Raw genomic sequence first — 144,179 nt, 5'->3', positions numbered from 1 at the left:
TGTGTGACAAGCTCGCCCATATTTTATGTAAGTGGCCAGCCGATAACACTTTCCTGTGACATTGTTGTTGCTATGTTTCCCCTTTCCTTAGGTTTTACTTTCTTATGTAGCATTTTCCTTCTTTTCCTGCTTTCTTTGAGTGTGTGCTTTAGTTTTCTTAGGTCTGTCCACGTTCGTTCCTTTTAATGTGTGTCCGGGCGCTGATGACCTCGATGTTGAGCGCCCATAAGCCCCAACACACCACCACACTCGCGCCGCCGGTCCTCTGTCGCTGCTGTAACTTCTGGCCGTGTCTCAGTGACCACTGTGCTTCGCGGCTGTGGAACGCTGTGTGTCACAGCGAACGGGGATCTTCGCTCGAACGCCCGGATCACGAAGATGGTAAAAATCTGTCGACAGCTAGGTGTGCTGCGCGCTGATGAGACACGTGGCTGTTATCGTGGAACAGTCGATAGCAGGCAACCTCTGGAGACCTGCCACACCTCAGTTGTACATAGGCACGCGGGGCTCTGTGTAGGTGGACTTTTATTTCTTTAGGTGCTCGTGGGACCGAGATGAAACCCTCGAAATTCCGTCTTCTTTCTCCCAGCGGAATGGGTAGGTACCAACACCCAGTTTAACAACAGGCTTCGTGTAGCCAGTCCTCCAGACACGAGGATTACACAAAATTCTTCATCGAATAGTCACAGAACTTACTCTGCTGACCGGAATGTGTTTTTGATTGTGGAACTGAAAGAGGGAAACTTTGAGGAGATTTCACCTATTTATATCGGAAAAGGTTTACAAAGCGCCGCAGGTACATTGAAGTCAGTCAATAGATTGCGTAATGGAACACTTTTGCTGAAACTGCTAGTCCCCAATAACCAGAAAACCTCTGCAAAGCTAGGTGCCTTAGAGAATATACCATAGAAATGGAGGTCCACAGCACCTTGAACTACGGAAAAGGTGTTGTCATGTAGAGATCTGGTCGACATTCTCTATGAGTAATTGAAAGATGATTTGACTCAAAAAGGGACCATTAATGTGAAAAAGTACTGAAAAGGGTGGATAGGGACTAGTAAAATTTGATTGCTTCAGCCTTACTTTCGATGATTGAGAATAACGAGGCAGGTTTCCTTTGCCTAAGTGTACGACCCTACAGCTCCAACCCAATGCGCTGCTTTTAAATAACAGCGCTTTGGGGCACTCCACCTTAGCATGGAAGTGCGAAGCTACTTGTGGAAAGGCTGATCGTGACAGAGTTGGCTGCTCCCGTCGTCTGAAATATGTAAACTGCTCTGGGGATCGCTGTGTGTGCAGTAGGAACTGCAGTGTTTTCCTTGAAGATGGGAAGACACGGAAGATGAAAATATCGAAATACATGCCATGCGGTGAAGCCAAGAAGATCTGTAAGACCATGCAGCCTCCTACATTTACTACATCATTGGCTCCGGCCTCTGAAAAATCTATTTGGACTGTCAATGTTTCTACACAAACGGAAGTTACTAATGTAGGCACTAGTATCTGTGCTTGTCAGAGCACTTGTCAAGTTGCAGACGTTTCAAAGCCCATAGTCTTACCAAGAACACGAGATAAATCCACAGAAGCCACCACTGCGGAGCTCCCAGTATCTCCAAAGGCAGAGTCTGGTAAAAAATACAGCGTTACCCCCACTGCTGCTGCAGTAGTTCCTCCGAGTACAAAGACCTCCTACAAAGACCTTCCACCTGAAAACGTCCACGCGAAAACGGGTGGTAGAGCTTCAGGCCATGTCGCTGTCATTCGATATGACGGTTATTCTGCTTCTGCTTCAGAGCCAATATGATGTGGTGTCTGCCTGCGCCAACTATCTTGCCCTAAGGCTGAACCTCCCCCTGTCTCAGGCTCCTCAACCTGGTTGGAAGACCGGGTGAAAGTGAAACCCAGTGATAAATGGCTGTCATACTACAACGAAACACAAATGAGTTCAGGAATCATGTGGAGCAATGGAAACTCGCGCACAGGCACAACCCCTGTGCTTGTTAACAAGAAACGCATTTTACAGCCACTGATGCCATTATGATATGGAGCTGTACCCTCCACCGAAATGACGGGTGGTGGAAGAGCTGTGTCTGTCAACAATGCACACCATTCCATCATTCCTGTGCTCTCTCTTTGGTGACTCACCTACAAACAGTAGCTTTGCAGTTCATGTGGATCGGGATATCACTGCCTGCCACTGTACTTACCACTGCAGGGTGCAATAAATTCTAAAGCTCTCACAGGCCTTAACATCTCACCTATCCATTTCTCCTACTTGATAATTTCAGTGTCCATAATACATTATGAGGCTCTAACTATACTTGGCTCTGAGGCCGAGTCCTGGAGGACTCCACGATGTCTGAGGAACTGTGCATTCTCAATATGGGCAGCTCCACTCACTTCTCGACTGCTCTCGTCCTCAGCTGTCGACATCTCTTTCTGCTCTCCAGCCCTGCAGCGTCAACAAAGTGGGAAGCAACTGATGACCTTCATTCTAGTGACCACTTCACACTGTGGATACATCTACTGCGAGGAGCATTAGTTGAAGGAAGAACACTGGAATGGATGGTCAGCAAGGCTAACTGGACGCTGTACATCTTTGTTCGGACTCTGCAACAGCGTCAAGGACTGGTCATCGTGCCACTGATTTGACCATCCCAAAGTCTTCCGGTTATATCAGGAGGCAACCTGTACCTTGACGGACTCCTGAGTACTGCTGAGCAATCCGGCGCAGGCATGCAGCTCTTCGATGTTTTAAATACCGACCTACAACAGACAGCCTCACAACCTTTCAAGCCGCTAGAGCGAAGTAATTAAGGAAGGCAAGGAGAGGACATGGCAAGACCTTCTGACCTTCATCAACCGTTTCACTTGTTTTGAAAACGTATAGGAACCCCTCTGGAGGATTGCTAGCAAACAGGGTCGTTTACCAATAGCAGCAGGGCTGAAACAGGGCTGGCTCTAAACAGCGCCTGGAGGCATTGTTCAGACGATGTCAGTCGTAATTCGGCATTTTGGCACAAACATGTCGCTCTAGAGGGGCAAGTTGGACTTTAGATCCCAAAATTTTGAGTCTTAAAGATGCCCTTTCTCCATGCGGGAGCAGGAACCGGCACTATCTGACGTTGGATGTCGACGATGTCTCCTTTCTGCATTCCATTAAGTTACTGGAACAGAATCCGGTACTGCATGCTTCGATAGTTGCCAGAAGCATCAAAGAAAATTCTCCTCGAATGTTTAAATTTGTTATGGTAGACAAGTCACTTTTTCAACTCACAGAGAGAACCAATACTGATATCACTCCTCAAACCAAGGCAGGTCCACTTATGTCCCAATAGTTACTGGAGTGTCGCCTTAAGGAGCTGTGTAGGAAAGACCCTGGTGCGAACGGGTAATCATTGTTTGGTCGAGTTGACCAGGCAACTCCTTAGCCATTCTCAATGTGTAACCCAGCGATTTCGCTCCACTGCAGACAACCTAGCCCCACTAGAGGCGACTTTCCTAGGTAAACATCAGTGTCTTGTTATATTCTTTGGCATCACTTGGAGACAACGTATTCTCGTCCAACTCGATCGATGAGGTTTCATCGCAAACTTCCCATCTCCACACGGTATTTCCTGTGTAAACGACGTTTTAGGTCTCGATGACACGCTGTCAGATTGTTATGTGCACGAGTGGGGTCCCTTCGGGCAGTGTTTTAAATGTTACTCTCTTTGCCATACGAATGAACTGCATCACACTCGTGATGCTTTATCACAGATCATTACTATCTGACTCACGTTCTACAGTTGGGAATGGAATTGCAAGTTTCCATGTGACTCCCATTGTGATCGTGTGGGATCTGGCGGACCCAATAGGGTACGCCCGCTGGACCATACCTGTGGACTATGATAGCCATGCGTCTCCATCATATACGATGACCAGCAGCTACCTCTCAGTCAACTTGTGCCTTCACTCTCACACCATCATTCGTGCTTACTTCAGGGAGGTTCATCCTAGTAGACATTGGGATTGCTGGACTCCAACTTTTGCTACCTTATCTGTAATGAGGCTTGGAGAGATGAAAACTGAGTAAATGTTATGTTTGTTGTTCAAAATGGTTCAAATGGCTCTGAGCACTATGCGACTCAAATTCTGAGGTCATAAGTCGCCTAGAACTTAGAACTAATTAAACCTAACTGACCTAAGGACATCACACTCATCCATGCCCGAGGCAGGATTCGAACCTGCGACCGGAGCGGTCTATGTTTGTTGTATTGACACGTTCGCTAATCATTTATGCTCTAGTCCAGGTTCCCTTCGACAAGAGTTGCTGCACAACTCTATAGTTGACCTCAATGTTGTGTATGGAATCATACAGAACAACGTCTACGATGTGGAGTCCTGTACAATGCTCCTTATTTGTGGACGATTTTGGTATTTTCTGTTCTTCCTTCAGTGTTGGAAGAGAAAGTCCTCAGTTGCAACTTGCAGCACATAGGGTAGAGGAGTAGGCTGCAAAGAGGGGTTTTAAGTTTTCTGCAAATAATTTTGTTTGTGATCACTTTAATCCTTCTTTTCGTATATTTGATTTACCTGTCTTGCATACGAGGAATACTATACTACATCTTAAAGATTCAGTGAGATTTCTGGGCCTCATTTTTTACTCCAAAATGTCGTGGTTACCTAACCTGCGAGACCTGAAAATCAGAACCCACAAGGCACCGTATATCATATAGTGGTTTAGCTACAGATCTTGGGGAGTAGACAGGACTCGCCTGATCCCCTAGACTATGGGTGCACAGTGCACAGGTGAGCGAGGCCTGTCAGTCTCGGTCAGGGGCACATACAGGACCAGTCCTATACCCAGTCTCTGGGGAACCAATAATGCTGCTCCTAATGGTGTGTCAGGCATGTACGATCCCCACAGCTTCCACTTCACCTGATGCCATACTGTTGCTAGTCCACCTCTGGAACATCTTTTCTCCAGTCGTCCACAAGCAGCAGCGCCATATGGGATCCGTGTACAGCACGTGCGGAGTTACAGGGTTTGAACTGCCTGCCACCCTAGTTACTCCAGAGACCCAGAGTAATTTTAGATGTAATACAGTACAGGAGAAATTTCACGCCTGCATATATTTTAATACAGTACATGACATTTTAACTAAGTGCCTCAAACGTACTGCTGCCTTTAAAGATGGGTTGCAACAGAGGACTCCTCAAGGTCGGCTATCTCGAGACTTCACTGTCTTCGATGGGAAATATATGCGACTTTGCGGACACTGGAGGAGATGAGAGGTGCTTCGAGTGCTAAATTCCTTGTCTCTTCCTATCCTATGAGTGTCATTTACTCTCAACAACGCTTTTTCCATGCAGATAAAGGAGTCCAGAATATCCAGGACACCCTCCTCCATCTACAACGGGTCGTGAAGGAGTTGTCTTTTTGCTGAGTACAAGGGCACATGGATACTGCAGGCAAGGAAAGGGCGGATGTAACAGCCAAGGAGGTGTGTTGTGATCCTAAAGTTGTTTCAGTTTGCCATGCTTTTATGAATCGTGGTACTACTCAATTCTTTAGAAAATCAAAAATTACAATCTCACCACAGTTATTTAAAGGAAACAGGAAGCACGGGATCACTGGTGATGGACAAGCTTGTGACTGTTTTACAATTTTAATTTGACTCAAAATAGACTTTATTATAAACTTCAATTCGCACATTTTCCGTCTTACTGATGTAATATACAAATCGTCACTTTAATTGAATTACGTAAACACGAATAAGAATTATATTTTGCGTCCGCAACGAAAATCGTAGATAGTAGGCACAGTGAACAATCAGTCATAAACAATCGTTCTTGTTCAACCATATCTCAGAAGACTAGTAACGCTGTACGCTTGCAACCCAAAGTAACACAGCCACATAATACCACAACTGCACAAAAAAGAAAAGAAGAACAAGAAGAAACAAAGATCTTAAAGGTTAATAAAGCTGAACTGCCCACGTAAAGGTCCACAGTGATACATGCTTACACGAAAAATGCAAAGTGGGCCAACCAAGGTCGCAAAACTGGCACACAGGAAAAATAACAAGTTGCACACTCATTAAAGATACAAAAATGGTTAACATAAGTGTTGAATAAGAATGGCTAGTAATAACCCGTGAAATATCGTACAGAAACGCTGATATTAACAAAGTGGCCTCACTCAACTTTAGAGAATAGTGTTAAGGCCCGCAGCAGTATATGGAAGCAATGACGCTACGGCCGGCAGGCATTAGGAGTCTCCACGCCCTTCACGCCCCACGGCTTGTGAACAGAGTCACATAGCAGGCGGCATGGATTTGTGTACAGCCCGACCGGCCCCACAATGAGCGGTCCTGACCAGAATCCACAGCCACACCGACGCCAGGAAACGAGCAGACTTAACAAATGGCCCGCACCACAAATAGATTACAACGAAAACAAGGTCGAATCACGGTCACACTGGAATATATAATAAGCATGCCCCCAAATTCTAATGAAGCAATACTATAACATTACCCGTCTCCAAGTAAATTAACAGGAAACTTAGAGATCACTTCCAGTTGCCTTAAGGCACTTTCAGCATTAAATAAACACACCAAATACTGCCGTGACAAATGATTAAATCATTAACTTTACTGCTGCCGGGCTCGTACATAACGGCAACCAGTCCCCAAGCGGTCAATGTGTCCTAGAACAAGTTAAAACTTGCATGAAAACCACTTAAAACACACACTACACAGATGATGAGAAACGAAACGAGGAACATCAGCCTCCTCAAAATAGCCACTGTTGAACCAAGTTTAGAACCATCTCAGGCAGTTACCCATGTCACAATAAGTTTCAACAATCTTCTTAGTTAAATACAGAACAAAACTCATACGTAACTTGGAGCTTGCAACTTACGATCTGGGAAGCTGTTCAGCCTGACACTACGAACCCACCACAATTTTGCACGGCAAGGCGCCCAATGATCGGCCCGCCGGGCAAGACGACGCCCATGCACCACGGTTAGGGACGCCGGCTTGTTTTCCACAGAAGTTGGCTCGTTAAACGCCGACCGGAGGCTCTACCATCACACGTTAACCCGGGAACCGCAGGGTGGTGTTGATGGTAGGGGGGGGGGGGGGTGAGCAATCAATGATAGCAAGACAGACGAATGTCGATATGAGCTATCCAAGTAGAACACCCTAGCCTCAGCCGCCGCCACGGCTCAGTGTTAACAGGGTAACTGGATCACCCATGCTTTTTTTACTGCGTCTACATCTAGACAGACACTCAGAACTCCACCGTACGGCGCGTGAGGAAGTTACCACACAGAACTAGTCGCCATTTCTTTTTCTGTTCTTTATGCAAACTGAAAGTGGGAAAAACGACTTTCTATATGCCTCCGAATGTGGACCAATTTTCCGTATCTTCTCTTTGTGGGCCTTAACCGCATTGTATGTTGGGGCAGTAGAATCGTTCTGCATTCACTTCCAAATGCCGGTTATCTAAATTTTCCCAACAGGGTTCCTCTGAAAGGAATTTCCATTTGAGTTCCTGAAGCATATCCGTAACATTGGGTATTGTTTGGGCCTACGAATAATAAATCTAGCAACGCTCCTCGGAATTGCTTCGATGTCTTCCTTTAATCCTACCTGGTACGGATGCCCAACACTCTAGCAGTATTCAAGAATAGGTCGCATTAGTGTTCAACATACAGTCTCCTTTAGAAACACACTTTGCTAGAGTTCTACCCATAAACCAAAGTCTACCAATCGCCTTGCCTACCACAAATTTCACAACCTCTTTCCATTTCAATCGCTTCGCAACCTAATGCCCAAACATTTAGACAGCGTGGCTGTGTCAGGTAGGGCACTAGTAATACTGTATCCAAACATTACCCATTTGTTTTTCTCCTCATCCTCATTAATTTAGATTTTCCTACATTTAGAGCTGCACAAACTTTTTTGTGTAACTCATCTTGTATCGTCTTACATACACTGAAATTCGACACCTTACCGTACACCAAAGCATCATCGCAAAACGACCGGAGACTGCTGCCAATCCAGACCGTCAAGTAATTTGTGCATATGGACAATAATAGCTCTCGTGTCTCTCTTCCCTGGGACACTCCTAACAGTACCGTGCCTCTGATGAACACTCACCGTCGAGGACAACATACTGTGTCCTATAAACTAAGAAGTTCTGTGAACATATCCCGTACCTTCTTTAACGACCTACAATGGGGCATCGTGTCAAACGCTTTCCATAAATCTAGCAACATGGAATCAGCCTGTTGCCATTCATCCATAGTTCGTAGTATATCGTTTGAGAAAAGGGCAAGCTGGATGCTTTCGAAAATCATGCTTTGTCATGGACATACGCTTCTCAGTCTCAAGAAAGTTTATTATATTCGAACTTAGAACTGTGTTTAAGCATTCTGCAGCAAACCGATGTTAGGGATAATTATCTGTAATTTTGTTGGTCTGTTCTTTTGCCTTCTTATATACAGGAGACACCCGCGCTTTTTTTCAGCCGCTTGGGACCTCGTGCTTGGCGAGAGATTTGCGATAATGCTAACTGGGTAAGGGGCCAACACTGAAGAGTACTCTTTCAAAACTCGAACTGCGTTCTGTCCGCATCTGAGGACGTATTTGTTTTCAAATCTTTCAATGGTTTCTCTATGCCAGGGATGCTATTATTGCAGTGGAAATATTTTAGACCTTGTAGTTAGAAACGAACCTGATCGACAACATCAGTACAGAAACGGGAGTTTGTCCTATGGTTCAACGACGGTAGGTTTGTAAGATTCTTCGGGAGAACGATTTCTTGAACATGGAATTTAAAACATCGGCTTCTATTTTGCCCACTTGGAGATTATACATGGGGCCAGAATTTTCTCAGGTTCTCTAGCAGATGTTTTGCTAAGCTATGACGGTGGTGGTTGAATGCTTCGCGCAAAGACCTTTTCACAAACACCCGAATCTATACTAACCTTTGCTTGTAGTAAATTAAGCGTTCCGTTCTGAACCGAGAATGCAACAGCCTCTGCTTCCTCTGCATTTTCTGAAAGTGAGTCTTTGACGTCTTTGATCCGATTACTAATCACATAACTCTGCAGAGCTCCATTTACAACCTGCTTAATCTTAGCCTGTAAATCCTCTAAGTCCATCTTAATGGAACTAAGTGACGCCAAGTACTGTCTATGTAAGGTAGTAACAACTGCTCTTTCTAGCAGGAACGGCCTTCTTAATTGATTTATTAACTAATATAACCATAGTTTCTATAATGACATCATGATCGCTAATTCCCGTTTCTGTAGTGATGTTGTCGATCAGGTCCTTTTTTAACTATACGTGTAAAATATTTCCACTGCGTGTGGGCTTTCGAACTAGCTGCTCAAGACAGTTTTCAGAAAACGTCTAAAAGTACTTCAGACGACTGTCTGTATCCCCTGCAATGAATCAATAGACGTTCCAGTCTATACTCAGTAGATCTTACAATTACTTTTTCCCCTGAGACATTCAAGTCTCTTCTTTAACTACAATAACGATTGAAGCACAAGAAATGAATTAAAATTTGTGCTGCGGCCGCAACTCAAATCCAGGTCTTCTTGCTTGCTGGGCACAAATTCTGACGATTACACCACCGCAGCACTACAGTTAACGTTGCTACACGAACCACCAGAGTGCCCTCCCCAACACAAACTTCAAATCATATCTTCTGCTTGTTTTCTCTTACATTGTCTCTTTATCGTAGATAAAGAAGAGACTTGAATGTCTCAGGATAAAACGTAACTATAAGATCTGTAATATCACCTCTGGTACAGAACTTTCCCATCATGTCCAGCGCTGGGGTGCTACCCTAATGCCTGAGAGCCTTGGCAATAGTGACAATGTAAGGGAAAATAAGCAGGAGATATGAAGTTTGTGTTGGGGGGGGGGGGGGGGCACTCAACTTGGGTAGTTCATGCAGCAGTGTTAACCACAGGATTGCGGTGGTGTAATGGTTAGCATTTCTGCCTAGCAAAAAGACCTCGGCTCGAGTCCCGGCCGCAGCAAAAATTTTAACTTATTTCTTCTGCTTCAGTCGTTATCGTATATACTCAGTTGGTTGAGGTCGTCTCCAACTAGTATTGCCTGATCTAGACATTTACCCCGTAGACTTTCTTTGAATAACTCTAGAGCTGTGACAACAGAATCGGGTGGCCGATAGAAACATCCAATAATTAACTTGGTTTCACCTACACTTGTTATACACGACCAGATAAGCTCACTGTCACACTCAATTCCGACCTCAATGGAAACAATATTCTTGCCAACTACAGTGAACACTATCCCTCCATTGTCCCCCAATCCGGCTTTCCGATATACAGTGCATTCCACGACTTGCTAAATACCTTACAGATTTCCACATCGGGTTTCAGCTAGTTCTCTGTCCCGAGAATAATTTGAGCGCAAGACTTTTCCTGGAGGACGGTAAATTCGGGAACTTTGTTACGAGTATTTCGACAGTTTACTGCTAAGAGAAAACCCTGAACGCAGTCTGACTCGCCTCTCTGTGTACGGGCTGGCGAGTACCTGAGCTACTGCCTAGTCTAAAGAAGCTCACGTGCACGCCACAAATATTCTGTTACAAGAGCAGCTGCTTCCTTCGCGTAATGCACAAGTGATTTGTCAAGGGGAGTTCTACAAATCCCCTACCGTCAACGCAGGTCTAGAAATTTGTAGCCAAGAGTGTCACGGAGTTGACGAATCCTTTGAGTGAGCCGTTCCAGTCGGTTCTAAATCAAAGGACCCCGATCAGTTCGAAAACACTGCGGTAAATTGTGAGCTCTGTTGGCATCTCACTGGCGAGGCCAGCAGCGTCGAGCATCTCCGCCAGACGCCCTGTTTGAACTGAGAATGGCCTCAGAAACCATGGGACAGGGGTCGTTGTGCCGACATGAGCCGTATCCAGCAGGCGACTCCACCCTGAAACCTCGACAGCCGCAGGCAAGGCCGCTTCCACATCTCGGCAGACATACTGAGTGCACACTGGCTAGCGCACCTAACATGGGAGCTCCGGATAACTAGTGAACCCCTTGTCCCATGTCCCTGTTCGGACCCTGCTGGAGGAGCGGCCACCTGTCCACTGACAGGATGAGTAAACGGGGCCAGACGGCCAGTCTCCACATTCGCCCTCCGCCTTGAGCGACGCAAATAACTACTGGCCATTAAAATTGCTACACCAAGAAGAAATGCAGATGATTAACGGGTATTCATTGGACAAATCTATTATTCTAGAACTGAAATGTGATTACATTTTCACGCAATTTGGGTGCATAGATCCTGAGAAATCAGTACCCAGACCAACCACCTCTGGCCGTAATAATGGTCTTGATACGCCTGGGCATTGACTCAAACGCAACTTCGATGGCGTGTTCTGGTACAGCTGCCCCTGCAGCTTCAACACGATACCACAGTTCATCGAGAGTAGTGACTGGCGTATTGTGACGCGCCAGTTGCTCGGCCACCGTTGACCAGACGTTTTCAATTGGTGAGAGATCTGGAGAATGCGCTGGCCAGGACAGCAGTCGAACGTTTTCTGTATCCAGAAAGGCCCGTACAGGACCTGCAACATGCGGTCGTGCATTATCCTGCTGAAATGTAGGGTTTCGCAGGGATCGAATGAAGGGTAGAGCCACGGGTCGTAACACATCTGAAATTTAACGTCCACTGTTCAAAGTGCCGTCAATGCGAACAAGAAGTGACCGAGACGTGTAACCAATGCCATCCCCTAGCATCACGCTGGGTGATACGACAGTATGGCGGTGATGAATACACGCTTCCAATGTGCTTTCACCGCGATGTCGCCAAACACGGATGCGACCATCATGATGCTGTAAACAGAACCTGCACTCATCCAAAGAAATGACGTTTTGCCATTCGTGCACCCATGTTCGTCGTTGAGTACACCATCGCAGGCGCTCCTGTCTCTGATACAGTGTCAATGGTAACCGCAGCCACGGTCTCCGAGCTAATAGTCCATGCTGCTGCAAACGTCGTCGAACTGTTCGTACAGATGGTTGTAGTCTTGCAAACGTACCCATCTGTTGAGTCAAGGAGACGTGGCTGCAATATCCGTTACAGCCATGCGGATAAGATAATCATTTGCATATCACAGTACCTTCTTCCTGTCGGTTAAATTTCGCGTCTGTAGCACATCATCTTGGTGGTGTTGCAGTTTTAATGGCCAGTAGTGTACGTTGCCGCCTGCCACTCACAACGCTGTGAGGGCGGATCCACCGTAGCACCGTAGAGTAGGAGGTGCCCCGACAGCAGAGCCCGTGTGCAGAAGAAGCGACACCTGACGTGTCCCATGCATCGCCCCAGATTCTCCGCCACTGCTGCACACCGAGGCAGCGGTCTGAAGGCGGCTGGGGGGCGCTGCTGTCGCGTTGTCGTCCTGGAAGGGAGGTCGGTTAGCGACCCATTGGCAGCTTTCTCCTCACAGCTTTCTCTTCCCTGTCGTTCCCGACCGGCGTGTCGGTGCTCACGTTACGCCGTAACACGTCCTGTGTCCGCACACGGCACGTACACATCCTACGCATCCTAACGAGACTAACTGAAGTAGTAAACTTATAAAACAGAGAGAATCCCAAATTTGCCACCATCCTGATTTGTCACCAGTGGACTCTGACGTCTGAGCTATGTAGCTGGCTATTCAGAAGAAATTGGTACTGCCTGAATTTACACGTACAAAATGGGAGCTTACACTTCTTTTTAAAAATAAAGAAAAAACACGTAATTTAAGTAATTTACTACAAGGAAAACGCTGTGAAAGATAAACACTTAACTAGCCGATCTGTAGATGTATATCACCCGACAGGAGGAGTGATGAGCTAGTACCATTTTACTGCGGCGTTGTTTGAGCTTCTCTGTCGTATAACTTATGTTTTCAAAATGGTTCAAATGGCTCTGAGCACTATGGGACTTAATTTCTGGGGTCATCAGTCCCCTATAACTTAGAACTACTTAAACCTAACTAAGCTAAGGACATCACACACATCCTTGCCCGAGGCAGGATTCGAACCTGCAACCGAAGAGGTTGCGCGGTTCCAGACTGTAGCGCCTAGAACCGCTCGGCCACTCTGGCCGACCACTTATGTTTTCATCCCACATGCATCATCTTCAACTATCTCTCCTTTAATTTGCAGTGTGTGATATGGAATGACTGTGTGAATCAAGGCGAGTGAGATAGGATTAAGTGAGTTAGTGTGATAACTTTATTTTTTATCCACATTCATTTCTTTTAATATTTGTAACGGCGCTGATAAATTCTCCGTCGAGCGTCCGTAAAATCAAAAACACACAACAGACTCAACTAAATACAATAAAGAGTTTAACTTGAGTACCAAGAAAGATGAAACATAGACAGTACAAGAGCGGATCTTTTTCCACGATCAGTATTTGCAAAGTTTGCATATGGAGGGTGCTTGAAATTCATGTTACACAGTTCTAGAGATTGAGGACGGGACTTCATAGATAAAATTTCACATAGGAACCCATGTCCCAAACGCCATCCAGCTATGCTGCAGAGCGTCATAGTTATAGGCACCGCGCCTGTAAAATGTTATGCAGTGTGAGTCTGTGATGTTAAAAACTTTCAAGGATGATGGAGAAGGATAAATATAAAATCGGAGGTGAGAATCCCTGTACCGCAGACGAACGTGTCTAAAGCTATTGGAGAAAAACATTCTGATACCCCTGATATTGAAATTCGTGTACTGGTTAAGTTATGATGATTTATGGCAGACGGGGCTAAACAGTACGGCTATCAGAGGGTTATGTAGAGTGGGGAACCTTCAGAGGTGGTAGGATGGACTAAACCAAGAAAAAATGTGTAGTAAACAAGGGCTTTGAGGTGTATACCTTAAGAGATGTGTTTCACGCTAGCGAAGATGCTCCTAAGGTACGCATTTTAGGGCAATGTCCATCAGCATGTCTGAAGGAGATTTGCATCGAATTATACAGACATGGCAGTAGTATTTCATGTCAAAGCAAAGGCAAACTGGCGAGAAAAACATTTTCTCTCCGTGTGCGGGAATCACACGAGCGGTATATGAGTACTGTGAGATGGATTAATTTGATTTGTTCTAATTTGTTGCTCATTTACAGACCTGTTGCCTTACATTTTATAACAGGTCGTTCATTCTACAGCTTTTCATGTAGATTACAAAACACATTCCATATTACAAACAGCAATTATTGTTTACAGCAATCACAATGGAAGTAATAATAAATTAAAAATACATTAGAAATTGAAAAAAAATGTTCGGATTTTAAGAAGATATGATGACAGATGATAGAAAAGACTTCGATTGTAAGAGAGATAGAGATGGAGAGAGAGAGAGAGAGAGAGAGAGAGAGAGAGAGAGAGAGAGAGAGAGAAATGTTACTCTTGCTGAGCCAGCCGGTCTCAAAGCCTCGGAAGTACTAAGAGCTTTGCAGTCCCGGTTCGCTACAGCTTAATTTACGGATTAATATTTCTAAACTCTATTTACTAAAACATTATAGCTATTATGAATATTGTGGAAAGCGCAGTGGTGTGTGAGTGTAAAGTATGTTATTTCTTGGGGTTATTAATTAACCTTCAGCTCCTATGCCATGTGTCTTGAATTTTACCTGTTATGTTGATTATATACGAGGGTTGAATGAAAAGTAATGCCTCCACCTTCGTTAATTGGATTTGTGGGACGATTTTAATAAATCGAAAGCAGAAATAATCCTTAGAATGTGATCTTTAATTACCAATATTCACTTTTCCACATAATCACCAGCCAATTGGGAACATTTCTGTCAATGATGAAAAAGTTTTGTGAAGCCGTCACGGAAGAACTCGACAATCGGTTACCGCAACCACAGTCTTACAGTTCTCTCAGCGTCTTCATCAGAAGTATAATGATGACCCTGCAGATCGTCTTTCATTATCGGGAACAGATGGCAGTCAGACGGTGTTAAATCTGGACTGTATGGAAAGTTCTGCTGTAGTGACACGTGAAGTGTGTGGTTTGGCATTGTCATGCTGCAGGAAAACATTTCGCTTTTCCTTTCGGACCTTGTTAGGCGTCGTTTCTGAGTAGCAGTGCTGTGAAGTAATCTTCCGATCAAGGAAATGAACATGGATAACACCATCTGCCTCCCAGAACACTGTGGCCATAATTTTACCAGCTGAGGGCTGCGTCTTGAATTTCTTTTTCTGGGGCGAGTCTTTGCGTCGATATTCCATAGACTGACGTTTCGTCTCCAGGTCGTAATTGTGTACCCACATTTCGTCTCCTGTCACAATTGAATGGAGAAAGGAGTCACCTTCATTCTCATAACGCGAGAAGAGTTCCTGACAAATTTCAAGTCTGCGCACTTTCATTTCAGGAGTCAGCATCCGGGATACCCGTCGTGCACAGATATTACGATAGCCAAGCAAATCACTAACGAGACCCACACGTTCTTGTGAAACGCCAGTTGTGCTTGCAGTTTCTCTCTGAGGACACGACGAGCGTCCTGAGTCAATCTGTCAACATTTTGCTTGTGAAACTCGGTGGTTGCTGTCACAGGACGTCTTTGTTTGTCACGCAGGTCAGATGTTCCCACCTCAACATCTTTCAACTTACTCGCCCAACGACGCACAGTACTCACATCAACACAATCACCATAAACTGCTTACATTCTCTGACGAATCTTCTTTGTGGTGACACTTTCTGCTGTCAGGAGCCCATTGACTGCACGTTGCTTAAATCGCATTGACCAACCGTCTGCGCATTGCTACATACTTTACACTGTAACAACACAACCTTGCAATGGTAAGGCTTTCCGCCAACTGGAGCTGTAGAGAAGATTCTATGGAACAAGCGAGTATCTGCCGCATACCAATGCTGCCAACTGTTGAAGAGTTACGAAGGTGGAGGCATTACTTCTCAGTCAACCCTCGTACTAAGTGTTCAGTTACAAATGCTATATCCCAACAGCGGTGTAATGACCGCAGGATGGATAAGCCTGCTGTTTATACTTAAGCTAGAACAGATTTACTGTGTAGATTGCATTACACTGTTTATACTGTCACAGTTTAATTATTTTAGATGTTGTGGAAGGTTGTCTACAATACTCGTTGTTTAAAGCATTTGCTGTTTGGTTTGAGTTAGCGTGTGTTTCGGTACTGATGCCTGTGTTGGAACACGAACTGGAACTCTTGTGTTACGTTCCTTGTGCTTGTTGCAGTGTTCCGTTGTACGGCCGTGTCTGTCTGTATGTCCTTGAGACATCATCAGCTATTTTATTTAGTAGTTCCCACTCGCCTTGGTCTCTTATTGTCCGTATCATTTCATTGTTGTACTGCGTTGGTGTCTGTTGTGCCGCTCTGTATCGGTGACAGTGAAAAAGCGTGTGTTCTGGGGATCGGTGTTGCCCACATGTACAGGCAGCACTCTGGCTGCGGCCTACGCTGCGTAAGGGCGCAGGGTAAGGGCCGTGACCTGTCAGAACGTTAATCGTACCCCGGCTGGGATTCATATGGCTCACTCTCAAACGTTCCCTGATGTCCGTTAAGAACTGATGTACCCTACGGCCCTTATCGCTTAATTCCCAACCCCTTTGCCAGATATCCGCCCGTCATTTAACGTGTTGGCACTTCTCGGTAAGGTCATGTCCGGTAATCTCGATTATCTTCTCCTGTCTCCCCCTTTTCAGTCCGTTCACTCCAGCCCGAAACCGAGTGGTTGTGTCGATAGGAAAGGTTCGAAGCACCATGCAGAGTGATTCCACTGATGTGGCGGTGAAAGCTCCTGACAGTCTTACCAGGGCACTTCTCTTCCCTCGCCGCCTTGTCACCAGACGCACTCGGTGGGCCCATGCAATGGCTGCAAAACAGAACAAGCATACTCAAAGAGCGCACAATGGTAAGTCCTCAGTGTGTGTAATGCTACGCTGAAGTGTTTTGTGTTGAGTCTGTCCAACTTGTTCATCATCTTGGAAGCCCTGTTAGTTCTGATGTGTTATTGTGTTCTGATATATTCGTCAAATGACAGTCGTTCGTCGAGTTGCACACAAAGGTATCGTGTTTTTCGCTGTCTGCGTATGCTTATGTCGTGTAGTTTTACGGTAGGATTACTCTGCAGTGTTCCTTTGACCAGCATATAAACAGTTTTGTGTAGAGCTATCTAAAGTTTATTATGTTTTCACCACTACTTTACGCTTGTGAGTAACTATGTTGACTGGTTTTCAAAATGCGCTCTCGAGTCCGCAGAGGCCACAACTGGAAGGTCGTTTGGGGTATGCTGTCGCTCTGTTCGCACGATTATCCCCATTCCGTTGCAGGATTTCCAAGGCGATATCCCAAAAGGCGCGGCTAAAGATTGATCCTTGTGGGAAACCTTTGGTGACTCTCTTAATCACTTTCTGATTTCACGTGCGCCATTCAACCACCCTGTTTGTGTACAGTAGCCCAAGAGGCTATCGTAGAGGGCCTTAGGTGCCTCCATCTCTCTGAGTCTTGCAAAGATTGCGGGGCACCACAGATTATCAAAGGCGCCCGAAATGTCTATAAGAATAGCAACTGCGTATTTGTTTTCTATGTTATATGCAGTGGTTAGTACCTTAATTAGTGCGTCATTTATAGATTTTCCCGCCCTGAAACAGCCAAGCCAAGGAACTCCCTGTGCCTTTGCAAGCGACCCTGGCCAAGGTTTTAATTAAGCATATAAATCTACACGTTTTTGAATCTGAAGGATCCTTGTCCTCCGTGTTTTAATGATGACGACATTTGCTGTTTTCCACCCTGCAGGTACCCATCCCAGCGGTAACACTTCGTTGAGTAGACCCGTCCAGTAAGGAACAATCTGTCGAGCGACAATTTTCAAATGTCTCGGAATGGATACCATCTGGCCCAGAGGCTTTTTTGTTCTTTAGTTTGTCAATGGCAAGCGCGACCTCCTCACATGCAAAGCGAATAATGATGGTACCATTTTCATAGCAAGAGTTCATTAAGGTTGTCCAGTAGAATCTGTTCATCCGACTGTTGCTCGTCATCCGGAAGGAGTTTGTTTAGCAGGAATTTTCCAGAACGTCTCCATCCCTCTATTATGGTGCCGTCATCTCGTCTCAGCGTTTCTAAGACTAGTGGCGTCTTGACACGCTCAGTTTGTGTTTTGAAAGGTTCGTCCCAAATGTTGGTTTGGAGCTGTTTCTGCACGTGTGTGTTCCAATATTCTTTTCGAGTTTTTTGTAACTCTTGCCTGAGGCGTTGTTTTGCTTTTCTGTACTGCACGTTTCTGACATCTCTGTCACTTGCTGTTGTCGCCCTTTGATACTATTTCCGTTTGTTTCTTGCTTCTCTGCACGCCCTTGTTGGTCTTCTAGTTCAAGGTATGTTTAGCTTTCGCCCTGTGTCACTTGTCGGAATTGCAGCTCTTTGTGCTTTTTGTTGTAAGTCAGTTAAAATACGTACTTTATAATCCACTGACCAAAGATGGCTCTGAGCACTATGAGACTTAACTGCTGTGGTCATCAGTCCCCTAGGACTTAGAACTACTTAAACCTAAGGACATCACCCACATCCTTGCCTGAGGCAGGATTCGAATCGCGCGGCTTGACTGTAGTGCCTAGAACAGCTTGGCCACTCCATCCAGCAATCCACTGACACCTCAACCAGTGTAGTGGGAAGACCTTAATCATCTGCCTTAGTTTTGCCCATTCCGCCTTATGGCACAACAGTCGCTAACATATGTGTAGGTGTGTATATTTGTGTGTCTATGTTCCTGATGACAGCGTTGTGGCCGCTGTGAGTAGCGCCAGTGTTGGCACAATGCAGGTTCTACCCCAAACTACTGTGATCCTAGCTGGCGGGGATAACGTAATCCAAGAAGGCGGCTGTGACGTCAATCAAGATGGCTGATATTGGCGGGAAATTTGAATTTTGGTCTAAAAGTGCCACACCACCCTCCCCAAAAAAATGGCACTAAGTGTGGTATAGTCAATACCCACACGGTAGCGCCTGCAGCTGCACGGCCGCGGTCTTTACGTCATACAGCCAACGGCCGGCACGCCTCGCTTATGCGCAGCTCTCCACAGGTGTACGGCGCAGGCGCGGGCCTCACACACTGAGTGCCTCTGCACTGTCATGTCATACTCCTCCATCACTCGCCCTATATAGCAGCATACGCCGCCTCGCATGGCAGTCTCGCGCTGAGCTACCTACTTGCTACCTCGGCGTCGCACCCAGGAACGATGCTACAATGTGCTGTGACTGTTTACCCTACCGGACTTGGACCCTGCAGGCCAGTCACAGCTCTTGATCAAGCAACAAGTTGTGCTAGTATTGTGGAACTGTCAGCTGTAAACAGAATTTGGAACTCCCGCCAATCGTTATTTGTTGTTACTCCAATTCTAAACATTCATGGTGGTGTCTGTTTGTCTTATATCGTGTCTACTTACCACTTTCGCGGAACGACTCTCTGAGCGTGTTTTTCTTTTTAGGGAATTGACTAGTTTGAACCTGGGACCTGTTGCTGGCAAGGAGATGCCAGACCACACATAACATGTAGAATTCAGAAGAGTTCAGTGAGACTAGCGATGATATAACCAAATACTAAATGATCTCAGCGTCAGCTCCACTGCACTCCCTGTAAAAGAATCTTAATACCAACTAAATATAGTGGAAAGGGTTCAAGGCTTTCCTATTTTTAGTTAGCTGGTAAATAACGTCGAAAAAGCAGTTAAGTTTACCATTGGAAATTTTATTCTACTCACAAAACATTGTTTATAAATTGCACTATTGATAAAAGGAAATGTTTTAATACAGGATGGTAAAAACCAACTGTGTTCAACAAAAATGTGAACGAATATTCCCTGAATGGGTTTCCAAGTTCTACAATCGATCGAAGGATGACCTATGCCATATCACATCTATAATCTCGGTTTAATTTAAGTTTCACAAAAGAGAAAACTATCAAAATGGTCTACAGTGACCCTCAATTATCTTTAATTACTTATTTAACTTGTCGTAAATTACAGTGGCTGATGAGGCTTCTCAACAACTACACTCCTGGAAATGGAAAAAAGAACACATTGACACCGGTGTGTCAGACCCACCATACTTGCTCCGGACACTGCGAGAGGGCTGTACAAGCAATGATCACACGCACGGCACAGCGGACACACCAGGAACCGCGGTGTTGGCCGTCGAATGGCGCTGGCTGTGCAGCATTTGTGCACCGCCGCCGTCAGTGTCAGCCAGTTTGCCGTGGCATACGGAGCTCCATCGCAGTCTTTAACACTGGTAGCATGCCGCGACAGCGTGGACGTGAACCGTATGTGCAGTTGACGGACTTTGAGCGAGGGCGTATAGTGGGCATGCGGGAGGCCGGGTGGACGTACCGCCGAATTGCTCAACACGTGGGGCGTGAGGTCTCCACAGTACATCGATGTTGTCGCCAGTGGTCGGCGGAAGGTGCACGTGCCCGTCGACCTGGGACCGGACCGCAGCGACGCACGGATGCACGCCAAGACCGTAGGATCCTACGCAGTGCCGTAGGGGACCGCACCGCCACTTCCCCGCAAATTAGGGACATTGTTGCTCCTGGGGTATCGGCGAGGACCATTCGCAACCGTCTCCATGAAACTGGGCTACGGTCCCGCACACCGTTAGGCCGTCTTCCGCTCACGCCCCAACATCGTGCAGCCCGCCTCCAGTGGTGTCGCGACAGGCGTGAATGGAGGGACGAATGGAGACGTGTCGTCTTCAGCGATAAGAGTCGCTTCTGCCTTGGTGCCAATGATGGTCGTATGCGTGTTTGGCGCCGTGCAGGTGAGCGTCACAATCAGGACTGCATATGACCGAGACACACAGGGCCAACACCCGGCATCATGGTGTGGGGAGCGATCTCCTACACTGGCCGTACACCTCAGGTGATCGTCGAGGGGACACTGAATAGTGACGGTACATTCAAACCGTCATCGAACCAATCGTTCTACCATTCCTAGATCGGCAGGGGAACTTGCTGTTCCAACAGGACAATGCACGTCCGCATGTATCCCGTGCCACCCAACGTGCTCTAGAAGGTGTAAGTCAACTACCCTGGCCAGCAAGATCTCCGGATCTGTCCCCCATTGAGCATGTTTGGGACTGGATGAAGCGTCGTCTCAAGCGGTCTGCACGTCCAGCACGAACGCTGGTCCAACTGAGGCGCCAGGTGGAAATGGCATCACAAGCCGTTCCACAGGGCTACATCCAGCATCTCTACAATCGTCTCCATGGGAGAATAGCAGCCTGCATTGCTGCGAAAGGTGGATATACACTGTACTAGTGCCGACATTGCGCATGCTCTGTTGCCTGTGTCTATGTGCCTGTGGTTCTGTCAGTGTGATCATGTGATGTATCTGACCCCAGGAATGTGTCAATAAAGTTTCCCCTTCCTGGGACAATGAATTCACGGTGTTCTTATTTCAATTTCCAGGAGCGTATATAAAAGAAAAATCATCGCGTTTCAGATCTGTTCTTCAAGTGGCAAATGTGAACACCTTGAGTTTTAATTAACGATCGACACTAGTATTACGCAAAAAGGGGGTGTAACAGATGAGACTTCTGCAGTTCTGAGTGAAGCCTTATGCGCTAAAAAATGCGGCATCGCTTGCGTTCATTACCTTGTTGGTGTTTAAGCAGCGTCAGGGCGGCAGCGGCCGGCGCAGCAGCCATCCAGCTCTCCATCTCGGAACCAACTTCTCCTTACTACAATTTACCGAAGTAGATTTAAAAAAGCTATCTGGCTGTGTTTTCATCTGACCAATCAGGGTCTCAGTGTAACCTTAAGCTCCACCTACAAAGATTCTGTCAATCCAATGAGAAACGTTATACTTTTCGTGGTGGGGCAATGTTTTTAAAGTTTGCAACGCAACAGAGACGCTAAAAAGTCTCACGTTAAAACCTGCAGCTGGTGTGGTCCTTTTAGCGTTATCGTACGATCTATACTGTTCTTCTGGAGGGCTCTATCTTTTAACATGGGCTGGGGGTGGTCCTTGACGTACCTGAGACACGAAAAAGTCTAACGCTAAAACGTGCGGGTGGTGAGCCCTAGTGGTTAGCTGGCGACGTGGGTGTCCAGTCCGTCCCTCATCGTAGGGGCTTCTAGCTTAACACGGTTCTGCTCTCGGCTTCTGTTCTCGTTTCTCCCCTCGGAACAGCGTCGGTCTCTCGGTGGGAAAGTACGACATGGATTTAGGTATTCTTGTGTTAGTCTGTGGTATTCCATTTGCTCACTCGTTACTCGTATTACTTTCGTTAATTTAATGTCACGATTTATTTGGAGCTACATGACATACTACTGGATTTGCTTATCATGTCAGGGTTTTCATGTAAGGTGTTGGATTTGCCTGACACCTTACACAATTACGGATACAACATTAAATTCAAATTCGAACATGATAATGCATCACACCACGCTAAGGAAAGAAAATGGCGGGAAAGAAGGACTTGTCTTTATTATTTAACGAATTCCAAGCACATGTGTTCTCCACTGGGTCTGGACTCCAACTGGCTTAGTTCATATCGTCGCCACCAGAGGACGCCCCCGTGACGTCAGATCATGACACAAGATGGCTGCATCTGGTGTACCCACCATATGGTGGTGGTCTAGTTCCTATAGCCCTCACCAGATGCTCTGTCACGATGTCAAAAAATGTTCAAATGTGTGTGAAATCTTATGGCACTGAACTGCTAGGGTCATCAGTCCCTAAGCTTATACACTGCTTAACATAAATTATCCTAAGGACAAACACACACCCCTGTCCGATGGAGGACTCGAACCTCCGCCGGGACCAGCCGCATATTCCATGACTGCAGCGCCTTAAACCGCTCGCGAATCCTGCGCGGCTGTCATGATGCCAGCTGATGATGTTCTGGGTTGGGGGAAATGGCAGGAACCAATAGGAGCCCTTAATCGAGTCAGTTGTTCGACTTCTGCCAAAAGGACTGAAGTATCCGCTGACGTCATTTTAGGAAATATAGGTTAAGCTCAGCAGCTCTGGGGCCTCAGTCTCGGTCAGTGAGCAGGAGAAGAAGCGGTCGAACTCCAGTGCAGGCATGCAGACCAGGATCGAACGGAAAAGTCAGTATCATACTTCACATTATTCTATCTCGCCCTTTAGTCTTCAAAGTTTTCACGTATTGGTTCCTATCTAATGCTTCTTCGCCTTTGTTCGACAGAGTCCAGCGCCACCGTGCCAGCTCCGCAGACGCATCCGGACCTGCATCAGCCCCATCAGCCATGTCGTCGAGGCCTACAGCAACGGCAGCCCTCCCGTCTGGACCGGTAGCGGCCATGTGGGATGCTGTAGCCACCTAGCCCACACGTTGGAGCAGGACAAGGAGTTGCTGCTCTCCGTTCCGCTCAGCAGCTTGTGACGACACACGATCTGCACACGGCGCACGGCGGTGTCAAACAGCAGCTACGAGATGGAAGTCAGTAATGGACAACGGCATATGCCCTTTCTCAGTCGAACATTCCTGTGATAGTGCACCCGCAGACTTTAGATACTGTAGATCAAAAGAATACGTCAATTGCAGCCACACTTTTCGCCACCACATACAATTTAACCCCCAGTGGCTCCAAACATATAAACATTGCTGTAGAAGTGCACCATGTCTAGGGGATCTAAGCTGTAATGGATATTGAAAATATTTCCAAACGTGTTAAAGTGCGAATTTCTGAGTTCGACTGGGATGAGATGTGCGGTGCAGAGCGCTGCATCAACCAGCAAATGACCACCGAATGTAATCCATCTCATTCTCCCCCACACATTCGTCTTACTGGTGCTACACTTTCTGTTACTACCGGATATGATAACTGCGCCTTATGCGTGAAATTAGGTGTCAACTGCGTCTACCTAAGACATCCGTCAGTTATGAAGTTACTCAATCTAGACTCTGCCATACGGTTTGCGCTGGAGAGACTGAACCGTTGGTTGCCTAGCATAGAGGCGGCATACAGCGATGTTGTAAACTCCTTACGTGTGAACAGTATACATATTGACCATTTTGAGCACCACCTTCGTTCGCATAGGAACGTTAAAGCTAAGAACATGCACTTGAAATACGTGTCAAAAACAAGAGTACTGTGAGTCACCAATTGGATTGCGTGAGGTACGTGCCGAATTTATTGCCAACCTAAAAGAATTATTTGGTAGATATTGTACAGGTGGTATGAAGACACATACCAATTGTAATGATGGCCCTGAAATACTACATCCAATGTACGATTTATAAATAAATAATTTATTTCTAAGCTCAACTCGTGTTTGTGTATTATTTCATACCACTTTACCATTATAATCAAATTATTACAATAATTTTTTCAGTGCTATACCAGTTACTGAGATTATGATCATGTTACTTTTCAAGCGTAAAATATATACTTCTTTTCTTCGTGTAGTCATTATAGCTCAATCGGTTAAGTGATGGAATTATACTGGCTACACAAAAATTCTATTATTATTATCCTTCCAGGTGTATTTTCTATATATATAGTTCACTACATGACTCATTTAGTATCATGACGGGCTAAGTGAAGCACCCTCGCCACAAGGGCTTTGTTGTCGGTGACTGGTCATGTGAAGATTCAAGTGTAGAGCTGAAGAAGAAGAACGGAATTCTACTTCCTGATAATATATGAGCAATTATTATAGGTCCATCCAATTGTGGAAAGACTAATGTCCTCCTGACTCTGCTAACTAATGTAGACGGCGTCTGTGTATTCTTAAAAACAATCTTTCAACTCAAGTATCAACTATTGCAAGAGATATTGCGCGGCGTAGATGGTGTTACATACACAACATTCAGTGAAAGCGGTGATATCCCCCCATCTGGAAAAGCAAAACCAAACACAGTCTTCATATCTGACGATGTTGCCGTCGAAAACCAAGACCAAATTCGAAAATATTTCTGTTTCGGTCCTTATATGGGTGCTGACGTATTTTATCTAAGTCAAACATATGCCAGAATCCCCAAACAGCTTGTAATGGATAACGCAAACCTCATTCTGGACTTCAAACAAGACAATCTGAATTTAAAGCACATTTACCAAGCACATGTCGGAACGGACACGTCCTTCAATGATTTTGTAAAGATATATGCCTATTGCTGGAACCGTGCACAGTACGGTTTTCTTGTTATTGATAAAACAAAAATACTGAATGATGGTAGGTACAGGTGTGGTGTGCGTACTGTATGACCTTCGGTACACACACCACCAGATTATTTGACTTGTCGCTCTAACGAAGTAGGCGAGTGTCAGCAATATGTCTCATGGTCTTATCGTGGCGTGTTTATCTTCTGCCGTTAGGTCAGACGATAGAAATGCCACTTGCTCGCTTAAAGTATCAGATTGACGGTGACCAACTTTAAACAGAACTTGATTAATTTTCACACACATTAATTAAAATAATAAAAAGCATAGCAATTACTTAACTTGATTCTGGATGCTGCTTACAATTGACAATCTGAAGTTCCTTTGGTCTTGGTACGTTAATCTTATTCCCACATATCTCTGATACTTGACTAAAGTGTCTGTTCATTCATCTTCATGGCTATGTACAGGCTGTCTCGTGGGCCCCAACCACCACGTCACAGCGCGGCCCCAGGTTGCGGATAGGGGATGCGGCCTTCGGATATGAAGGGTAGCTGCGAATACAAAAAAATAAGCAGCTGCGGACAGCCGGTGGGGAGCAGGCGATGGCGTGATGAACCATCCCTGTTTGTTCTCCTCTTACTATCAAATCTATCCATCAAGAATCAGCAACAGTAATGGTCCCTTTGAAGTAAAATATTTTGGAGGTAAACTAGGTTCCCATTCGGATCTCCGGGCGGAACCTACTTCGAAGAGATTCAGGCCGAAAGGAACTCTCAGGTTGGGAACATGGAACTTTTAAAGTTTGAACAGGCCAGGACCATTCCAGACATTATTAGACGAATTAGACAGATACGACGTAGACATTACAGCTATTCAAGAAAACCGGTGGCAGGGGGAGGGGAGCACAAAGAGGGAGATCTATGCATTTTTCTATGGAGGCGCGGATGCTCACAGTTTCGGAACAGGTTTCGCAGTACAGAGAAAAGTGCTTCACGCAATCAGAGATGTAAGGTTCATTAATGACCGTCTATCAGTTATAGTCTTGTCCGGCAGGTGGAATAGACTAGTAGTAATTAATGTACACGCAACAACTAAGGACACTGAAGAGAGTGTTAAAGACTGCTTTTATGAAGAACTAGATCAACTGTGGGATGAGTTCTTCTCGTATGATACAAAATTAATCATTGGTGATTTTAATGCGAAGATAGGGAAGGAGGAAGCATTCCGGCCTACAATTGGGAAAGAAAGTTTGCATAACATTTCGAATGATAATGGCACAAGGGCGGTTAATTTTGCTGTTTCAAAAGACATGATTGTTGAGAGCACGCATTTCAAAAGGAAGGACATTCATAAAGCAAAGCAGACTCCAATTCTGATCATTTTCTTGTAGTTGCCAAAGTTCACCAACGGCTATCTACAGCAACTTCAAGGTGTCACACTGCAGAGCTTGTTAGGTTCGACACTGACAAGCTGAATGATGAAAACTTTAGAAGAAGGTACATGATATAAATTTCAAATAGGTTTGATGCTCTCAGGACACACGAAGATCAAGACGAGGATGTAAATAAACAGTGGATCACTGTGAGGAATAATATCAAAGAGGCAGCTGTGGTGTCACCGCCAGACACCACACTTGCTAGGTGGTAGCCTTTAAATCGGCCGCGGTCCGGTAGTATACGTCTGACCCGCGTGTCGCCACTATCAGTGATTGTAGACTGAGCGCCGCTACACGCCAGGTCTAGAAAGACTTTCTAGCACTCGCCCCAGTTGTACAGCCGACTTTGCTAGCGATGGTTCAATGACTTCTACGCTCTCATTTGCCGAGACGATAGTTAGCATAGCCTTCAGCTACGTTATTTGCTACGACCTAGAAAGGAGCCATATTCAGTTACTATTCATATTGAGACTCATGTACCGTCAAGAGAGACGTTCGTCATTAATGGATTAAAGTTAAGTATTCCACCAGCTACGTCCGTTTTTTCTAAGTTCTAATTCCTTTGCCCTGTTCCAGACCTCACGCCAGCCTGCGTGAGATAAAACTCGTGCCTTTCGGCCTCCTCTAGTAACACGGTGTTGGCTCTCCTGCCAACCACAACAGCAGCGAAGGTCACAATAGGTACAATTAAGAAGAACAGGAGGAAACCGTGGTTTGATGAGGAATGCAAGAAATTGGTAGAGGAAAGGAGAAAAAGGCGATTAGATTGGGATAGAATGGGAGTCAGGAAACGAGAGGAGTTCTTGAACTTGACAACGGAAGTTGGTTGTAGGCTACGGGCAAAGAAGAGGGATTATTTGAACAATCAAATTACAAAAATGGAAACAAACAGTAAAACAAAAAACATAAGGGAACTTTACCTAGACATAAATTGGTATAGGGAGGGCTTCAAGGCTAGGACAAATGCACTTCGAGGGGATGCTGGGGGAATACTGACAGGCCCCAGTGCTATATTAAGTAAATGGAGGGCGTATTTTGAGCATCTATTAAATGTACACCAGGAAGCAGGAAATGAGCAGGCGTACGAAATACATACAGCAGAACCCCAGATACCTGAGCCAACGTTAAAGGACCTAAGAGATGCAATCAACAAACTGAAAAACCATAAAGCACCAGGATCAGATTGCATAACTCTAGAATTAGTTAAAAATGGGGGACAGAGATTGGTTGAAGCAGTTCACAAAGTGATAACTAAAGTATGGAACTCAGAGATGATACCTGAAGAGTGGCAGGAGTCGATTCTGATCCCAATTTTTAAGAAAGGTGACAAAATGCATTGTAGTAATTATAGAGGGATATCGCTATTACCAGTATGTTCCAAAATTTTCTCGAATATTCTGCTAAGCAGGCTTACACCATACGCAGATGAAATTGTGGGGGATTACCAAGCCGGCTTTCGGGGGAACAGATCAACTATAGACCAAATATTCACTCTGTGTCAAATTTTAGAAAAGAAATGGGAATACAATGAACCAGCTCATAATCTTTTCATAGATTTTACAAAAGCATGTGATTCAGTATTGCAATCAAAATTGTAATGAATTCTTTTGGAACTTGGAATACCAAAGAAGTATGTTAGACTTACAGAAGTGAGTTTGAAAATTACAAAAGGTAGAGTACGCGTGGGGAAATTGGAGTCAGAAGAATTTGTAATAAAGAACGGACTTAAGCAGGGAGACGCCCTGTCTCCGCTACTTTTTAATTTATTCCTAGAATTTATTGTACGGATGGCAGCAGATAATTCAGAGGGTGTGGAGTTAAACGGAAATATTAAGATATTAGGGTATGGAGCTGATCTAAGCATCATTAGCGATAGGAAAGAATCTGTAACAGCAAATGTGAATCAAGGCTAGTGAAGATGTAGGTCTAACGATAAGAAGACAGAACTAAATACCTGGTTACTACTAGAATGCCAACAGCAGTAGATCAGAAAATGTTAAGAGTTGGAGACATGCAGTTTGGAAAAGTGAACACATTTAAGTAGGCATGGACATCACTTCGAGAAATGAGATTGAATCCGAACTGAAGAAGAGATTACGGGCGGGAAATGTGTGCTAATTCTCATTGAATAGATTACTTTCATCACAGATATTGTCTAGAAACTTAAAGATTAGAAAATAAAAAACTATTATTCTACCAGTTATGCTGTATGGGTGTGAGACTTGGTCTCTCACTGTGCAAAATGAAAATCCGTATAGAGTATTTGAAAACAAAATTTTGAGGAAAATATTCGGAGCAAAAGGGATGACATTAGCGGAGAGTGGCGAAAACTGCATAACGAAGAGGTTTATGAACTCTATTCAAGCCCTGACATAATCAGTATTATTAAATCACGTAGGCTGCGTTGGGCAGGTCACGTAGCTCGAATGGATGAGGGTGGGGCAGCGCACAGAGTACTGGTAGGGCACCTAGAGAGAAAACGTCCCGTGGGGAGACTGAGGCGTAGATGGGTGGACAATGTGAAGGCTGATTTGAGGAGTCTAGGTATTGAAGGTGAAAGGAAGGAAATAGCCCAAGACAGGGACAGATGGGGAAAATACATTGCTCCAGTAATGTACTCTCGAGTCCGGTATGACCAGTAAGTAAGTAAGTTATTAAGTAAGGCTATGAACAGGAATATGGTTATCTTATTAGGCGCAGACTGAAACTTGACTATAGACTGGTACAGGCTAATGTAAACTAATGCAGACTGACTAATCAGAGGTCTGTACATTCGTTAATACATCTCGCGCGTTCAGGTATCACTGCGTGAGTGTGATCCGCGAGGGGAAAAGGTTCTACGTTAGCAGCAATCTCATTGGCTGCGTTACATATTAATACGCGGATCGGCGGAAGCAGAATTTGGTCCGTCTCTAAGAGAGCCCCATCTTGTAGAGCGGAGACGGATGAGCGCTGCGCCTGCGCTGTTGTACTTAGCGGGGCGCGCTCTAGTGGGATAGGTTGTGTACGCGCTGACTACGCGGAACTATGTACACAACAACAGGCGAAACTTTCAAGAGTTTTTGCATATATAGCACTGTAAGAGAGTTTAGTACATCAGTCTACGCTACACCATGGACAAATTCGCGCGTATGTTTGCCCCTCAACCCGAGAGGATGGATGTACACAGACAGAACATTTGCTTGTATACGGATGAGAAAATTCACTCAGCAAAAACAAAAACACATGATAACGAGGGTACTGCAATTAATGAACTCATTATTAGTCACGCTCCAGGTCAGATAGATAGAACATTCGGCGTTAGCAGAGGAAGACCGTGAATGTTGGGTGCACACCCATAACTGTAACTGAAGGCAAAATACACATCGGTGATAGACAGTTTGACAGAACAGCCGGCTTAATGAATCTTATTTTCCTAAGATCTGCCAAAAAACCCATAAATTATTCAGTTAATGATAAGGACACCTACCGTGAAGTACTGCACATCACCCGTGTACACAAGATCACGAAAAGCCTGAGCAACAAGAAATACAAAACCACTATAAAACCAATACTTGAAGACCAAAACATGAACAACTGTGGCAGCAGTGGTGATGGTATTGACATTGGGCTTAATGCAGTGAACAATCGAATCCCATAGTATATATTTTATGACGACCCCAACGAACTAATAGATCGACTACAGTTGCTCATGGCAACAGCTGCTGCAGGTAATACAGCTCATTCGAATGAGGTTGTCTCAATAATCTTCGAGCTTCGAGAGAGAGGTATCATCGAATGAGTCTGGAGACGGTAGTTCGAGAACTCCGTAAGCCACCACGCAAAACATACCCTCGCAGGAATGTCATGATTAAAGGGCTGGATGGCTTGTGGCAAGCTGATCTTGTAGATATGCGGCAATATTGATAAGAGAATAATGGATTCAAATACAATTTAATGGTTATTTATACATACTCGAAATTTGCACGGGCATTACCCGTCAAAACAAAAACCAGTCCAAATGTCACTAATGTTTTTGAACGTTTGCTACAGACGGGAACGAATCGATACTCGGACAATCTCCAAACAGATCATGGTGGGGAGTTCTACAATAGGTATTTCAAGACAGTGATGCAGCGGTATGGAATACATCACTACTCGACATTCACTGCCGGTCGATGTGGCCGTGCGGTTCTAGGCGCTTCAGTCTTGAACCGCGTGACCGCTACGGTCGCAGGTTCGAATCCTGCCTCGGGCATGGATGTGTGTGATGTCCTTAGGTTAGTTAGGTTTAAGTAGTTCTAAATTCTAGGGGACTGATGACCACAGATGTTAAGTCCCATAGTGCTCAGAGCCATTTGAACCATTTGATTTTGAACATTCACTCACCTGAAGGCGAGTATCGCGCTTGAACAGAACAATAAAAGGTCGAATGTGGATGCGTTTTAACCTTCGAGGCTCATATAAATGGATAGATATCCTCCCAGAAATAATTGCTCATTATAATAGAACCAAACATAGCACAATAAAAATGCGGCCAATGGACGTTCGAGATAATGGGCACATGGATACCGTATACTTTCGCATTAAGACGCTGGATCCACGCAAACAGAAATTTAACGTAGGTGATTTGGTGTGTATCTCAAAACACAAGACCGGATTTTAGAAACCATACGTACCGAACTGATCAGCTGAGATATTTACAGTTTCAAAGGTGCAGCGAACGAATTCTAGAACTTATATACTAAGGACAGTAAAGGTGAAGAAATTGCAGGCTCCTTCTACACTGAGGAGATGCAGAAAAGCTCAGAAGCAAATGTTTTTCTCGTGGAGAGAGTCATAAGGCGACACGGAATTAAGACACAGTTCAAATGGCTTGGTTGTCCTGCTACATAAAACAGTTGGATTGATGCCAGCGATTTGCTATATAATGAGGGTGCATTGTCCACAACCACCACAGTAGCGTAACATGCACGCTCGAAGACACGTTAGAGGAGGCAGTGGTGTTCTGGACAAACTACTGGTGGAATTACACATCCCTGGGCATAACTACTGTGGACCTGGAACAAAGCTTCAGAAAGGCTTGGCGCGAGGCGATGAGGGAGTCAATCTGCTTGACGAAGCGTGCATGGAACACGACATTGCATACGCAGCAAATGAAGGTCTATCAAGTCGTCACATTACAGACCAGATTTTAGCTGAAAAGGCTAAGGCGATGCGGAAAAGAAAAGAAATTTTGGCATTCGCAGTTGATAAAACAATGCGTGGAAAAATCAAGTTGTGTTAACGAGTGATTGATTTGAAGCGAGTTATGAAAGCTGCACGTTGCGCACTAAACAATAAGAAAAAGAACAAGAAGGGTTGTTTGAAGAACTGCATCCTGACAGCGACGTATGCAGCTAAAAACGCTATGAAGCAGAAACATTCCAGAACAAGAAGAACAGGATCGGTTACCAGCACCTCGTGTTTTACCATTACCCAAGACATCCAGCGGTTTTATTTCTTTTCTCATCGCGGCCCTCTCGGTGGTAGGTTCCCTCGCCGGTGGTGCTGCAGCTATTGCTCGAACGGTCAAGAACGCGCAAAACTCCCAAGCGCGGTTAGAAGAGGCGAGTAAACATAACCGCATGATGCAAGCCGCAGCCATCGGGAAATGACTATACTTGAAACCGTAAAGGGAAGGGTTTGGTCTATTCATAAATATAAAAAAAGCACATTAGCGGTCCTGCCAGATCGACCACTCACAAACACAGACCTTATTAAGTTCGTTAGAGATAAATTCAACTTACCAAAATTCCGTGGTGTGTTTATGTGGGATACATTACCGAAGACTATGTGGAAAACTGGTGAATGCGGTATTGTGAATTTAGATGTTGTTGGATGCCCTGGCAGCCGCTGTGTGGCGTACGCCAAGAAAGACGCGGATACCGTCTACTATTTCGACTCATTTGCTGATCTGCAGCCACCCGAATAATTACAACAATATTCCACTCACAGGAGACATGTACTCAAAAATTATCGACGCTATTAGGACTTTAATACACACACCTGCGGACATGTATCCATCATATTTGGCTCAAATGACTCTGAGCACTATGGGTCTTAACTTCTGAGGTCATCAGTCCCCTAGAACTTAGAACTACTTAAACCTAACTAAGCTAAGGACATCACACACATCCATGCCCGAAGCAGGATTCGAACCTGCGACCGTAGCGGGCACGCGGTTCCAAATTGAAGCGCCTGGAACCCCTCGGCCACAACGGCCGGCTGCATCATGTTTCTCTTGACGTTCACAAAGAAGAAGAAGAAGCACGCTAAATAAGGAGGAGGTTTAAACATTCACGGATCAGTTGAGATTCAGATGCAATGTCGTAAACTTTGATCTTAAAAGGAGGACCATCTGTATTTCGTGCAAATTACTACCCGCCAATTGATTTGAGCACTGGTCAACGGATTGTTGCATTGATTGGACTGGAGACGTTCAACAGCATCCCGAATATCACCGAGACCAACAATAAACTGCATCTCGATATTAATGGTGAAAACGAAATACCAGAAATAGAACCTGGTGCATACGATATCGACAATTTAAATGAAGTCTTAAAACAGTCTGGAAAAGGTATTGAACTACGTGCAAACATCAATACACTAAAATCTGAAATAAGAACTGTAAATGCAACGATTGACTTTAACCAGAAAGGTTCAATAGGACGCCTGCAGGGATTCACAAAAGGGCAGATTTTGAAGAAGGATCCAAGTTAATTTTACAAGTCGAATCAGACTGTGGACATACTCCTAGTCAGCAGAATACGTATCGAGTGTAAGATTGCAACTAACTCCTATCTCAACGATAGTCTCATTCACTCTATTTATGGATTCTTCCCCCAAACGTGGTACAAAATTGTTGATACCCCTGCCAATGCAATATACCTTCCGATGACAGTCCAGACATTGGACTATTTGGTGCTGCGTATTGTGGACCAGAATAATCAACTTGTTGACTTTCGCGGAGAGGAAATCATTGTACGATTAATTCTAACAGAGGATGGGCGTACGGTATGAAACAAGTACACGCAATCCACAGCGCCGCTTCGCTACCGAACAGCAAAGTGATAACACCTGCGAACTAAGAGTTTCTTAAATCGGTTGGCCTGAAGTCGCGTAATGACATTATCACTCAATATAACCAGTCCAGCAGAGTATGATGAGACAATTATACGTCAGGAATATTTCTCTCATAAACCTTACAATTCAACCACGTTTAACAAGAATGGTGAAATCCGGATTGTCATCCAGCTCCAAGACGCAGCCATCTAGAGACACCCCCAGATTCATCATACTCGCGTTTCAGACTGATAGAAGGGGTAATACAGCAAATGATTCCACCGTGTTCGATAACTGCAAGTTAACTAATGCCAAAGTTTACCTCAATTCAGAATTCTACCCATACGACAATCTACATCTGCAGTGGAATCAAAATGTATACAGCCTAGCATATGACATCTATGCAAGCTTTCGTCCTTCTTACTATTAAATTGCTGAAAGGGAGAGAGCGGGGTGTCTACTCGGTCCACGTAAGTTCAAAGAGCTTCCTCTGATCATTGTAATAGACTAAGCAGAATGAAATAACTAAATCTGGACCTATAGATTTGAATTTAAATCATCGACAAATTTCCCAGAACACACTGCCGCATATGCTTCTACATGATCGTGTAATCAACTACTATCCGCTCATACGTGTTCTGCAGCGAGCTGTATAAATGAATACATACTGCCCCGTAAATAGATGATTTGATGATGGCTTGGCCGGCCGGATTGACCGAGCGGTTCTAGGTGCTACAGTCTGGAACCGCGTTCCCGCTACGGTCGCAGGTTCGAATCCTGCCTCGGGCACGGATGTGAGTGTTGTCTTTAGGTTAGTTAGGTTTAAGTAGTTCTAAGTTCTAGGGGACTGATGACCACAGCAGTTAACTCCCATAGCGCTCAGAGCCAAGTGAACATCACTGCGGACGCTCAAGGATTCTTTGACTGTGAGTGTCAACAGTTCGTACTTAAGGGTATACGGAACGCCCTATGCTTACAATGTTAAATTGATCTAAAAGTTAGGAACATTTTCTCATTTGTTATTTGGACGATACTCTTGATTTTTTCACAGAACGCAGAGATATGTTCTGCTTTTATGCTGAATTATTAATTTTGAAAAATTAATGTATAGTTTTTCAGATATTTTATTTTTTGTAAATGTTAAAAAAAGTTATATATTTTAACAAGTATTTTAAAATTTACATCCATTAATACAAAATACTGACTTCCGGTCAGGTGACTACAGGATTATAAACACAAAATCAAATAGGGGTAATGCCGTAGTAGGTTTAATAATGAATAGGAAAATAGGAATGCGGGTAAGCTACTACAAACAGCATAGTGAACGCATTATTGTGGCCAAGATAGATACGAAGCCCACACCTACTACTACAGTAGTACAAGTTTATATGCCAACTAGCTCTGCAGATGACGAAGAAATTGAAGAAATGTATGATCAAATAAAAGAAATTATTCAGATAGCGAAGGGAGATGAAAATTTAATAGTCATGGGTGACTGGAATTCGAGTGTAGGAAAAGGGAGAGAAGGAAACGTAGTAGGTGAATATGGACTGGGGCAAAGAAATGAAAGAGGAAGCCGCCTGGTAGAATTTTGCACAGAGCACAACATAGCTAATACTTGGTTCAAGGATCATAAAATAAGGTTGTATACATGGAAGAATCCTAGAGATACTAAAAGGTATCAGAGATTTAGGAATCAGGTTTTAAATTGTAAGACATTTCCAGGGGCAGATGTGGACTCTGACCACAGTCTATTGGTTATGAACTGTAGATTAAAACTGAAGAAACTACACAAAGGTGCTAATTTAAGGAGATGGGACCTGGAGAAACTGAAAGAACCAGAGGTTGTAGAGAGTTTCAGGGAGAGCATAAGGGAACAATGGACAGGAATAGAGGAAAAAAATACAGTAGAAGAAGAATGGGTAGCTCTGAGGGATGAAGTAGTGAAGGCAGCAGAAGATCAAGTATGTAAAAAGACGAGGGCTAATAGAAATCCTTGGCTAACAGAAGAAATATTGAATTTAATTGATGAAAGGAGAAAATATAAAAATGCAGTAAATAAAGCAGGTAAAAAGGAATACAAACGTCTCAATAATGAGATCGACAGCAAGCGCAAAATGGCTAGGCAGGGATGGCTAGAGGACAAATGTAAGGATGTAGAGGCTTATCTCACTAGGGGTAACATAGATACTGCCTACAGGAAAATTAAAGAGACCTTTGGAGAAAAGAGAACCACTTGTATGAATATCAAGAGCTCAGATGGAAACCCAGTTCTAAGCAAAGAAGGGAAAGCAGAAAGGTGGAACGAGTAAATAGAGGGTCTATACAAGGGCGATGTACTTCAGGACAATATTATGGAAATGGAAGAGGATGTAGATGAAGATGAAATGGGAGATACGATACTGCGTGTAGATTTTGACAGAGCACTGAAAGACCTGAGTCGAAACAAGGCCCACGGAGTAGACAACATTCCATTGGAACTACTGACGGCCTTGGGAGAGCCAGTCCTGACAAAACTCTACCATCTGGTGAGCAAGATGTATGAGACAGGCGAAATACCCTCAGACTTCAAGAAGAATATAATAATTCCTATCCGAAAGAAAGCAGATGTTGACAGATGTGAAAATTATCGAACTATCAGTTTAATAAGCCACAGCTGCAAAATACTAACGCGAATTATTTACAGACGAATGGAAAAACTGGTAGAAGCCGACATCGGGGAAGATCAGTTTGGATCCCGTAGAAATGTTGGAACACGTGAGGCAATACTGACCCTACGACTTATCTTAGAAGCTAGATTAAGGAAGGGCAAACCAACGTTTCTAGCATTTGTAGACTTAGAGAAAGCTTTTGACAATGTTGACTGGAATACTCTCTTTCAAATTCTGATGGTGGCGGGCGTAAAATACAGGGAGCTAAAGGCTATTTACAATTTGTACAGAAACCAGATGGCAGTTATAAGAGTCGAGGGACATAAAAGGGAAGCAGTGGTTGGGAAGGGAGTGAGACAGGGTTGTAGTCTGGAGTGTATCCATGTATGGAAGTGAAACATGGACGATAAATAGTTTGGACAAGAAGAGAATGGAAGCTTTCGAAATGTGGTGCTACAGAAGAATGCTGAAGATTAGATGAGTAGATCACATAACTAATGAGGAAGTATTGAATAGGATTGGGGAGAAGAGATGTTTGTGGCACAACTTGACCAGAAGAAGGGATCTGTTGGTAGGACATGTTCTGAGGCATCAAGGGATCACCAATTTAGTATTGGAGGGCAGTGTAGAGGGTAAAAATCGTAGAGGGAGACCAAGAGATGACTACACTAAGCAGATTCAGAAGGATGTGGGTTGCAGTGGGTACTGGGAGATGAAGAAGCTTGCACGGGATAGAGTAGCATGGAGAGCTGCATCAAACCAGTCTCAGGACTGAAGACCAGAACAACAACAATACAAAATAATTCCACATATCTTTTAATTCAGTTATATTAGAAGGTCTTAAGGAACGGCTACAGAAAATTTCATCTTTCTACTACAAAGAGATCCTGAGAAAATTTACCTTATACACAAAAAAAACTAAAGTCACGGGAAATTAGCTTCAATGTTTTTACTTCAGTACAAGCCTGCTCCATAGCTTGTATCATCAGAATCGTCCAACAGCTTCTTCTTGATGGCTCTGCTATGCTGTCTAGCCATCTTTGAATATACTTTTATGGCATTATCTGAAGACCTGAGCCGTTCCTTGTCCAAACAAAGTATAGTTGTGGCAGTTCGTAGTCCAACACAGAGCCCCAACTTCTGCAGAACTTTGCACTTTGTTATATTGCCCTGATTGAATGATGAAACAGCATCATAAACGCCAAGGTGATGTGTGTTTATACCCGCAAATACAGTTTTAGGTGGTCTATTCCTTATCACATGGTTCACACACTCATTTGGATTTTGAGTCCGGCCATTAAGACATTTCTTTAGTAGACTAATATCTGCGAAGTCTCGGAATATTGGTTTTGTTTCATCCATTAAGGCAGGTGGCAGGTGATGAGAGCGATTGTATTGTTTCTTAATTACCTTGCCTCTCTTGTACTTGCACCAACTATCGTCTCCTTTTGGACATAGCCCATGTTGGGGATTCTCATTGTTTGAAGCTGTATTAAAAAGCAGAGCCCAGACTGCTCTTCTCATTAATTCTGCATCTGCTGTATTCTGGCTTATTGCTAGGCCATAGAACTTCTGAATATGATCTATTGTAGCATCTGTCAGTCTATTTTTCCCATCTAAAGTTTTTCCATCGCTCAATTTCTTGCCTTTCATGCTAGCATTGAGCTGTCGAAGGCTTGATCCCATCCTTTTCTGAACATGGCCAACACACTCCAGTTTGGAAATTTTCACATCGTTACCATAGGGTCTCAGTTCCTCGATTTCTTTGAAAGCCTTTGAGTCACTATCTCCAAGATAATTTATGTATCTAACGTTGTACAATTTTACTGAGCGTTGATAAATACTTCTTACACAAGCAACTTCCGTACCACCACTTGACCCACAGTAACTTGCCATGCACTCCTCTTCATGTTTATTTTTCTTTTTCTTCTTGCATCTGCAATGCTTGAAAAGTATTGCCACATCAACTACCTTACCAGTGTCCACACTTGTAGCTGTTACTACACCATTCAGAGATGTGTGGTCTCTCTTCTGCCAGCTTCCCTCAAAAGCTATGGACAAGTCTCTGCTATTATTATTTTCAACAACTGCTTCCTCAACAGCATCTTACATGTTTTCCTGCGCCACATCTTCTACAGCAGAGCCTATTGCAATTATGCGTTTGCTAAACTTTGAAGGTGGAGGAGGGAGGTTCATCACACCACACAACATGGCACCTGCAGCCCTGCCTTTTCCTATACACCGTAATCCCTAAACCAGTCTAATGTTTATATCGTATAGTTTACCTGTATCTACAGTAACATGTGAGGAATTGAAGAAAGTAACACTGTGTTTGCAATAACTGCACATCAACTCTAATTCACAAGCAAGTCCTACATGTAAGTTTGTTTTCAATGAAACACCACTTTTTCCACATTGTTTGCAGCACACATTGTTCTCCAAAACGTCTGATAATAAAGAGACGTTAATTACCTCATATTTTGTAGTCCCAGCATTTAGTTTCTTGTATTCTTCTTGAATTCCAGCTAGTTTTCTTCTTGAAGCACTTTCCGGTGTAGTGGCAGCAGCATCACTCAATGTATCACTACCAGTGTTGAGGTTAGTCGCTACTGGGACATCAGACGAATTTTTAGTATACTTTACTTTCTTGCGCCAATGTACACGCTTTCTAAATACCTTCAGACTAGGTCTTGGCATGCTGAAGGAAAGAAAACTCAATGACTTCCCACATACGACTTTCGCAACAATGACATGGATGTACTCACAAAGGAAACAATACAAATGTTGCAGAACCTATTGTCAACTGTCTAGCAGTGTAGCCAACAGAAAAGCTTACTCTCTTGTGCTGAGTTATATCTCTGGCAAGGCTGTCAATATCAGGTATATTTCGCGTCTCATATGCAAGGTGCCGAACATCGTGTGTCGAAATTATTTTAAAAAATTATTTAAAATAGTTCTATTCACGTCATCCAAATATTTTATACGTGGTATTAAACTGGAGAGTCTAAATTTTTCGAAAATGTATTTACCCAAACATCGATTTTTCATCGAAGAACTCATTCCGTATACCCTTAAAGATGTTTCGTTTGTAGCACACACACAAGACGCTGGAATAATAGAGACATTTGCTACAAATATCTCATCACCAAGACCCTTCAAGCAAGTTATGTGTGCTAAAACGAGGAAGAGCACAAAGTGGTTAACTCATTTCTACCATTTAATTCATTGGGATGATCCTGGCATATCCCATAAAGATGTGGTGACTTCTCGTAAATTATTCGATCACATGGACGCCACTGTCTACGTGAAGGGAAAGGACGAAATCTCCTGGATGCGACGAATATTTAAATTTCCTGCTATTCAAGACCTGGAATTCTACAGCTGTCCATCTACCCATCGACTCAAGAACACTTATCAAAAAAGTGCTGTTGTATCTGCATATGAGATTGTAAAATTACTTTTAAGTTGGATGAGAAATAAATAATTTTATTGTTCCATAACAATGCTCGTTTTCTTTCTTTCTTTGACACCCGCGTGCGTAGCAAGTAAGTTTGTCGGTGATACTGTACCTGAAGCACATCCCACTGGGACTGTCTGAGCCGCATACCACAGCCTCTGAGCGCGGTTTCACCTGATGAGTAACGCTGCCTGCTTCATTAGTAGATGCGCTTTCGCCTCAGCTGCATGGAAGCCACTGAAAGTGACAGCTCAGGGGCGGTGCGTCACGTAGTAGCAGCGTGCGTGTGAACGCCGCTGCCTCACACGGCCCAGAGCATGCCGTTCAGAACTCCCGTTGAAACATTCTTTTAAAGCAACACACCTCATAGGCATGTGCTGTACAATGTAGCTGTGACTACCCCTTGTACACAAATAGATTTATGATGTTTTAATAAAAAGATTGATGATTGAGGGTTGAAATAACATTCGACACTTTTACAATAAAATAAGTGAATTTATCATTAAATTCAGATTTTTCAAGATTGCATGCAAAATATGAGTTTACAGGTACATGATTCAGTTTTCACATTATATCAGTTTACAGATACATTGTTCAGAGGTGCATTTTTTGATGAAAAATATCAACGTTCTGCTCAGATAAATGATTGGCATTTACATTAAATATATATTAGTTTACAACTAATGCACAGCTATTACAAGCTAACTACAGTATCTTACACGGTAAATACTACCACTAGTGAAATTCCACCTGAAAAAGAAAAGACTTTTAAGTAAAGGCGAGTGCATTTCTTTGAAGTGGGTGGCTCTAAACATTTTCCACTACCACAAGCAATTGAACATATATTTCTTTGAAGTAAGTGGCTCTATACATTTTCCACTACAACAAGCAAGTAAACATAAATATTTCTTTGAAGTAGATGTCTCTAAACATTTTCCTCTGCCACAAGCGAGTGAACATATATTTCTTTTAAGTAGATGACTCTATAAATTTTCCGCTACCACAAACAGGTGAACATAAATATATAAACAATTTAATTGGGTGGAACTCACTTACTTAAAGCTAGTTCTGACTGGATGTCTAGTGGAAGATGAAACTTACAAACTAAAATCTAATCTATAACGACTCACACACAGGCACATATGAAGGGTGAAAATTTGCTTTCTTTTTTTCTTGATACACAGGTACATACGAAGTGTGAAAACTTGGTTTATGTTAATATATTAACTAGTAATATCCACGAGAAACATTTGCATACATAGAGACTTTCTCTAAATACTTTTTCAGTTGAAAATTGTTTTATCATATTTTTTACAAAATAATTAATATATATTTACACAGACATACACGTAACACAGACTCCCACACTCATTCGCACACTCAGACATACACAGAAGCACGAAGAATGATAGACACCACATAACACACTCATCCAGTATTTACACTATGATAAAACAGCCATACTATTTCAATGCATAACCCCCATTCACTCCATGCACACGCTCATTCTCTCTCTATCAATTAACCAGAGTCCCACACCTCTATTTTTGCTTCAAGTAAACAGTGTGAGTATGGAAGGGTTTCCACCCCATCTTCACAAAAGACCCTTTTATCTTCATGAGGAGACAATCTGACTTTAGACTGCAGCACAGTGACCTCATGATCGAACGCTAGTTTGTTGCACCATGTATGGATGAGCGATTTGAACGCTGCGACCATACAAGCACTGCAAACAGTCTCCAACCATAAGAGCACGAGATGCGGTGCATCTAACACCCTTTGCCCATCTCTGGGTGCCCCCGTCTTTTGTACGACATGCATACATTTTGGATCACAATCCCACAAACTCTACAATCGGTAAACCATTCGACTCGTCTTTCATGATACCGATAAACTTCTTGTTCTGAGGAGCAATACCATAAGGATTACCGCCCCCATAAGAAGAAGTGTTGAATTCTTTACCATTGTGCCTAATTGCTTCGTATGGATCACAGTTCTTGATCCAGTAGACAAAGCTGTATGTACCCATATAAAGTAACTTTGGGACTACGAAACGAGGTTTCGCAAACTCGTAGTGGAATCGGTACATGTAGAATTTCAAGATATCAAGAATGCACATTCCCAAATAGATAGGCTTCATAAACTCTACTGCAGTCTTCGACATCTCCAAAGCAGCAAAGTTTTCATTGAAGATTGTGGCATGCTTAAAATTTCGCCTGGCTATACATTTTCTCACGCCATAACGCCCTTCCCATTCGGTTTTAATGAAAATTCGAGTTCATTTCGTACATTCTGCATAGTTTTCCTGAAAATGGAATTATTCATTAATTTACAAAAGTCTTTTTCAAAATCATTACTCGCGACCGCCCTCTTTTCGGTATTTAGTTCAATATACTCCTCCGACCAGGGGGATTGCTTGAAGGAAATTGCCCAGGTGATTCTAACAAACTTCATCCCTAAGCTGAGGCACTGCTGGAGGTTACAATAGTGAATAATGTACCTCTGCTTATCTCCAACAGTAGCCAACAGTTTAGGGTTATGGTGTTTCCTCACGGAATTTGTTGCTCTGGACATAATGGCAAGTCGCTTGTCTCTCCATGCAAATTATTAGGATATGTGATGCCTGCCTCAAGCCCATACCCTACATCAAAATCGGAACCAAGACCCATTATTTGTCCACCTAATCTCTTCAATTCGTTTTCGGGCCGCTATCGAAACCCAACAATCGGCAATGGTTCTATCATGTCATGCCCATATAAGTTGTTCACATCTAAGTACAAAATGTAACTACAATCACGGAAGGCGTTGAACGCGACACCCATCCGTGGGATATTTGCTTTGGCGTGCCTGTGAACACATTGACAAAGTCCCCCACGGATCCCTCGCTCAAAATACAGAAGAATTGCAGCGTCAGTCAAAAGTTCAATGCTGCGCCCTGTTCTTTTTTTTTTTTTGTTTTTTTGTTTTTTTTTTTTTTTACATAGCGTCCCAGGACAAACCAGGTGCCGTGTAATAAAAGGCGGGGTCCAGAGAGTACGTGGTTATACATACACACCGGAACTTTTCGAAAATATCTGCAAGCAAATGCACGTCCGTGTCCATGTATAACCTTGCATATTCTCTCAAATTGTGGATGTTGAATTCCCGCCAGACATTCACGGACTGCTCATAATCTGCTGCAGTTATGGCATCGCCTGTGAGAGTACTGGTGAATACAGATATGTCGAGAAGCCTGGTTTCATTGAGTTTGGGCATACTATCAACATACTCGTGTGGGAAAACTCCTTTCCCAGTTGCAAGTTGGAACTTTTCCTCATCGGGAAATGCAGACCTAGTGATATGCATATCATTGCGAGGTAAAGTCTCAACCAGTTTCTGGAGTGAAGTCTGCATAAAGTGTAAAGAGTCAACGAAGCGGAGTGTAATTTTTGGCGTCATTTTTTTTCTTTTTGAGAAAGAAATGTACTTCTCAACACTTTCAGGGAGGACACTGACCTGATCATTCTTCATACCGAAATTAGCCAAGTCCTCAACGAGAAAATGAGCGTCATACCAGTTCAAATTATGAAAAAGGACGGGTATGTGTCTAGGTAGCTTATACTTCAAATTGCATCCATTGTGAGCTGCACTGCGGAACTTACCTATAAGATGACAGTGGTGTCTAAGAGGTGTTTCCACTTTTCTATCTAAGGCTAGCCACAAACATGACAAATAACCACCTTTTCATACATTTCATCATCTTCCTTTGATTTGGTCATGGGAATATTGGTGCTGTAGAGCCTATCAACTTCCCATGAAAGTTTTTCAAGCTCAGTGAGAAGCCAAACCGCAGGATCGTTCCCTACATAAGACTGGTAGCGCTAAGTTTAGAATCATATCCATATACAACTTGGAACGCTGCCGCATTAGGCACGTGTTTTTGTGTGAAGTTTGTGTGTGAGGCTGAGGGATTCCCTTCACAATGAGTAATAGGAACCAGCAAGCATTCAAGGTCGCCGTACACTACAAAAGGACATCGCTGCTGGAGGTGAGCATTTTGAAATTTAATGAAGTTATTTTCGTCAGAGGGCATAATCACGCATACCGCGTTCTTGGAAGCACAACCTAATAGATTATCGCTAATAACTCTTCAAATGAAAAATAATTCAAACACCTTAAACAAATATGCCTTATGTGCTGGTTTTTACTTAACTGGGAGTTGAGGAGTCGGAACATGTCTTTGATCCAGACGTAGTGATAAGTATCACCTTCAGCGAAGAGCAGCATGTTATCATGCAACTCTCGCTCGCCTGCAGATTTTGACAAATGGAGGGGGCCGACTACAGTGTGCTTGTCTTGTTCATCTGACTTGTACCTCTTCTTCTTCTCCAGGCCGTAAATGTGAACCAATATTCCATTACTCTGAGGCTCAAATTTATGTATGTGCTGCATCTTTACAGGGGACACGATACCATCAAAGTTATACAGTCTCCTGATATCTTTGACTTTGTAATTCCTCGGACGCTGTGGATGATCTTTGTAATTGTAATTTCTTTCAGAAGCCAGGACTGACCGTGCAAAACAAGTCTGATCTTTTGTATTTTCAACATTAATACATGCATTCTTCTTATTAATATCCTCAGGGAGTTTAATATACCTGGACCCTCCATTTATAGGATCATAGACATATATATGAATGTCGAGGTGTGGGATACAGCTGACCGCTTTAGTGGACCCGTGTACTTCCATCTCGGAAAATTGGGCCATAATAGGGATCAAGGTGGATTCTCGATACCACTCAGCAATGGATGTGCTCCGAGAAGTAACGCCATTATCACGCCATATATAGTGCACAGTTCTTATCTCAGCGTCACGTCGATGTTTAGGGGTGTGACTCAATTCATAGCTTAATACTGAACTGCACTTAATGACGTTAAATGTTGGATCCCCTAGGACTTTGAGGAGCTCGGTCTCCAAGAGAGGAAGGCATGCCTCTAAAAACCCGAGAGGGTCGCGCTACCTCCCTCCCAGATTCTCAGTCCTAGTGAATGAGAAGCGCCGCTAAAAAGCCCTAGCAACTGCTGAGTATTATAGGGGGGTCATTGCGCCATTATTCTGATCCAATTCACTATCAAGAGGGCGGGGGAGAGCACTACTGCTAGCTACAGGATAATCAATATTACGATTGGTGCTACAACTAGGGGCCCAACTGGTCGAAGATGGGGCTGGCAAAGGAGCGTCATCCAGCGGGAGTGGTATGCGGGTAGGTACACGAACCTTGCGTTGGCGGTGGGGTTGAGCTGGTTGAGGCGCAGGAGGCGGAAGCGGTGAATGCCGGCTTGAGCACCTGGGCTGCGGCGATGGGCCCTACGGTGCGATACCCCCACTACAGGCCGTTCCACCTGCTGTCCATCTTCTTCATGGGTGCCAGAGGGCTCGGGGTGGCGCGAGGAGAGGCATTGCGGCTGCTGCCTCTTGTGCAGCTGTGCTGGGTGATACTCAAGGCGGAGCACGTCTCTGTGGCTGTGTGCCCCAGATTCCCGCCCCCGCAACCACCGCTCTAGGTATCCGGCACCCGCCGCGTGATATACCTGTAAAATAAATAAGAAAAAAAAGTAAATTTCATGATGTGGATTTAAAAGAGCAATAAATAATAAGAATAAATAATGGCAATTATTTGCTGTAATGATTCACCTTCTCTGCTCTTGCTCCATAGTTCGAGCAACTCATTGGCAAATTCAGTCAGGTCTCTCACCCACACAGGCAGATCGAGCTCCCCCTCTAAAAGATCGATAATTGGCGTCTTTCTGCAGCAGCCGCCATTTCACCGCCACCTTACATGCAGTCCTCGGTGCACGCCTCCTTATGGGTGGCATGATCATCATCTAGAAGGAAAAGGAAAGAATATCTCTCAGAAAGCTCAGTCTAGACACTTGGAAATCGAGTATATATATTATAGGAAATTATTTCATGTAGGAACTACGTTTTTACTACAAATGTACTTACATTCGAGCTGTGCTGTAGCCCTCACAAACTCCAGTTGCTGATTAAGCTCTTCTACCATTTGTGGGATGTAATCTAGAAAGATGGAAGAAAGTCTCTGTAGAACAAGCGCAAACACTTAAAGGGTGCAGCAGTCAGCGGTCCAAAACAGATGTAACATAGAGACACAGAACACATAGACACACAAACACATATAGTCCGTTAAAAGACCTACCAATCTGCATAGAGAGAGGTCCAAAACAGATATAACATGGAGACACAGAACACACACAAACACATACACAAAAAGGATGCAGATATGGGAGCACTGAAAATGTACTTACCGGGTAACGGAACCTCCTCTACACAGGATCGTTTGCTGCTGCTGCTGCCACTGTCACTGTCACTGGTGCTGCCTGTGCCCTTCATGTTGAATGAATGTACTCTGACGTCGTCATACAGACGTACTGAACGAAGTATAGGAGCAGAGTGATGGTGAGTTGGGTTGTGGTTTGCTATATACAGGTTCTATGATGTAGAGTCACGTGATTAATGCAGTAGCCAGTAGAAGAGCAGCATTTTAGGGGTGGGGGGTGCTACGTCATGAATAAACTCCGCATCCCTAGTGTGAAAATGTGAAATTTGTCATTTGTTAATTGAATACCGAAGTGGTACATTAAAATTGAAATGGAATTAACTAATTAGTTAATTGACGGGATAGATGAGCGATGTGGATGTTACTTTAGTTAGGATATTTACAATTGACTATCTCCAGCACGAGTGTGAAGGTGCATGCTCTAGGCTGTGACGACAGGGGTCACGTGCTCAAGGGCCGCTGACACGAAGCGTGTGCCGTTATGAATGTGCGAGAGACAGAAAGAGAGCGCTGACACGAAGCGTATGCCGTTATGAATGTGCGAGAGACAGAAAGAGAGCAGACAATCTTAGGGCCCTGCAGTGGCTGTTGGCACCCTCTGGTGGCGACGATATGAACTAAGCCAGTTGGGCTCTGGAGCTCGTGGTGGACACGCTGGGTGCAGCCATCTTCGATAACGGTACTTGCGTCATCACCTGATGTCACAGTTATGCTCTCTGGTAGCGGAAATATGAACTAAGATAGTTGGAGTCCAGACCCAGAGGCGATTGCACCTGCTTAAAATTGGTTAAATAATAAAGACATGTCTTTTTCCCCACAAATACTTAGGAGGACGTCGCATTAGTCGTTTCTTTCATGCCTGCAGCGAAATCCCAAGCAACCTACCTTTTCTGCCAAAATTTAAACTTTGCGCCAGTTCTTAGGAGGAAGTAGCGGTCGAGTGACTTATGTTAGCCCAAGTGACCTATCCCCGTAATTTTCCTTGCTTAGTGGAGATAACCAGTGTGGGATGCATTATCCTGATGGAATTTAAATTTCGTGCCATTTTTCTGGAGGAGGGGAGGGGAAGGGGGGAGATTAGGTTAGTGAAGGTGCCCCAATTGACCTTCTCCCCACCAAAATTCAAACTTCGTGCCAAACTCCGTCATCTTGAGTGACATCAGCAGATGAAGTCATCGCCGCCTTCTTGTTTGACGTCATCGCCGCCATCTTGGATAACGGTACTTTGGCATGCGACCGGCCTTGCCCCAATACTACTAGAGGAAGAAGTCTCGATACACATTGTATTGAAGAGTGACAGAGTTATAAATATTATGTATTTGTGTATATTTCTACATTCAAATCTGCTATTAGCAAATGACGCTGAAAATTACAGCAACAAAGTGGTTTTATTTTCACGATATGTCATTAGACACAGAATAAATTAATTTCTGCATTCACTGCTCATGGAAAGCGTCTTCTCCTCGCTCCTGCACCCACTGAAGAACCACACGGCGTGCAAAGGAAGACATTATCCGGTTTAAGATGCTGCACAGATCAGCTGAGTAACTATTAAAATCATTTAAGTTTTTGCGTTTGTCGATTGAATTTTCGTGGGTTTAAAGCTCTGCACAGGTTAGTCACGCAGCTGTTTGCATGACTAATGTTGCTGGAAATTTTGCTTGTTATTTATTAATGTGAATTTAATTCCTGTGCATCTCAAGGTATCAGTTTTTGAGTTCATTAGCTGATATTTACCACTTCTGTTAAGGTCGAAGCATTAGGACTTGAAGTCCATGAAGGTTATACTTCAGCGATTACTAAATCGTCCGTCATTAGCGGCTTGAAGTCCGTTTGTGTCGGATGGCGTGGATGATAACAGTTTTAGAGAGCTGTGAGACAAGGATATTTTCAGCCTTGCGTTTATGCAATTAATCTTGCCTTAGTGACCCAAGTGGGAAGCCGGTTCTCCCCATCCATTTGGTCGTTGAAATAAGTGATCGTTGAGATATGGGAATTGGGATAATTTCCCAGCCCAGCATTCAAGAACTGCTCGGGGGATGAAGCTAAAGTTCCACTGGGGTAGGATGATCTTGCCTTCCAGGAGACGCTTACATCTCGATGGATGTATGTCTCCAATCTGTATGTCTTTTACGATCGACAATCCGTTGCACTTTGTCAGTATACTATGCGGCAAGGCAGGATTTCGCCAACAAGAAAGGTTGCTGTATCAGTTCTATTGCAACACTATGAGAGATTCACGGTTCTTCTGCTAAGCTACAAATGATGACCTTAGAAAACAAAGTATATGGACTGTAATTGTGTCTCACCTAAGAGAAACAGCTGGAAAACTTTTTTCCACGTTCAGCGCTCTGACTTTCCGAACAAGATTAAAAAATCTAATTGCACTCCTTATTACAGTCAGGGTCTGTCAAATGCAGAAGCGAATGAAAGTGTGTGAACTATACCGTTTTTTCTGTCGCATCTGATGTACTTCCAACATATATATTCGCTTCACATTACATTTTCTGTAACTCATATCATTGCAATCACGGAGGAAAGACAACAAAATTTTGTAAAATATAGTTCCCTCTATACAACGACGTTGTCACCAAACAATATTTTAATGCTTCTAATTCAATTAGCTAAATCGTTTATGTATATTGAGATATGTGTCATTTTCAATCCTGTAAAACGTACTGTGTCTTATCAGATAAATACCCTTGGACTAAAGACGTAAATCGTTGAAGATTGGATGGGTCTAAAAAGCCACGAACTCTTAAAATACGTACCAAACTCAATATAAGATTTACCAGACGATATTCAGTTTTATTGGTCTTATTATTAATAGCGAGTAGCATTTCAAACGTAGAAGTAGATCAGACGGTCGTGGCAGTGTAAGGTTTTTGCACTGTAAGTAGCGTTTGTCAGCTGGAAATGACTTGCCACAACAGTTACATCGTATTCCTTCCCGCACAGAGGACCACTATCCAGTTCTGCGTGTGTGTTGTGATCCACGTCAGCCTAGGTGGTTTCGGTTTATAGAAGAATTCATAATGCATTGTGACTAAAGCAGCCTATTATTAAGCTGTTATTTGCAACTGTACAGCGCTGCTATGTATTTTTCACACCTAAAATTCTGCTTTCATTGGCACTAGATCCCGGGGCGGAACTTGGCCTCCTCAATATTCCTGCGAGTCCTCTCTGGACTTGGCCGCGGACCTCCACTTCTCCAGTTACGGCAACAGACAGACAGCGTCCTTTCCAGCCTAGCCGCTCAATCTCAACCAAGGTCGTCCTCTTGCCCGTCTCCTCCATGGTCACTGCAGCAGGCTTCCCTAGCGGAACTGTCTCATCGAGTCGCGTTACATGTCAAGCACATCTCAGTCTGCACAGCTTTAGGACCTTTATCACATCATCCTCGTTACAGAAGTCATTGTTGTTGTCGTGGTCTTCAGTCCTGAGACTGTTTTGATGCAGCTCTCCATGCTACTCTATCCTGTGCAAGCTCCTTCATCTCCCAGTACTTACTGCAAAGTACATCCTTCCGAATCTCCTTAGTGTATTTATCTTCTTGCCATTGCCAGTCTACATTTTATATCCTCTCTACTTCGACCATCATCAGTTATTTTAATCCCTAAATAGCAAAACTCCTTTACTACTTTAAGTGTCTCATTTCCTAATCTAATTCCCTCAGCATCACTCGATTTAATATGACTACATTCCATTATCCTCATTTTGCTTTTGTTGATGTTCATCTTATATCATCCTTTAAAGACACTCTCCATTCCGTTCAATTGCTCTTCCAAGTCCTTTGCTCTCTCTGACACAATTACAATGTCATCGGCGAACCTCAAAGTTTTTATTTCTTCTCCATGGATTTTAATACCTACTCCGAACTTTTCTTTTGTTTCCTTCCCTGCTTGCTCAATATACAGATTGAATAACATCGGGGAGAGGCTACAACCCTGTCTCACTCCCTTCCCAACCACTGCTTCTCTTTCATGTCCCTCGACTCTTATAACTGCCATCTGGTTTCTGTACAAACTGTAAATAGCTTTTCGCTCCCTGTATTTCACCCCTGCCACCTCCAGAATTTGAAAGAGAGTATTCCAGTCAACATTGTCAAAAGCATTTTCTAAGTCTACAAATGCTAGAAACGTAGGTTTGCCTTTCCTTAATCTTTCTTCTAAGATAAGTAGTAAGGTTAGTATTGCCTCACGTGTTACAACATTTCTACGGAATCCAAACTGATCTTCCCCAAGGTCCGCTTCTACCAGTTTTTCCATTCGTCTGTAAAAAATTCGCGTTAGTATTTTGCAACTGTGAACTGATAGTTCGGTAATTTTTACATCTGTCAACACCTGCTTTCTTTGGGATTGGAATTATTATATTATTCTTGAAGTCTGTGGGTATTTCGCCTGTCTCATACGTCTTGCTCACCAGATGGTAGAGTTTTGTCAGGACTGGCTCTCCCAAGGCCGTCAGTAGTTCCAATGGAATGTTGTCTACTCCGGGGCCTTGTTTCGACTCAGGTCTTTCAGTGCTCTGTCAAAATCTACACGCAATATCGTATCTCCCAATTCCATAATATTGTCCTCAAGTACATCGCCCTTCCTGCTTCCTCTTCTTTGCTTAGAACTGGGTTTCCATCTGAGCTCTTGATATTCAAACAAGTGGTTCTCTTTTCTCCAAACGTCTCTTTAATTTTCCTGTAGGCAGTATCTATCTTACCCCTAGTGAGATAAGCCTCTACATCCTTACATTTGTCCTCTAGCTATCCCTGCTTAGCCATTTTGCACTTCCTGTCGATCTCATTATTGAGACGTTTGTATTTCTTTTCACCTGCTTCATTTACTGCATTTTTATATTTTCTACTTTCATCAATTAAATTCAATATCTCTTCTGTTAGCCAAGGATTTCTATTAGCCCTCGTCTTTTTACATACTTGATCCTCTGCTGCCTTCACTACTTCATCCCTCAGAGCTTCCCCTTCTTCTTCTACTGTATTTCTTTCCTCCATTCCTCTCAATTGTTCCCTTATGCTCTCCCTGAAACTCTCTACAACCTCTGGTTCTTTCAGTTTATCCAGGTCCCATCTCCTTAAATTAGCACCTTTTTGTAGTTTCTTCAGTTTTAATCTACAGTTGATAACCAATAGATTGTGGTCCGAGTCCACATCTGCCCATGGAAATGTCTTACAATTTAAAACCTGATTCCTAAATCTCTGTCTTACCATTATATAATCTATCTGATACCTTTTAGTATCTCCAGGAGTCTTCCATGTATACAACCTTCTTTTATGATCTTTGAACCAAGTATTAGCTATGATTAAGTTATGCTCTGTGCAAAATTCTACCAGACGGCTTCCTCTTTCATTTCTTCCCCCCAATCCATATTCACCTACTATGTTTCCTTCTCTCCCTTTTACTACTGACGAATTCCAGTCACCCATGACTATTAAGTTTTCGTCTCTCTTCACTACCTGAATAATTTCTTTTATCTCATCATACATTTCCTCAATTTCTTCATCATCTTCAGAGCTAGTTGGCATATAAACTTGTACTACTGTAGTAGGTGTGAGCTTTGTGTCTATCTTGGCCACAATAATGCGTTCGCTATGCTGTTTGTAGTAGCTTACCCGCACTCCTATTTTTTGTATTCATTATTAAACCTACTCCTGCATTACCCCTATTTAATTTTGTATTTATAATCCTGTATTCACCTGACCAGAAGTCTTGTTCGTCCTGCCACCGAACTTCACTAATTACCACTATATCTAACTTTAACCTATCCATTTCCCTTTTTAAATTTTCTAACCTACCTGCCCGATTAAGGGATCTGACATTCCACGCTCCGATCCGTAGGACGCCAGTTTTCTTTCTCCTGATAACGACGTTCTCTTGAGTAGTCCCCGCTCCGGAATATTTTACCCAAGAGGACGCCATCTCCATTTAATCATACAGTAAAGCTGCATGGCTTCGGGAAAAATTACGGCTGTAATTTCCCCTTGATTTTAGCCGTTCGCAGTACCAGCACAGCAAGGCCGTTTTGGTTAATGTTGCAAGGCCAGATCAGTCAATCATCCAGACTGTTGCCCCTGCAACTACTGAAAAGGCTGCTGCCCCTCTTCAGGAAGCACACGTTTGTCTGGCCTCTCAACAGATACCCCTCCGTTGTGGTTGCACCTACGGTACGGCCATCTGTATCGCTGAGGCACGCAAGCCTCCCCACCAACAGCAAGGTCCATGGTTCATCGGGGGGGGGGGGGGGGGGGGGGGGGAATAGCAGTCATAAAGTTCGTCATTCCTTCGCCTTCTCCAGGTCCCATTTTCATATACAGGCCCAAAAATCCTCCTCAGTATACTTCTTTCATTTGATCTCAGTTTTCTTTCTCCCTGCTTTCTAATTTTCCATGTTTCTGAGCCATAAGTTAGGACTGGGCGTTTTGTAAAGTCGGCACTTAGTCCCTCGCGATTGAATCTTGGATTTAAAATGTCGCAACATTCCAAAGTTGCATCGGTATCTTTGAGACCAGATAGGTGAAACATTCCACTCTCTCAAATGTAATTCCATCAAGGATTAATGTGGTTGGTTAGTGCCATTATGCATATACTTCGTCTTTCCTCCATTAATTCTCAGACCCATCTTCTCTGCACTCAGTTTTAGAGCTGAAAATGCATTTTGTAGATCTCTAAGTGTTCGGCTCATTAAATCCAAATCATGTTGCATATCCCTGCAGTTGTACAGACATATAGTTGATAGTACCTCTTGTCTGAATACCCGATTCGCGTACCAGTTTTTCAAGTGTCAGTTTTAAAAGTAGGTAGGGAAGCCAATCTCCTTGCCTTAGCCCAGTTCGAGTGGGAAACTGAGGCGATAGCCTCTACTGCACTCACACGGTACCCCAGAGGTACTTTAGGGTGACCTCTATTAAATGCACCAATTTTCCCGGCAGTAGAAATTAGCGCATTGCCTCATAACGTGTGGCACGGTTTATTGTGTCATATGTAGAGTTACACAATAAACCGTGCATAATAAAAGGATGGTGCACACTAACATTGAATTTATTGGTCTTTTCTACCATTTGTAGATGTGGCCGAGCGGTTCTAGGCGCTTCAGTCTGGAACCGCGCTACTGCTGCGGAAGCAGGTTCGAATCCTGCCTCAGGCATGGATGTGTGTGATGTCCTTAGGTTAGTTAGGTTTAAGTTCTAGAGAACTGATGACCTCAGATGTTAAGTCCCATAGTGCTCAGAGCCATTTGAACCATAAGAGTGTTACGCCTCCGTAGTTGCTGAATTCAAATAGATTTCCTTTCTTATGCACCGGACAAACCGTCCCTACCCTCCATTCTTCTGGAAACTCTTCCTTTTCCATGATGAGGCACCCAGTCTTGTAGATCCTAAGATTTAGCTCAACTCCTCCAGCTTCCAATAATCCAGATGTTATATTGTCAGTCCCTGGTGCTTTATTCTTGCTTTGTTCATTTCTCCTTCGGAAGGGGGAGGTGCTATGACATCATCTTATGGGGGGACTCGGATATCTTCAATAGGGGACTCTGAAGCATCCAACAGTTCACTGAAATACTCTACCCACCGCTCCAACTCCTCTTGATCATCGCTTAGTAGTGTCCCATTTTACTTTTACATAGGTTGGTGCGCGTCTTAAATGCTCTTCTTTCACTAATAATTTTCTGATAAAATTTTCTAACATCATTTGTTTTTCCTATTGTCTCCAGTTCTTCAATCTGCTTTCTTTCTCATTCCCTATTCTTTCTTCAATGCAGTTTATTCTCTTCTCTTTGATCTTGATATTTTCTTAGCGCTAGGCGAGTATATGATTTCTCATGCATTTTCCTGTATGCCAGATTTTTCTCCTGACATTCTTACATTCTTCATCAAACAAGGAATTGCTCGGTTGTTTTTCTCCTTCCCCTAGCACTCCTTCTTCTTCCTTAATGACTGCATCCCCGCAAGCGTCCCATTTCTGATCCATATTGTCACACTAGGGGTGTATAATGCAAGATTCTCAGCAACCTTCTCAGAGAATGTTTTAGAGTTGTCTTCATCTTTTACCTTCGACATGTTATAATTACTTTGCGATGTTCCTTTGACTTTTCTTGCATTGGATATTTGAGCTCTTACTTTTGCAATTACAAGGTAGTGGTCTGAATCTACATTAACTCCACTGTAAGTACATACATCTAGTGAGGAATGCCTGCATACACTAATTACATGATCAATTTGGTTGAAAGTATGCTGATCAAGGCTACACCATTTTGCTTTATGAATCCTTTTGTGTGCAAACAAGCGCTACCTACAGCCGTATTATGTGACAATGCAAACTGAATGACTCTGTGGCCATTGTCATTTGTGTGTTCATGGAGGCTGTGCTTTTCTATTGCTGGGAGGTAACGGTCTCCTTTACCAATCTGTGCATTGAGGTCTCCAATAATTATTTTAGTGCTTGTAATACATGCTACAGTAGTAGGATAAAGTAGTTTCTGGCGTACTTTTGATATAAATTTGATATCAAATTAATTATGCAAATTAATTAATTGTTAAATTAATTACCGCCACCCACCGATGGCGACATGGGTTTTCGCCAGCCAGCACCTGGGTCGCTGTCCCGGTTCCTGTCCCTTGCCGTTCTCCTTCCCTCCCTTCCATACCCATTCCCCTGGAAACAGCGGAATATTGAAATGACGGGGAATTGTAGGTAAACGATAAAGGAGATTAGGACATGTACAGTGTGATAGCTATAGTCCATCATTTGACGTTGATGAATTGTAGGTGTTATGTTTCTGTATTTCTTTGTGCAGTCTCTGGCTACTCTACATGGTTGTGAATTTCCTCCTGTGTGTTAATACGCTATTTTTCTCATTGTTATACCTCTCTACCTGTGAGCGTTCTAACTGTGGAACAGTGCTGCCAGAACGTGATGGTTTTTCAAGAGAATTATCAGCTGTCTGTATGTTGACGGGGATATCTCTTACTCGTCTAAATGAGGTGGATTCAAATGCTATAAATCGAAGACTGGAAGATTCGTGAGAATACAGTAGGTATGCAGTAGCCAGAGGAAAGGGGAGTTGAGAGGTGAGCTCTATAACGTTTCTCCTAAGTATTGTAGGCAAACATATTACAACCTATATCACACATCTCGCGAAGTGACTACAATGAGAAAATTGGGGGCTAATATGAATATCTTTACTGAGAGACAATCAGCAGCAGAAGTTCCGCCTTTTGTTTTCTCAATAAATAAGAGATATTATTCTTCTGTGAGTTTTGTATGCCTATGAATGGATAGACTGATATCTTAATAGGTAGACTCAATTTACATTTACATCGTACGGTGTGTGACGGTGAACACCCCGTACCACTACGAGTCATTTCATTTCCGATTTCAAACAGAGCAAGGAAAAAAGACTGTCTAAATGCCTCCCTATGAGCGTTTATCTCAGTGATCTTATCTTCACGGCCCTTATGCGAAATGAACGTTGTCAGGTGTAGAATTCTTCTGTGGTCAGCTTCATACGTCGGTTCTCTGTAGTGCTCCTCGAAAAGGGTGTTATCTTCCCTCCAGGGATCCGCATTTGCGTTACTGAAGCATCCGCCGACTAATTTGGCGGGAGCCAATAGAAGCACTTCTCTAGGACTGTATTCTGAGGGAAACTAAGGGCTTCAGATGTATACACGTTTGGGCTGTGGCGATAAGTAGACATGTATTTTGTTATTACTCACTGTGTCAGCCTTCCCGGGATATTTCGAAAATACATCTCAAGACGATTCGGTTTGCAGGAGGAATGAGGGTAAGCATATTCTTCTACATCCTGGCACTTACCCCAGCGACGTTTAGGCACACAGTCTTTTTGAGAAGGACAGGACAACTTTTGAGTCTGGAATCATTAACAGCTGTCTGGCATGGAGAGTGGTGGGTTGTCGGCCGAGAGCACTACAGCCCTGAAATGCGAGTGGAGGTTCATGACCTGTTGGCAGCTGTTCACTTGCGACCTGGTGACAGAGGCGTCGTGGGAGTGGAGAAGAGAGTGCAACACCCTACAAGCCCCCTCGATTACCTGGCGAGTGCAATCCGACTGCAGAAAAAAATAAATTTACTCACCATGCAAAGGGATTCTCATAAGCAATTTAATTAATCAGCCTATAAATTTGATATCAATGATGTGCCACTAGGCAGGTGGAAGCGAGGACAAGAGTACCACGGATGTGACACAAGAGGTGGACCGGTGATCACCCGTTTCTTCGTTGTGGTGAGATATTTTAACGGAATTTCGATCTCAGACTTACACAGAGGAGATGACCCTCGTAACAAAATTAGTTACATTATCGAATTTATAATGTGGTACTTAGTATAATTCTGATATTTCCTCTTACCTTGAGAGACTTCGTATGTGACGAGACCTTTGTTTACTTCATGAAAGTTCAAAAGTGAGAACGCATCTTGTAACCGAGGTAGAGTATAATCTCAGCGATCCGTCATGAGCCAAAAATGAGTTTAATATTCTAATTCTGTGATACAGGACGTGGCTGACATTAAGCTGATAAGAACAGGTTTTTCATCTGATGAGGGAATCCTTAGAGGAATTATAACCTATGCCGCAGTGTTGTATGTGATTTTCACAACAAGTAGCGATACTTTATGGATGTGAAAATGAGTGTATAGTCCGATTTCTTCCATCTTCGAAAATAACTCACATATAAAGGAAGCATCTATATTTCACGTGAGAAATTCGAAGTCTGTTGATAAAAGACACCTTTTCGGATTTTATAAACTGAAGAGTCTATGGTGGTGGGGATCGCTGTTAGTCCAAAAGGCGCCGTAATGTGCCGTAGTCAGGGGCCACAAGTCGAGCCCTATGGCTGTCGCTCTTCAGGTACATAATACACCCGGTAGATGGTGTTGGACTAGACTGGAGACGACTGGTCAATTTTCTTTTTCGTCTTGACACACTGTGTTAAAGTAAGAGAAAAAGCACTACATTCTTAAAAGAATACTGTAGGACATATTTCCCATGATCTTTTGGCTTCGATGCGACTTGCAACTTGTAAATAGGTACAAGTGTGTTTCATTTCCAAATGATGTTGCTACAGGAGTCGTGTATATAGGGGCAGGATGTTACAGGCACAGTGGCAATAGACTCTGCCTCCTGAAACTTCTGTGCGGCTGGGCATGGGGTCTGGATCGTTCCACCATCCTTCACATCTACAAATCCTTGATTCGTCCCATCCTTCGTTATGCCAGCGTTGCCTGGATTTCCTACCCACTCACATTCTATAAAGCTCTCCAAATCCTCGAACGACATGCACTCTGTCTCCAAATCCGTCTCCCTTCCCCCTCAAGTATCCTGTATGACCTTATCCCCTTCCCAAACCGTCTCCATTTCCGCAAACACATCCACACCCTGTACATCGTCTGCAGACTCGATCCCCCCACCCCTGGTGTCTCCTATCCTCTCTACCTCCAGCCTGTCGCCGCGCCTTCACCGTTACATCCCGCCCTCTCTCCACCCCCACGCCATCCACCTCCTTTACTGAGTACTTTCCACTGTGCATACCCCTCTAAGATGATGAGCTTCAGCCTGATATGTACCCCCTCTACCAACTCTAACCCCACCAACCCCCATCTCCAGCTTTCTGTCCCCTCCTTTCCCCTGAGTGGTGGTTTCCTCCCTCCTATGCACCCTCCCCTTCCAGAGCACCCTTTCCGTGTCTCTGCACTCCCACCTGATTTGCCTTCCCTCTCCTTCTCCCACTCTGCCCATCTCCTGCCCCTTGGTGCGCCCCATGACCCCCTTTTTTTTCATTCAACCCTCTCCAGCATCCCCTCCCCCACTTTCCCCACCTCCCCTCTCTTCCCTCCTCTTAGGCCTCTTCTCACTTGGCAGGTTCTTCCCGGCAGCTTTTAATCTTTGTCGTGTGCTCTGTCTTAAGCAGTGGTTTTAAAGTGTCGTCGTTCTGGAGTGGTTTTTAATACTGTGGCTGACTTTTCTCTTGTTTGTGTGGCTTTGGTGTATTTTATATGCTACACCCATCGCCAAATGTGTTTTTATTTTTACCCCAGTAAATGTATCTGTGTAAGTGTATATTCTAACCTCCATTGTCTCCCCTTAATATGTTCTTATGTTCCCCTTTACATTGCCCTTATTAACTGTAATGTCACTCAGTTGAAGAGTGGCGGATTGTGCCACTGCCAGCCCTCCCCTGCCCATATGGAGCAGATGAAGTCAAAATAAAGGGATGGAAAACAGGCGAAGTGGGAAAGCCAGAGAGCAGAGGTCACAGTGCCACAGAGGAAGGAGAGCGGCGGAGCGAAAAGAGTCGAGCCAGCCATCTTGGTCACGCAGTTGCTGTTGTTGTTGTTGTCTTCAGTCCTGAGACTGGTTTGATGCAGCTCTCCATGCTACTCTATCCTGTGCAAGCTTCTTGATCTCCCAGTACCTACTGCAACCTACATCCTTCTGAATCTGCTTAGTGTATTCATCTCTTGGTTTCCCTCTACGATATTTACCTTCCACGCTGCCCTCCAATACTAAATTGGTGATTCCTTGATGCCTCAGAACATGTCCTACCAACCGATCCCTTCTTCTGGTCAAGTTTTGCCACAAACTTCTCTTCTCCCCAATCCTATTCAATACTCCCTCATTAGTTATGTGATCTACCCATCTAATCTTCAGCATTATTCTGTAGCACCACATTTCGAAAGCTTCTATTCTCTTCTTGTCCAAACTATTTATCATCCATGTTTCACTTCCATACATGGCTACACTCCACACAAATACCTTCAGAAATGACTTCCTGACAATTAAATCTATACTCGATTTTAACAAATTTCTCTTCTTCAGAAATGCTTTCCTTGCCATTGCCAGTCTACATTTTATATCCTCTCTACTTCGACCATCATCAGTTATTTTGCTCCCCAAATACCAAAACTCCTTTACCACTTTAAGTGTCTCATTTCCTAATCTAATTCCCTCAGCATCACCCACCTTAATTCGACTACATTCCATTATCCTCGTTTTGCTTTTCTTGATGTTCATCTTATATCCTCCTTTCAAGACACTCTCCACTCCGTTCAATTGCTCTTCCAAGTCCTTGGCTGTCTCTGACACAATTACAATGTCATCGGCGAACCTCAAAGTCTTTATTTCTTCTCCATGGATTTTAATTCCTACTCCGAATGTTTCTCTTGTTTCCTTCACTGCTTGCTCAATACACAGATTGAATAACATCGGGGAGAGGCTGCAACCCTGTCTTACTCCCTTCCCAACCACTGCTTCCCTTTCATGTCCTTCGACTCTTATAACTGACATCTGGTTTCTGTACAAATTGTAAATAGCCTTTCGCTCCCTGTATTTTACCCTTGACACCTTTAGAATTTGAAAGAGAGTATTCCAGTTAACATTGTCAAAAGCTTTCTCTAAGTCTACAAATGCTAGAAACGTAGGTTTGCCTTTCCTTAATCTTTCTTCTAAGGTAAGTCGTAAGGTCAGTATTGCCTCACGTGTTCCAGTATTTCTACGGAATCCAAACTGATCTTCCCCGAGTTCGGCTTCTACTAGTTTTTCCAGTCATCTGTAAAGAATTCGAGTTAGTATTTTGCAGCTGTGGCTTATTAAGATGATTGTTCGGTAATTTTCACATCTGTCAACACCTGCTTTCTTTCGGATTGGAATTATTATATTATTCTTGAAATCTGTGGGTATTTCACCTGTTTCATACATCTTGCTCACCAGATGGTAGAGTTTTGTCAGGACTGGCTCTCCCAAGGCCGTCAGTAGTTCCAATGGAATGTTGTCTACTCCAGCGACCTTGTTTCGACTCAGATCTTTCAGTGCTCTGTCAAACTCTTCACGCAGTATCGTATCTCCCATTTCCATAATATTGTCCTGAAGTACATCGCCCTTGTATAGACCCTCTATTTACTCGTTCCACCTTTCTGCTTTCCCTTCTTTGCTTAGGACGGGGTTTCCATCTGAGCTCTTGATATTCATACAAGTGGTTCTCTTTTCTCCAAAGGCCTCTTTAATTTTCCTGTAGGCAGTATCTATGTTACCCCTAATGAGATAAGCTTCTACATCGTTACATTTGTCCTCTAGCCATCGCTGCTTAGCCATTTTGCACTTCCTGTCGATCTTATTTTTGAGATTTTTGTGTTCCTTTTTGCCTGCTTCATTTACTGCATTTTTATATTTTCTCCTTTCATCAATTGAATTCAATATTTCTTCTGTTACCCAAGGATTTCTACTAGCCCTCCTCTTTTCTCGCAGGAGTCGCCCAATTGCCAATTGGTGGGGCTGCCCCAATGTCAGCCCCATAGGCCGCTGCACTTTGGATGTCCAGGGCAAAGGAGTGCAGACCCTCGGGTATGACAACCCCAGCAACAGCTATTGTCTTTGAGAGGCCGATGACATACCCACCTACACTCTTCGGTTGTGCCCTTAAGGATACTTATTAAAAACACAAGTGACGCAACCTTTGACTGACGTAGACGAGTAGACAACCTAGCTGCTAGCCACGGCTTTATCGATCTAAGCCTCCACCGAGAGGAGGAAAGAGTGATGCAATCTGAAAGCGACAAAACAACAATCTTTACAATGGAGGATAGTAGTGGGCTCTGTGCCACTACACAGCTCAGTCTCGAGACCATATTATGTGCCACACATGAGCTTTGACGATCGCCAACTATTCACAACAGAAGAAGCAGAGGTGTGCCAACAGTTATCTGACGACTATTTACATGCTTCTGGGAAGAAAAGGACGACTTGACTACCATCCAGGATCAGGCACCATGGGAAGAGTGCAGAAGAATCCACGTAAACGACTCGTTGACGAATTAGAGATGACGAACAGATACCAAGTGATTGTGACACCAGAGGCACTGCCCAGATAGGTCCAAGAACCTGTACGGGCAGCGGCGACTGAAAAAGAAGAAACTAATCACCTCAAATCACCGATGGTACGACCAGTGACCATTCACTATTACCAGAGTTACCTTGAACTCAACCAACTGCTCAGCTCGCTTCTCGACAGCTGTCTGAAGGCCATTTATCAGTGAGAGAGAATAAAATACCACTTCGATAAGTTTGCAGACTGGCAACAAGTTATGTCATTTTTCACCAACCACAATATCCAATGTTTTACTAACCAGTCTCCTGACGATAAGGAGATCAAAGTCACCTGCCAAACAAATTCTTGGTAAAATAGTGCTCAAAAGCATTATGAGAAAATGCTACACGATCATCAATGTATGTCAGTACCACAAGATAGAAGAGAAAACAAAGAAACTCGTTCCGCACTGCGTGTACTGTTACGGTTACTGAAGGGAAGAGATAAACATAAGATCTATGAACTGAAGTATCTCCTCTACACGAGAGTGCGTGTGTGTAGAAACCTACAACTCCAAGGACAGTATAAAGGGACGCCCCACTATCATCTATCACGACAGAAGATATTTGTCATAAAAAGACCGGGCAGGAAGAGCAACAACGTCCAGCGACAAGTGGCCGAAATGGCGACACTGCACTTTGCTGCACAAATGACAACAACAGTGCAGTCTGACATGCGACCATAACGACTTTTGGGGTTTATGCTGACGTGGCGTCCCCACGTCTTTTACGACCATCCAGGGAAACAGCGACGTTCGCAAAGGTTTCCAAAATACCAACCATCACGGATATTACCTCACTGCAAAAACTGCCACTGCAGAAATTGAGGGAATCTCATCAAAGCATTCGCCTTGTCCTGGAATGGACCACAGATGCCCTACAATGCTCCTGAACATCTGCATATGGAATGCGAATTTTATCAAAACAAAGAAGACAGACACACCACAGGATTGACGTTGCGCTCATTTCAGAGACGCATTTAAAGAAGTCAACACAGTTCCGCATTCGGAGCATGTACGTGAACCGTAAGGATCGGATCGATTCATCCTAGTCAAAAAAGAAATTCACCATCACGAGGAACAACTTACAAGACAAAGACAAATAATACGTACTCGTAAAACTACTTGATAACTCCTTTCATGAAATGGAAATGTATGAGCACGTCGACGAGAACTCTGCCAAGAAACCAGTCCATCCCACAGGGATCGGTAACCTCGCCTTTTCAATGTCTATAACAACGACATACATAAAGACCGTAGACCCCCTCCCCCTGATGCCAGGACGTTGCCAGGTTCTTTTAGTGAGCGAAAAAGACATACTAGGTCTACAACTTTTCTTCCGCCGTTTTTCTCGAAGTTCGGGGCTTTATTGTAGAAAACTTACAAAAAATTATGATTCATAGCATTGCCCATCGCTGGCCACTACATTCTCCCATCCTCCGGACAGCATACGAATCCCGTGGCGGGAGAACTGGGCGTCTTTTGTGGAGATCCATGAATCGATACAATTTTGCACTTGTTCATATGATCGGAAGTGCTGGTCAGCCAGACTGTTGCCACTGATCGAAAAAGGTGGCAGTCATAGAGAGCAACGTATGGAGAATACGGCGGGAGGAATAAGAGTTCTCATTTCAACGTTCCCACGTATATTTTGACGGGTTTTGCTACATCTGGTCGAGCACTGACCTGCTGCAAAATTACCTTTACGTGTCTATCGCCGTATTGTAAACCGTTTGTGTTTTAGTGCTAGGCTCGACGGCATCAATTGCTTTCGATAATGATGTCCTGTGAATGTCTTCGCCGGTTTCAGTAGTTACGAAATCGTTCTGTCACACCCCGCCATGCCGGTCTTCGACATCAAAATCGCCGTTCTAAAGGCGTTGAAAACATTCTCTGCACGTTCTTCCACTAATAGTTCCCTCACCATTGGTCTTACTCATCATTTTAAGAGCCACAGCCGCAGATTTCTTCGTGTTAAAGCAGAAAATTAAAACTTCCCGCAAATGACGAGAATTGGGTACGTAAGTTGACGTACGTAATCGAGAATAACCTTATGATGCAATCACAAATTGACTAATATTTTTATGGCATTATGTTTACAGATGCCTAAGCTTATTGTATTACACCTATGACCAATCACCTGAACCCCACTTGCCGCTACTGCCGTATATTGCAAAACGGCGGAAGCAAAGTTGTAGACCTATTTCAGAAATTGGAAATGGTTGGCCGGGGAAGATTAGATGCCTCCATCAGTGAGGCACTGTGGCATCATCTAGGTAAATGTTTTCTGTCAAAACACAGCTGTGCCTGCCTACCGTGAGAATGACGCCTCCCAGTTAAAATCTTCTTTTTTCAGACAAGACAGATTTGGAATCACTGATTAGCTCCTCTGAGGATGTGCAAAGTCTAGGCTTGCTCCCCCAGTTTGGGAACCATAGTGCTGTGTCTAGATTGACTACCAAGGCAAGAGAACAGCCAATAGGGGCGATTCAATGAGTTCAGTATAGTTCGACTGGTTTGTGCAGTGTATGGGCGGTTTCGTTTTTGCTAATTCTTCTCCTGTGAAGAGGCTTGATGGAAAATGGTTGTGATTCTTTGCCTTCCTTTGTCTTCTGGTCTTTTATAGTGGGTGAGACTAGTGGTCTGTATCTTGTGGTGGACTAAGAGCCGGTTGCAAAAAAATGGTTCAAATGGCTCTGAGCACTATGGGACTCAACTGCTGTGGTTATCAGTCCCCTAGAACTTAGAACTACTTAAACCTAACTAACCTAAGGACATCACACACATCCATGCCCGGGGCAGGATTCGAACCTGCGACCGTAGCAGTCGCACGGTTCCGGACTGCGCGCCTAGAACCGCCAGACCACCGCGGCCGGCAGCCGGTGGCAGTTTCCAACTTTACCGACAGTGGAACTACGTGCCATCTCTAATATATCTTGTGTAACAGAGGTGAACTTGTTCGTCTTGAGCCAGCCGTCTGATGTTTGCAATCCCAGCACACAACGTCGAGCCTGTGGGTCAAATTGGTTTGGCCAGATCAGCAAATGGGTTCACCTCACACTGAAATCAGCCAGGAGTTCAGGCTTCTGATAGAGAAGTTTCCCGCGCTCTGATAATCAGATCGCCAAAGCGCATAGTCTTCAGATTTTCGTGGACACGTCAGAATATCACTGTCGCAGCGCGCCACAGTGGGCCATTTTCTGCTGCCACTTGGATCAAGATGAAAGAGGAAAAGACTGCTACTCTGGCGTAAGGTTGTTAAATTGTATTTACAGCTCCCTGTTCTTAGGTGACACATAATCTGTGCTGTACTTGGTCCTCGCTGATTCCGTTTGAATACAGTCTCACAGTGAATTCATGTAAACAAAGTCAGATTGCGTTATAAATGAGATTAATTCAGGTGAGAAATTGTACAGCTTTCAACCCAATGTATGCTTCACAAATTGAACACCATTCCCTTTGTGAATTGTGTTTGTCATTTTTGTGTATGGTTTATAAGCTAGTTGTAATTACAGAAAGATTGATAAAACATGTCATTATTTTGTGAATTTAAATACGCCGCTGTTATCACTCATCCTCCGTCTACTGTACAGATTTTACTTTATTGTAGTGGTACGTGGGTACACTAGCAATTTAAGGTTCAATATTATTAAATTAGTTAATTTGATTATTAATTAGAGTTCTGAAAGTGACCACAGACATTGCAACAGCAGTGCAATGAGTAAATTGACTAATTTATATATAAAAATACAGGGTGTAGCCCGCGATTTGGAAGTTATTAAAATGATAATACTTCTCTTTATGTAAAGATAATAACATTTAGCATTATTCAGACCTATATTTATGATTAAACCAAGCGACAGCTTGCAAGGTTCTTGTTGTATCATTATCATCCTTCTTTTCCCTTTAGGGCTATTTGTTAACTGGTTGAAGCAACTCTCTAGTAATATCGAAAATATACACTCCACATCCAGCAGTTATTGACGAAACTGGATGGAGCTATGTCTAGTGCTAGATCAATCGTAATTGTGATTGTTTAAATAAACAATGTTCCACACTGCAAACAAACTAAAATCTTACATCCAGCCTATCCAGCAGCCAAGCACAGACTGAATCCTTTTCCCACCAGTTTCCAGGTGCGCGGCAGGAGAAGAGGGGAGTGTGGGAGGGTGAACAGCGCCCTCTGGTCGTGGCACTGTGAACTAGCTCAATTGGTCTCTGCACAATGGCAAGGAAACCGATTCTGAAGAAGAGAAATTTGTTGACATCCAGTTTAGATATAAGTGTCAGGAAGTCTTTTCTGAAAGTATTTGTTTGGAGTGTAGCAATGTATGGAAGTGAAACATGGACAATGAATAGTTCAGACAAGAACAGAATAGAGGCTTTCGAAATGTGGTGATAAGGAAGAATGCTGAAAATTAGATGGATAGATCGTGTAACCAATGAGGAAGTGCTGAACAGGATTGGGGAGAAGAGGAATTTGTGGCACAACTTGACTAGAAGAAAGGATCGGTTGGCAGGACATGTTCTGAGGTGTCGAAGGATCACCAATTTTGTATTGGAGGGCAGTGTGGAGGATAAAAATCGTAGAGGGAAACCAAGAGATGAATACAGTGAGCAGGTTCAGAAGGATGTAAGTTGCAATACTTACTTGAAGATGAAGAAGTTTGCACACGATAGGATAGCGTAGAGAGCTACATCAGACCAGTCTCTGGACCGATGACAGCAACAACACCTCAATATGAACACACAACATTTGGTATTCCCACCAACAAATTTGAATTCCTCTCCATTTTTTAATTTCTTGCCATAATTCCAATTTTTGGCCATTTTGAGGGAACGAGGGAAGGAGAGGTGAATGGGGAGGGGGAAGGGAAGAGTAGGGGGAAGAGGAAATGGGAGGGATAGTGCTGGCTGGGAAAACCCATGACATCATCAGGGGGTGGCTATTATTACTTGATCAATTAATTAATTTGATATCAAAAGTGCTCCAGAAGCGGCTTTACATTACTCTTTGCTATGTCAAAAGTTTCTGTGCGATATACACTGTCCTGCGACGTGTAGACTGGCTTATTATAGCAGCAAAAGGCACATCTGGAAGTTGAGAAGCAGTTTCCCGAGTTTTAAAACTGATGGAGTAATTGCACTTGACAGCACCTCATTTGCTATAATGGTTAACTTGCATCTAGACTATGTGGAAATCTACTATACAGTTCCAAACACTATTTATGACTCTATAGCATTCTTGCCGATTTTATAAAGTCCTGACTAAAGGAGACAATGGCATTAGGGTACGATTTATAACTACATTGTTTGGCTCTTTATAAAGAAATAAAACAGAATCATAAGAAATGGTGAGTGAGATCCAAATCCTACGACTGACAATGCATCAGATATTGAGACTTCCCAATCCACAGAATGGTACTTTCCCGCACAGTTGTCTTACAGGGCTGTGCTGCCCTGTGGATTTACTAAGAGCACAGTATCTGTGTGTTAAGCATGTCGCAGCAATGGTGTATCATGATGCGGACGTCATCTGCTTGCAGGGAACACCCAACTGTGATAAGCTGTCAAAAAAATATATAGGAGGGATGGGTGGAATTTTCAATGTCTTGCAGCACTGCTCTACTGAATTCATTTTAAGAAATGGACCTGACTACTGTTGCATGGCGCTAAACTATCATCAACATCTACACACTCAGAAGACCCGTAGGAATCTGTTGTGTCAGTAAAATAATATCCTATGTAGGACATAAAACACTCGCAGTTTTGGTGAGGTTCTGCTGGATCTATGCACACGTTTTTCAAGGCATTTACTTGACAGTTATTGAATGTGAGAGAGGTATTGTGGTGACGTAGTGCTCTGTTGTGTTCTTGTTCTCGACGTTGCTACAGCACACTGTTAGATCGATGTCAGACGCTGCTGTCCCGTCCACAACTATACCTGTCAAAGAGTTCGCCTACATGTTTTACGAAATAATAGTCACTGCTTAGAATGTGATTACGGTGCGTGCTTCGTTCGGTGCACGGTGAGGAAGCATCTGACCTCTCCCTGTGTCTCGTGCACCAGCGGAGGGGGCGTACCCGGCAGCTTCAGTCGTTCCAGGCTGTCACATGTATATGACGAAACAACGTCGGCTATGATGCTGGGCTTTGAGGAGGGCGGTGAGCGTGCCGTAGCAACCTTCACACGTGGCGTTTGTTTGGATACAAAACCTTTCTGCCCTGATCTACAATACAAGGTTAGATTTATCACTAGTAGGTCCGAACAACAAGCAAGTAACACAGAGATGCTTCGGCAACTCAGATGGGAACCCTTGGAGGGATGACGACGTTCTTTTCGAGGAACACTACTGAGAAAATTTAGAGAACAAGAATTTGAAGCTGACTGCAGAACGATTGTACTGTCGCCAAAATATATGCTTGCATAAGAACCATAAAGATAAGAGAAAATCAGGGTACATACCGGGGCATACAGAAATTTGTTTTTCTTTCGCCATATTTGCTTGTGGAGCAGCAATGGAAATGGCTAACAGTGGTGCAGGATTCCCTCTGCGGCCTGCAGAGTATGTACGTAGGTCAAGTAGGTGCGGGTGTACAGCAGACTGGTCGATGGCCTCGGGCGCATGCCTCCTCCTACTACAGCCAGTGTCTAACATCTTCGTGCCATTGAACTTTATGGAAAAACATATTAAACCGTCAAGTAACGATACTTTATCCTTTGTACGAATGCCTGTGTACGCATCATAATTTCTCTCATCTTCGAGATTCTCCTGTCAGATGTGGTTCCTTCCAACGTTTGTCTAAAATTTGCGACCGTAGTGTGTGGAACTAGCCTCCTGATCGTAAGGCAGGAGCTTGAAATACTCATGCTCATAAATGAAGGATAATGCTGATACATGATGAAACAACGCTCTGGTGGGCGGTTTGCAGGCCTAAGTCACCTCGGGGTGTGACCATGCGGTGCATCTGACCTGCGGTCGCCGCACGGTGGCGCTGGCAGCAGTCCACATACGCAGAGGTGTGTTGGTGCATGTCAGACTACGATGCAGCGAGTAAGTGTGCAGACATTTTCAGACGTGATAATGGTGACTGTGTGTTGAAAATGGCTCAAAGAACACATATTGGTGACGTTATGAGGGGTAGAATACTAGGGCGACTGGAGGCTGGTCAGACACAGCAGGTCGTAGCACGGGCCCTCCTTGTGGCACAAAGTGTACGATTATGATAACGATTCCAGCAGACAGGAAACGTGTGTAGGCGCTACAGTACGGGACGCCCACAGTGTACAACAGCACAAGAAGACTGATGTCTCACCATCAGTGCAGACATCCACAGAGTACCGCAGGTAGTCTTGCTCAGGACCTTACCACTGCCACTGGAACAGCTGTCTCCAGACACACAGTCTACAGACGACTGAACAGGCATGGCTTATTCGCCTGGAGACCTAAAAGGTGCATTCCACTGACCCCTGGTCCACGAAGCCTGGTGTCAAGAACACAGTACACGGCTATTGGAACAGTGGTCCCAGGTTATGTCCAGATACGAGTCCAGGTATAGTCTGAACAGTGATTCTCGCCGGGTTTTCATCTGGGGTGAACTAGGAACCAGGAACCAACACCAACCCCTTAATGTCCTTGATTATGATTGGTGCACGTACACCCCTGCATGTCTTTGACAGAGGAACTGTTGCACGTCAGGTGTATCGGAACGTCCTTTTGCAAGAGTATGTCCACTTTTTCAGGCATGCAATGGGTCCCACCTTCCTCCTGATGGATGATAACGCACGGCCCCACCGAGCTGCCATTGTGGAGGAGTGCTTTGAAACAGAAGATATCAGGCGAATGGTGTAGCCTGCCTGTCCTCCAGACCTAAACCCCATCGAGCACGTCTGGGATGCTCTCTGTCGACGTATCGCTGCACGTCTTCAAACCCCTACGACCCTTCAGGAACTCCGACAGGCACTGGTGCAACAATGGGAGGCCATGCCCCAGCAGCTGCTCCACCACCTGATCCAGAGTATGCCGACCCGTTGTGCGCCCTGTGTACGTGTGCATGGTGATCATATCCCATAAAGATGTCTGGGTACATGCGCGGAAACAGTGGCGTTTTGTAGCACATGTGTTTCCGTACTGTTTTCTCAGCTTATCACTAATACCGTGTATAACACTTCCGTCTGCTACTGCTATACCATAACCTTAAAGCTTGAAGCAGGTTATGAAATAAAACTATCTTGTCAAAGCAATTATGGTATAAAGCAACAGAGCAGTGTTACCCTCTGAGAGGAATTTTGTTATGTTGACCGTGTAGTACCTACCGGAGGTGGCTTATCGGAAATGAAATTCAGAATTACGTAAATATTTGAACAGTAATAAACAAAATTTTGCCTATCTGTACTGTTCAACGGATAAAGAAAACGATCACCAGGCAAGAGAATGATTAACATTAACAGAGAATGATTAACATTCTCGTTCCAGAATATAATTATTAATAATGTTAATGGATAAACACAACCTATACTTTCTCACACGCGAGTGCAGTGAACTCTTGACACATACATATGTTTACTGTAAGATTTAAACTAACAGTTAGATCAGCACAAAGTATTTGCAAAATTATAACAGATACCGAAACACACTATTACTTTCAGAGCTTACACGAACTGAATGGTCTTTATAACGTTATTATTACTATTTACTACAGAATCATTAATTGGATATAGGTTAAGTTTCTCTCAGTTAGTTACTTTACTATTTAAAATGAAAGTTAATTGGGATCCACTAACAGGTTGTTTCTCACTATCATTTCAATAAAGAAATAATGTTTTCATAATTAGTGGTCTTCCCATTACTTGTTACCTAGCATTAACACAATCAGCAAACTGTGGATCCTGTTATATTATTAATACGCACTTCCAATACACAAGAGGCACAAACACTTAGCAAACATGAGTATATAATTTTACGCAATGCAGTTTTCCACTTTTACTACACTGAGAGATAAAATTAACATATTTGTAAGATACTGACTCACCTTCTGCGATTTACAACAGGCAGTAATGTGATCCTTTACTAAGCAAAACTTTATAAGCCTCAGTCTTAAGAACTCTTAATTTGAAGTTGGCAACAACACATTAATAAGCAGTTTTACTAGGAAAATTATTTTTAGCAAGCATCATTAACTTTAACTCACTCTCTTGCCACATTAGCTTTTACTTTCATTTAACTATGTTCAAGAGGCATCAATTAGCAAAACACTGGGCTTTAATGTTCTTTCAGTAAGGACACTCGGAAATGACTTTAGTTCAAACGGAGAGGAACCTCAGAGGTGTTATGATAAGGAGAAAAATCAAGGTAGGTACATAAATTCAGTTGTAAATTACCTTATATTTGAGCACACTAACACATCCATTTCACTGTACATTGCTATAGTGCTCCATTACAGTGATTGCGCAATGTGGTGGCAACTGCAAGTTGGTAGGCGGATTTGCAGACAGAATTGCTGGACTCTGGCCTTTCGTGGTGGCGATGATGAATACCAATTCCAGAGTCGTTCCAGCTATTTATCCATCCATCCGAGGCACTGGAAAGTAGCAGAAAATATCCTCTCTCGGAACCAGCGCAATATGCATCTTTTACATGGCAATGCACAGTTTGGTAGCTCGTCCCCGACTGGTGGCTCGCCCCCGACTGACTCTTGTTACACCTTTTCTGCATGGGCCAACCACAATTTGCGCGCGCTACACAGTTCCGTCCCCGAGGGGAACCACAGCACCTTTTACATACAAACTAACTAAGAATCCTAAGTGAAGATCAGTAGTTTACATAACAGCAACCAAATTCATTCAATAAAACAGAATATTTGTACATATTGACATCTCTGAAAAAAATTATTCACACAGAAATTACAATTATATACATTAAGATTTGTTCCCTCCAAATGGGACAAAGAATTTAAATGATAGATATACTACACTGCATAGAATCATATCATGACATCGAAGTTCTTACAAAGAAAGGAGTATACAATTCTGTGTTATCTATTCAAACTAAAACATTTACAGAAGCTTAACGATGTAATATTAAATGAAACAAAAACCAAAATAAATCATTGGAGTATTAGAGATATGGTGTTACACGTGGACCTTCACATCAGTGTCGTTTGTGTTCCCTATGTGCCTATGCTGTTAGCGCCAGTTTTGTGTAGTGCTACGTTGTGTGGCACCACATTCTGCAATTATCCTTAATTTATGAGCGTGAGTGTAGATTTCCTACGTCGGAGTGTTAACAGTGGTGCATTATAGACGACTAGTGTAGCAGATCTGGGTGTCTTTAGGGGAGGGCGCCTACTGGGGAAGTGGGTGGAAGACTGAGATTTCTACGAAATATTAAGAAGGTGTTACATCACTGGCAGCAGCACTCGCCAAAAATGCATGTGAAACTCTCCGTTCGTTGGTTGTTATTGTAGCTTTGGTTCTGTAGCAGCAGTGGGATTGGTGGACAAATCTTAAAAAGTCGTCTCTGGTCATTTTGAATAACGTTACTGAAGTATTCCCGGTTTAGGTTTCTGACGTGATAGAGCTGCTCCAGCAATCGCTTGTGAGCCATATAGAGTGCATCGGCTGTGGCAGAACACACGTCTGCATGGAGCGAAACGTAGGGAATGTCCGTTTACGTTCTTCATTGCAGCTCCGGAATTATACTGCTGGAGGTGAATGTGGCTACGTACACGAGATTACGTGGTGCACTGCAGCTGCGAATACGACACGCGCACTTCCCCTGTTAAGCTGACTGGTACCGGCGCGGTAGCTCAGCGGGTTCGGTCAGTGGGTTAGCTGCTATCTAATAAAAAACTGAGTAACTGGGTCAACGACGGACTTGGGCAGTTGTCATGGGACGTCCGCAACGAACAAAAAGTGAGATTCTTTTTTTAAAAAAAAGCGTGGTAGCAAGTGTTCCTACAGTACAGCGGGACCGGGTTCGGTTCCCGAGTTGGTTGGAGATTTTCTCAGCTCGCGGACTGAGTGTTGTGTTGTTTCCATTTTTCCGACGCGCAAGTCACCCAATGTGGCATAACTTGAAAAAATTCATGCAGCCCGGCGGCGTAACTTCCCCGGAAGGAGCCTGTTGGCCTACAATGCCACATCATTTTTTTTTTTTTTTTTTTTTTTTTTTTTTTTTTTTTTTACGATACGCACAGTGTAACACCCCTGGGTTTGCGGCAGCGGACCCCGTCCCCCCGCGACAAGCAGCGTGTTGTGGCACTGGCGACCCAGCGTGCTGCGCCCGGCCTGCCATCTATGGTTGGAGGCTGATGGCCGTGGCAGCCCCGGTGCTTTCTCGTCTGCCTTGCCTCTTACAAGGGAACCTCCCCACCGCACCCCCCTCAGATTTAGTTATAAGTTGGCACAGTGGATAGGCCGTGAAAAACTGATCACAGATCAAACGAGAAAACAGGAAGAAGTTATGTCGAGCTACGGAAAATATAAGCAAAATATGCAAACCGAATAGTCCACGGGCAAGATAAGCAACATCAAGGACAGGTTCAGCGCAGGAGCGCCGTGGTCCCGTGGTTGGCGTGAGCAGCTGCGGAACGGGAGGTCCTTGGTTCAATTCTTTCCTCGAGTGAAAAGTTTTCTTTCTTTATTTTCCCAAAGTTATGATCTGTCCGTTCGTTCATTGACGTCTCTGTTAACTGTAATACGCTTGGTGTCTGTGTTTTGCGACCGCACCGCAAAACCGTGCGATTAGTAGACGAAAAGACGTGCCTCTCCAATGGGAACCGTAAACATTTGATCGCAAATTCCTCCACAGGAAAACACGTCTGATATATTCTATACGACACTGGTGACGGCATGTGCGTCACATGACAGGAATATGTTGTCGACCCACCTAACTTGTACACTTGGCGAATGAGTAAAAAGATTCTTCTACCTTGCAAGATTTAGGTTTTCTTGTGGATGTGATAATCACTCTTAAAAAAAGTGACCGCATCGGACGGACAGGTAATAATTGTCTGAAAATAAAAAATTAAACTTTTCACTCGGGGGAAGATTTGAACCAAGGACCCCTTCTTCCACAGCTGCTCACGCTGACCACTTTTTTTTATAAAACCTTTATTAAAAAACTATGTTACACATTCCAAATATATACTAAGTTATACATACATGAATTTATTTAAACAAAACGGTTTGATCATTTCAATTGTGCTGACGTTAAGGAAAGACAACAGAAGATTGTGTTACTGACTAAATCACCAGAAAGAATTGAGTTAAACATAAATACTTGAGAATGGCGGAAAGGACATACATAATAACGTTGACTAGCCTTCCAAGTACACACTCTGGACATTAATTGAATCTAGTATCTGAAGTGATCATGTCTATATAATCAGTCTTTCACTGCAAAAATGAACAGGGCAATGTGCCAGCCATTGAATATTACATTTATCAGATAGAATCTTATGGTTTTAACCAATCGATAAGGACAGTTCTATAAAAACAGTCTATTTCCAAATTTCTAGTATAAGCCAATTTATGCACCTTTAATGTTTTGTGTTTGGCACTATTAGACACACGATCTCAGTGTCACGTAAGTTCTGTACATTAGCTTATAAATTTTAAAAAATTACACTCTGAAGTAGAAAAAGCACACATCATAAATATACTGTAAAATCTTAAATAGTATCCTTAAGGTAACTACAATACATCACTGTCAACACAGTCTTCTTTTTTATATTAACCAATGCCCATTATTTCAAATACAATTTTTAGCATATTACCGAACTTTGTCTTGTGATTCGAATAGCTTCTAATTCTGTGGAACTCACACAGCATGTATACCTTGAACTCTACGATGCTATCGGATCCTAATTTGTTAAGGACGTAGTTAACAAAATTTCCCAGCAACTAGTACGCAGCGTTATTTTTTGCTTCTGGGAAATAGTGTGCTTCAGGCCTGTGTATCAATGACAGCGATATATACTCAGGGGATGTTCTTGTAATCAGAGCTATTTGCTCCCGGATCCACTTCCAACTATTCATGTGGCCACTGCAAGTACATCTATGAATTACTGTGTCAACTAGATGGCATTGTTGACACAAATTTGTTTCACAGAGTCCGATTGCGTGCAGCCTTTCATTGGTGCTAACTATGTTGTTAACTGTCTTGTACCATGACGTTTTTATATTAGACGTGAGCACATAAGAACAAATGTTTTTCCAAATCTCTGTCCACTCAGTGTTTGGAAACTGTCGTTCTATTTTGTTCCTTCCTTCGCTTTTCTTTCGTACCCGCATTATGGCTCTCGATGTTAAGTGTCGGGACTGCCTGAGTTCGACACTGACATAACTAAACTCAACATAGAAAATCCTCACGTGCTGGAAGCGACTGTTGATATTCTGCACGTCAATCGGGGGAAGCAAGCTTGGAGGTTTAATGATCTCGAAAAGTTGACTGGTTATGCTTTCTCGCGAGTCTCTTATTAAATTAATTTGTCTTTTGATAAAAAGAGCAGAGGCTTTATCCGTTATATCAGTTAATCCTAGTCCACCATTTTTAGGATCTAAAGTGGCTACTTTAGCAGGTACTCTGAACACCTCACCTCTCCACAAAAATTTTGTGATTTTGGACATTATTCTCTTCGGTATCATTCTCGGTATTGGAAACAGCTGGGCAGTGTAATAAGCCTTAGCAAGGATGCATGAGTTGATATACTGTGTTCTTTGAGCTTGGTTCATATATCGAGTTAAATTCTCTACAATGGCTCCTTGCACTTTATCTGCTGCAACTTTCCAATTTAAAGCCGTCATTTTCATGGGGCATGCTGTCAGGGTGATCCCAACTGTTTTATGTTGTCGGGCTGATTTTGCTCACTCGACGTTGACATAATCAAAACCTCTGAGATTTAACATCTTACTTTTTTTCCGTTTACATTGGCTCCAGATGCTCTACCGTACGAATCAATCACTGTTGCTAGCTTGGTTATCTCGTCATTATTCCTTATAACGACCCCTAATCGTCAGCATAGGCTCTTATAACTGTTTTATTTCCCGATAATGTTAAGCCTTTTAATGTAGCATGGACATGTCGGAGGAAAGGTTCCAGCGAAATTGCGAAGAGCGCCATGGACAGAGGACTTCCTTGAGGAACACCTCGTTGTATTTGCATCGGTCTGGAATGTTGACAATTCACTGCTATTTTAGCATTTATTCCAGTTGCTATGTTCTTAATCAACTGTATAACCCTCTCGTTGAAACATATTTTCTTCAATGTCTGTAGAAGATATTCATGGTTTACTACATCGAACGACTTATAAAAATCTAAAAACAATAAAGCACACTTTATGTTTGTTACAGAAGTTATTGCAATGATATCCCTGAATTCCGCTAAATTTTGAAAAATGGTTCTGCCTTGCGCACAGTTCTGATGTTGACTAATAATTTTATCTGTAAGGCATGAAATTCTCTTGTTCTAGCTATTAATTTATAATCAGAATTCTGCAGTGAAATTGGATGAAAATTATTTAAATCTTTGTTTCCATTATTTTTTGGCACCAGAACTATTTTACTCTCCTTAAACTCAGCCCGAATCATTTTTCCCTGGATAACCTCATTTACAATGTCCGTGATTTTTGCACCTACTATTGGCCAGTAACGGATGTAAAACTCTGCTGGCAGACCATCCGATCCTGGGAATTTTTTTGGTGGTGAGGCGCACAGAGTCTCATACACGTCTTCTTCACTAACAACCTCGCGAAAATTTTCGTTGTCGTCTTCTGTCAGCTTTGGGGCTAGGGTGCCAAGGAAATCATCCAAGGAAGCATCACTACTTTGATGTACAGAATATAGCTCGCAATAATAGCGATAAATCTCGTCCATGATATCCTGCTGGGTTCTGAGAATCGTACCGTCTTTTGTTCGAATTTCTTCAATAAAAGTCCTTCTCCCGTTTTTCGTATGCTTCACTAAATGATATAGGGAAGTAGTTTCATCTGCTGACACCGAATTTGGCTTCGATTTTATTTTCTACCCTTCCATTTGACTTCTCTTGATATTGAGTAACTTGGCTTTGACTTTTTTGATGTCTGCTATCCGAAGTGAGGAACCTGCTGAGACTTGATCATATAGATCTCTCAAAACGAAATAGTAATACTCTATAGTGCATTTCATTTCCCTTGCGCTCTGGGCACTGTATTGAATAAGAACTTTCCTCAACTTTGGCTTTGCCATTTTAACCCACCAGTCAATAGCAGTGGCATATCTACTACGGGCTCGCAGACATATTGCCCATGTTTCTTTAATCAGATCTTCTAAATCATGATTTACTAACAAGGAAGTGTTCAAATACCACTGATTCTTGAATCGGCGAACCGGCTGTCTTGTTAGATTTATGCAAGCTAAGACACTTGAATGGTCTGAAAAGTACGTAGGAATGGTTTCTACTTTTGTCACGGAAGTTGCAAGATTTTTAGAAATAAATAGTCTATCAATCCTGCTGCCTGATGTTGCCGTGACATAAGTGAACTCAACAGTGGAGGGGTATTTGATTTCCCATATATCCTTTAATTTTAAACCAGTAACTAAATGTTTTAGCTCACTTGAGAAACTAAAATTAGGTAACTGATCTTTTCGATTTAAAACACAATTAAAATCACCTCCAAGTAATAACTGTCTTGGCGATTTCCTTAACAAGTATATCAAGTGTGATTCTTGAATTTCTCCCGGAGTATTTGATAATCAAAATATCCACGGGTGTACTGCCGGTCTATGGTGTCCAACGGGCACAATATTTCGGCGATCAAACATGTCGCCATCATCAGGTATATTAAGTCATCTTTGAAGAAACGTGCCCTGTCAGCTCGATGAGAACTTCCTGAAGGGGCGTACGAGTTGATGATAGTCACATCATAGATATTTAGTCCCATTCCCCTTCTGGATTCCAGTCGTTCCACCTCGCTTACTGTAATCCCTTCCCTCACCAAAATAGCTGTTCCAACACTTGCTTCGGGAGACAAATTTATGTAACTGACAAAACCGTGAATTACCACATCCGAAATTAGAACTTCTTGTAACAGGGCAACATCAGTCGCGGATTCGTACAAAAATTCCTTAAGGGCCGATAATTTCAAACCGGTCATGATTTTATTGATGTTTATAGTGGTGACAGAATAAGATTGCGTCATTCTGCTGTCACTATGTAGTTGTTTTGTTGAACTAATTTAGTTTACTGTTGTTCAGGGTTCAGTTAAGCTGTAACAGTTTTCTCGGAAGGGTGAACATGGAATAACACTTCAATCAGTTTATTAGTTACTGTCCCGTTTTTTTCTACTTCTGATGTTTTCTCTTGTACCGCAAGCAGACTGTTTTCCTAGTAAACTTTCTGATTTTTCCTCCAGTGATTCATGTAAGACCGTATCGGACCGAACATTCTTTGGGCTTGGGTCGCCCCCACCGGATTTTCCCTTCCCTTGGTTACGAGCTACATTCTCATTTGGTTGCGTCGGTATTTTACTTCGCGGCTTATCTGGAGCAGCAGCAGACGCTTTAGCAATTTCGTTTGCCGGTGCCTGCCCTGAGGTGTTGAGCGTGATTTCAGTTTGGCCACCTCTTCCTCGTTCTTTATTAATTTCACTCACTTTCTGATCGAGGGAAACACATGGAGACTGCAGTTTTGCAACCTCTCCCTGAATTTGTTTACTAACAGACAGATTCTGATCTTTGCAGTCGACTACTGCACCTGTTGTTTCTTGCAAATTAATGCTGCTTACACCCCCTTCATTATCTGGTACTGTATGTGTATTATCTTTCTGTTCATTAGTTTCCATTCACATTTTGCCTTCATGTTCCTCTGCCTTCTCATCGCACTGTTTTTGCTTGCGAAGTGAGGGAGTGGGACAAGACAGCTCGCCCTCTGAACAACTATCAGTTATCTCCAGAGGTCGTTTTTTCGGTAGCGTTTCAGTTTCACGGGTAGTGGCAACAGAGTTTCCTTTTGTTGTTAACGGGGGAAATTTACTGTTATCGTGAAGGGAGACATCAGCTTGGCCCGCTGCGTTAACATCCTCAACCAGTTGTTCCGGGCTATCCTTTGCTAACAGATCATTTAAGGTAAGCTTCTGACGCTGTATCAAATTACGTTTAAAATCAACAGTTCGCCGCGGACATTCCTGTCTGAAGTGGCCGGTTTCGTTACATATATGACATGTAGCTTCCTGACCTGTATAAACAATTTGTGCCTTATACCCACAAACAGTTATGTGAGACGGAATATTCGTCTTAACGTCCATCTCTACACAGCGGACCCCGTTAAAACACTGCAGTTTAAAGTGAGGCGACCATCTCTCATTTGCAATTGATTTAACGTCTCCGTAGTTTGAAAGAGCTTCCTTAATCTTATCGTTTTCAATTTCAATGGGAAGATTCAAGACACGAACGGTTTTGTAATGAATGTCCGCTCTATAGATGGAAACCTTACTTTCATAATCATTTCTATGCACAAAATCTACTTCATACCCCCACTTTCGTAACACTTTATCAACAGTCTCAGCACTGATTAACTTGACAAAAACACAGTATTTTTCCTGATACAGTTGCCAGGTATGAACGGTTTCAGAATTTAGACCAATTACCTGTGTAATCCAGTCATCTATTTCCAGGGAAGTCGGCTGAACAGGACGGGATTCCTTGACAAAAGCAAATACCAGAGTATTCTTCCTGAGGTTTGTAGCCATGGTTAATCCAGCGAATCAGTTTCGGTTAAACAACCGAAATTCCAATTAACAGCAGCAAGACCAGAAAGAGCGATCAGATCACAAGGAACAGGAACGAACACGGAGGTTAACGGACGGACGGCACTCGGCGAAGCACAAGTACAACGATGTGACCACGGGACCACGGAGCTCCTGATCTCACGCTATTCTAGATGTAGCATATCTTGCACATGGACTACTCAGTTTGTATATTTTGCTTATTTTTTCCATAGTTCCACACAACTTCTTCCTGTTTTCTCGATTGATCTGTGTACAGTTTTTCAAGGCCTATCCACTGTGCCAACTTATAACTAAATCTGAGGGGGGTGCGATGGGGAGGTTCCCTTGTAAGTAGAGGTACCACTGACCGGATGTTGGTTGACTTCTCGATCAGTCTGGTGATTATGAACTTTGTGGAATAGCCGGCCGGAGTGGTCGAGCGGTTCTAGGCGCTACAGTCTGGAACTGCGCGACGGCTGCAGTCGCAGATTCGAATCCTGCCTCGGGCATGGATGTGTGATGTCCTTAGGTTAGTTAGGTTTAAGTAGTTCTAAGTTCTAGGAGACTGATGACCTCAGAAGTTAAGTCCGATAGTCCTCAGAGACATTCGAGCTATTTGAACAGTGGAATAGGGAGCTCCAGTTGGCAAGTTATTTTTTTAATGATGACGCAAGTGTTCCTACTATACAGCATACTGTTTGGTCTAACCATGAAGATCAGACAGTGTTGAGGGCTGGAGGTCCTGGTGTTTATTACAATAAAGATGGTAGTAAGAGATTCAAACCCAGTCAGGAGAAGCACTATATGACGACCACACACATGGGAGTGAACGTTAGCTTTGGAAGACATGCCAGGTAACACTGCCTTTGTCCAGCAGACAGTCCCAGATCTGCAGAAACATCCTTTGTCTCACAGAGGCAGGGTCAGTATTACGGAAGGTGTATACTGACGACATAGAACCTTCCCCGTATGCCCTGGTCGCCAGTCCGTTTGCCATCTTGTACTCGAGGTCACTCGCCTCGGATTCTGACGTCATAGTACAGCCGCACCTGTATCTCAAGTTTAGGCCAGTATGCCAGAGATCACCAAGTCTTAGCAAGACTGTGACACCACAAAGCCAGGGCCAGTATTCCAGCTCTGGACCGGTATACCAGACTTTCACACGCCCGCACCGAGTTACCACACGGTCTGAGGCCGCCTCGAGACGGTTCGCGCAGCTCCCCTCGCCGGAGGTTCGAGTCCTCCCTCAGACATCGGCGTCTGTGTTGTCCTTCGTGTAAGTTAGGTTTATTAGTGTGTAAGGCTAGGGACCGATGACCTCAGCAGTTTGGTCCCTTAAGACCTTACCAGATGTTTCCAAATTTCCAAATTCCACACTAGTACAAAAAGCTCGACAAGTATGGTCCACTTAACGGACAATAGGGGTGTTCCTGATGTACAGTGGGTTGAACGTTTGAGAGAGCGGGAGTTGGGAGGGAATGGGGAAATCCCACGGCCTGTCGGTGACGTTGGCGCGCCACGAAATCACGACACGAGCCGCACTGTATACCTAGTACTGTCATGTGTGTTTCACTTGTGCCTGTGTATATGTACAGCGTGGACCACTGATCGTGACGGGGCCAAATATCTCACGAAATAAGCCTCAAACGAAAAAACTACAAAGAACGAAACTTGTCTAGCTTGAAGGGGGAAACCAGACGGCGCTATGGTTGGCCCGCTAGATGGCGCTGCCATACGTCAAACAGATATCATCTGCGTTACTATAAATAGGAACCCCCATTTTTATTACATATTCGTGTAGGACGTAAGGAAATATGAATGTTTTATTTGGACCACTTTTTTCGTTTTGCGATAGATAGTGCTGTAATAGTTACAAACATATGGCTCACAATTTTAAACAAACAGTTGGTAACAGATCGGTTTTTTAAATTAAAATACAGAACGTACGTACGTTTGAACATTTTATTTCGGTTGTTCCAACGTGATACATGTACGTCTGTGAACTTATCATTTCTGAGAACGCATGCTGTTGCAGCGTCATTACCTGTAAATACCACATTAATGCAATAAATGCTCAAAATGATGTCCGTCAACCTCAATGCACTTAGCAATACGTGTGACGACATTCCTCTCAACAGCGAGTAGTTCACCTTCCGTAATGTTCGCACATGCATTGATAATGCGCTGACGCATATTGTCAGGCGTTGTCGGTTGATCACGATTGCAAATGTCCTTCACCTTTCCCCACAGAAAGAAATCCGGGGACGACAGATCCGGTGAACGTGCGGGCCACGGTATGGTGATTCGATGACCACCCACCTGTCATGAAATATGCAATTCAATACCGCTTCAACCGCACGCGAGCAATATGCCGGACATCCATCATGTTGGAAGTACATCGCCATTCTGTCACGCAGTGAAACATCTTGTACTAAGAACGGTATAACATTTCGCAGGAAATCTGCATACATTGAATCATTTAGATTGCCATCGATAAAATGGGGGCCAATTATCCTTCCTCCCATAATGCCGCACCATACATTAACCAGCCAAGGGCGCTGATGTTCGAGTTGTCGCAGCCATCGTCGATTTTCCGTTGCCTAATAGTGCATATAATGCCGGTTTACGTTACCGCTGTTGGTGAGTGACGCTTCGTCGCTAAATAGAACGCGTGCAAAGAATCTGCCATCGTCCCGTAATTTCTCTTGTGCCCAGTGGCAGAAGTGTACACGTTATTCAAAGTCCTCAGCATGCAATTCCTGGTGCATAGAAATATGGCACGGGTGCAATAGATGGTGATGTAGCATTCTCAACACCGACGTTTTTGCGACTCCCACCGCGCGGTATCAGCCGAGCAGTCTGGGCCGCTGCACCCGTGGACTGTGCGGCTGGTCCCGGCGGAGGTTCGAGTCCTCCCTCGGGCATGAGTGTGTGTGTTTGTGCTTAGGATAGCTTAGCTTAAGTAGTGTGTAAGCTTACGGACTGATGACCTTAGCAGTTAAGTCCCATAAGATTTTACACACATTTGAACATTTGAGATTCCCGATTCTCGCGCAATTTCTCTGCTACTGATGTGAGGATTAGCCCAGACAGCAGCTAAAACACCTACTTGGCATCATCATTTGTTGCAGGTCGTGGTTGACGTTTCACATGTGGCTGAACACTTCCTGTTTCCTTAAATAACGTAACTATCCGGCGAACGGTCCGGACTCTTGGATGATGTCGTCCAGGACACCGAGAAGCATATATAGCATACGCCCCTTGAGCGTTTTCATCACAATAGGCATACATCAACACGATATCGACCTTTTCCGGAATTGGTAAACCGTCCATTTTAACACGGGTAACGTATCACGAAGCGAATACCGTCCGCACTGGCGGAATGGTACATGATACCACGTGCTTATACGTTTGTGACTATTAAAGCGCCATTTATCACAAAGCGACGAAAGTGGTCCAACTAAAACATTCATATTTCTTTACGTGTAATAAAAATGGGAATTCCTACTTTTAAAAAACGCAGTTGATATCCGTTTGACCTATGGCAGCGCCATCTAGCAGACTAACCATAGCACCACCTGGTTTCCCGCTTGAAGCTAGACGAGTTTCGTTCTTTGTAGTTTTCTCGATTGATGCTTATTTCGTGAGATATTTGGCCCGGTCACTGTCAGTGGACCACCCTGTATATTGGCAAACAAAGACCAGTGAGTCACCTAACTTTACCGCTGGATATATTTCGTGAACCACATCAAATACTGACGAACCGATTGCACAGACCGAACGTGAGGACAGGGGGCAGTGTAATTAGTTAATACAAACCATAAAAAAATGCACGGAAGTATGTTTTTTAACACAAACCTACTTTCTATCATTTCCACTATTCAATCTCAGAACAGCCGCACTCGGTTGAAATATCTCCGAAATCACAGCAGAAAAACCGATAGCCTTCCATCCATTAAGCATCTACATCTACATGACTACTCTGCAATTCACATTTAAGTGATTGGCAGAGGGTTCATCGAACCACAATCATACTATCTCTCTACTATTCCACTCCCGAACAGCGAGCGGGAAAAACGAACACCTAAACCTTTCTGTTCGAGCTCTGATTTCTCTTATTTTATTTTGATGATCATTCCTACCTATGTAGGTTGGGCTCAACAAAATATTTTCGCATTCGGAAGAGAAAGTTGGTGACTGAAATTTCGTAAAAAGGTCTCGCCGCGACGAAAAACGTCTATGCTGTAATGACTTCCATCCCAACTCGTGTATCATATCTGCCAGACTCTCTCCCCTATAACGTGATAATACAAAACGAGCTGCCCTTTTTTGCACCCTTTCGATGTCCTCCGTCAATCCCACCTGGTAAGGATCCCACACCGCGCAGCAATATTCTAACAGAGGACGAACGAGTGTAGTGTAAACTGTCTCTTTAGTGGACTTGTTGCATCTTCTAAGTGTCCTGCCTATGAAACGCAACCTTTGGCTCGCCTTCCCGACAATATTATCTATGTGGTCCTTCCAACTGAAGTTGTTCGTAATTTTAACACCCAGGTACTTAGTTGAATTGACAGCCTTGAGAATTGTACTATTTATCGAGTAATCGAATTCCAACGGATTTCTTTTGGAACTCATGTGGATCATCTCACACTTTTCGTTTTTAGCGTCAACTGCCACCTGACACACCATACAGCAATCTTTTCTAAATCGCTTTGCAACTGATACTGGTCTTCGGATGACCTTACTAGACGGTAAATTACAGCATCATCTGCGAACAGTCTAAGAGAACTGCTCAGATTGTCACCCAGGTCATTTATATAGATCAGGAACAGAAGAGGTCCCAGGACGCTTCCCTGGGGAACAACTGATATCACTTCAGTTTTACTCGATGATGTGCCGTCTATTACTACGAACTGCGAACTTCCTGATAGGAAATCACGAATCCAGTCGCACAACTGAGACGATACCTCATAGCTCCGCAGCTTGATTAGAAGTCGCTTATGAGGAACGGTGTCAAAAGCTTTCCGGAAATCTAGAAATACGGAATCAACTTGAGATCCCCTGTCGATAGCGGCCATTACTTCGTGTGAATAAAGAGCTAGCTGCGTTGCACAAGAGCGATGTTTTCTGAAGCCATGCTGATTACGTGTCAATAGATCGTTCCCTTCGAGGTGATTCATAATGTTTGAATACAGTATATGCTCCAAAACCCTACTGCAAACCGACGTCAATGATATAGGTCTGTAGTTAAATGTATTACTCCTACTACCCTTCTTGAACACTGGTGCGACCTGCGCAATTTTCCAATCTGTAGGTACAGATCTATCGGTGAGCGAGCGGTTGTATATGAGTGCTAAGTAGGGAGCTATAGTATCAGCGTAATCTGAAAGGAACCTAATCGGTATACAATCTGGACCTGAAGACTTACCCGTATCAAGCGATTTGAGTTGCTTCGCAACCCCTAAGGTATCTACTTCTAAGAAACTCATACTAGCAGATGTTCGTGTTTCAAATTCAGGAATATTCCATTCGTCTTCCGTGGTGAAGGAATTTCGGAAAACTGCGTTCAATAACTCCGCTTTAGCGGCACAGTCGTCGATAACAGTACCATCGGCACTGCGCAGCGAAGGTATTGACTGCGTCTTGCCGCTTGTGTACTTTAAATACGACCAGAATTTCTTCGGATTTTCTACCAAATTTCGAGACAATGTTTCGTTGTGGAACCTATTAAAGGCATCTCGCATCGAAGTACGTGCCAAATTTCGCGAGTCTGTAAATTTTAGCCCATCTTCGGGATTTCGAGTTCTTCTGAACTTCGCATGCTTTTTCCGTTGCCTCTGCAACAGCGTTCGGACCTTTTTTGTGTACCACGGGGGATCCGTTCCATCTCTTACCAATTTATGAGGTATGAATATCTCAATTGCTGTTGCTACTATATCTTTGAATTTGAGCCACATCTCTTCTACATTCGCATAGTCATAATCATAATAATTAACTGTTTGGCGGCTTCGATAAATTACACAAAATCCATTGAAGGAATTTAATCGGGGGTGTTTCAGGATCCAAAAGGAACGGTGATGGACCTTAGGTACAGAATAGACTGGAACAGCACATTACGTCCACATTTTTTATTGGTTTTTTCACTGACGCACATGTACATTACCATGAGGGGTGAGGTACACGTACACACGTGGTTTCCGTTTTCAATTACGGTGTGGAATAGAGTGTGTTCCGAAATGTCAGGCCAATAGATGTTCAATGTGGTGGCCATCATTTGCTGCACACAATTACAATCTCTGGCGTAATGAATGTCGTACACGCCGCGGTACATCTGGTGTAATGTTGCTGCAGGCTGCCACAATACGTTGTTTCATGTCTTCTGGGGTTGTAGGCACATCACAGTACACATTCTCCTTTAACGTACCCCACAGATAGAAGTCCAGAGGTGTAAGATCAGGAGAACGGGCTGGCAAATTTAGGTGTACCCCACGTCCTATGAAACGCCCATTGAACATCCTGTCAAGGGTCAGCCTAGTGTTAATTGCGGAATGTGCAGGTCCACCATCATGCTGATACCACATACCACATTTTCGAGCAACGTTGGCAGATCAATGTGTAGAAACGCGATGTATGTTGCAGTGCTCACCGATACACACGAGCAGCGGAGGAGTGGTACTCAAGCGTCAACTTTAGGTTACAATATCTCCGGATGTAATTAACATTTTACAATGCAACAAACGGCACTGATTACGTATTTGTTTATATGTTCAGGTGTGCTAACAAAACTAACGTGGTTCCATTTTAAAAAAAACGTAGGTTTGTGTTAAAAACATACTTCCGTGCATTTTTGTATGGTTTGTATTAAACAAATACACTAGCCCCTCTCCTCACGTTCGGTCTGTGGAATCGGTTCTTCAGTATTTGATGTGGTTCACGAAATACATCCAGTGGTAACGTTAGGTGACTCACCCTGTATAATCACTAGTGCCGTTTCTTGTTAACAATAACACTTTATTACGAAGAATCAGCCACCTTCACTCAGTTAATACTGGACAGAAATACAATCTGCATTTGGATCGCACTTCTTCAACTCTAGTGTAGAAAGGTGTGCAATATACTGCTTTATTCACTTTGAATAGGATACCAGAATAATTCAAAAATCTTAGCACTGATTGAAACTGAAGAGTTTCCTTATGGGTCAAAAATGTTCAAATGTATGTGAAATCTTATGGGGCTTAACTGCTAAGGTCATCAGTCCCTAAGGTTACACACTACTGAACCTAAATAATCTTAAGAACAAACACACACAGACACACCCATCCCCGAGGGAGGACTCGAACCTCCGCCGGGACCAGCCGCACAGTCCATGGCTGTAGCGCCTTAGACCTTATGGGTCACTTCTTTTGTTCCGTCGAGCAGTTCCTTGAACAATTATGCTGATTCCTATGTTATATTGTTGATTGCGTTTATTTAAACTTATGGCTTGACCTCTTTGCATTCGTAAAGATTTTATTTTATTTGTTAATACTTTTACGTCGTAATTTCAAGTACTGACACGTTCCATGACCTTGGAGATTTGCTCCTCATTTTGGTCCTACGGAACTAGTCACGTCAATGTAAAAAAATAAAATAAAAAGGAAGGCACATCTGTTGAAAGGTGACCAGTTCGATTATCACGTGATCGTCTTCAGACAGTCATTTTAATGGATAATTGCTGTGTATGGAGGAGAAGTCGCTGAACGACGATGATCATATGATGACCGAAACCGGACACCTTTCAATAAATATGCCTTGCGATATAGAGTGTTATAGTTATTTTGAAGTACTTAACTTTATTTCTCTGAGCGAACAGAGACTTATTACAAATACTGGAGCGAGAATAAAGTCCAGCTATCAATTTCAACATTGATGAATCTCTCTGAACAAGAGCATGAAGTACGGTGTGAGAGCCGTGGCTAGGCAGCATCTGCGTAGTGTCCTGTAGCGAAGTGGCTCTGAGCAGAAGAATGCTGAGCGGCTGCCAACACCCGTCCCATACTGGGGCGGCAGTGGGCGCTCACTGGAGCCGTGGCTCAATGAGTGCGCACCGCCAGCCGGCGTGGCCGAGCGGTTGTCGGCGCTGCTGCTAGGGTAGCAGGTTCGAATCCTGCCTCGGGCACGGACGTGTGTGATGTCCTTAGGTTAGTTAGGTTTACGTAGTTCTACGTTCTAGGGGACTGATGACCTGAGATGTTAAGTCCCATAATGCTCAGAGGCATTTGAAAGATTTTTTGGGTGCGCACCATTGGGTTCACCAGATCCCGGGCGACCGCTATCGGCGTCAGAAAGAAACTTCCATTCCATTACCAATCTTGATACGCCATGGGATGTATCGATATGTGATTCGACATTACATGGACTTAATCATACAGGTCAGGCCTGTTTATTGCTACTTCATTCGGTACACGAGGTTTGATCAAAAAGTAGCGGGATTTTTCTAATTGCACGGGCTTTATGCATCGAATTTTTATTTTCTTTATTCTCATTGGCATACATGTTCCTAATCCATGTTTGAATGTTCAGCTATTTTCAGTATTTGGTTTATTGTTGACATCGGAAGGGTTATATTTTCTTTAGAGTGCTTGACGAACTTTTATTAAATAATTTAAATGAAATTGTGATTCAAAAATGAAGGAAAGTGCAGCACCGCATTCGAAATACTGACTGTGGCTTTTCGTGAATCTACTACGAGTACGACCAGAGTTTATGAGTGCAATAAATGTTTCAGAGTTGAGAAGACGTTGAAGACGACGTTTGGTCTCGACGCCGTAGGATGTCAATTACTGACGGGATTTTTTTAATTTCACGGGCTTTACACAACCAATTTTGTATTTTTTAAATCTCATTACGACACATGTTGCTAATGCATGTGGAAGAAGTAACGAAAATGGTTCGGAAAATCGCCGGACCACCATCAGAGTGGTTGCAGATGATGTCGACATAGACTTTGGCTCACGCTAAGCAATTTTTTCGGAGGTTTTGGGCGTGAAATTAGTGAATTTCGACCAAAAACGACGTCGCGTAGGCATCGATCAGGAATTGCTGAATGAAATCGACAACGATCCAGAACTTCTAAAGTAGGCTATAAAAGGTGATGAAACAGTGGGTATACGGGTATGACTTCCAAAGCAACGCCCAGTGCTACCAAGAACTGCCGAAGAGCTAAGACCGACACAAAATCGACAAGTCGGATCACATGTCAAGTTTATTCTCACCGTTTCCTTCGATTGCAGAGGGACAGTGCATGATCAGTTCCTGCCTTATGGTCGTATAGTCAGTAAGGAATACTAGCTGGGGTTTTACGATTTTGCGTGAAGCAATCCGAAGAAAACGACCATAGGTGTGCAAAACCACTTTGGAAACTGCATCACGATAATTCTCCCGCTCAAGTGCCATTGCGTGTTGGCTATTTTTCGCAAAAAAATACCATTACGTTGCCTCAGCCACAATATTCGCCGCACCTGTCCCCCTGCGACTTCTTCTAGTCCCGAGGCTAAAGGGAACCATGAAAGGACGCCGTTTCGCCACCAGTGAAGAGATAAAAACAGCGTCGCTGAAGTAGCTGAACATCATAACAAAAAGTGAGACCAAGAAGTGCTTCCAACATTGGTAAAAGCGTTAGCAGAAACGTATTTTGTCTGATTGGTATTTCTTTGAATGAGACAAAATTGATGTTGTTGAGTAAATAAAGATTCTTTAAGAAAAACCATAAATTCCCGTTACATTCTGATGATGTCTCTTATTTCCATCATGAATGAAGTTCCGTACTAACTGTTGTATGCACTTTTCAAAGAATGCATTTGGGATACATTGCCACGCTCAACCACTGGCGGAAGTTCAATTATCTTTTGTGAATCATATGTCCATGAAACAATACTGAGATATTACGCACCACAAAATGTTCCGTACAGCAATATTCCATTATCAAGTGCTATAAAACGTAGTAGGAAATCAGTCCATTGCATACTACACATGCTGACTGCTATGTAAATATTCATATCGTGCTGTAGCATGACATTCCTTAAAACTTCTATGCCATTATCCACGATGATAAGTAAAAACCAGCAGCAAACATGGATTGCCTGACATAAAACTTCCCTTGAACATCATCTAATGGCGTATGGTACTCTCACAGTTGTAAACCAAAGGCATCTGTCTACACCTACCAAAGATAATAATATGCTGTGATACGTATATGATAGCCCCAAAAGATGTTAATGTCTTTCATAATATATTTGGACGTTATATGCCAAGTCATAGGCAGTTCTAAAAACCTTTACTACTCTTGTGTTGCAATGAATGCATGCATATGGAATGACCAACAGAAAATATTAAACCTAACGCCGATGATTAGAATAGGTTGGCGGCTGCTTCCCAAGGAGGACATTGTTGAATTGGGCCGAGAAATGTCCCTGGGAGGCTTCTGCATTCTCATTCAAAACGGTAACGCATTTCTCTCTCGAAACCCAAGAAGTCTCCACATGCTGTCAATTTGACAACAACAACCATCTGTCATGAAAATGCAATGCCCTCATGCTCTCTGTGACATTACGCGAGTGCTATAAGTTCTTGAGGGGCTTTGTCACCACAAATGCTCTTTGTTATTAGGCTCTTTAGGCATTGCTTGGTGCCTGTGGTCTCTGGGCAGCCGGCACGGTAGCTCAGCGTGCTGGGTCACAGGGTTAGTTCCCCTCTGTAACAAAAAACCTGAGTGAATATATCAACGATGTCATGGGACGTCCGCTGCAAACAAATGCAACGATCAATAACGGACAAAATGAGACCAACTAAAAGAAGTAAAATAAGAAAAGGAGGTAGCGGCTTTTATTAGTAACCAAAACGTCCTCAGTCAAGGTTTCGGAAACACTCCACACTTTAAATCTGATCAGTAATCTGCATTGGCAGCCGAAGACTTTCGGCGCATAAAGTCGCCCTCATTCTGCCAACGCCTTGTCAAGGAGGGTGGTGGAGCAGTCATAGGCTCAGGACACTTTCTCGTCCGAGGAGTAGGAAACTGCCCCTAAAGGCGGAAGAATGGGCTATGATCAACGGCATGACGATACAGAAGGCAATGGAAACCACTGCGTTACAGACACGTAACGTGTGTCCACGGGACATGTGGCCTGTATTGGAGAAAGTGTCATAATTATCTCTCCATTGGCAAAATATTCTGGAACAGTCTCCCATTCATATCTCTGGGAGGGGACTACCAAGGGGGAGTCTACAGATACAGCAATAAGAAATAGCTCAGGCAGTACAGTTCAAGAGGAATGGACGTCTCCAAAAAGGGCAGTCAAAAGTTGGAATGAAAAACGTAGATACAAAGAAGGTAACTGCGAACAAACTATGGGTAACAGAAGAGATACTTCAGTTGATTAAGGAAAGAAGGAAACACAAAAATGCACAAAGATATTTGGGAATACTGAAATACAAGTGGCTGGGGAATGAAATAAATAGGAAGTGGAGGGAACCTAAGACGAAATGGTGCATGAGAAATGCGAAGAAATCGAAGAATAAATAATTATCTGAGGGATGACTCACCAAACAGGAAAGTCAAAACAACCTTCGCTGACATTAAAAGCAGTGTTGGTAACTTTAATATTGAAACGGGAATCTCATTGTTAAATGCAGAGGAGAGCACAGATAGGTGGAAATAACAAATTGAAAGCCTCTGTCAGGGGGAGATTTGTCTGATGTGATAGAAGAAGAAACAAGAGTCGATTTAGGAAAGATACGAGATCCTGTACTAGAATCAGAATTTAAAAGGGCTTTGGAGGACTTAATATCAAATAAGGCAGCAGGGATGGATAACATTCCATCAGAATTTCTAAAATCATTGGGGGGAAGTGGTAGCAAAACAACTACTCAAGCTGGCGTGTAGAATGTATGCGTTTGGCGACTTTCGGAAAAATCTCATCAACACAATTCCGAAAACTGCAAGAGCTGAAAAGTGCGAGAACTATCACTCAGTCAGCTTAACCGCTCGTGCATCCAAGTTGCTGACAAGAATAATATACAGAAGAATGGAAAAGAAAATTGAGGATGTGATAGATGACGATCAGGTTGGTTTTAGAAAAGGTAAGGGCACTAGAGAGGCAATTTCGACGTAGCGGATGATAATGGAAGCACGACTCAAGAAAAATCAAGACACGTTGATAGGATTTGTCGACCTGGGAAAAGCGCTCGACAATGTAAAATGGTGCAAGATGTTCAAAATTCTGAGGAAAATATGGATAAGCTATTGGGAGAGACGGGTCATATACAACATGTACAAGAGCCAAGATGGAATAGTAAGAGTGGACGACCAAGAACAAAGTGCTCGGATTAAAAAGGAGGAAAAGGGTATAAGACAGGGATGTAGTCTTTCGCCCCTACTGTTCAGTCTGTGTATAGAAGAAGGAATAATTGAAATAAAAGAAAGGTTCAAATTCAAGGTGAAAGGATATCAATGATACGCTTCGCTGATGACATTGCTACTTCGAGTGAAAGTGAAGAAGAATTACCTGATCTGCTGAACGGAATGAACAGTCTACCGGGTATAGAATATGGATTGAGAGTCAATCAAAGAAATACGAAAGTAATGAGAAGTAGCAGAAATGAGAACAGCGAGAAACTTAACATCAGGATTGACGGTCACGAAGTAGATGAAGTTATGGAGTTCTGCTGTCTAGGCAACAAATTAACCAATGACGGTCGGAGGAAGGAGGACATCAAAAGCAGACTAGCACTGGCAAAAGAGCATTCCTGCCAAAGAGAAGTCTACTAGTATCTAAGATAGGCCCGAATTTGAGGAAGAAATTTGTGAGAATTTACGCCTGTAGTAAAACATTGTATAGTAGTGAAACATGGGTTGTGGGGAAAACCGGAACAGAAGACAATCGAAGGATTTGAGATGTGGTGCTACAGACGAATGTTGAAAATTTGGTGGACTGATAAGGTAAGGAATGAGGAGGCTCTGCGCAGAATCGGAGAGGAGAGGAATATGTGGAAAACACTGACAAGGAGAAGGGACCGGATGATAGGACACCTATTACGACATGAGGGAATGCCTTCCATGGTACTAGAGGGAGCTGTAGAGTGCAAAAACTGTAGAGAAAAGCAGAGATTGGACTACATCCAGCAAATAATTGAGAACGTAGGTTGGAAGTGCTTTTCTGAAATGAGGGGGTTGACACAGGAGAGGAATTCGTAGCGGGCTGGGCTGCATCAAACCAGTCAGAAGACTGATGACACGAAAACAAAAAAAAAGCCTCATCCGTTTGCTCCATGGACATTGTTTCATAAAACTGGCACTTTATTTCATAAACTCTCGCTTTTCCCATGCAGTTCTCTCCTTTTCAATCATACGCTTCAACCTCTGCTCCAGTTTGTTGTCTGTCCTGGATGCAATTTTTACCTCTTTGTTATTAAATAACCTCGTATTTACAGCTGAGCCTTGTGAGAATATGATGCGCCATGATGAGATGATCAAGGAAGAGCTTTATGTTTTACAATGCTTGTTTGTTGGCTTTTTACTCGTGACGATGCTTAGTGGCATAGAAGCTTAAGGAATATTACGCACTCCAGAACGATGTAAATGTTTACGTAGTTGTCGATACGTGAAGTACTGCGAAGTATCGATATGTTTCCTTGTTTTCTAGCACATGATGGAATAGCGTAGTCCCGACACGTATCGTGGTAGAATCACTGCTGGCCTTAAAATTGCTACACCACGAAGGTGACGTACTACAGACGTAAAATGTAACCGACAGGAAGGAGATGCTGTGATATGCAAATGATTAGCTTTTCAGGGCATTCACACAAGGTTGGCGCCGGTGGCAACACCTAAAACGTGCTGACATGAGGAAAGTTTCCAACCTATTTCTCATACGAAAACAGCAGTTGGCCGGCGTTGCCTGGTGAAACGTTGTGATGCCTCGTGTAAGGAGGAGAAATGCGCACCATCACGTTTCCCAGTTTGATAAAGGTCGGATTGTAGCCTACCGCGATTGCGGTTTATCGTGTCGCGAGATTGCTGCTCGCGTTGAACGAGATCCAATGAGTGTTAGCAGAATATGGAATCGGTGGTTTCAGGAGGGTAATACGGAACGCCGTGCTGGATCCGAACGGCCTCGTGTCAGTAGCAGTCGAGATGACAGGCATCTTATCCGCATGGCTGTAACGGATCGTGCAGCCACGTGTAGATCCCTGAGTCAACAGATGGGGACGTTTGCAAGACAAAAACCATCTGCACGAACAGTTCGACGACGTTTGCAGCAGCATGGACTATCAGCTCGGAGACCGTGGCTGCGGTTACCCTTGACGCTGCATCACTGACAGGAGCGCCTGCGATGGTGTACTCAACGACGAACCTGAATGCACGAATGGCAAAACGTCATTTTTTTCGGATTAATCCAGGTTCTGTTTACAGAATCATGATGGTCGCATCCGTGTTTGGCGACATCGCGGTGGACGCACATTGGAAGCGTGTATTCGTCATCGCCATATTGGCGTATCACCCAGCGTGATGGTATGGGGTGCCACTGGTTACACGTCTCGGTCACCTCTTTGAACAGTGGACGTTACATTTAAGATGTGTTACTACCCGTAACTCTACCCTCCATTTCATCCCTGTGAAACCCTACATTTCAGCACGATAATGCACAATCACATGTTGGAGGTCCTGTACGGGCCTTTCTGGTGAAAAGGAACTAAAAAATGTTGTAATTTAATCTCAAAGTTACAAGAATAAAATTTGTTCGACTGTCATACCAGAGGAATACTCTAAAAAACCTTTTTATCATTGAGAGACAAAGGATTAATGTCGAGTTTCTTTTACTACTTCTAGTAGTAACTACATTTTTGTTCTTATGTGCTGGCGTAAAGACGTACTGTATAGTTTCATGTCTATGTGTGTGTTAAATGAAGGTGTTAAATGATGAAAAATCTCTCAGCAACTGAAAAGGTCTGGTCAATGGTGGCCGAGCAACTGGCTCGTCACAATACATCAGTCACTACTCTTGATGAAGTGTGGTATCGTGTTGAAGCTGCATGGGCAGCTGTAACTGCACACGCCATCCGAGATCTGTTTGACTCAATGCCCAGGCGTATCGAGGCCGTTATTACAGCCAAAAGTGGTAAGTTCTGGGTAGTGATTTCTCGGGATCTATGCACCCAAATTGCGTGAAAATGTAATAACATGTCAGTTCTAGTATAATATACACTCCTGGAAATGGAAAAAAGAACACATTGACACCGGTGTGTCAGACCCACCATACTTGCTCCGGACACTGCCAGAGGGCTGTACAAGCAATGATCACACGCACGGCACAGCGGACACACCAGGAACCGCGGTGTTGGCCGTCGAATGGCGCTAGCTGCGCAGCATTTGTGCACCGCCGCCGTCAGTGTCAGCCAGTTTGCCGTGGCATACGGAGCTCCATCGCAGTCTTTAACACTGGTAGCATGCCGCGACAGCGTGGACGTGAACCGTATGTGCAGTTGATGGACTTTGAGCGAGGGCGTATAGTGGGCATGCGGGAGGCCGGGTGGACGTACCGCCGAATTGCTCAACACGTGGGGCGTGAGGTCTCCACAGTACATCGATGTTGTCGCCAGTGGTCGGCGGAAGGTGCACGTGCCCGTCGACCTGGGACCGGACCGCAGCGACGCACGGATGCACGCCAAAACCGTGGGATCCTATGCAGTGCCGTAGGGAACCGCACCGCCACTTCCCAGCAAATTAGGGACACTGTTGCTCCTGGGGTATCGCCGAGGACCATTCGCAACCGTCTCCATGAAGCTGGGTTACGGTCCCGCACACCGTTAGGCCGTCTTCCGCTCACGCCCCAAACATCGTGCAGCCCGCCTCCAGTGGTGTCGCGACAGGCGTGAATGGAGGGCCGAATGGAGACGTGTCGTCTTCAGCGATGAGAGTCGCTTCTGCCTTGGTGCCAATGATGGTCGTATGCGTGTTTGGTTCCGTGCAGGTGAGCGCCACAATCAGGACTGCATACGACCGAGGCACACAGGGCCAACACCCGGCATCATGGTGTGGGGAGCGATCTCCTACACTGGCCGTACACCTCTGGTGATCGTCGAGGGGACACTGAATAGTGCACGGTACATCCAAACCGTCATCGAACCTATCGTTCTACCATTCCTAGACCGGCAAGGGAACTTGCTGTTCCAACAGGACAATGCACGTCCGCATGTATCCCGTGCCACCCAACGTGCTCTAGAAGGTGTACGTCAACTACGCCGGCCAGCAAGATCTCCGGATCTGTCCCCCATTGAGCATGTTTGGAACTGGATGAAGCGTCGTCTCACGCGGTCTGCACGTCCAGCACGAACGCTGGTCCAACTAAGGCGCCAGGTGGAAATGGCATGGCAAGCCGTTCCACAGGACTACGTCCAGCATCTCTACGATCGTCTCCATGGGGGAATAGCAGCCTGCATTGCTGCGAAAGGTGGATATACACTGTACTAGTGCCGACATTGTGCATGCTCTGTTGCCTGTGTCTATGTGCCTGTGGTTCTGTCAGTGTGATCATGTGATGTATCTGACCCCAGGAATGTGTCAATAAAGTTTTCCCTTCCTGGGACAATGAATTCACGGTGTTCTTATTTCAATTTCCAGGAGTGTATTTGTCCAATGAATACCCGTTTATCATCTGCATTTCTTCTTGGTGTAGCAATTTTAATGGCCAGTAGTGTATATGGCAAGTTTGACAACTGGTGCGTGACATTGTCAGTACCGAATATGTAACTGAACGAACCGGTTGTGGGACGAGTGACGGAAGATTGTGGCAGGAAGGCGCTGTCGCGATCGGCCAGCCGGGGCCGCGGGGATGCGACCGCACCAGCCGCGACCTCCGTCCGGCCCGGCCGGCGTGCTTGCGACACGACGGGACGGCCGCGGCACGCAGCAGGCGGCGCAAAGCGAGCGCCTCTGGCCGGCTCCCGCCGCTGCTGCGGCCGCAGTGTGCGCGCGCAGCGGGCAGCGCCTAGGCCGCAGGACAGAAGCCGTGCGGGTGGCTGTCTCGCCCTCCTGTTCACGTCTCAAGCTGGCACTGATTTTCGAGTCCTCATGAAATATCCGCTTTCCAAGACTCACTTGTTTTACACGAATGCTGTTTTTGTATCAGCTGCTCCGATGCAGCCAGCATCGTGAAGCGAGATTATCATCTGTTATCCTATTCCTTAATCGAGAGAGACTACGATTTTCTCGTTGACCTCTACATCTACATCTGCGTGATTACTCTGCTATTCACAATAAAGTGCCTGGCAGAAGGTTCAATGAACCACCTTCATGCTGTCTCTCTACCGTTCCACTCTCGAACGGCACGCGGGAAAATCGACCACTTAAATTTTCTGTGCGAGCCCTGATATCTCTTATTTTATCGTGATGATCATCTCTACCTATGTAAGTGGGTGCCAACAGGATGAGGAAATTGGTGACTGAAATTTCATGAGAAGGTCCCGTCGCAACGAAAAACGCCTTTGTTTTAATGATTGCCACTCCAATTTACGTATCATGTCTGTGACACTACCTCCCCTATTTCGCGATAATACAAAACGAGCTGCCCTTCTTTGTACTTTTTCTATGTCATCCGTCAGTCCCACCTGATGCGGATCCCACACCGCACAGCAATACTCCAGAACAGGGCGGACAAGTGTGGTGTGAGGCGGTAACTCTTCGAACAGTATCATAATGCAACATTATACAGTAGTGCAGTAATGAACTGAGCCACATCTTTAATCCTCAGGATAACATTAATTAATGATTTATCTCGAGCCATTTATTTCATCTGTAAGCTTTTTGTACTACAAGCGAGACTTGGTATAGAAATTAAAAAATTAGCCTCCTACGCATCGTATAGGGTTATTACTACGCATTTTTATTTTTCTAATTCAGTCCCCCTTGGAAAACAAATTTCAGTGGTGTAAACACCTGTAGCATTAAGACGTGCTATCTATGCGCATAAACAGGTTTAAAATAAATACTGCAGCAATTCATATATTAAACATTCCTATCCATTATACCTCAAGTACCGATGAAGATTTCTTAGCTTTGCATATTTTACTATCGGAAAAACTTAAATAACTTTTGTCAATATGTTTATCTTTTTTCCATTTGACAATCGTAGAGTGAGAGCTGTATTAACACCAGGTCCTTAGCAGCGTATTCTCCACAATGTCGAATTTACGACTGGCTTCATGTAGAGGTTCGATAGTGCGTCCTGTTCCATCCAAAAGCTCGTAGGCTAAAATATATCTTCAAACACTTCATAATAATTCTTAAGCACAAACTCACTTTGTTCATTCAGCAGTTTTTCTGCGGTTTTTATCTGGTGGGCATAAATATGAAATTCCTCTTGCACACATAAATCATAACTTTATGTAGCTGTGGGCAATATCTTCATTTGCCCTACTGTTGTGCTAACGTCATTTTTATTATGTTTACGTGCTCTCTAAGCGCTGTACTGTTACTGTACCCAAAATGTTCTTTACACTGCACCTCAGAGCTTCGGCCAGACTCGCCTATATAATGTTTTTCACAAGCTGCACGTTTAATCTTGTGTACGTTCGAATTATTACATTCCTCCTTTTTTGTGTCTCTGGGTTTATGCGTTAATCTGTGCATCATTTGCCCTTCTTGCTAATATGCCACTGCAATGTTTTCTGTATAGAATTACACAATTCTTTCTCACAGACGCCCTTTGTATGTGCTACTTAAACCTAACTAACCTAAGGGCATAACATACATCCATGCCCGAGGCAGGATTCGAACCTGCGACCATAGCAGCGGCGCGGTTTCGGAATGAAGCGCCTAGAGCCACTCGGACACAGCGGCCGGCTACAATATTTGTCATTTTAATGATGCGCTTCTGCATGATATGTCGATCCTTAAGATCGACGAAAGTGCTCAGATTTTAGCATTCAGATATTTGTTATAAAATTTCTTAATTTCACTTTAACAGCAATTCCTGAACTATTATAGACATGATCAGTATTCAAGTTTTATTGGTATCACCATGAAAATTTATGAATGATGGCAGATTAAAATTACTGTGGTTTCATTCCCTGAATTCCTACAGAATTAAGTAGTTTTCATAAATGTTTCCCTTTATGCCCGATCTTAGGTCCGCCATATCTAACGCTGCATCGTCTCCTTGGCACAAACTGCTTCTACTGTGTTTCCCTTTGACGTAGGTTCTCATCTGTCTCACCCGTACACTACAGCGCTTGGGCCACAATAGACAACAGACGTCTGTGAGTTTCCCGATCTCGTGGTGAATCTGCACCCTCTGTGGCACCCGGTCCGGGACGACAGTCTTCGTTCCACAATTCCTGAACGCTGACTCTTTCGGCCATATACTTAAATCAGAGCAAAATGCTCGATAACCCAAAGGGTGACGCAGTCTTTTCAATCTCTAATGTGAATCGCATCTACGGGTACTGCTCATTTAATATTTCCTTCATTTCCACTGCTTCATTTTTGTTCTCTTCAAACAATAAAATGGGGTCGTCAGTCTCCAGTCTGTATTATATCAACGTCCATTTGATTTCTGGGAAAGAGCTGAAAAAGTTGTTCTCTAAGATGAACCCCGAAATTTCAGCGGCAATGTCTGATAAGAAATTTCCCTTGTTTAAAGCTTCATTTTGCATAAAAATTTGTCAGCATTCGTTTGCTGGGTACGGGTTTGGACCCTCCGGTTCACAGTCGGGGAACGCTAAGTGCCGCCAGACCTCTGTCACCTTAAGCTCTGAACATGCTTCAGCGCCCACCGTGCAGCACGCCAGTGCAACGTTGTGCGTCACGAGGCACGGCGATCTTGGCTTGACTGCCTGGATCACGTGGGTGGTAAAAACCTCTACAAAAACCCCTCAATCTCAGTGTGTGCTGAGCGCTGATGAGACGCATGGCTCTTAAAGTGGAACAGTCGTTAGTGGGCAACCTGTCACACCTCCGAGTGTACTTTCACTCCCACAACTGAGAGACCATGATGGAACCTTCGAAATTCCCCATTCCTCCCGCCAGGAATTCTGGATCGCTGGTGGCTACCAACTCGCAATCAAGGCTGGTAATCGTGTGTTTTAATAGTGGAAAGAACAGAGGGCAACTTCGAGAAGGTTTCGCCTTTCTATGTTCAAAAAGGGTTAGAGGGCATTGCTGGAACACTAAAATCACTCAGGCAATTGCGTAATTGGACAATGTTGATTCAAACATCTAGTTCCCAACAAATTAAGAACCTCCAGAAAGCCCAATGCCCTGGGGAATAGCCATCGGAACTGAGCCACACAGCACCTTCAATTAGAGGAAAGGAGGGATTCAAAGTTGAGTGGTTGCGGAAGGTACAATCGATGTGCTAAACATCAAGAAATTTCCTGAGCACGTTAATGTACATTTCCTTCGCCTAAGCGTGAAGTCGTGAACCCAATGTGCTGTTTCAAATGCCAGCGTTTTGGTGATTCTACTCTTCGGTGTTATGGAGAAGCCACTTGTAGAAAATGTGGTAAGTCTACCCATGAAGGGGTCGCTTGTTCATCTAATTTGGAAAGTGGGAATCGTTCTGGGGCTCTGGAGCTGGGACTGTAGCATACATCTTGAAGAACAGAAGATACAAGAGCTTAAGACTACAAAGCGCATCTCATGTGGTGAGGCCAAAAAGATGTGTAAGACCACTCTGCCCCTGACTCCCACTACCTTCTTTGCGTCGGTTCTTAAGCAGCCAGAGCAGATAGCCAATGTTGCTACATGAAGGAAGGTTGCTGTTCTCAGTACCAGTGCCTGCATTTGTCAGTGGACGTGTGCTGCTGCAGTTAACTCAAAGCCTGTCCCACCCGTCAGAGTGCCAGAAAAGGCCGTGGTTCGTATGTTACGTGATTCTCTGCCCCTCCAAGGATTCAGTCCGGTTTACAGTCCAGAGCTGCCACTACCACTTCCAAGGGTCCAAAGGATCACCAGAGAAAAAATGGAAAAATCGAAGGTGAAGAATCGACCGCTGATGGAGACAGGGAGCACACAGTCCGACGATCACGACGTCATCCTCTCTGACGCCTTTCTCGACACTTCTTCAGAGCTGATAAACTTTCATGGCGGACTTTGGAAATCAGCTCGCTCCAAGACTGAGCCTCCACAAATTATGGCCTCCCCCCTGGCAGAAAGTCAGGATGAAAGTGCTATCCTCGTGATAGATGCCTCCTCTTACAGTTGAAGATTAGTGGGTTTCAGGCCACATGCGGAGGAAGTGAAAATCCTAGCACAGGAGTGCTTCCTATGCTTCTGTTTGCAAGAAACTCATTTTAAAGCGTCTGATAACCCTTACTACAGGGCTGTAACCTCTATTGCGAGGATGACCTCACTGGGGAAAGGTAAAACGGAGGGGGCGCTTTTTTTTTCAATAATGCACACAACTCGTCAGCTCTCTTGTCTGGCTACTAACCTGAAAGCAGTCGCAGGTGAAATTCATGTGTGTTTGAGGATTACTGTTTGCTCATTTTATTTACCTCTGCAGGATGTCTCAAACTTTGATGCTCTCACAGAGCTTATGGAACAAATCCCCCCACCTTTTCTGCTACTGGGAGACTTCCACGTACAGTCGTGCTCAAAAGTATCCGAACGATCTGAATTGCATTTCGCCTGATTCGAATGCAACCCTCATAACGCAGCTGTCTAGCAGGTCCTCTAATGGCTCCTCGGTATAGTCGTTGGACTATTGAAAATCGTTCCAACAAGTCACCACTAGAAAACACTGCTCTGTATCGCAGTGACTCAAGATGTAAAGTAATACCACGATACTACATATATCAGGGAACATCTTATCACAGATAAGACTGTCCTTAACGCTTGTAAGCTCACATTTATTACACTAAATGACATACCTGAAATGTTACCACTCTCATTATTATGACAGATACGTAATGCAAGTAGTAAGTTCGTCGTATTTATGATTTCCTCTTCAAAGTAACATACCGTACTTATTATTTAACACAAAATGACATTAAAAATTTAAGTTATTTAGGAGCAGATAATTCAGAATATGTATGAACCTCAAATGACACGACGAACCGTCTAGTTCTGCATATGGATTCAAACGCAAGTCATGCAGACTAAGCAAAGATTTCGTGACTGACGGAAACTAACAGTCATTCCTGGCTGGGCACACAGAGAGTGATACCTCGATTTTAGACAGTATCAGTTAGCAAATATCAACTTTAAATTACAAAACGTAAACTTTTTTAACGTACGCGAATTTCACCCAGCAATTATTGTCCCTGTTAACGAATTACGAGAGATGTTAAATATTGCTTCTTCACATGTGACTTACTTGAAATGGCGTGAGGTAAATCATTGTGTTGGACAGGGATTCGAACCCAGAACCTATTCTGATTGTTATCGAAGCACAATCAACTGTGACACATCGGGTTTTCTCGGCAGTAGCTAGATGTATTAACTGAAATGACGAGACGAAACATTAATTTTTTCCTTCCCAGGACTCCAACCCGGCACCTATCACTGTTATATTCCAGAGCAAACGAACGTTAAATACGGGTTTGTTACACCAGCAGCGACATGTGAGCATGTTTGAACTACAAATAATACGATGATGAGATCAGTGCTGACTGGTAATCGAACCCCACACATATCGTTGTTGACTACACACAAAGAGACGTGAGCTACCAAATATTTCTCCACCAGCAGCTAGGAATCACATCCTTGAACTTACAGTGATCTCGCAAATACTCGTAGTTCTGTGTCTAACTGGGAGTCAAAATCGTCAGATATCGTTGGTGATGACAAGGAATGAAAATATACTAAAAATCAAAATTATTATCTACCATCAGATAGGTATTCTCATTTTAGAGCTTGATAATATATAATGAAACCTTTAGTGCCGGATCAGGATAGGAACCCATTCACGCGCAATATGTGGAGATGCTGAAGAATCTGCAGTTTTGAACAAACAAATTGTAGTCGAGCTGTACTGTCACGAAGAGGTCAAATTCCGCGTTAAGGGTGGTCTAAGTTGCATTCTCAGTTCAGAACCAATTTTATCGACGTACAGAAGCTCAAATAAAAGATGGAATAAGTGTCCTGTGGTTCTACATAGCGTGTGTATCGTCACTAGGAATAAATAACAAGTATAAGAAAGGTTGATGCTGAAAGAGTTTCTACATGTCGCCACTCCTGCCTTTATTGTAGTTCAACCTAACATCTACTTGGTAGAGAAGGAATATCATGTTTCATGTGCATTTCACACCAGAATGCCATTGTACCTTCTTCACTTGGCGTAGCCAGAAGAGAATAGAATCTGTCTCTCCCTATCAAAAATCATCAGCAGGAGTTGGAATCAAACCCAGACCATAAATATACGAACCTATCATCAATCCAACAGACCACCAAATCCTCTACTCGGTGACTCAATTTTCTATCGTAACACTGTTGCGCCACACTGGATTAGAATTCTGACACTCGATTCTATCTTGTAATCGCCGAAATAAAATCATGTATCTGCCAACACTGTAGGATGCAGAAAATTAAATGGGAAGTGTTCCTTTCCACTTGAGCTACTCTATTACATTATCTGTTTGTTGAAAAGAAAAGGTGTAACTGGCTGTCTCTCAGAAGTCTAGATCCGTCCATATCCATTATCTCACAGCACTTTGGAATGCAGAAGTTCTGGAGGAATTGTTGTTGACTTCTGGAGCTGCTGTAGCTATGTGTCAGGTGGTAGCCTCATGGTAAGTGTTCCGAGTGCGAATACATTCACTGCTGCATTTTTTCAAACGCAATTCTGCTGTCTGCTGAAGTTATCAATCTAAAGGAACTATGAACATAATTCCCTTCAATTCTAAACCCAAAACAGCCGCAGGTGGATAAAGGGCTAACTTCTGCGATATTTTGTTCTTTTCAGGTTTAATAGACGGCCAGGCAGCAGATCCATCTCGAAACTTTTGTATTATGTATGCAGAGAGCGCTTCATGCCAAAATATGCCAGGAAAGTATTTCCGCCCTCCTGTGTGGCGGAGCTGTTCTAGGCGCTACAGTCTGGAACCGCGCGACCGCTACGGTCGCAGGTTCTAATCCTGCCTCGGGCTTGGATGCGTGTATTTTCCTTAGGTTAGTTAGGTTTAAGTAGTTCTAAGTTCTAGGGGACTGATGACCTTAGATGTTAAGTCCCATAGTGCTCAGATCCATTTGAACCATTTTTGAAAGTATTTCCTACATTAGCTGATGTGTGGTAGTAGCATTGTATTCTTCTTGAAACCTTATTTGACAGCCTTATCTCAGAACAAGTTTTCTACATACATGTAATCAATAAACTGCATGTGCATTGTCAGACCGAATTCGCATATATCAAATGGCTCTGAGCACTATGGGACTTAACATCTATGGTCATCAGTCCCCTAGAACTTAAAACTACTTAAACATAACTAACCTAAGGACATCACACAACACCCAGCCATCACGAGGCAGAGAAAATCCCTGACCCCGCCGGGAATCGAACCCGGGAACCCGGGCGTGGGAGGCGAGAACGCTACCGCACGACCACGAGATGCGGACTCGCATATATCGTTGATGATTAATTTGTCTCTCATGTTTACTATTGTTTAACAACACTAAAAGAAACCTTACGAAAACTGTGCACTGTATTATAAGAAATAAAACAAAACTACCAACGATAACCTTACAACGACAGTTTGTTTTAATAAATCTGAGTATTTGTACACAAGCGTGCCTCCATCGGCACGAATTAGTAAAATACTACTCACTTAGATTTCGTTTGGGTCTATGTTTAATTGGTATGCTGTGCCAAACTCAAGAGGTATGCAAATGTGGCATTTCATAAACAATGTTATATATTACTAGAAACCAAAAATATGCTTGTCAGTAGCGGAAAGAAGCGTTACCTGTTGTGCAGCATTTTATGTTTTTCACCATTGCACCATGAGGCGAAAGTATTTTCCTAAGCTTTCCTTACCGATGTTTGATTTGCCTGCTTGTAGCTCTTTCACAGAATGGATGAAATCGTTACAGTCAGTGTGACTGGAACCGCGAACCATAACAGGCGGCTCTTCACAGGTCAGCATGTTGCCACAGAGATAGCAAAGAGGTGTGTGCATTACCTTCCTCTTATGAGGCGAATAGTTGCTAGAACTCGTAAACCGCTGTTTAAAAAACGAGACTAATTGCAATTTCCACGTGCAACGACTTTCTTGGGCGGAAAACCGTAAATTTACAATATTTTGTTACACCTCAAGCGATATTAACTCAGATTATTCAGTGGAAATGACAGGAAAAACCAAGTGAACCTGGAGGGTTAATTCCGTGCACACCAGGAAGTAATCACAGAGTTGCGAAACATACATTGCCTTGTAGCCAAATCTCAGTTACAGTACTAGCAGGAAGCGGACGAACAGATGTGTTCCTACAGAGGACTGAGGAGTGACCATTGCTGGCGTCTCAGAGATGCAACTGCCAAGGGCTGGAATACGTAATGCGTCTGATTCGCATTTCTGTAACTAATTTTAGGGACTGGAGCGTAGTTACTAACAATACTCAGAACTGACTGCAAACTAAGCATCATAACTCAGTAACTCTCATCGTTATTTCTATATTTCTTTCGTAAGTGTACTCAAAACAAAGAAATTCATTCACAGACGATCTAATTAAATCATATCATATTGCTGACTAGCCATGAAGAGTCAGGAATTACCGAAATTTTGCCAATATGAGTAACCAAATCTAAGTTTGAAAATAAAACACGACTGTTTTTGTAATAAACTAGGACTCCTATCACGTCTCTTTCGTCCCTGTTAACTAACCACGAAAGATGTCTGATATACCTCCATTCAGAAGTAACAACGTGTGCATTGTGCATGCTTTTTAAGATGAAGTTCATGATGAGAAGTTCTAAGACGGAGATACGAACCCAACTCATAATCGGATTTTGTCGACGGGACGTTAAACACTAACCACCACCACCACCACCACCATAATCGGATTGTTAATAAGTATAATGAAATGTTACGTATGGTTTTTTTTTACTAGCTACTAGTTGTTTGAATCGAAAATAAGGCTACAAATTTTTGTGCCTGAGCGGCAATCGAACCGCACATCTACCGTCCTTCTTTATCATCCACGAATCTAGCTTAAGTATCGATTGCTGAGTCACCAACAGTAAGATGTGTGCGTGTTTGACCAGAAATAACGACACCTATTGCGTTTGTTGACAACACATGAACAGGCATTAAAAATGCACGTTAATTTTCGGTGGCATGCTGGTTAGCACGTCAAAATGAAATTATGAATATTTTTGTACTGGGTCAGGATTCGGACCCACATACTTATCTTTGGAGGAGACCTAGAGAAGACTGCACTATTTGGAAAAGGAACGAAATTATTTAACTACACTGTTCCGAGAGATTCAGTTCCTCAAAAGAGGAGATACGAATTCGAATCACAGAACAGCAGCAAATCTTTCAGTGTCTCGTGTTCAGTCAAGTACAAATAAAATAAGAGCCCTGTTCCTTTAAATGGCTATCGGTTCATCAAATAAAATAAAATTTTCTAATGTAAGTAAGTTTAATGGCGACAGTATTTCTGTTTACCATGACTTCCGCCTATATCATCTCCCAACCTAAACCGGCTCGTGATGTTTAATGCGGATTCTCGACTATAACGTCTTTCTCTTGAGGTTACGAGAGGTAAAGTAAATCTGTTTGTGCGTCTCAAAAGTAAAAGCCTGAACCCACGCGTTGCACCTGTGATAGTTCGATCCACCAGACTATTGTGGCCACATTTCCCAGCCCCAGGGGTGTGCTGTAACGGATGATGTGCTTAGCTTACAAAATTTGTTGCGGTGGAAAAAATGCGAGCCTATTAAATGGTTAAGTAGAAGCAAGCTCTTGACACGGATAATATGCTATTCCCATGTCAGCAGGATAAGCATCATAGTCTTGATGTGAAGCCAATTTGAAATTTTCACTAATTTAGCAAATTTCTTAGTTCGAGAAAATACACTGTGAAGTGAGGAATTACCGGAAAATTCGAATATTACCGAAATTATTACTATCATTTTCTTCATACAGCTGACGGAACACATGTGCTTGAAGATCATTTAATGCCTTTTGGTGATTATAGAAGCAGTTGCCGAAGAACAGGTTCTATCCCTGTCTACGGAATCCTTTTCTTATTAATATCAAACATCAGCAATTACTCGTAGATTACATTAAAACTAAAGTAATTGATGAAGTCGTTGCTTGATAATAAAACTCGCTGCCTTTCTTCAATTACTTGGGCCTAGAAATGGCTGTCGAATACTGCCAAACCATGTGATTTGGTCGACGTGACCTGTTTCAAGCTGTGTACGTCAGAGAATGTTTTAGAAAATCAATTGTTTTCCTTTGCAATAAACAGAAAGATTTTCATTCTAAGCTACGCAAGTTCAAACTTTTCGGAATATTAGTTCAAATTTAATTTTCGCTTCTATAATGTAGGAAAGTATTCCACAGTTGCAAAACCCGTATCCGACTCATTGACCTTAGACTTAGTCGCTGACCATAAATTCTAGCTCAGAGTGACACCAGTTTAAGTAACCTAATGCACCGGAAAATAGGCAGTTCTCTCATTGGGCTCCATAAGTACACTGTAACAGTAATTTCTGTGTGTATGCAATGCATACGGATTGTAGAATTTAATGGTGCTCTCCCTTCTACTTCCGTATACAATATGCCTGACCTAAACGGGCCGTTTCTCATTACGGGCCCTGGGCAGTGCATCATCATACCGACAACAGTAATGTGCTTATACTGACAACCTCACTGTTCGTTTTACCTGATTTTGTAATCATTTAAACAAAACAACATGACCTTCCAGTGGGAGACGTTTCGTCCCCTTTTTCCTTCTGTGAAATTTGTCAGTAAGCTTTTTTCCCTCCAACCAACGAAATGCGGCAGAGTAAACGATTCACAAACCACGATTTAGTGCCATTCAGACGATTTCTTTAAACATTGTCGTAGCTGAAGGAATTTAGTTCCTTCTTAAATCGCCTTATGCAGCAAAGTTCACAGATATCTCAAATAGGAAAAAGCCCTTTATTCAGGTACAAAGTTGTAAAACAAACTTCTCACAGTTTGTGTCAGGTTGATCTTTTCGCCTAAGAGGTATCTATCACAAGTAGTGTTCCTGTAGCTGTGGGAATCATTGGTTGAAAACGATTTTAACACCAATGGGTACAGTACTGCTAAATATTCAAAATGATTATCAACCTTACAGAATTTTTTCTGTTAATTTCTCAGCTCGACTAAGTAAATCAGAAAAAAGCTTGCAAATGCTGGCCCCTACCGCGTTTAGAACTGACGACTAAGTGAGCCGTTGACACGAGACAATGGCGGTACCATGGGGCTACGGACACACAGCTGCCAGCACCCTTCTCTCATCATGGTGTTGGTCGCTCAGACTCATAACGTATCGTGAAAGATAATAAAATTTGTCACTTATGTGAAGAATAGCGTTTCTTTAGCCAAAAAATTGAATTTTCATTCTAAGCGTATTAGTTTAGTGAGGATTATATAGCACCAATCATTTAAATGGAAAGGGAATATCAAGTGAATTTAGCGAGTCAGTTCAGTACCATACACGGAAGTAATTGCACTGTCACAGTGTTGCCAAATGTTTGTGACGATTTTGCCAATTCTTAGCTGTGCTAGGAACAGCACATAGAGGTATTCAACTGAAACATAACCATGACTAAGATTATAACTGGGGTCGATAGTTTGTCGTCTACCACCTTGACAACTCGAGCGGTGGCAGTGCTCGGACAGTTACTTACGTTTACTGGTATCAAAGCTGCAGCATGAAAACACAAAAATGTTAATAACCCAGAGATCATTAACTTTGGAACCCATAATAAAGCAAAGCAGTCATCAGGCGGAAGATTGGTTTGGACACCACAGTGCTTTAATAGGCACGGTCTTGTTGGAGGTGGCATGCCATTGCTATCCTCCGATCTTTGAGTTGACTTACCTAACCAGTTAATAGGGGAACCTACAATTTAACGTGGCTTTCGGACCACATTGCAACTCGGCATTTTCACATCAGCATACACTGCCCAAGGGGAAATAAGTGTGAAATGGCAGATAAAAATACCTTTGTATTCGTGGTCTTGCTCTTCACCACTTTGCCATGACGTGATGCTTAAGACCCCGAACGTATTAATGAAAAGTTTTATTTGTAGACGCTATTTGGGTGTACAGCATTGAAAATACGATTGTCCGTCCTCAACTTTGGCCTCGATTTTTTCGAAAGCTACGGAGAGTCTAGCAGAAATGTAGAACGTCCACGCAATATTTGACCAAAATACTTAGCGCACGTCTCAAACCCTCTCCTTGTGAGACTTATTTACAAATCGGAAGTTTGTGGATGCTGTTTCCCGCTGCTCCCCACAACGAGCGTTCTAAGCGATATACAGCAATGTATGCAATACCTCGAATACGCTGAACGCCACAGTTTAATTTAGTCTTCTGTACTGAAACATGTTCGTTTCTTCGAAGTAATAGTTACGACTAAAACATATTTCTGTTTAACCTGAATTTTGCTAAACAGATATAAATTGTCATCTAACACAACTCCTTAAAAACAGGTCTATCATGGTTCGAGCATCTGTTTTTTAAGACATATGTGATAAAATCAACAGCTACGTATTTGAGACTAGTGATTTTGGCAGATATTCCCATAAACTGAACCCACCTATCTGTTATAACTGGATCGTCTGCAACGGCATTGACTTAGTGATATTGCTCTAAACGTTCCAGTGAAATCGTGAATATAATCTTTGTGTCACAGTATTGAAAGCTTGAAATCGGGAATGAATTGACTTCGGTGATCGTGCGAGTTCTCTGGTTCCTGTGTGGCACTGCGTTTCTTGTTTTCTTGTGACTCGGTTCTTACTTCAGACAAGGCGACATGTCACAGCTCAGTAAGTTTGATAAAGGTCGTATTCTTGACCTTTATGAAGACAGGTACTGTATCAGTGCCATTTCTCGTGTTCTGGGATACAGCAGATCCACTATTCATCTCTGGGTGAAGAGGATGGAAGATGAAGGCCACGTAAACCGTCGTCGTCGCTCTGGTCACCGACAGACTACCACAGATGATGAAACCAGGAGTATGCTCCGCTGCAGTGTTGAGGACGCTTTCAAGAGCAGCAGAGAAATTAAAAACATCTTGTAGCTAACAGTGTGCAGGTTGACCATACGTCGTCGGCGAAAGAGGAAGGATGGTATGGACGGAGATTGGATGTTAAGGAAATGCTGAACGAGCAACATAGGACTGCCAGGTTAAATTTCGGACTGGCCTGTAGGAGGAAGCCGCTTTCGTACTGGGACCGAGTTACGTTTACCGACGAGAAGGTATTTTCAACTGCTCCAAATAGCTCTGTCTATGTGTGTCGACCAAATAGAACGAGATAAGACCTTAAATACGTTCAACAGAGACAAAGGTGTGGCCGGACGTCTGTCACAGTTTGGGGCTGGATATCAGCAAATGGCTGTGACGTGCTGTGGGAACTTGAGCGTCCACTTTGTGGTGCTTATTACTGCGAAATACTGGAAGAAACCATACTTCCTTCTGTTCGCTACCTATTTCCTGTAGGTAGAATCACTTTCCAACATGACTATTCCCCAATTCATACAGCCAATCGTGTATGACACTGGTTTCAGATGAAAGAAGACGTTGAGCTGTTAGACTGGCCTCCAAAAGCTGCTGACCTCAATCCCATAGAGCACATGCGGGCAGAGATGGAAAAATTATGAGGAGGAAAAGACCTGCACCAACATCGAAGCCAGCGTTGTCGGAAGCAGTTAACGCTGCGTGGGGAGAGATGTCACAGATGCATCAGAAAAGCTTGTTGCCTCTGTTCCCTGGCGATTAAATGCAGTTGTAGAAGAGGACGGGAACTGGACGCGGTACTGAGTCTACTGTGTTAATAGGAAGAAGACTTCGTTTAAAGCACATATTTTTTAATTTCAGCTTCACTTCTCTTCAGCGATTAAGATGCTGTGAACAAAAGGAAAACTTCTCCTATTTTAATTTTGTTAGTAAAAGTTTAATGTAAAATAAATTGCAAATACTTGCACAACAAGACAAAGATGTTTATTTTGATGAAGAGTACGTTTTTCTCATAAGACGCATAATGCCAATGAAGATTAAGGCATCAAAGAGAGACTATTTATGTTGTTTAATTTTTCTCCATTTCTGTTTATGCCAACTTGGACGCACTTCATTCAATTCAGTTCTATTTAGTTTGGTGCAGGGACACGCAAGTGCCAACGCAGGCACAAACGAGAGATCCTTAAAGTCCAAGGAAAGGCCACAGTGGTGGCTACGTGGTAGCGAAGTGGCGAAGAGCAGGCAGCGGCGGGGCAAGGTGGTCGCGCCGGCGTCCCCCTGCCAGTGTTTACTTGTTTACCTTCCGCTGCGGCGAGTGCCACGCGTCCGTGTCTCGGTAGTGCCGTGGCGCACTCAACCGCAAGACCACAATTGAGGTCACATTTCAAGCGGTCTACGCAAGACCTCGAGCACTTTACATTGGACGTTTCACCCGGGAAGAACTTCAATTGCACCTCAAGACATCATTGGGATTCACTTTTCCGTAACACAATGAGTCGCATACATAAAACTGATCAATGGAAAGGCATGCACTGATGTTGTGCGCCGACACACACTCGATCGACCACGCTGGATTAGGCCTTCGTACGGTGAGGTTCTTCGACCTGCCATTCGAAGTCCCGCCACATGTTGTGATGACAGCTTTCAAACTGTACGGCAACGTGCTAAGCCACCTGGCTGAAAAATAGCATACGTTTGAGACGTACCCCGTCATAAACGGAGTGCGACAAATTAAGATTGAACTGACGAAGCATGTGCCATCCTATTTAGGAATTGGCGGCTGCAGAGCCATTGTCATGTACGACGGACAACCGCGCACTTCCGCCGGCTGTGGCCAGGAAGGACATGTCCGATCGGCCTGCATTCGACGCCGACTGACCCAGGCACCGGTTGGTGAAGTTCCATCTCCGGCGACGCCTACTTCACTCCCCATCACGTATGCAGCGGCTGCAACCGTAATAGTTGTTCCTGCCCAGGATCGTAACACCATATTGCAGTCAGTGGTCGATGACAGCGTGGCGGACAGCATATCCCCCTCTACGACGTCTTCGGCAGACTTGCCTCAAGACGGTGATCAATTGTACCACCGAGACGAGCCTAGAGAAAAGATGAAACTAGAAACGGAAATTGTCCCAACTTCTGCCTTCCTACCAATGGAGACAGCATCAGACGACTGCCGCCCGCACTCTGACACAGAACAACATGTCCGAAAACAACGGACCCCTCTAAAACGCAAGAAATGGCGCCATACGCCATCCGATGACTGCCTGCTTCGGATGTGTGAGCCGGACGAACATCCGGCGTCGGACGACACTCAGGACTATACCACCACAACTCACCCTTCCCGTCACGATGCTTCTGCGGATACAGGTTCTGAGCCTCGGTCTGACAACACCACTTCTGCTACTGAACATACGCGCGAGCACCCTACTGACAGCACTACTCAACAGTTACCAATTGCTGCATATGATTCTTGGGCGGATGATGTCGAGGATGAGCCACAGCACCAGGAGGATGCCGAGGGCAGATTGCTCCCTCGGCTGTACCCAGCACCGACCAACCACAGCGACTACGGCTGTATCGTCAGCCTCTGTAGGGCCGCCCCTGCCGCCCACACCTGGTCTCCTAAACAACCCAGTTGCCGACCAGGCTGGCCAAATATACCGTCTAGCGACAATTAACATCAACAACATACGTGCCCGACATAAACTAACGATGCTACAGGTTCTGCTCAACGCAGCACACATCGACGTTGCGCTCCTTCAAGACTTCTATGTCGCAGACTTCAAGGAACCCTATGGCTACAAGACTTGGGTCTCACATGCGTCTGCCAATGGCAGTGGTGTGGCGATCCTCCTCAGCGAAGGTATATCATCAGAAGATGTCGAGTATCTCCCTGACGCCAGAGGCATGGCTCCTACTATCCAAGGAGTCAAACTTACTAACATATATGAGCCGTCAGGATCTGGTCGACGTCGCGAACGATCCACCTTTTTGCTCATACAATCACGCCCCTCTTTATGGGCAGTCAGGACGCCTTGATATTCGGATGGGACTTCCACTGTAGCCAAGCACCTAAGGATCAGTCACCACATCATTATCCCTGCACAGAACTTGCGACAGTTATAAATAATCTTCAGTTGGTGGACTCGTGGGAAGGTGTTTGTGCCGATCGGTCAAGATTCCTCAAGCCGTATCGACCGGATTTACATCTCACGCTCCGTAGCTGTGGAGACGAGAGCTGGCGAAGTTTGGCCCACAGCGTTTTCTGACCACGAGGCCTACATCTGCGCTATTACCCTCGGCCGCCAGAAGATATGGCACAGCCGTGGTCCTTGGAAGTTGAACGTCACCCACCTAGCTTCTCAGGAAAGCCACCGCCTCATAGAGAACACGTGGGACTCTTGTAGCCGCCGGCGTGGCACCTACCGGTCTACACTGTCGTGGTGGTTACTCTGTGCCAAACCAGCCCTCCGGAAGACCTCGATTGGCTACGGCTGACACGTTGCAGCATGGAAGAGACATACCATGGACTTTTACTACAGCATCTTAATGGAATGTACAACATTGCGGTACTCACGTGCACGGCAGGTGGCAGTGAACCGTGCCAAGGCACAGATCATCAAATTAACACGTTGCCACCTCGAGAGTGCGATCGCCAGAGCGTGCACTCAAGACAGAGTGGCCCAGGAGGAACAGTCCATCTATCATGTCATCGTAGAACGACGGCGCCGACGCAGGACACTGATCCAAGTTATCACGACGGAAGCCGGATGACGCCTTGATACCCAGCGAGATATAGGAAACGCCCTTCATGCTCACTACACTAGGCTGTACTCGGAACATCGACATCACCCAGAGGTGATTACAGTTATTGTTACATAGTTAGCCAGGTATTTTCATCGCAGCTCTTCAACAAATATCAGATATCATTAAACGATACTCCACATTAAGTTCAATAAACTATGTTTGGCTTATAAAATTGTACCTAACCGTGTAACAATAACTGTAAACAACATGTCACCAGCAGCACAGCAGACAAAACGTAAGGTAGAAATCATGTGGATAAAGCAAGAAATCCCATCTTTGTATTCCAAAAAACAGACTCTGAATATTGAATTAAACAGATTTCATTCAGAATTAGCTAATCACATAACATACCCACCATTTTTTGATGAACTAATATACAGGGTTAGAAGATACACTGAGACCATAATAGGCAGAAAACAGACAATCCAACAAAAGAAACTCACAAAAATCTTAAATCACACAAACACCCAGCAATCCTACCACTAATACAACAAACACACCTTTCACAAAAGGGTGATCAATCTAACAGACATAAAATTATCTGAACAAGAAAACAGCCTACTTGAAAAGGGTCCCAAACATAATATTAACACAATGGTGTCACATAGGACAGTAGAAAATATCATAACAGAAACTGAAAACATCATAAAGCAACAAGAAAAACTAAACACACCTGAATTTAATGCAAACCTAACAAGAGAAACAGTTGCTGAGGAAATAAGAAATATAATCAAAGAGAACAAAACCACCATAAAAGAAAACACTAGGACTCCTGAAGGAAAAAACCTACAGAAAACTACAGAATAAATTAACACAAGAAAATGCCATCATCACAAAATCTGACAATGGTAATTCAGTAGTAGTCATAAACAAACAGGAATACATTCACAAAACATTAGAATTCATCCAAAGCAACAACATCGCAGAATTAACAAGTGACCCAACAAACCGATACCAAAGTAAGTTACAAAAAACCCTGAGAAACATAGAAACAATTTTCACAGAAACACAGATTAAAAAAATGATACAGAAAATCCCAAGGCCCCCATCCTAAAATCATTGCCTAAAGTTCACAAACCCGGAATTCCCATACGTCCATTAATTAACTTCACCAAAGCACCAACATACCACTTAGCCAAACACACACACACTCTGCTACAGACAATATACAAATACACTGACAACAGAAGTCTAAAGAACTCAAGTGACTTAATAGAAAAAATAAAAAATGAAAAAATACCAAACACATCAACATTGCTTTCATTTGATATAATTTCAATGTACACACACATCCCAACAGAATAAACCATCAACATAGTAGAAAGAAACCTGCAACTGCAAGGAAACATACCCACAACAAACATACAAGAAATATTAGCCATACTCAGGCTCATCACAGAACAGAACTACTTCACATTCAACAAGAGATTTTACTCTCAACAAGATGGATCCCTAATCAGTGGCCTCCTAGCTGACATTTTCGTCAACCAGATAGAAAAACAAATCTTTTCAAAATAGTAATACCAAAACAGTACAAAATAATATATTGGTACAGATACGTAGATGACATAATTTGCTTAATACATGAGCCACTGTCCCGTTTAAAAGAACTTCATGATAACATAAACTCCATCCACCCACAAATACAATTCACCATAGAAACACAAACAGATGAAAAGCTTAATTTCTTAGATCTCACTATACACAAGAGAAACAACAAACATGAATTCACAATCTACAGAAAACCCACACTCACAAGCACCATTATTCATAAGCAATCACCCCATAACCCACAAAGAAGCCAGATTCAGGTATTTTATTCACAAGCTGAATAAAATACCCATGAATAAGCATGACTATACACAAGAACTGAACACAATAAAACAAATTGCACAGGAGAATGGATTTGACACAAAGAGAGTAGACAAAATAAACCACAAAATACAAAAACAAACAGCACATAACCATGAAACACACACAACTCATCACACAACACATCAGCAGACAGTAAGCAACAAATGGCACATAATGACTTACTACAACAAAGTCACACACAGGGTGGGTAATATACTAAAGAAACAAGGACTCAACATAGCATACAGAACCAACAACACAATACAGAGCAGACTCGGAAGAATCACCAACAACACTGACAAATACAGCCAGTCTGGCATCTACCAACTTACTTGCAACTACTGTCAATCTGTATATGTGGGCCAAACATGCAGGACCTTCAGAACCAGATATACTGGACACCTCAGAGCACTGAAAAGCAATAGCACACACTCAACATTTGCAGACCACCTGGTAGCACACAACCACCACCCAACAAACATTGAAACTGACCTTTACATCCTAAGAACTAGCAGCAACCTATACCAAAAATTAACTATAAAAGAAAACTATCACATCCAAAACTCAATAGGCCAAGGAAAGAAAGTACTCAATGAATACACATCACTGTGCAACAAAACTCCCTTCGCCACAATAGAAGAACTACTATACAAGTAACACACACACACACTCACACACACACACACACACACACACACAAATCCTCTCTCTCTCTTTTCTTTCTTTCTTTCTTTCAGTCTCTCTCTGCCCCACTACTCATCACACACACGCAACCCCACATAAACCACACATCACTAACACCAAATACAATTCAAACTCGCGCGCCTCACCCAGCAGAACACGCTACGAAACAAATGGACGCCACACAGCCATAACAACACGTAATGGCAGCGAAAACTCCTCCTTTGTTTTGAGTAATCGGAAAAACTGCATTGCCACACGAACACAGGCAAAGAAGTAAGCCTATTTACTTCGCCAACATCACAGGAAAACGCACTACAACTTCAAAACTGTAAGGTACAGAAAGAAAACGTGATACAGTCTTATTTCCGTTCGTAAATGCATAACAAACAGAAAATAAATTACGTTTGCTGTTTGCAGATGACAAGTTGTATATTGTGTAGCATAACAGCTACCAAAACAAGAGGACAATAACGTAATGTAAGGTATGCTACTTTTCGCCAATTAAGTTATAAATGCAGCTTTTACATAACGTTGTAACGACGCAAATGTTAATAAGTTAACAATAAATTTACAGTTAAAAATAAAGTAGAAAAGTGCTGAAACATGTATGGGTGAAACAAAAGAAAAAAAGTGTCTTGCATAAGGCGGAACTTCTCATCCCACGATATATGCGAATTCTCTGATGTTCTCTGTAACAGTCTGACAATACACATGCAGCTTATTGATTACATGCATGTAGAAAACTTGTTCTGACTTAAAGCTGTAAAACAGGGTTTGCAGAAGAATAAAATACAACTACCACACGACAGCTAATATAGGAAATACTTTTCTGACGTATTCTGGCACGATGCGCTCTCCCCATACTTGATACAAAAGGTTGGAGATGCATCTGCTGCCTGGCCGCCTACTAAACGTGAAGAGAACAAAATGTCGCAGAAGTTAGGCCTTTATCCACATGGGGCTATTTTGGGTTAGAAGTGATGTGAATTATGTTAAAAGTGCCATCAGATTGATAACTTCAGCAGAATTGCGTTTTAAAAAATGCAGCAGTGAATGTATTCAAACTCGGGACACTTACCATGACGCTACCAGCTGACACATAGCTACAGCACCTCCAGAAGTCAACAACAATTCCACCATAACTTCTGCATTCCACAGTGTTGTGAGATAATCCATATGGACGGACCTAGACTTCTGAAAGACAGACAGTTACACCTTTTCTCTTGCACTGCACGACGTTTTCAACAAACAGATAGCGTAATAAAGTAGCTCAGTGGAAAGGAACACTTCCCATTTAAATTTCTGCATCCTACACTGTTGGCAGTTCTGTGTAGATGGCAGTTACATGATTATATTTCGGCGATTACAAGATAGAGTCGAATGTATGCACTGGGTAGCCGAGGCAGCTAGTACATGGTGATTCAGTGAAGCAAGTAAATGAATGTACTGAACATGCTGCAAACCACTACAGGGAGCCTGTGTGTCAGAATTCTAATCCAGTGTGGCGCAACAGCGTTACGATAGAAAAATGAGTCACCGAGTAGAGGATTTGGTGGTCTGTTGGATTGATGATAGGTTTCTATTATTTATGGTCTGGGTTTGATTCCAACTCCTGCCGATGACTTTTGATAGGGAGAGACAGATTCTATTCTCTTCTGGCTACCCCAATGAAAAAGGTATAATGGCATTGTGGTCTGAAATTCACGTTAAACATGATATTCCTTTTCTACCAAGTAGATGTTAGGTTAAACCACAATAAAGTCAGGAGTGCAGACATGTAGAAACTCTATCAGTATTAACCTTTCTTATACTTGTTATTTATTTCTAGTGACGATACACACGCTATGTAGGACCACAGGACACTTATTCCATCTTTCATTTGAGCTTCTGTACGTCGATAAAATTGATTCTGAACTGGGAATTCAACTTAGACCGCCCTTAACGCGGAATTTGACCTCTTCGTGACAATACAGCTCGACTACAATTTGTTTGTTCAAAACTGCAGATTCTTCAGCATCTCCACATTTTGCGCGTGAATTGGTTCGAATCCTGGCCCGGCACTAAGAGTTTCATTATGTATTATCAAGCTCTAAAATGAGAACACCTATCTGCTGGTGGATAATAATTTTGATTTTTAACGTATTTTCATTCCTTGTCAACACCAACGATATCTGACGTTTTTGACTCCCAGTGAGACACAGAACTACGAGTATTTGCGAGATCACTGTAAGTTCAAGGATGTGATTCCGAGATGCTGGTGGAGAAATATTTGGTAGCTCACGTCTCTTTGTGTGTAGTCAACAACGATATGTGTGGGGTTCGATTACCAGTCAGCACTGATCTCCTCATCGTATTATTTGTGGTTCAAACATGCTCACATGTCGCTGCTGGTGTAACAAACCCGTATTTAACGTTCGTTTGCTCTGGAATATAACAGTGATAGGTGCCGGGTTGGAGTCCTGGGAAGGAAAAAATTAATGTTTCATCATTTCAGTTAATACATCTAGCTACTGCCGAGAAAATCCGATATGTCACAGTTGATTGTGCTTCGATAACAATCAGAATAGGTTCTGGGTTCGAATCCCTGTCCAACACAATGATTTACCTCACGGCATTTCAAGTAAGTCACTTGTGAAGAAGCAATATTTAACATCTCTCGTAATTCGTTAACAGGGACAACAGTTGCTGGATGGAATTCGGGTTCCTTAAAAATGTTTACGTTTTGTAATTTAAAGTTGATATTTGCTAACTGATACTATGTAAAATCAGTGTATATCACTCTCTGTGTGGCCAGTCAGGAATGACTGTTAGTTTCCGTCAGTCACGAAATCTTTGCTTAGTCTGCATGACCTGCGTTTGAATCCATATGCAGAACTAGGCGGTTCGTCGTGTCATTTGAAGTTCATACGTATTCTCAATTAGCTGCTCGTGAATAACTTAAATTTTAGTGTAATTTTGTGTTAAATAATAAGTACGGTATGTTACTTTGAAGAGGAAATCATGAATGCGACGAACTTACTATGTGCATTACGTATCTGACGTAATAATGAGAGTTGTAACATTTGAGGTATGTCATTTATTGTAACTAATGTGAGCTTACAAGCCTTAAGGACAGTCTTATCTGTGATAAGATATTCCCTGATATATGTAGTATCGTGGTATTACTTTACATCTTGAGTTACTGCGATACAGAGCAGTGTTTTCTAGTGGTGACTTGTTGGAACCATTTTCAATAGTCCAACGATATACCGAGGAGCCATTAGAGAACCTGCTAGACAGCTGCGTTATGAGGATTGCATTCGAATCAGGCGAAATGCAATTCAGGTCGTTCGGATAGTTTTGAGCACAACTTTATATCCTCTCCCATTATTAAATTTGACATTTTAATTGTGTATTATCTAGTAATCTAGAAAGTTTCAAATTGCTGTCCTGAGAAATTTACCAAAAATGTTTTCCTGTGGGCTGTTCATCTCTTTGTCATTTCTGTGGGCAGTAGCGACGTCCCAATCCCAGGCACCACCCGAGTGTTCTGGACGACTATTAACTCGCTCAGTAATTCCGGCACTTGTGGCGCTGCGTTGGTAAGGTGAGCTGATGTAAGTTTCTGATGGATCTCTGACTGTTTTATTAAGAGTAATACTTTATAGACCTGTTAATTGTTTTAAAATCACGCCAGATCAAATGACGGCTAGCGACCAATATATCTCTCCTATAGTGTAATCTGTTTAATATTTGACAGATTGTGATAAACCTTTTGCATTTCTTTCATGTTTTCGTCTTCTTCAAAGGCAAAGAGGAAAGATGAAGCGGTAGCCCATCATAGAACATTTGCCTACCGTCAGGTTTTTTTGATTTTTCAGTTGTTAAAAAAGAGATGAGTTTTTCTTGTATCAGTAGGAGGAAGGAAGGATTCGCGCTCAGCTCAGCTAGTGAACGAGTGAGAAGCACGCCATTTTAAGCGAGTAATTGTAGACCCCCATTTTGGGGTCGGTATGAATAAGTGAGGAATACGTATTTCATAAGAGCACCGTTTAGAAAATACAGCATTGTTTTATTAACAGAAAGGTCGTGTGAGCTGTTATTTCAAATAGCACGATAATTACAAGAACTGAAGCCCCCCTGTGTACTTTGGAATATTTCGAAGATCCGATAAGCTCAATGGGAACACGGTCAAGACTTCAAAGGTGAAATCGGCGACCAAACGTAGCATTATAAAGACGGATAAGCATAAACCTACAGCGGAGAAAGAAACTACCTCCCCCTTCAAAATAATATGAACTAATACGAACTGGCATGGCTCAGCTTATTGTGCTTGTCATTCATGCCAAAAAATTAATCTCATTAATTCCATACGTTTTAAAAAGCCACGTATTTCAACATTTTATTATCATCTCTTCTATTATTTTATTATATTATAAAGTGGCGACATGTGGCAGGCACGATACGTAGTGAGCAAAACTGTGAGTACTAGTATTGTTAGGAAAATGAATATACATGTATGTTAACAATTTCTTTGTGTTCCATGTACGCTGATGATGTGACGGAGACGGTGATGTGATACTGAAGAAATACTATGAAAAGGAAATAATAAATAAATTAGAAGGAAGAAGACGACAATACCAAGAGCGCACAGCAAAGCACAACAGAGGAAGTACCATTTACAAGGCAAAAATGAGGTAGGACCGCGCAATGCATATAGGAAATGCGTTCCCAGTAGACCTATTAGAAAATCCATCCACCTGTTTCCTAAAATCGAGAACCTAAAGCTTCAGAGATTAACGCTATTGTAGTCAACTAGGGACAATGGCATTTCTTTATTGAACAACAATTGAGACTACAATTACATCTTCTTCTTCTTGTCTCTTTAGGGCCACGGGTAGCCCCTTCGTGGACTGCATTTTCCTCTTCTTCTCCCATAGCCTCTTAATTCTTTCTCTTCTCCTCTCCCGCTCTTCTTCCGAGATCTTCCATTTCCCATTCTCCTGGCGGCTCCAGTGGTGACATTCTAATCTTTTCCTGTATTCTTATCTGTCATTGATCTCCGGCATATTTGTCGATGTATATTTGTTCCTCCAATTTACCTTTCCTTCGACCTTGATCCCCAATTCCAACCAGTCCTTCCGAAGTTCAACAATCCACTTGGTTGCTGTCTTTTCCCTTGTCCTCCCTGTTGTTTCCCACACACTCTTCGTCATTCTGTCCATACTCATCCTAACTACATGCCCAGAAAAATTGCCCTTTTGAGTCCGATTTCGACGGATATTGTTCTAATGTTCCGGTACAATTCTTCCCTAGGTCTTCGCATCCACCTCTTTTAGGACCTAGTATTTTTCTCAGTATTTTCCTCTCTTCTTTCTCTAGTTGCTCTGCCCCAATTCTTCCTAGTGTCAGCGTATCAGCAGCATATAACATTGCATTCCTCACTGTTGCCTTGTAGTGGCTTATCTTTGCCTCTGTGGATATATTCTTTTTACTGTATACCTCTCTCGTCATGCAGAAGGCTGACCTCATCTTCTTTATCCTCTCTGTTATTCCCTCCTTGCTCCTGTTCCTTCCTGTTATAAATTCTCCCAGGTATTTAAATTTGTCCACCATTTGCACAGTGCCTTCCGGTGTTTCCCAGTCTGCAGTGGTGTTTAATGTCTTTGTCTTGTTACAGGCTCAGTCCCACCTTTCTGGCTGCCTTACTTAAGTTGTCGAGTTGTGTCTTCGCGTCTTCTTCCGTCTCACTATTGCTATGTCATCTGCAATGGCTAGGCAGTCCACTTGAGCCCTGTTGTCCTTTTTGTCCCCCACATGGGTCTTTGGTATTCCCATTTCCTCGCTTATTGCTCTCCACTGCCTGATCACTTCGTCCAGTGCTATACTGAACAAAAATGGTGACAATCCATCTCCCTGTTTAACACCAGTCTTGATCTCAAATTATTCTGACAGTTCTCCTCTGAATCTTACCCTTGTTTTTGCGTCTGTTAGAATTTCTTTTATGAGTTCTTGTGTAGTTCCATCAAGTTCTCTGTTCTTCAGGATCCTAACAAGAGTCTGTCTGTCGATGGAGTCATATGCCTTTGTGAAGTCCACGAAGGTTATTACTGTCTTTTTGTTTTTTAAGGCCCTATGTTCTATCAGTTGCTTCAGGATAAATATCTGTTCCACACAACCTTTTCCCACCCTGAATCCCGCTTGGTAGTCGCCAACTGTACTTTCTACCTGTTCTTCTACTCTCTTGAGCAATAGTTTTGACATCACCTTGTATCCGACCTCTAGTAGTGATATTCCTCTGTAGTTGTTTGCATCTCTCTTGTCCCCCTTCTTGTGTATTGGTACTACAATTGCATATTTCCATCCTTCTGGCAACTTCTTTGTTCCCCAGATCTGCTGAATTATGTTGGTCATGTTGTCTATTGCTTTGTTGCCTCCCCACTTTATCATCTCGGCTGCTATACCATCTTCTCCAGTTGCCTTATTATTCTTCAGGTCACTTATGGCATGTGCGACTTCATCCCTGGTTGGAGGGCGTGGCTCTCTCTCTTTTACGTCAGTCCCCAGTTCCAGGTCTTCTTCAGGTGGTTCACAGTTCAGCAAGTCGTGAAAGTGCTCTGCAAAAATTCGACAGTTCTCCTTCGCAATAAGGAAATGTCATTCGAAAATCAAAATGCCAATGAAGTGGACGTTGATTTGCAAAATGCAACAATGAGTGGTTTGGAACCGTGAAGAGGTGATTATTTGGATGCTGGGCAGGACATGCCATTGTCGCATTCGACGCCCGTGAAGACGGAACGTCTCATGACGAGCAATACGTTGATTACAATAGACGTAACTATTGGCACCTCGAGGCAAGAGAATATTTTAAATGAGAGTCGTACTCGTAGTACGGACGCAGATGCTGACAAGCCTAGGCCGGAAGTGAATAGCGAAGATAACAAGCCTTGTTTCTAGCCTTAACAGAAACCATACAAACAGGCATGAATGCAATGAAAGCAGACATAAATTCAAAAATGTCGCTTTTAGACACTAAAATGTCAAGTTTAGAAACGATACAAGCAGGCATGACCACAGTAAAGTCCGAGATCGGGAAGGTTAATACAAACATGACACACATTTCAGACGAGGTAAAAAATTTGCGCACAGAACCCAATAGTCTGGATACGAAGTTCACACAGCAGATTTGGCAAATCTCCACGGAGGTGTATAGGAAAATTAATGAACAAGTACAAATTTCGGTTCACGGTATGGGTGAGAAATTAAAAGGGATAATGGAAGAAAAATTTGAAACACTAACACACACATATCGACAGGAGCTATCCGGAATTAGAGAAACCCAAGAAAATGTACAGGCAATGCAAAAGAATACGCATGTCAACTTAGACAATGTACAATCAAAAGTAGCGAAGTTACATTCTTTCTGTGACGACTTGCCAGAAAATGTAGAAAAAATCACATTGGAGATAGGATCTCTCAAGTTAGAATACAACAGAATCAACTCAGACATTGTGCAGCTTTATGAATCGGTAAAGAGCAATGCAAAGGACGAAAATACAACTTTCGCAGAAAAATGCGTACGTCAACAGCGTACTTATGTGTAAGCGGTAAAGGAAGTAATGGGGGACAAGGAAGAAGAAATCTTAAAACGCGTAGGACATGATATCAGACAGTTAGAACAAAGGTTAAGAGACGAAATAGTTAGCAAACAAAGAACGGTAATATCATCACCGGGGGCGGTAAGCGGAGCGATAAACATCCATCCTCCGGAGGGAGAAATCGGTGGCGCGGACAACAATGCCCAACTCACGCCGCACGACCGCATGTCGACGTGCGACGCGAACAAAGGGCAAAACTTTGCTGACACAAATATACCACCACCGCAGGCAAAAGCTGATCCGCTGTGCTTGACAGCGTTGTGAATGGATGAGCGCTAAATAAAACATCGACAGTTTCCCGTATCTCAAATGAGAAAAAGTGAACGCACTCGGTAGTGTTTGTCCGATTCTTTAGAAATGTATTGCCCAGGACTTGGACAGAAACTCAAAAGATCAGATATGTAGTAGGACACACCGAGGATGATGCCCTTTTGTGAGCTACGGAGATGTCAGAACTTTGTGAGACATATGATCAGTTTGAATATGCATTTTTAGATAAATACTGGTCAACAGCTATCCAGGAGAGGTTAAGACGAGAGATATTTAAACCAGTACCATATCATTCAAAATTCGGGGGGGCTAAGAAGCTATTTTGAAAAATACCTCAAGAGACCCGTTACTGGAATAATCCAATCTCTCATGTCGATGTACTGAAAATATTAAAGAACAAGTTACCTGCAGATGTTAGGGAAAAATTAGTAACCGTTCCCGAATATGACCTTGAGTATTTTCTTTCAGTGCTAGACTCAATAGATCTTTTTTGTGAGGATGAGCAAGCCACGCCTAGTTATCGTAATTAACACAACCCAAACGGGAAGAACAACTACGGTACCGGCAATGGCTTTGGTAATTATTATGGTCGTGCTCGTATGAATGAATGGCATCCGTATTAACCGCCGCGCCACAACGGAAATCCGTACAATCGGTCTACCCATTAGCCACAGGGTGACAGAGGATATGAAAAAAAATATCAGCCCCATACGTACGGCAATAGCCGAGATATTAGGATTTCGAGGGAAAACTTTGACAATAGGCGACAAGGAAATGCAGATTACCAGGATCGGAATTATGCAACACAGGGATCCGAGAGAGAACAGGCAGCCCGTACAGTCAAATCGAAACAACCGGGACACGAACTGGCGAGCTCGAGGACATACGGTACACATAGTAGACGTGACGACAGAAAATGAAACAATACCTTTACCGCCCCCAGGAAATATTAATCGAGCGTGACTAGCGGAAGAAGGTAATGAACTCTCAGTGTGCCACAGTACTAAATATGAGCGACTTAAACACTAACACGAACAGGAAGGGAAAGTAGGAAGTAGACACTGAAACAAACCTACACATGCAGCATATACAGAACTATTTTTAAGGTATGATAAGGACACAGAAATGAAAGAAGACTTGTTTACTGAAGAGAAAGAAACAACACGCCAGGTAAGTGAAATTATTCAAGCAACAATAAAGGTAAAGGTGGGAAACATAGATGTACTAGTTGTTTTGTATACTGGCTCGTCGACAAGCCAGATGTCTACTAGCTTGTTCAAAGAGATGGCGAGGGAAGTAAATGTACCCACACTACCTGTAGAGAACTGTAAGCTCGTAACGGCGATGGGAAGTAAATATAAAGTTATAAAATTACAGGCCAGCATACACATTAGCATATGTGGTGTAATTTTGCAGTGTACTTTCTTGTTGGTAGACAAACTTACAGTGAACTGTATACTTTGTATGGAGGTGTTCAGAATATACGCGATAAACATAGATATCGGCAGCAGGGAATGTCAATTTCATGTAGGAGAGCGCACACTGACTGTGGACTTAATAAGAACTACAATGACAAATCAGAGTAGGCCGATACCCGTCATTAATGTTAAACTTGTCTACCCTCAATCCTTAATGGCAAAAGACATGACGCTGGTAGGGAGATCCTCGATGAGCAAATAGTAGACAGTAAAATAAGTAAATCCATTTGTCTTCACAATGAACAGCGAAGTGAAATGACAAAATTACTCTTCAAATATCATAACACAGCTTTGCCACAGGAGACACGAAAGCGGACGAAGACATCGGTCTCCGGTCGGCTCCTGGTCGTTGTCAGAAGGCGGCTACTTTTTGACTACGCAAAGACTTCTATTGTCAGAAGGCGGCTACTTTTTGACTACCCAAAGACTTCTATTGTTTGGAAAACAACAACCCGGATTTCTTTACGTAATCAGTATGAATTTTTAAATTACCTAAGGGACCTTTAACAATGAACAGTAAAAAAATGCATTTGCAAATGATATTAATAAATGGGGCAGCTGTGAGTTGTATAGAAGACAAGGGGTGGCCTTCTGTACACGACCAAGATGCCGCAGTATTCTCTGCTGTAGTAAAGGCTGTTCGACATTTACAAAAATAATATGGCATGGAGGTTAAAAAAGTATAAAGGAAAAGAACAGAATAAGAAATCTGGTAAACACTAAATATATTCAAACAATTCTCACTAGCAAATTAGGGCTTATTCATAATCAATATAGCTTACATAGGTACTTTTCTAACTGTATGGTGCGATCAGATTTCAGCCTGCCCTGTGCTCTCTCCTTGGTTTACGTTTTTGTCACAAATTACAGTCATTACTTTTCTCCTTCGTTTAAGACAATTCTTGCACTGTTCAACACCTTCACAACAATAACTTGCCGATTTACAGTTACGAACATAAATTACTTGAATTTTATTAATTAATAATGTTGTCTGCACGCAGGCAAGACCGCTCACTTTTCTAGCTTAAAGTCGACCTTCTTTTACGTTTTCACATTACAAACAGAAGTAGTACATTAAAATCTGAAGATCTACTTTTTTTTTACTGTCATCTTTTATTTAGATCGAAGTGGAACGTCAGTTCAGCTTGTGTTAAATGTTTCTTTGACTACGCAATCGATGTATTAGCGACTGCGCTAGATGCGCATCTTTACAGTTACGTAAATTATATAAAATAAATGTCTTTCAAAGAATATGTCTCATCTCATAAGTTGATTATTTAATATACAGATAGGTGAATGCCTTTCCAAGGTACTCACAGCTTTCATACTACGGAAATCCCAATAATATTACATAGCTTCCCGCGTGAGGAGTAATGATTCTGAAAGATTGCTACGACTCACGTGCAGTCGTAATCTTATTGGATTTACGTACTTAGTGAATGAAGTATTGAAGGATTTCTCCTCGTTGGGAGCAAAACAAACATAACATAAGGTATATACGTTTCACATTAAGTAGTCAAAATTAATCACAGTTGCTTGATCGTTAACAAACTTGGTAGTGGCTTGATGCCATCATAAGTGTTCAAGGATTTAAAATAGGTTGCTTCTTTTTTTTCGTCTTCTCAAGAATTACTCTCATTCAATCAATAGGAACATTGAAATACTGACATAGATACAAGTATAAATCAAATACACATACCCATACATATATACATAAATATTGACAAGAAGAAAAGAAATTGGATTACAGGAATTCATGTAAAGTATTGGTGTCACTGTATCGTCGTTACAACGTGAGAATACCTGTAATGCTACATCACACGCGGAACATTACACGTGTCCACAGGTTTATTACAGTTTTCATTCAAAGAGATAACTAGTATTTCGTGTCCGTACATGTGTCAAATTACGATTTTACACACGTGTCCATCATTTTGTCACTGAGTCACACACACAAATCCATACGTGTCCATTTAGGTGTCTTTATACTACTGAGTAGTACAGGTAATGCTAAAATTACTTATCATGAAAGGATCATTCACAAAATATACATAGTTTTTTTTTTAATTACTGTCCAAGACCTAACGAAAAACGTGTTTGCTATTTTGGATGGTGCTTCTGAAGCACGTTCGATTTTATATATATTTTAAATCTTATTCTTTTGCTTTTATTATTGTTCTACAACAGCCTTTTTTTTAGTTTCTTTGTTCGTTTACTCGGTTACATCAGTAATCAGTAAAATATACCCTCTTTGGCGTGCCGAACAGTTCACGTTCAAAACTTCATCTAACAGAAATCGGGGAAATTATTCATATTTCCTAGGATGCTTTTGCTCACAGCAAATTAGATTTACATCACGTTTCGATAAGTAACTGCAGATACGCATTAACCAACGAGCCACGATCGTCAATACACACAATATACACACATCAAGTCTTTTGAACCAATTTCCAAATTTCTTCCCCTACCGTGTAAGGTAGAAAGGTAAGAATGCTAAAGAAGAAACTGTGTGCCCGACCGAGACTCGAACTCGGGACCTTTGCCTTTCGCGGGCAAGTGCTCTACCAACTGAGCTACCGAAGCACGACTCACGCCCGGTACTCACAGCTTTACTTCTGCCAGTATCCGTCTCCTACCTTCACAGTTTTAATCTGCCAGGAAGTTTCATATCAGCGCACACTCCGCTGCAGAGTGAAAATCTCATTCTAAAGAAGAAAACTACAAAAGGATAGTGCAAGGAAATGAAAGATACGAAGATAGATAATAGGTGAAATAATCAATTCAGCAAATTCATTCTTCGGCTCCTCCGTTTTTAGTGTCATCCACGAGGCATAACTTGACTTCAGTATTAAAATGTCGCACCAATCCGCTTCCAGAGCATCTTCAAATAAATCTCAAAGTCACGGCATGCGGACATAGCACAAGTATAAGCAGATTATCTCAGTCCTCAACTAGGTATCTTAATATCTAAGGTTTCTGTATAATACTCGTGACATAGGAATAGTTTCTCTACGTTTCTCCAATACAGGACCTAATTATCATAATAAATGCATATTCCTTGACTGGTTGACTAATAGTAATAAATAAATTAAAGTTGCTCTCCACTTTCGAGTACCATCATTCATCATTTCTTTGTACATTAACTATATATTGCTGCTTATACTCGGTGTAATCTACAGATTACGATGTATCAGTTTTGCATCGTACATGGTTCTAGCGACTTAAAATATCAATCCTTTGAAAGCTTAACTTTGGTTATTACTCAACATATACGGACATTCGAGTCTGAATGAGGGATTTAAAGAAAACCTTTACTACTTGGTACAAAGGAGATTTGTCGTAACTTAAAACTAAAGCAGCACGTGGCACTTTAGCACATCCCTTACTCAATTCAACGACTGCAGCCCCCTATTGCTCAAGAAACTTAAAACTGCCTTAAAACTAAGGAAAATCTTATTTTCCAAATACGTAGAGTACCTTCTTAAATCACTTATATCCTTCCAGCTCCATCATTACTTTGTGTCCACCTAGATGCTTTTGACTCACATACTTTTTAAACAGATCACACTCTTGTTTCAAGTTGCAGCTTAACATAATAAATGATATTTCTTAATGTTTTTCATGGTACTTCTTTAGGTCTACATGGTGTTAAAGTCATTTTATTCGTCCACTAACTGGATCTGCCAACACGTAGCAACCTTCCCGACTATAAGTGTTGTCACTTAAGATTTTTACGTTAAGATGAGAGATGGTTTGAAATGTGTTCTCAGAACAACACGCTCGTTCAAGCGATACGACAGAATTTTATTGATATGCCTGTCAAATGCCTTTTTTCTTAAATTGGCATGTGTTTTGAGAGATCAGGGCTTGTTCCAACTTATTATCTAGGTTGACTTGTGAACCTTGTATCTTGGGGATAAGATCAGTCCATTCATTGCTTTCCTTTTGCCTGGAGATTAGTTCTGAAGGTGTGAAACGGGTCAAGTGTGCTTTTAGTTTATCACATGTTCATTAGGTTGAATTTCGCCCACAATTACCTATGAAGCTGTTACAATGATTGCTGTGACGATACGTCACGCACACCATCATCGTCTACCGTTCTCTCCATTCGCGAATCGGGTCTGCGTGTTTCCGTTCGCGAACGTAGTGGGTATGACTGACAACTGTGTCATCACCGTCATCCACACTGTTTGTCGGCTTTCCTTTGTCATCTGCCATGTTTATTTTCAAGTCTGTGTCGAAACTGCTCAAAGAAATCTTTCGCAGCACGCCGATCGTTAACCCTCAGATGCGCACGCTGCGACGCTTCTTGATAGTCAAACGTCAGCCCGTGGTAGGTGACAACTGCAGCGCCATACCGGGTACGACAAGATGGCACCTAACTTTGAAAATAAGTGACAAACACCTACTAGACACTTAATCCTGCTATTATGGCAGCCATCTTGTCTTCTTAACCGTAGCAACAATGAAGATCGAATAATGCTAACAAATAAACTTTGCATGCAGAGATGATCAGAAATGAATTCTATCTACGTAAATAAGCAACTCTGCAAGGAAATAACAGCGATAGGATAAAATGAAGCAGTAAGAAAAGAAATTCCGGAAATCAGTTTTTTTTTATACAAGACGCGAGATTTTATGCGTAATGAAAACCGTACTTACATCAGTCGTTTCGCGCACTGCTGTTATTTTTCGATTTTTTTTTAAATACTTCCACGGTTTCGTGTAGTACTTCCTTTCCGACTTCCCGATGTCCACCGGATGATGTCATGAAACAATAACAGAACAGATTAAAATTTTTTTATCAGGTCTCTGTTCGGGCGCCACATCTAGTATGATCAAAAAAATTATTAGGTTCAATATATTTCAATTCTTTCAATTTAAATCTGAGATTCATACTACACTCCTGGAAATTGAAATAAGAACACCGTGAATTCATTGTCCTAGGAAGGGGAAACTTTATTGACACATTCCTGGGGTCAGATACATCACATGATCACATTGACAGAACCACAGGCACATAGACACAGGCAACAGAGCATGCACAATGTCGGCACTAGTACAGTGTATATCCACCTTTCGCAGCAATGCAGGCTGCTATTCTCCCATGGAGACGATCGTAGAGATGCTGGATGTAGTCCTGTGTAACGGCTTGCCATGCCATTTCTACCTGGCGCCTCAGTTGGACCAGCGTTCGTGCTGGACGTGCAGACCGCGAGAGACGACGCTTCATCCAGTCCCAAACATGCTCAATGGGGGACAGATCCGGAGATCTTGCTGGACAGGGTAGTTGACTTACACCTTCTAGAGCACGTTGGGTGGCACGGGATACATGCGGACGTGCATTGTCCTGTTGGAACAGCAAGTTCCCTTGCCGGTCTAGGAATGGTAGAACGATGGGTTCGATGACGGTTTGGATGTACCGTGCACTATTCAGTGTCCCCTCGACGATCAGCAGAGGTGCACGGTCAGTGTAGGAGATCGCTCCCCACACCATGATGCCGGGTGTTGGCCCTGTGTGCCTCGGTCGTATGCAGTCCTGATTGTGGCGCTCACTGCACGCCGCCAAACACGCATACGACCATCATTGGCACCAAGGCAGAAGCGACTCTCATCGCTGAAGACGACAGGTCTCCATTCGTCCCTCCATTCACGCTTGTCGCGACACCACTGGAGGCGGGCTGCACGATGTTTGGGGCGTGAGCGGAAGACGGCCTAACGGTGTGCGGGACCGTAGCCCAGCTTCATGGAGACGGTTGCGAATGGTCCTCACCGATACCCCAGGAGCAACAGTGTCCCTAATTTGCTGCGAAGTGGCGGTGCGGTCCCCTACGGCACTGCGTAGGATCCTACGGTCTTAGCGTGCATCCGTGCGTCGCTGCGGTCCGGTCCCAGGTCGACGGCCACGTGCACCTTCCGCCGACCACTGGCGACAACATCGATGTACTGTGGAGACCTCACTCCCCACGCGTTGAGCAATTCGGCGGTACGTCCATCCGGCCTCCCGCATGCCCACTATACGCCCTCGCTCAAAGTCCGTCAACTGCACATACGGTTCACGTCCACGCTGTCGCGGCATGCTACCAGTGTTAAAGACTGCGCTGGAGCTCCGTATGCCACGGCAAACTGGCTGACACTGACGGTGGCGGTGCACAAATGCTGCGCAGCCATTGCCATTCGACGGCCAACACCGCGGTTCCTGGTGTGTCCGCTGTGCCGTGCGTGTGATCATTGCTTGTACAGCCCTCTCGCAGTGTCCGGAGCAAGTATGGTGGGTCTGACACACCGGTGTCAATGTGTTCTTTTTTCCATTTCCAGGAGTGTAGAATGTCGTGTTCCCAGTTTGGCACAGCTTTGCCACAGGAGTCACGAAAGCGGTTGAAGACGTCCGTCTTCTGGTCTGCTCCTGATCGTTGTCAGAAGGAGGCTAGTTTTTGATTACGCAAAGACTTCTATTGTTTGGAAAAAAACAACCCGATTTTCTTTACGTAATCAGTATGAATTTTATAATTAACTAAGGGACCTTGAACAATGAACAGTAAAAAAAATTGCATTTGCAAATGATATTAATAAATGGGGCAGCTGTGAGTTGTATAGAAGACAAGGGGCGGCCTTCTGTCTACGACCAGGATACCGCAGTATTCTCTGCTCTAGTAAAGGCTGTTTGACATTTATCAAAATAATATGCCATCATCATCATCATCATCATTTAAGACTGATTTTGCCTTTCAGCGTTCAGTCTGGAGCATAGCCCCGTTATAAAATTCCTCCATGATCTCCTAGTCAGTGCTAACATTGGTGCCTCTTCTGATGTTAAACCTATTACTTCAAAATCTTTCTTAACCGAACCCAGGTACCTTCTCCTCGGTCTGTCTCGACTCCTCCTACCCTCTACTGCTGAACCCATGAGTCTCTTGGGTAACCTTGCTTCTCCCATGCGTGTAACATGACCCCACCATCTAAGCCTGTTCATCCTGATTGCTACATCTATAGAGTTCATTCCCAGTTTTTCTTTGATTTCCTCATTGTGGACACCCTCCTGCCATTGTTCCCATCTACTAGTACATGCAATCATCCTAGCTACTTTCGTATCCGTAACCTCATCCTTGTTGATAAGGTAACCTGAATCCACCCAGCTTTCGCGCCCATACAACAAAGTTGGTCGAAAGATTGAACGGTGCACAGATAACTTAGTCTTGGTACTGACTTCCTTCTTGCAGAAGAGAGTAGAGTGTAGCTGAGCGCTCACTGCATTAGCTTTGCTACACCTCGCTTCCAGTTCTTTCACTGTGTTGCCATCCTGTGAGAATATGCATCCTAAATACTTGAAACCGTCCACCTGTTCTAACTTTGTTCCTCCTATTTGGCACTCAATCCGTTTATATCTCTTTCCCACTGACTTTCGTTTTGGAGATGCTAATCTTCATACCATAGTCCTTACATTTCTGATGTAGGTCTGAAATATTACTTTGCACACTTTCAATCGAATCTGCCATCACAACTAAGTCATCCGCATATGCAAGACTGCTTATTCTGTGTTCACATATCTTAATCTCACCCAGCCAGTCTATTGTTTTCAACATATGATCCATAAGTAATATGACCAACAGTGAAGACAGGTTGCATCCTTGTCTTACCCCTGAAACTACTCTGAACCGTGAACTCAATTTACCGTCAACTCTAACTGCTGCCTGACTATCCTTGTAAATACCTTTAATTGCTTGCAAAAGTTTGCCTCCTATTCCATAATCTCGTAGAACAGACAATAACTTCCTCCTAGGAACCCGGTCGTATGCCTTTTCTAGATCTCTAAAGCATAGATACAATTCCCTGTTCCACTCATAACACTTCTCCATTATTTGCCGTAAGCTAAAGATATGGTCCTGACAACCTCTAAGAGGCCTAAACGCACACTGATTTTCATCCAGTTGGTCCTCAACTAATACTCGCACTTTCCTTTCAACAATACCTGAGAAGATTTTACCCACAACGCTGATTAAAGAGATACCTCTTTAGTTGTTACAATCTTTTTTGTTTCCATGTTTAAAGATTGGTGCGATTATTGCTTTTGTCCAGTCTGATGGAACCTGTCCCGACTCCCAGGCCATTTAAATTATCCTGTGTAGCCATTTAAGACCCAGCATTCCACTGTATTTGATGAGTTACGACTTAATTTCATCCACCCCAGCTGCTTTATTGCACTGCAATCTATTGACCATTTTCTCCACTTCCTCAAATGTGATCCTATTTCCATCATCATTCCTATCCCATTCTACTCGAAATCTGAAACATTGCTGATCGTATTTTCACCTACATTCAGCAACTCTTCAAAATATTCTCTCCACCTGCCAAATCCACAGGATTCACCAGTAGTTTTCCTCACCTCTCCAAAATAATTGTCATTTCCTTCTTATCTCCCTTTCGAAGACTACTAATTACACTCCAGAATGGTTTTCCAGCAGCTTGACCCATAGTCTCCAACCTGTTTCCAAAGTCTTCCCACGATTTCTTCTTCGATGCTGCAATTATTTGTTTGGCTTTGTTTCTTTCTTCAACATAACTTTCTCTGTCTACCTGAGTTCTAGTATGTAGCCATTTTTGATATACGCCTTCTTTTTCCAATTACAGGCTGCTTTGACTGTGTCATTCCACCAAGCTGTTTGCTTCATCCTACTTTAACACACTACTGTTCCAAGACATTCTTTAGCCACTTCTAGTACTGTGTCCCTGTACCTTGTCCATTCCTTTTCCAATGACTGTAATTGACTACATTCAACTAACTGGTACCTTTCTGATATCACTGTTATGTGCTCGTGCCTGATTTCGTTATCCTGAAGTTTCTCCACTCTTATCCTCCTACAAATGGACCTGACCTCCTGAACTTTCGGCCTCACAATGCCAATTTCACTGCAGATTAAATAATGATCAGTGTCATCAAAGAATCCCCTGAATACACGTGTGTCCCTCAAAGCCTTCCTGAATTCCTGATCTGTTATTATATAGTCAATGACAGATCTGGTTCCCCTGGCTTACCAAGTATACCGGTGAATGTTCTTATGTTTAAAAAAGGAGTCTGGGATTACTAAGCCCATACTGGCATAGAAATCCAAGAGTTGTTTCCCATTCCTGTTGGCCTCAATATCCTCTCCAAATTTACCCATAACCTTTTCATACCCTTCTGTTCGATTTCCAATCCTGGCATTAAAATCACCCATGAGCAGAACACTGTCCTTGTCCTTTACTCTAACAACTACATCACTGAGTGCCTCATAAAAACTATCCATCTTATCTTGATCTGTCCCTTCACAATGCGAATATACTGAAACAATCCTAATTTTCTTGCTAGACACTGTCAAATCTACCCACATCAGTCGTTCGTTTACATACCTCATTGCAACTACGCTGGGTTCCATTTCTTTCCTGATGTAAAGCCCTACACCCCATTGTGCTATTCCTGCTTTGACTCCTGACAGGTAGACCTTGTATTCTCCCACTTCTTCTTCTTTCTCACCCCTTACTCGAATGTCACTAACAGCTAAAACGTCCAGCCCCATCTTACGTGCAGCCTCTGCCAGCTCTACCTTCTTCCCAGAGTAGCCCCCATTGATATTAATAGCTCCCTATCTCATTACCATTTGTTTGCCAAGTCGTATCTTAGGAGTCCCTGGGACTCCGTCACCTCCAAAGGTCCGAGGCATTTGCAATGATTGTTGCCAGCATCATATTTAAAGTATCGGGGAAGCAGATTGCTAGCCTTGCTTGCCCCGAGTCCCATTGAGTTTCACCCCTGACGGTTGAGGGATTAACCGGTGGATTTGGTAGTCTTTGCGGTATGAGCACAAAGGTGACCACGACTCAGAATATGTCCGAGATGCCCATCCTTATTCCAAAGTAACTGGTATCCCCGACTGTCGGGACCACTTACTTGGCCACTCATACGTTGCCCGTGGTTCGTGAACTAGGACATGACTACAGGAACCCACACCAGGAACCACAATATGGCATGGAGGTTAAAAAGTATAAATTAAAAGAACAGAATAAGAAATCTGGTAAACACTATATATATTCAAACAATTCTCACTAGCAAATTAGGGCTTATTTATAAACAATATAACTTATATAACTACTTTTCTAACTGTATGGTGCGATCAGATTGCAGCCTGCCCTGTGCTGTCTCCTTGGTTTACGTTTCTGTCACAAATTACAGTCGTTACTTTTCTCCTTCGTTAAAGACAATTCTTGCACTGTTCAACACCTTCATAACAATAACTTGCTGATTTACAGTTTCGAACATAAATTACTTGAATTTTATTAATTAATAATGTTGTCTGCACGCTGGCAAGACCGCTCACTTTTCTAGCTTAAAATCGACCCAAATATGGAATTGGATTTTTGTTTAAGCACCGATGCTAATTATGAGGGGCTCGGTGCGTGCCTGTTTCAAATAATAACAAAGCATGGTAAGGAAGAAGTCAATGTAATCAGTTTTGCAGTAGAACCCTCACAGAATGTGAAAGATCTTATTCCGTAACTGAGCTACAAGCGTTAGCAGTAGTTTGGGCAGTTCGTAAATTTCAATATTACCTTTGGGGAAAACATACCACAGTTTACTGTGATCATCAAGCCTTGTCCTCCCTTCTTACGTGCAAGTTGTTACATAAGAGAATAGCGAGGTGGTGCATGTATGTCCAAGAGTTTGATTTTGAGATAGTGTATATAAAAGGGGAGCAGAATGTTTTGGTAGATGCACTATCACTATTACCTCAAGGTCTTACCGATTTCCACGAATTAGAGGAACAAACATCAGACTTCAAGGTGCTTTTAATAAATGATGAAACTTTTAAACCATATTATATTAAAATGTACAAAAACATGCAACGGTTACAGGAAGAAGACCCGAGATGGAGTAAGGTAAAAAAAAATGCAGGCTATAACACACGAACGTTTAGAGCAGTATTATATTATGCACAATGGGATCATCTTTCATAGAAGAATAGAAGAGATCGACGAATGGATAAGTGGTGTGCGTGCGTACAACAGGAATATGTGGACAACTTAATTTAACACACGCACCGCACATGGGGACACTATGGAGTGCTAAAGTGTGCCGCCAAAGTTTCTACGTATTGTTATTTCCCTAACATGAGGTGACGTGTAGTGCAAGTAATCAGACGCTGTGCGGTGTGTATCTACTGACGCCGCAGGACTTTATCCCCAAGCCCGCGGCGGGCTTAAATACATCGTATCCGTGTATGATGTTTTTAGTATCTCCAGCTGCACACAGTCAAAACAGTTAGGTCAGGGCCAATTATAAGGCGAATTCTGGAAGACTACAAACCACGCATTGGGAAACCCCAAGAAGTCCAAACTGATAACGCCTCAAATTTTACAGGTGACCAATGGAAATCATTTTTAAAATCACAAAACATACGTCATATTTTAGAATCCAAGTTCAGCAGGAAGCAAGTCCCGTCGAACGGTGCTTCCGTGAATTTAATAGGTTTATCCGCACATATATACCACAGAACCAAAGGAAATGGATAGAATACCTGGGTCCGTTTCAGCACATAGTAAATCACCTACCACACACATCAACACGGCACACAGCGGTCGAACCTATGTTTGAAAAGGTGGAGCTAGATGAATGGGCAAAACCGATACCTAAATTACGGCACAAAGACGTAGCCTTAGATGAGAAAGTAGCGCTAATAACATTGGAAGAGCAAGCGAAAATAAGGAAAGGAATTTACGACAGGAAATTGAAAAACGTAACAGAATTCCAGATTGGACAGGAGGTGCTACTAAGAACGCATCCGAAATCATTGAAATTAAAGGCACTGAATGAAAAATGGCAATTGTTATATATTGGTCGGTATATCATTGTTGACATGCCACGTCCGGGGAGCTACTTGATGGAAAATATAAAAAATTGTAAAATAAAAGGCATGTATCCACATAAAGATTTGCGAAAATTTATTAAATGAAAATCAAGTCTCATTCTTTCCTTATCTGTTGCATCAATAAAACGAAAGAAGGTAGGTAGGAGATTTATCGCTCTTTGACGAATAAACCGACTGCCACTCGGTTCCTCTCCAGCTAGTCGGTACAATATTTATATTTTCGTTGCCCTGGAGCTCTTCTACTATCCTGTTTAGCCAATAAGGAATGTTCAATTTTCTTCTACTATCTAACATGCAGAGAGTGAGATGCAGCCTAGTGAAAAGAAATTTTCCTCGTATTGTGATATTGTACTTTCTTAAGACGTAAATATCTATACCAGCAAAGGAAACCTTTTAAAGTTCCTTAAGGAAACACGGAATATCCAGTAAGAACTAAAACAAATATACATTATAGTGAACGAGTGAAAACCATTAGATCACGTAGTGAACACTACATCATATGAAAAAAAAAACAAGAGCGATGGAAAAGAATTCACAGCGCGCGAGCTATAAGCGAGAAGCATGAGCGATGAAGTGTACTGAGCCGTGCAGCCGCGTTTAAAGCAGAGCGTACTTCAACAGTTATATACGCAGCGGCTAACAGGGTAGGGGCCAAGTAGGTAAAAAGCAAGGTGTAGTTCAGTGTCCCCTGTACGATGCGCAAGGACACACTGCGCACCGCGACGGAAACGATTCTAGAATGAGATTAATTATTTGACATGAATGACAAGCACAGTGCTGAAAATCAAAAATACCTGACGGTAGGCATAGGTTCTATGATGGGCTACCGCTTCATCTTTTCTCTTTGTCTTTAAAGAAGACGAAAACATAAAAGAAATGCAAAAAGTTTATCACAAATGTCCCCCTGCTGTATACTGTCGGAAATAAGTCTCTTTATTTAGGGAGACAGTATACAGTATACAATGAGCTACTGCTGGCCATAAGTGCAGCGAACAATAAGATAACGTGTGCCGAAAGAACAGCTTCTCAGAATGGCTGCTGAACCAAAAGCCAGTGAGAAAAACAATTTTTAAAATATAGTGAAAGGACAATTTCAGAAATGTAACATTTTCCCCCTGTTACTACTGCTTAACAAATGTAAGGAGAAATAAGAGATTAAGACGTTAGCACGCCATGGACGTGCGATATGTAATATGAATATATGTGAATGTAATTACGTGATATAAGTATATGTGAATGTATTTATATGTATGAATTTGTAATGGACAGTTGTTAAAAAAGAGAGGAGTTTTTCTTGTAGCAGTAGGAGGAAGGAAGGATTCGCGCTCAGCTATTGAACGAGTGAGAAGCACGCCATTTTAAGCGAGTAATTGTAGACCGCCATTTTGGGGTCGCTATGCATAAGTGAGGAGTATGTATTTCATATGTGCACCGTTTAGAAAATACAGTCATCACTCCCATAGAACGTAGAACTACTATACCTAACTAACCTAAGAACATCACACACATCCATTCCCGAGGCAGGATTCGAACCTGCGACAGTAGCGGTCGCGCGGGTCCAGACTGTAGTGCCCTCCACTGCGAAACGGACTCCAAAGCTTTAGTCATCACTAATCATATTGGAGGTTTCATAATTGGTATAGCTTCAGATGTGATTGAAACCAATGAATTTGCCACTTCACAGTTCATAGAAATAATAAACGTGAACAAGTGGACAGGAGGCAGGATGCGGCGCACCAAATGCGACAGGCTGGCCTCGCGAGTAACAACAGCAACCTCCGCCACAGTCCCCAGAAGTAAACCTACTGACTTCTGGGCTGTTAGGGCACTGCGTGTGTGTAGGTGGGCCAGCAGTGTCTGGAGCCGTACTGAGAAGAGGGCAACCAAGTCGGCTAGCTTCTGTCAGCCGTGGCGTATACATGACTAGTGCATTTCGCACTGTCTAGTATGATAACCCCCCCATGAACCATGGACCTTGCCGTTGCTGGGGAGGCTTGCGTGCCTCAGCGATACAGATAGCCGTACCGTAGGTTCAACCACAACGGAGGGGTATCTGTTGAGAGGCCAGACAAACGTGTGGTTCCTGAAGAGGGGCAGCAGCCTTTTCAGTAGTTACAGGGGCAACAGTCTGGATGATTGACTGATCTGGCCTTGTAACAATAACCAAAACGGCCTTGCTGTGCTGTTACTGCGAACGGCTGAAAGCAAGGGGAAACTACGGCCGTAATTTTTCCCGAGGGCATGCAGCTTTACTGTATGAATAAATGATGATGGCATCCTCTTGGGTAAAATATTCCGGAGTTAAAATAGTCCCCCATTCGGATCTCCGGCCGGGGACTACTCAAGAGGATGTCGTTATCAGGAGAAAGAAAACTGGCATTCTACGGATCGGAGCGTGGAGTGTCAGATCCCTTAATCGGGCAGGTAGGTTAGAAAATTTAAAAAGGGAAATGGATAAGTTAAAGTTAGATATAGTGGGAATTAGTGAAGTTCGGTGGCAGGAGCTACAAGACTTTTGGTCAGGTGACTACAGGGTTATAAACACAAAATCAAATAGGGGTAATGCAGGAGTAGGTTTAATAATGAATAGGAAAATTGGAATGCGGGTAAGCTACTACAAACAGCATAGTGAACGCATTATTGTGGCCAAGATAGATACAAAGCCCACGCCTACTACAGTAGTACAGGTTTATATGCCAACTAGCTCTGCAGATGACGAAGAAATTGAAGAAATGTATGATCAAATAAAAAAAAAATTATTCAGATAGTGAAGGGAGATGAAAATTTAATAGTCATGGGTGACTGGAATTCGGTAGTAGGAAAAGGGAGAGAAGGAAACATAGTAGGTGAATATGGACTGGGGCAAAGAAATGAAAGAGGAAGCCGCCTGATAGAATTTTGCACAGAGCACAGCTTAATCATAACTAACACTTGGTTCAACAACCATAAAAGAAGGCTGTATACATGGAAGAAGCCTGGAGATACTGACAGGTTTCAGATAGATTATATAATGGTAAGACAGAGATTTAGGAACCACGTTTTAAATTATAAGAGATTTCCAGGGGCAGATGTGGACTCTGACCACAATCTATTGGTTATGAGTTGTAGATTAAAACTGAAGAAACTGCAAAAAGGTGGAAATTTAAGGAGATGGGACCTGGATAAACTGAAAGAACCAGAGGTTGTACAGAGTTTCAGGGAGAGCATAAGGGAGCAATTGACAGGAATTGGGGAAAGAAATACAGTAGAAGAAGAATGGGTAGCTTTGAGGGATGAAGTAGTGAAGGCAGCAGAGGATCAAGTAGGAAAAAAGACGAGGGCTAGTAGAAATCCTTGGGTAACAGAAGAAATATTGAATTTAATTGATGAAAGGAGAAAATATAAAAATGCAGTAAATAACGGAGGCAAAAAGGAATACAAACATCTCAAAAATGAGATCCACAGGAAGGGCAAAATGGCTAAGCGAGGATGGCTAGAGGGCAAATGTAAGGATGAAGAGGTGCATATCACTAGGGGTAAGATAGGTGCTGCCTACATGCCTACAGGAAAATTAAAGAGACCTTTGGAGAGAAGAGAACCACGTGTATGAATATCAAGAACTCAGATGGCAGCCCAGTTCTAAGCAAAAAAGGGAAAGCAGAAAGGTGGAAGGAGTATATAGAGGGTCTATACAAGGGCGATGTACTTGGGGACAATATTATGGAAATGGAAGAGGATGTAGATGAAGATGAAATAGGAGATACGATACTGCGTGAAGAGTTTGACTCAGCACTGAAAGACCTGAGTCGAAACAAGGCCCCCGAAGTAGACAACATTCCATTGGAACTACTGACGGCCTTGGGAGAGCCAGTCCTGACAAAACTCTACCATCTGGTGAGCAAGATGTATGAGACAGGTGAAATACCCTCAGACTTCAAGAAGAATATAACAATTCCAATCCCAAAGAAAGCAGGTGTTGACAGATGTGAAAATTACCGAACTGTCAGCTTAATAAGTCATAGCTGCAAAATACTAACGCGAATTCTTTACAGACGAATGGAAAAACTAGTAGAAGCCGACCTAGGGGAAGATCAGTTTGGATTCCGTAGAAATGTTGGAATACGTGAGGCAATACTGACCCTACGACTTATCTTAGAAGCTAGATTAAGGAAGGGCAAACCTACGTTTCTAGCATTTGTAGACTTAGAGAAAGCTTTTGACAATGTTAACTGGAATACTCTCTTTCAAATTCTAAAGGTGGCAGGGGTAAAATACAGGGAGCGAAAAGCTATTTACAATTTGTACAGAAACCAGATGGCAGTTGTAAGAGTCGAGGGGCATGAAAGGGAAGCAGTGGTTGGGAAGGGAGTGAGACACGGTTGTAGCCTCTGCCCGATGTTATTCAATCTGTATATTGAGCAAGCAGTAAAGGAAACAAAAGAAAAGTTCGGAGTAGGTATTAAAATCCATGGAGAAGAAATAAAAACTTTGAGGTTCGCCGATGACATTGTAATTCTGTCAGAGACAGCAAAGTACTTGGAAGATCCGTTGAACGGAATGGATAGTGTCTTGAAAGAAGGTTATAAGATGAACATCAACATAAGCAAAACGAGTATAATGGAATGTAGTCGAATTAAGTCGGGTGATGCTGAGGGAATTAGATTAGGAAATGAGACACTTAAAGCAGTAAAGGAGTTTTACTATTTGGGGAGCAAAATAACTGATGATGGTCGAAGTAGAGAGGATATAAAATGTAGACTGCCAATGGTAAGGAAAGCGTTTCTGAAGAAGAGAAATTTGTTAACGTCGAATATAGATTTATGTATCAGGAAGTCGTTTCTGAAAGTATTTGTATGGAGTGTAGCCATGTATGGAAGTGAAACATGGACGATAAATAGTTTGGACAAGAAGAGAATAGAAGCTTTCGAAATGTGGTGCTACAGAAGAATGCTGAAGATTAGATGGGTACATCACATAACTAATGAGGTAGTGTTGTAGAGGATTGGGGAGAAGAGAAGTTTGTGGCACAACTTGACCAGAAGCAGGGATCGGTTGGTAGGACATGTTCTGAGGCATCAAGGTATCACCAATTTAGTATTGGAGGGCAGCGTGGAGGGTAAAAATCGTAGAGGGAGACCAAGAGATGACTACACTACGCAGATTCAGAAGGATGTAGGTTGCAGTGGGTACTGGGAAATGAAGAGGCTTGCACAGTATAGAGTAGCATGGAGAGCTGCATCAAACCAGTCTCAGGACTGAAGACCACAACAACAACAACAGTATGATAAAAAGATTATTAGGTTAAATATATTTCAATTCTTTCAATTTAAATCTGTGTTTCATACTAGAATGTCGTGTTCCCAGTTTGGCACAGCTTTGCCACAGGAGACACGAAAGCGGTCGTAGACGCCTGTCTTCTGGTTCGTTGTCAGAAGGAGGCTAGTTTTTGATTATGCAAAGACTTCTATTATTCGGAAAACAACAACCCGGATTTCTTTACGTAATCAGTATGAATTTTATAATTACCTAAGGGACCTTTAATTAATAATGTTGTCTGCACGATGGCAAGACCGCTCACTTTTCTAGCTTAAAGTCGACTTTCTTTTACGTTTTCATATTAGAAGCAGAAGTAGTACATTAAAATCTGAAGATCTACAATTTTTTTTTTTACTTTCATATTTTATTTAGATCGAAGCGGAAGTCAGTTCAGCTTGTGTTAAAATGTTTCTTTGACTGCGCAATCGATGTATTAGCGACTGCGCTAGTTGCGCATCTTTACAGTTACGTAAATTATATAAAACAAATATCTTTCAAAGAATAGGTCTTATCTCATAGGTTGATCATTTAATATACAGATAGGTCAATGCGTTTCCAAGGGTATTCACAGCTTTCATACTACGGAAATCCCAATAATATTACGTAGCTTCCCACGTGAGGAGTAATGATTCTGAAAGATCGCTACGACTCACGTGCAGTCGTAATGTTATTGGATTCACGTACTTAGTGAATGAAGTGTTGAAGGATCTCTTCTCGTTGGGAGCAAAACAGACTTAACATAAGGTATATACGGGTATATACGTTTCACATTAAGTAGTCAAAATCAATCACAGTTGCTTCATCATTAACAAAATTGGTAGTGGCTTGATGCCATCATAAGTGTTCAAGGATTTAAAATAGGTTGCTTCTTTTTTCTATTTTTTTCGTGTTCTCAAGAATTACTCTCATTCAATCAATAGAAACATTGAAATACTAACATAGATACAAGTACAAATCAAATACACATACACATACATATATACATAAATATTGACAAAAAGAAAAGAAATTCGATTACAGGAATTCGTGTGAAGTATTGGTGCATTTCCGCCAATTTTGAACAGACCATAAAACTTTTATCAGTCTTTCTCGTAGCGACATCACTATTCATTTTGTAGTTGGGAGTATTTCCCATGAACTCGGATGATTTTCACAGGGGAATTCTTTCATCACCTTTCACTTTTCACTGCTCTAAAACTGGGGATCACCTTTTTACATTCTGGTGGAAAACACTGGGAATTTCACTATGTGAAGGGGAAGTGATATTTCTTGACTCGACGATGTTTCAGCACATGAATATACAGAAAAAAATCTGTATTAGGACTTGCTCACAATCTAGCATCTTAATCTAAGGGAATATAGAGTAAGAATTTAAGACAATAAAAATTACTACATAGACTATGTACATATACATTATATATTATCGATATTTTGTGTCTAGGATTTATATTCTTTCGTTATCAAATATTAGCAAAACACGTTTCGTCTTGCACAGGTCTTTCTTAAGCAATGTATTTAGCAATATTGCCGCAGCAAGTTTCATAGTTAAGGAAAAGTCATCATTAGTGTCCTTTTAATGTACATATAGTAAAACCAGCGTTTTATTATTTTTATGTCCATTTTCATCTCAAATCCGGAGCACGCTCGCTCCCATTATGGAGAGGAATGTTTATTGTTGAGTGCGGCCCGGCGAGCAGTCATTGAATGTTGCCACAGTGCTTCACAGTCACGTGGTAACGAACTGGCGGTGTAACAGCGTTGGCATCGGCGTCCTGCACGAGCCAGATAGTTCAGTGGCTACCAATCGTTTTATAACTTGTGCATTTAGTTGAATCGTGGGTACTGGAGCAGCTCGTCAAGGTGACATGGTCAACCTGGACGGTAAATTGACTGCACCAGCGACGAAGAACAGTCATCGATGAAAATGACTACTGCAGTGAGTACAATGGCACGTCTATCCTTTGACTGATAGTCACTGTATCGTCGTTACAACGTGAGAATACCTGTAATGCTACTTCACACGCGGAACATTACACGTGTCCACAGGTTTATTACAGTTTTCATTCAAAGAGATAACTAGTATTTCGTGTCCATACATGTGTCAAATTACTATTTTACACACGTGTCCATCATTTTGTCACTGAGTCACAAGCACATATCCATACGTGTCCATTTAGGTGTCTTTATACTACAGAGTAGTACAGGTAATGCTAAAATTACTTATCATGAAAGGATCATTTACAAAATATACGTAGTTTTTTTTTAATTACTGTCCAAGACCTAACGAAAAACGTGTTTGCTATTTTGGATGGTGCTTCTGAAGC

Source organism: Schistocerca gregaria, chromosome 6 (assembly GCF_023897955.1).
Source record: "Schistocerca gregaria isolate iqSchGreg1 chromosome 6, iqSchGreg1.2, whole genome shotgun sequence".
Classification (NCBI taxonomy): Eukaryota; Metazoa; Arthropoda; class Insecta; order Orthoptera; family Acrididae; genus Schistocerca; species Schistocerca gregaria.
Note: the sequence above shows the minus strand (reverse complement) of the source record.